At 35.0% G+C, this 133,362-nt stretch overlaps 1 protein-coding gene across 1 annotated transcript; it reads right to left on the bottom strand.

The window, feature by feature from the left end:
• Positions 1–14,390: 14,390 nt before the first annotated feature.
• On the bottom strand, positions 14,391–129,466 carry nalf2 (NALCN channel auxiliary factor 2). Its single transcript, XM_088596801.1, has 3 exons — positions 128,200–129,466; positions 21,709–21,880; positions 14,391–17,323 (listed from the first exon to the last, which is right to left on the bottom strand). Exons 1-3 carry the CDS (start codon positions 128,920–128,922, stop codon positions 17,016–17,018), a joined length of 1,203 nt encoding a protein of 400 aa, XP_088452927.1. The 5' UTR covers positions 128,923–129,466; the 3' UTR covers positions 14,391–17,015.
• Positions 129,467–133,362: the final 3,896 nt, after the last annotated feature.

Raw genomic sequence — 133,362 nt, 5'->3', positions numbered from 1 at the left:
TGCTGAAGTGCTGACCTCGGGAAAAGCAAAGAAAGGTTCAGGCAAAGCAGGAAGCACTTGCTATTGTGAATCAAGCACGTTTGCTGCAAAGAGTTATTGGGCGGTGATGAAATGCACGTGGCGATTTGATATACAAACGTAATTTATATATATATAAAAAAGATACATTTTATAAACCTGACAAAACAGTAAGCGTGCTCTGGAAAATTTCAAATCGCAGTTGTATTTTGAAAATTCTCCATCAAGTGTAATCCGTTTATAGAATATATCTCATATTACAATTACAATAAATAAAGCAAAGTGAGGGGGGCGTGTAATAATTCTTCTAAATTTACGCTGTAGTTCAAATGTGGCTATTATTTTGAGAAAGCTAGGGAATGAAAGTTTTGATTAATCTCTTACTATCTGTCTTACCTTTAAAGTATGCATTTTATATACCCTACATCATAACGTTGGCAACTTTTATGAAAGCTAAAAAAACTTTAGTTGACTACTGTTTATTACTGAGTACTCTGTAGGAGAAAGCATGAAAATCCTTTACACGGAGATCCATATTATACAGCTGTTTATTAAAGAATATCACCTACTCATGTAACATATTCCTAGTTACTCCTACTGTACATGGCTCCCTGTTACAAAACATAGCTGCTTTTTTAAATGTTCACATTTAGTAACGTATATGTTCTTCAGATCACATTTATTTGATTTGCTGATCAAAATTAAATGATCAAAGTTGACTTACTTTCCATCTCAAAACTTTAATTAACGTTATTGGAATGCTTCTTCACATCTAAATCCAGATCTATACATGACTGAAATGATTTATACTGTTATAATTAAAATTTATTTTTACACAACAGGAAACTTTTTGTGTGTTTTCCCTTCACTGAGCTCAAAGATTAAGTAGGGTCTTTTTCTTAAGCTTTAATACTTGCTGTGTTTGAAACTTGTACAAGTTAGTAATTATGCACCAAAAGTATCACCAAAAGACTTTGCAAGTACTTTATAAAATAAAAGCAAGAACGTATGACACATGCATTTTAATTAAGGAGCGCAGAGGCTGTCTGATGGTATAAAAAATCTCAAAATAGACTAAACATCTGGAGATGACACATCTACTAGTGTGAGACTTCACGCAAATACTTGGAAAACATGCATTTTCCTTGTAATCTTTTAGTGTATTTCACTTGAAAGCAATTTAAAAAAGGGAGAAGATCTATTAAAGATCAATTATTTTGAGAACAGTACGATTTCTTAACTTTCTTTTAAAATTCCTTAAATTTAATTATTCTATCAAAGGAAATGGAACAAACAATAATGATAATTTCCAATCCTTTTTTTTTGCGAATCTAGTACATTACCAAGCAATTGTTCTCCCAAGCACTGAAGTTACAAAAGAATAGTTACAAATGAAAGGAAGCCATGCTGCCATACTTGGTTGCTAATGGCATAATGATCCAAGAATTCCATCAAGCCATTTCTTAAAGGATACCATGGATCAGGTTTAACAACATGCTAAGAGAGGTAGTTCCAGTCAGCTTCCTACAGTTCCATGTAAAAATGTTTTCCATTCTGAATGCTCCTAAACTTAAATTTTCTTGTATCTTTGGATCTCTTTCTTTACTGTTAGTATGGATTTGATATGCAATCCTTAAAAAGCTAAAGTTTAGTAAAACATAATTTATGTTACTAGAATGGATTTCCCTAAATAATATATGCACAGTTTGAATGCACAGAATAAATAGTAGATCTTCATTCAAATAATTAGGTCTGTGCAGCTCTAACCTTATTTTAACATGCTCAATGTACTACTAGTTAGCCTGATGGAAGTATGGGAATCTTTGGCAACCTTTGAGTTACAAGGAATGTCTAAGCCTAATTATTCCCATGTTAAATATTTCAAACACGCATTCAATACTTAGTATATAATTCCAGCACCTGTACCTCAGTTTAAATGTTTTACACCACAAAGGAAAAGCCAGAGGGTTTGTCCATAATAACTTTGTTAACAACTAGGAAAACCTTGATGTGGTGCAATCAGAAGAGATAAATCCTGAGTAAAACTCTAGTCCCCCACAATCATGGCTCTCTTCAAAAAACATTTGCTGGGATTGTATGCTAGACATTAATTTGCCAACCTACATTTTATAAGGTCTGAAATACAGTTTGCATGTGCTGCATTAAACTTCTTTTTGATGTTGGAGAGAGTGTATTTCTGTGTTGTAATATAACAGCTTTCAAGCTTTCAGAAAAGATCTGGACCCACACCAACACAGTGGAAGAAGATGCACTCTTAAGTACATATGGTAATTTACATCTTTAAAACATTAAAATAAAAGGCATAACAACATAATTCTTACATATGTATCCCAATAAACATTCAAGCAGCCAAGACTGACTTAAAAAAAGGAATATGCAATATACATGTACAGTATAGTTAGCATTTATTTATTTGTTTGTTTGTTGTTTTATACATGTACAATATATGACAATTCACCTACATACAGTATAATGGGCAATAGTGGTATGAACTATCTAATCTGTTCATTGCGTGACTATCTGCTTAAAACAACTTTTAAATGCATTTAAGTATTTCTCAATTCAGTTAAAGACTTAAGGTCCTTGCTTTTAAGACAATCCCTACAGTTTCAAAAGCAACAAACGTGTTACAGTATATTAAGTTCTAAATTAAATCTTTGGTTATTCCATTTTAATGTTCCGTTTTTGATGTTTCCTGTTTAAAAACAAACAAAAAGTATCTCTGGATCTTGTCCATAGTTAAAAAACTATCTGCCAAAATGGCCTGGTAATCATAAATATTACAACATACCAGTGTTATATTATTGTTACTGATCTTTTTCTGTTTCCTTTTGTTTGTTAGTGTTGCATGTTAAACTGACTAATCATCAGTTTCATTTTCAGTTCAAAATAAGGAATGACATGAGTTTATGTCATTATACTTAAAGTGACTGTCCATAGCAACAATTATTATACCATTATTAACAAGTATTTTGAGTTGTTATCTCAAAGTTAAGCTGTAGAGTGCGGTGGTTAAGTTGTAATATGTGGTGTTACTGTATAAAGTCTACCGTATTACTGTATACAGTTACTGTATAAAGTATTATTACTCTCTCGTATTCTTAATATATGAATTTATGCTTTAGACCAGTGACAGTAGCATCTCATTCCTAGTTGCATCCTGACTGCCGAAGCTGTAATGTTGAGGCTGTTCTTAAGAATACATGACAATCATAGATCAATAAATCTGAAGTGTTTAATACATACTGATGTATGAAATATTGTTTCATTCTATTATGATTCCCAGACCAGAAGAGAAGCACTATTTAAGACCTCATGTTGAGGTGACAGCAAAAACAAAATATTTTTTATAATGCATTGACTCCATTATATAACTGAAACACCCATATAATATACTGTATGATTAAATAAAACTGTTCATCATAGGGCACGCAGAGACATGCACTCACATGCACACCAGGGCCAGTTTTCCCATAAGCCAATTGACCTACCATTATGCCTTTGGACTATGGGAGGAAACTGGAGCACCTGAAGGAAATTCACAAAAACAAACTCCACACAGTATCCCAGGAATTGAACCCAGGGACCCAGTGCTGTGAGGTGGGAATGTTAAGAAATACCTCTTTATCCCATTCAACAATAAAAAGATTGCAACTGGATAGCTTTGGTCATTGGAAAATCAATTGTTTTCCCACCAGATATGTTTAAATTGAGTCTTGCTGTTCATTATATTGGACACTATTTTAAAATGGTTCTATCTTGCTGGGCATGTTTAGTATAATTGGCGTGCACCCACGCGTGTAAAATCTACTATTTCCCTCTCTTACAAACATGAAAACACAAAAAAGCTCAGAAATCATTAGATTCAACACTTTATATTTTTAGGCCCAAGGTAACAGATATTAACCCTACATAAACAGAGATATAATAGTTTTAAAATAGGAACTCAGTTGCTGGAATCATTAGCAGAATGAATAGAATAAAGTTAGCTTCTTTAAAAGTCAGTCAATACAGGTGTTAGTTCATGCTACTAAAAATACAGGCACAAGAAGACAAAGAAGAACACTATCATCATTGGGTGAGTTGCACATATTCTATGGAACTCCTTTTTAAATAAATGCAAATACCATTACAGTGAATGGGTGCAATCACCTTAGACACAAAAAGTAATATTCACTAGTGTGTAGGGCAGTAAAATGATTCTTCATCCCACTTTTTGATGGATGCATTGTGCTGCTCCATTTGGGAGCTATCCGTAATCCTCAAAGTGTCAGGCTCCCTTTGAAATAATTGGATCTGTCAGATCTTGGCAAAGCAAGGGAATGTCTGCTGCCCTATTCATTCCTGTCTACACAGCTGTCATGGAGCACAAGGCTGAGAGACTTTAATATTGTGGAATGTGTTTGGATAAATTGGAAAAATATGATTAAAACAGAAGAGTGTAATAATTTCCTCATGTTTTTAAAAACAACTTTTATTGTTTACCCACCCAATCTCCTTCTTCTAGCAAGTTCTTAACAAGGACCCTGGTACCTAAATTGGAAATCTGTGGCCAAGTAAGTCACACACTTAAAATGGGTGTGTTGTTTTCTATTGTTGTGGTCCATGACTTTATGAATAACAATTGCTTGAAAAGTTTGACTGTCATTCAATTCAAACATGATTTTAAGTCTTCTCAATAATAATGCTTTTCTAGAGCAAGCACTTAAATCATTTAGCCCAAGGCATCTGAAATCAGTTGACTGGAGGAGCTCTGATTGTCTGATGTGTTATGTTAAAACGAAGAAAGATGGATTTCTCTACTTCAGAACATGAACCTTTCCAAGGGTAACCAAGGGTACTGATCACAACACTGAAGAAAAAAAACAGCCAAATTCACTTCTCCGCCTAAAACCAGCATGAGCACAGGCTTTGTGTGAAATGCATGCTGAATTTGCTTAACATCAGCCATGTCTGGACAACATATTATTCTTGGTGTTGGCTTCAACACTGACTTCCAGTGAAGCAGAAAATTGACTTTCAAGTATTACAACTGACTGAAAAAACTGACAAATTATTATGACTTTGTGTCCCATGATACCCTGCTTCACACTTTTTGTTTGCCAAGCTACAGCTATTGTGGTTCCTACTGTTTGATGTAGAGCGATCGATGGAAGAGCAAACTGTAATTAACCTAGGAGCCCAGATTACATAACCCCTGACTTCACTTTTTTTCATTCACCTACTTAGGCATTTTATTTTAATAGAAAACGGATGAAGATAAAAGCAAGATGGGAGTAATAACACAGTCCAGTTCTGCCTAAAGACATACACCTGATTCAATTTCATTGGCTCTCATTGTTTTTTCCTCCTCTCTGAGTACCTTGGAACCAAAATAAAGTATAGATTTGCATACATTTGCAAATGGTTTGAAAAATACATACAGTAAATGTCATATTAAATATTATACCTAGACCTTGATGATTTTATCCAAAAGAGTTGTGGTTCTGTTTCAATATACTGTACATTTTGCTTTCTTCTCTTTGTTCACTGATAAGTACCTAAATATTTTTACTTTAGAATCAACAAATATTATATACCCACCAGACTGGTATTGTCAACTGTTGCCTCCCATGCTTATAGCTACAAACCCCTGTACCTCATCTTTCTAACGCTAATTTTGTAATTTAACATCCCTAATTATTATATACCCACCCAGACTGTTATTGATTGGCCTTAGTTTGACTATCTTTTCTAACTGCAGGTTTTGCAGTGATGAAGAGGAAGGTTAGCACTGAACAGAGGTGCAAGCATTTGGGAAGTCAAAAGAAACATAAATGGGGTCACTAACCAGGAGCTGAGAATCCTGCTGCATTCTTCCAATTATGGGCCACCACTTGAAAAATCCCATACACAGTTATATAGTGACATGATGCAGATTTTGTCTTGTAACATCTGGATTATATGTTTCAACCTGCATTCTGAGTTAGTGCTTTTTTACTGGTTATCTGCTCTGGAGGTTCTTAAGTTATTTTTGGTGGCAAACTGATGCATACTGTGAATACAAAAATTCCACATGCATGTCCACTCACTGACTAAACTCCCCTTGTACTCATTGCGTACAATACTTGTGCCTCATATGGTATAAGGTTCATCCAAAAGGTCATTGTATTTTTGTCTCTTAAAACAGAGATACTGTACTTCTTTTCTATTATCAGATACGATGGTTCAAAATTGTATCTGAAATTGAGCCTCGTCATTCAACTATTTGCTCATCAGAAATTCCCATTAGAGTAAGACAGATGTATTCTAATTAGTTCTAACTTGTACTTACTTATTCATTAGGCACTTCATTAATGAGTTCATGAATGTGGAGTGGAGAATCATGAGCAGATAAGACCTTTCTTTGTCAAAACACTTCAATTAATTCTATTTCCCAAGACCCCAAACTCATGTTCAGGATATCATTGCACCTTACAATATTTCATAGCCATTAGACTATGAATAAAATACATTCATAGACCACACACATCTTTGAATATTGCTCAGCAATGTGTGACTGTGGCAAGCTGTCCAACAGATGTACAAGAATATCTTTCATACCCTGTTTCTGATCCGAAGAATGCTGGGATATGAAGGGACATTCTGCAGTCTAACAGATATCCAAGGGTAATAAAATAATTATCTAAATACAAATATGTCTTTTATCGTTCTCCAACATTGGAAAGAAGGGGATTTTAAAGTGCTGGATTAACTTTTGATGTTAAAAATGAGTTTAAGGCACAAATTCTTAATTTTAAAATAGGACTATCAGCTGTCATGATGACACCTGTAAGAAGATATGGACAGCGGGCACAGAAAAAAGTAGTATTTTCAACAATACTGTATCAAAATAGTTGATGAAAGTTATTGAATGTATTTTAATAGAATGAGACAGTGCATGTCCTTGAACATGTTGATGACTAATGCCTTTACATCTTTAAGATGTTATGACCCCAAAGCAGGTTGTTACATTTAAAAGAAAAAAAAAGATAAATATAACTTTTATAGGATCCTTCTAAAATGAAAAAGCAAATATCTTGTCCACAGACAAGTGACTACATCTGAGAAGACAATAAATCTGTTTTTATTCTTTTCTATACCATTTATTGCATAATGACATACTCAGGGAGGGATGAGAGAAAGGGACTCCATCTGATATCATCTTATTACCTCCCATTTTCTCTAGTGTGAGGAAATTACATAATTTTCTATTGCATTTTTTATTTTATTTCTGTCTTACATTCTAGTCACCGTACTTCAATAATTGGTGTAATTAGTTTGGCGTATGGTTAAAAGGCTACCTGTAAAAAAAAAATCTACACTCCAGGATTTTAAGAGCTAGTGTTAACATTCTGAAAAATAAGCATATATCATGATTCATGTGTCTCATTTTTTTATTTTTCCATATTTACTATGCGGCACATTGATGAGCTGTATTTTACCATTGAGAGTGTTTTACTTTGTGGATTTCAATCGGCTTTGGACAACAAAAAAAGAGATTTATAAATAATTGCAGCTGTTTTCAGTTAGATTAACAAATGTACTTGAGTGGTCAACACAAAGTGGTGGGCTGCAGCTTTGTTTATTCAAACTTGCTTTTAAGTAAATCAAAGAAGTGTTAATCCAATTCCTGCATGAAAAGGAGTCGTGAAAAGATGGTAATTGGATGTAACAATAGATTATTTGTCAACCTGAGTAAATGAACTCGACAATATATCATCCTCTCTTGTCTCCCCAAAGTGGAAGGAATTCAATATACCTAATTTCCCAGGTGTATATAGTATGTTTTTTTTTACAGTGTTTCTCCTCAATTTCTATTTTAGTCAGAGTTAAAACTGGTTGTCACCTACCTCATATTGGCTAAGCCTCTTCTTATTGATATTCTGTACAAGGGCATGCTGGCTTTTTATTGTCCTAGTAGTGCACAGTGTATCTTTACCAATAGTAATATAATACTACTACAGGGAGAGGGGAGCTGCAAAGGAACAAGTATAGGATAATTCCATTTACAAAAGTAGAAAGTAATAAATTTCCAAAAGTAGAAACACATTCTGACCATAAAGCCTTTTTCAGGTGTCATTCACACATGGTTACATTAAATGGAAGTTCAAAAGGGAGAAAAATGACAAGTCAATCTCGCACAGTTGTACCTAATCACCATCATTACGGAAATTAGCTCTACACATCAAACACAAAATCTCCCTTCACATTTGTCTGAAGCAACCCTCCTCTACCCCACCTTCAGCTTGCACCTATCCCTTGGTTCACTCCTCTCTGAATGGGGTTCTAGCCTCCTTGTCCCGTACCTGGAAGGCTACCCATTAATTAACTTGGTTAAACCAAACCAATCTCACCAAATATTCCAAACATTCACAAAGCATTCAATTCTTGGATGTTGTTGTACCTAGTGAACCATGCTTACTGTACATGTATGATACAATGTACACGACAGAGGGCAAGATGAACATTCACAAATGATAAAAAAAAAGCTTCTGGCTTCCAATAGGCCCATGCAACTAATAGAAAGGATGCTCTATATTTCACATCATTTAATGAATTACCAACATGACATTTGAAATACAGATGCTCTTTCCAAGCATTTGTGCAAGCCAAATTCTACAGATTGGCAGGCTTACACTAAATGTTGAAATAGGAAATCTTTCATAGCCATTTCAAAAAAATCTTCTGGAAGATTTCCGCAGCTGTGGAAATATGTTCCTGGTTAGTTGTGGAAGAAAGATACATAGATGTCCAGGATAGCAAGGAGCACAAGAAGGTTAGGCAACCTAGCATTAATTCTAGGTTTTTTTAGTTGTACACATGCAATGTATGCTATTTAAATAGTATTGTATGCTTATGACGCAATTACATCCGTTGATTCCCTTTTAAGGACTGAACTGTTGTCTTAGCTTTTTTATTAAGTATTTGATACTTCTGCCAAAGGTATTTAAAAAGGCACTCAGTATTAGGTGGACTGGGGTAACACGCCATTTTACAGTACTTTTCATATTAAGATTAAAGGCTTTTGAATGGTTCTCCCAAGAGATAGTGCAACAATTGCAAGCTAATCAAAGCCTTTCAAAAAGCATCACCAAGCTGTAGAGAATAAACCCTGCTGGCTCGGGAAAAGCATTAACATAAAACAGGCTTGAGCCTTAGCTGTGTAGTAGTTATCACTGTTGGAGACCTGAGACTCTCACCAGTCTTGGGAGGTAAGAGCCTCTCTGAACACTGCCTGTGAATATACCTCTATTACCATATCTCATTCATATCCACTTCATTCCTCACATTAAATAGGAGGGAAGAACACCTCTTTTTAAGAAAAAAGAATCACTAGTGTCAAAGATATACTGTATAATACATTTATTGCACATGACATTTTTAATTTCAACTTGTCAGTCAAAGTAAAAAGGGTTTATATTGATGGTGACACAGCAAAGGGTGGTTTGCTGTAATGGGCTCTTTAAAACAAGTTGGTCCAAGAAGAAAGTAGGTTTTTTTTTTCACAATGCAAGGAAAACACACTAAAAACAAAAGCTATACTCTCTGAGCTAATAACTAGGCTTCTTACCAAAGTCTCTCTCTAATCATAGCTAATTGTTTTCTCTCTTGGGACCAAAAATCCTCTCCAGGACTCCCCTGAAAAAACTCACCCACATTTCGTGTTCTCAGGCCTTTTGGTCAGTCACTCTGCTATTGTCTCCATTAGTGCAGCACTTTAGACAAGTGATGCTAGCAGAGGTCAATGGTCCACTTGGGAGCATCGGCATCATGGGTTTAAGAGTCTAGTCAACCATTTATCATCATCCACTTGGTTAGGTTGCTAAGCACATTGTTCTTTCAGACAATGTGAAGAAGCAATTAAAAAAAAGCTACGGTATATTCCAGAATAATTGAAATTTCCATCAAAATAATAAGTTGACGAACTAAAAAAAGGTTATTGCCACACCTGAAAGCACTCATAAAAGAGCAACTAGAATAATTTCAGGTCTTAAATTAATGTCATACATTAAAAGTATTCAGAATCCTGAGAGTTATAGACACAGTCAACTGAAAGGGTTACGTTGTACTAAACAGCAAAACAAGAACCTAAGGAACAAATAGATGTTCCAAGGACATGAATATAGGAAAGGAAACAGAAGGCACTTGTTGATGCAATGAGTAGTGGGCATTTGGAATAAACTGTAGTGTCAAGCCATTTTGTTGAATCAAATTTCCTGAAGCCTGGAGGTTCCTCTTGGAGTCTTAAAAAACAGTTGGATGAGGTCTTTGGATTATTAAAATACAAGCAAAGAAATGAGTACAATGAGAAATTGGCCTCCCCTCATTTCTAACACTGTAGCATATATTTCAACTTGATCTCCTAGGGTGGGAAAAAAATATGTCTTTTTTCATATTTCAACTGTATGACTATAAATTGCTAAAAGTATATTAAGCAGAGCTCCTTAGATGAGGTGAAAACAAAATCAAAAACAGTTGATTTCATTCTCTAGATTAATTTCCAGTCAGTAAGGATTATAACTATTGCCACTGTCAGAATAGTTTAATCTATGCAAAATATATGTTCCTTCTTAAGATTTCACTAAGGAGCCCTCTGCTGGAAATAATTATTTAAAAGCATACTCCTGCATACTCCAGTTCATATTTCCATAAAGTTTATTATTGTATGCAATTAGATACAATTTTAATTACTCCAGATTTCTGTCTTTTTGGAAGCACATAAGTAAAACATGCCACATATTGACATTAAAAGTTTTATCTTACCTCCAGGCATTTAATGGTTTAGATAATGATCCAGATTTTTTACATGTATTTTAATGGCAAGCAGCTGAAAGCATATCATTTTTGACTTAGTGAAAAGTCTTAAATATATATTAAAATTTTACATGCTATTTAAAAAAAGACAAAGAAGAAGAATACAGATTACCTGAGGAGAAAGTAAATATTCCTTATATATATAACATAAATAATAATATTTCATAACAGAAATCTCAAGACATAATATCTATTGCTTTAAACAGAATGAAAGGCCATTTAAGCAACTTAGAATCTGATGTCTTCTGGATTGGTCTAACTGGAAGAATATAACTTTCTTATCCACTAGGGGGTGTATTATCTCTCTAAAAAAAAGTATATTAATGACAGTCCCATGAAGTGGAGGTTAGAACTGGTGACTGATAGACGGGTATAAGTGCCCAGTAAAAGACTTTCTGTTAATGTTCATGTCCCAAAATGCAAAAAATGGAAACCAGTGCAGGGAGTCTAACCTCAAAAGTTGAAACATTTATAATACAATATGTTTTTGTTTGAAACAATCTGGGGTAGCAACACAAATGCCAAAGATGTTATCTAATGAACTCAGTAGAATTTAAATTAAGGGACATTATTGTAAAAATATATGGTGCCTTAGTAAGACCTCATTTAGACAGTTGTGTACAAGTGTGGTTACAAAATGAATATTTCTCTGGAATTAGTTAAAAAAAGGCAACAAAGCTAACGGCCTTAACTATAGGATCTTCAGAAACTCTTCAGAAATATGTTTTAAGTATATATGAAAAAAAAACTTTTTTTTACCCTAAAGAGGTGTGAGAAAGAAAAATAAAAATATGACAGGGAAAAATCACCTTACTTTTTTATATCACCTAAATTTATTCAAGTGGCTTAATTTATCCCCTCTAAATAAGAGAACAAGAACTTAGAGTTAGCAGTTTAGCAAGAATTTGAACCTAGAACTTCAGTGGTACTTTTTTGTTAACATGTTTCTGCCTATGTTGGTATATTCTCCAGATAAGACACAAATCTGCCAGCAGAGGCCTTATTCAAAACCATTATGTCACCAGGGATCAGAACACACTTCTATAAGGTACCCACCTTTGTAGATTTGCTTTCTATAGTACTACAGTATATGGAGAGCTGTTTTCATTTACTGGCAGGTTGGAGCTGAAATGTTTTTGAAGGCAGCCTGATATATTCTTTAAGGTTTGAGAAATAAACTTTTCATTACAAGTGGCTCTCATCATTATCAAGGCTGCAGGGGGACTAGAAAAATGCCATTAAATGCTATCCCACAGCTAGATTAGAACTGTAATTAATGGAGCTGAAGCTAAAGAATGTTAGAATGGCTGAGACAGAGGGAAACAGATTTAGACAAGCCAATGTAAGAGAATAACACCTGAAATCACTGCTACATGACAGATCCCTCAACCTTATTAAAAACTTATTGGACACTTACCTAAGCCCACTATGTGTGTAGTTAAGCCTCTGTAATGACACAACTGTTGTATGGATAGGAATAGTTGTCACTGCTAGGAAGAGTAAAACCTCACCATGCAATAACGTGCCATTCCTGTTTGTACAGCCTCCACCTCAGTTATTTTTTAGTAATTTATCCAGCATGTAAGTATTTCATTTATTTGAAAAAAAATCAAAGTAATGGAAAATTATTAGCAGCTGTTCTAATAATCCTTTTTTAATTTGACTTAAACCTAAGTAGTGCTTCACTTCAAAGTTTCATTAGTAGTCCCCCCTCCTTTTTTTTACAACAAAAGAGCTCACCCTCACATTTGAAAGGTGAAATGAATAAATTAGTTAGGGAGCAGATGTTTCCACATTCTATTTTTTTTTTTACTGTTAAGAGTGTTGACTTGAATAAAAAAGGGAACAGTGAAGACAAAACTTCAAAATACATTGCCTCTGATTAAATACAAAGTTGGGACCCACCCGCCAAACACAAATTCCAAACCCAGTGCGTGATGGCAGCTTTTCACAATGTAGACAGAAGAAGCCTCTGATGAACAAAAGACGGCTATCAAGTGGCAAGTCTGAAAATAGGCAGGGGAGGGCATTGCCATGGTTTCATGTAGGTGAACAGCAAGGTTGAACCAAGTCAAAACCTAAGATGACAAACAAAGAAGACCAGTTTATTAAAAAGCAAAATCGAATGAGGTAAATGTGTCACCTCCTTGGCATGTACAGTATAATGGATGGGGTCGTTTCTTATACTTGTATTATCTGAAAATTTATTTTATTTAATGATACTGGACTGTACAGTTCAACCTTGATAAGAGCTACAGTGTTTTGGATTTAAAGAACATAAAATCCAAACCTTGTGCCCCAGCAAGACAGAAGGATTCTTGCACTCTATAAAGCAGCTACAACAAACTTTTATCATGTGGCTCATGGCAAACTTGTGTACCAGTAAACAATGAATCAGTAGAAGAAGAATCAAATGTGTGAACATGTGCTATTTGCAAACAGAGAACACAAGCAGAGCATATGTTCATTCTCATTCTAATTTTATTTCTAAATAAAAAGACTTTTAAAGCATTTGGATTTAATCATGATATAAACATCAGACTTAGGTAAAATACTTCAAAGTATAAACAGTAAAACATAGATTAGTTATTCCGTACGTTTCTTTTTCCCATCAGAAAACAGGAGTCTGTCAATGTATAATGAACGTTTGTATTTCTTTATTGGGGTTAAACATTGAGCAGGGACTGTTCTGCCCAAAATACAACAGAAACAGAAAACATTACAGATACAGGTAAAGACTAGAAACACAGATATGATATAATATTTGTTATACAACTGAATTATATAGCACAGTTTTCAAACCATCTCCGAAAATAAATGTTATTAGAACTAGTGCAAAAAAGTTCTAAACATTAAAGCACAGTGTATAAAATGGCATAAGAAGTATTCCCCTTAAAGAATACAGGCTTAGCAGAGATATCCAGATTTGTATCTTTTTACCCCTAAAAGTCGATTTGCCCCATGGGTTTTCTTATAAAGATGGCTCCATCACACCAAACGACGGGAAGCACCCGTTCATGATTAATGAGAAGGATGTGAATACAAGCAGCCTTTGTAAGATATATAAAATACCTCTGACCTTTATGCACTTGTGTAGTTACGTACTGTACAGTATATGCCAGTGTGCATGTGCATGAGTTTTGTTTTAAAAATTCTCTCATCTTAAAAAATATCCCTTATCTTCCTATTCTTAAAATCATTGTTCTTTTAAAATATAAAGGATGGGAATTCTTTTCATATTTCATTTTTATATCATCATGATGATTACACATCACAAAACAAGTGTTTCCTATAGTCGTATTTGTAATGTGGACTTTAATTACCTTCTTTAAGTCAGAACAGGTTGGTACCAACATCAATCTGTAGTTTGTTGCTGAAAAATAAAACCACTTTTACTGTTTACTAGTATGAGTGCATTTTCTTGTGTTGCCAGATGCAGGCTAACAGTTATTGCAATACAATTCATGATGAGCTCACATTCTATTATTATGAGCAAATACGAACTTTTATAATTATAGTTTAGTGACAGAAAAGCTCATGGAAAAGTTTTTAAAAAAATACCCCAAAAATCTTTCATAGTGTAATACTTTCTATCATTAAAAGTTCTTTAAATTAAAAGACTTCTGAGGAAAGTAATGATAGTTATGTATGGCTCCATATGTTTACCATATATGGAATAAATATAAATTTTATTTCTTTACAATACTCAAAAGTAAGATTAAACCAGAGAATTATTCAAATAAGGTAGAATAATGGTAATCTAGTTTTGTAGCCAGTCAAAAATGGTAGTAATTTAGAATAACATTTCGATATAGGAATTTTCCTTAAGTGTGCTGCATTCATAAAAGCAATAATCAATTCTTGCAATTTATCAGTTCACAAAACAATAAAAGATGCCTGTTTCAAAATGGTTTTCAAACATACCACAGAATTTGTAAGTGTTCAAGGTGATTGAAATTATAAATGATATTATGTTCTAATACAGAACTACAGAATACAACTACATACAGAAACTAACACATAATTAAATCAATTTTGCTTCAACTGTTGCGGTTTAGATGCTTTGATGCATATGGTATCTGGGCGTAAACTTCAAAATGCTCAAAACAATTTATGATTCTCACGAAGACATTTTGATCCATTCTCTCTGTAATGGTTACTGAATTTAAATAATTTAACATTAAAGTATAACTTTTATATTTTTTTGTAATGGAGATTATTCGTACCATAACACTAGTTATTTCATGTTTTTAATCTTTGTCATAAATAATAAAATATAAGCATTTAAGCTGAAAAATAAGAAGCTTATGTAAAACAACACAGTAGCTTAGCTATGGACACAAACATAACTGTTTTTATCTTTAACGTTTATATAGACAATTCTTCTTTGATACCCTTTGCATCCAATTGGTTCACTGTGTATTAATTGGTACTTTTGGAAGACATAATGTTTTGGGTTTATGTTTTCTATCAATCAATGCATATGTCTGTCTTTTGAATCCAAGGGAACATTATTTCTTATGATTTTTAACTGAACTAAACCAAGAAGAAAGATGTTTTTAAAAAAGAAAATTCATCAATCACACCAAGGAAAGAAAAACAGTGAAGAAAAATGTAATCCTGAACAAGCTGAAACATGTGCAAATGATTTATTTTAACATATTTTAGCTTGCAAAGTCTTCAACAATAGCAGTACCACACCTTAAAAACAGATGGCCTTGATATAGAAAAGAGAAATCAAGATGAATCTTTTTTGTCCATATTTTAACCTTTTCAAGGGTATCCAAACTGTGAAATGATCTCTGCCAGCTGGATACCAAGGCACCAGTCCAATTCAGTTTCTCAAGGTAAATTCAGCATATAGACTTACAGTAAGACTCTGGGGGTAATTTATTACTTGACAAAAAAAACTGCACATACTCTCATGTAAGAAGAAACTTGGAACTTGTATAGTACAGGTCTATTCAAACTTTCTTTTGCAATGTGGATTATTTTACATGAATATCACAGATAATTTCTTGCCATGTTGAAAGATGTTCTAAAGCAATGTAAATCAGGTCCCTTTGCTTAAACGTAGCTGCTGGTTTGAGTCAATAATTATCTGTTAAACACCTTCAGCTTGCACTGGTTATACTGTATGTTTTTATAAAGCATACCATACCATAGCTACCACCTACAGTACCTGTATTTTCCATTTAAATGATTAAATTAAGTCCCTGTTATTAAAGGTGTGTATAAACCATTTAGTACTTGCAAAAGTTGGGCAAACACACATTTGACTGGGGATTTTCCTTAAAAGAAGTGCAGAACACATTAAATAAGATGAAAACAACACCATGGCCTCTATAACTAATTTAAAAACTGAAAGTAAAAATCATATTCTGTATAACAACGCATTACTAAAGGTGTTCTGTTCCCAGCTGTTAGGTTAAATTCATTATCTTGTGCTACTGAACCACATTTGCCATGATACACACATATAATGGTCTACTTAGTGTCTAACTACAAAACGTGTCTGGTTTGATACAGCAAATTGTGTTCTTTAACATTTTGTTTCTTTATTTTTTTGCATTTTGGTATTTTGATACCAAAGACAATATGCTCAAGCACCTGTTTCCCAGATTCAGTCTTTCAATAATTCCTAAAGTTTTGGTTAACAAACACCCACAATTAATCACTCTTTGTTCACGCTAAATGAGCATTTTGCTGGCCTTTTTATCAGGTATGTGGCAGATTAGGTGAAGTACTTTATGAATGTTCTACTCAAAATAATTCAGTAGCAACAGGTGGCCACTGAAAAACATCAGCACGTTTGGGCTTCATCTCTGAATTTTTTATTTTATTTTTTTTATTAAAAAGGGCTCTCTCTACTTCTGCTCTGGTATGTAACCACTGTACAGAGTGGAGTGATGAAAAAGGCTACTTGTATCAAACCCTTCCCAGGGATCTGTTTCCCCATTTACCTTTTTTCAAGAAGAAAAATGGTCAGGGTGCACACCAGAAACTGCGCCTTTCTGACCCTGTTATCTGAACTCCTTTTCTGTATAGGACCACTGTGTACCTCATTTTCAAAAGAACATTTCCTCATTTTTACAGCAATTCCTATTTTGCTGGCGTTGGGGGTCGGGGGTGGGGGGACCTCACTCTTCTCTTGTCGAGCTGTCCTCCATGGCCGTTAGGGCCTCCAGGCTGAGTCCGCCATTGTTCTGTATAGTAGAAAAAGTGACGACGGTGTGCAGCAGGATGAGGACCAGCACACACAGTTTGAGTCTGCTGTTGCACAACCGAGAGGCTGCCGACACAGGTAGAGAAGACCGATGGTGAGACGTGGTGGAGTCCATGAATTTGGTAGACGCATTGCAGACACCATCCACCGATGGATCACAGGAGCTCCATCTGACATCACAACATTCTGGTTCTGCATTGGTTAAATGGTTTTCTAGTAGCCCTATCGTACAGACAAGAGAAATGAGTTAAAATGTACCATGCAGAAAGTGCGCTTGTGAAGGCAAGCTTTTGTAATGCGCAGTTGTCTTACCTGAGGTGAATTACCTGAACAAGTATGGATTACAAGGAGGGGAAGGGGTTCTAAAGAAATGCTTATTAAAAACATTAGCAATGTCTCTCAGTAAACAAAAAAAGTGAAAAAAATCATGATTACAGAAAAATAATTTAGCATACAGATAAAAAAAATAATGTTGCCTAAAAGTCAAACATGAATTAGATTTTACATTTAGTATTTATTTGTGTGAAATGAAAGTGATTAAAATCTCCTACATCTCAACCTCTTTCTGCGTACCCCACCAGATACTTTCCCTATGCTAGTGCATAACATGAAAGGAGCCCTCAGATTTCTCATGACTTGGGGATTTTGAGCTTCATATTTAATATTACACTGATTTTTAGGTTCACTGTGTGAATACTGATATATTTTGAAACTCTGGACTCTGGAAACACTTAGAACAGGTGTAAAGGATACACAGTTTATTTTTATTTCTTTAGTGCACACCACAAAGGGAATGTTTCATATAATTTGATGTATTTTTTTAGTTTGTTAAAAAACATAAAGTAGAAAAATCACAATCTATTACTGTTTCTAGAAAATAAAAAATAACACCTTCCAAATGCTGGTTAATTATCTGTTTAAAAAGTAATTTGTGCCTACAAAAAGGAAGAGTTATATTATTTCTGTTGTACTATAAGAAGTGCTTTTTTCTACACAGAATCAAATATTACGTGCATTCACTCAAAACATATGGAAACAGTAAAAGAAAAAAAAATGTTGTGATTAAGGTTAGGTTGGACATACTGAAGCAATGAAAAAATACAAGATGTTTTATGAGTGAGGTTAAATGTTTGGACTTCTTCTATAAACACATTTTAAAGACATTTTACATTTTAAAAGACACAATTCATAACCCGCTTCACCTTTAACACTATCGGCAATAGTAATAATAAATATATTGTAATATAATTAAATTATGTAGCTGGAAGTAGTTCTTCAAAAAAATCAAATTGCGCACATACAAACTGCTTTAACACTTTTCCAATATAAAAAATAAAGGCTGGTTGCTAGGAATCCATTGTGGAGGTCCCAAAAAATACAGCCAAGATGCCTTTTTTTCATAATGCTCCTGGAGTAATAAAAAAAGTTTTCTGGCTGTGCTTTTCAGTGAGTGCTTAGCCTTGTACTGTAAATAGATAACAGTGAGGAAGGAAGATATAAGGAATGAAAAGATTAACTTTAATTAGTCTCCCTCCCCTCTTTCAAGAAAGGTAAAACTTGCTGTCGGACACATTATTCCAGTAACTTGACCCCATATCTATTGTTTTCATGAAAAAGGTAAGAAGAAATTGTACAAATCATCCTATATGTAGTGCAGCTTAATACTCATCTCAAAAGCAGAAAAGAAAAACTTGAATGTAGCAGTTTATAATGATTGGATTAAACTAAACCTGAAGCCAATAATAATAATAATAAATAATAATAATAATAATAACTCAATTAACCATTAAAAGCTTTAGTTAAAAGATGTAAATGGACAGTGGGTCAGAACTGTAATTTTACTTTAGAATGAAGAAATATTGTTTTTGTGATCACAGCCAATTTCTGTGTTAGAATTCTAAACTGTTTTATTTTCTGCTTCAAATTAGCCAGCTTTTCTTTACTGTAAAGTTCTTTGGTTTACATTTTGAATTTTGACCACAGACTCCAAACACTGAAATTTAACCAAGAGAGGCTGATTATATGTTCAGGGTTTTAGTATGAATATCTAATTACATATTACATTATAGTTTTTAAACATACACCTAACTAACAAGAGAAACAAGTCAACCGGCATCAGTCAATTGTCCAAGTACTTGTGATCCTTCAAAATAATGAGGTTCAGAAGTATTAATTTTTTAATTTATCAAAAAAAAATCATTTGAAGTTTTACTCATGAGTCATGTTTTTTCACACAGAATGACTGCTACAGTTGAAAGTGAAAATCCCAATTTAGACCTCACTGTCTTGGTTCTTTTGGAGGGCACTGTAAGAGCTGTAGTGTGCTTTAAAATGTAGAGAGTTACACAGTCTCTGATTGATTTCAATGATGAGTTCCACAGACATAGTGCTGCAAAAGAGAAAGTTCTGTTGGGGCCTGGTCAAAATAGACCTGAATCAGAATATTTCACACTAAGAGCTGGATTATACTCATGCTCTTTCTGAGCTTTATACACTGTAAGAATCCTTAAATCTTCTAAGTTTCAAAGGAGCTAATGCAATAAACAGAGGACAAGGGCTATGTGTTGATTACTTGTAGTTACCACACAAACTGCAGAATTCTGGAAATACCTTAAATTAAAACCTAGGAAGTAAGGCTTAAAAGTGGTGTAATCATAAGGCATGTATCAATATTTCAGTATCTATCAGGAAGAGCAAGACTCTTAAGTGAGCAATTTTACATAGGTAAAGGAAGTATACCCATGTTACATTACTACAATAATACACTTTGACACTGTAGAATTGTTTAGTACTCTATACTTTTTTTATAGAACTAGTCCCTTAACCAGAATTGGTTATAGTGAAGAGATGCACCAAAGCAAGGCTACCTTGCTCAAAGGACAATAATGAATTGCTGAGCCCAGTCCAAAAACCTTCCAAACTAGGTGGAGAGGCACAATTTGGAATGGCCGATCAAACCCAAACTACATGCTTTTGGGATATGGGCAGGAACCAGAGCACCTGGTTAAAGCACAGGCGAACACAGGGAGAACATGCCAACTCCACACAGACAGGTGCCAAAGGCCAGAGTCAAACCCAGGACCCTGGAGCTGTGAGGCAACAGTGCTAACCACCATGCCACTTCTCTGCTGACAGAATGGTGTATTCTGCAAAATAAAAGCAGCGCTGAAGGTGAGATCATTATGTTAAACAGTAAGGGTTGTACAGGAACAGCATGGGAAAGGGAGGCTGAACAAAGAGTATTTCATTTTATTCTTCTACCAGATATTCCTTCGTACAAAGAAGAAAGGTTTGTGTTTTGGTTTTATAGAAAGCCAAACGAATGTGAGAATGGTGAATATGTTCCCGTTGTGTAACTAATGCAACTTTCTACCCCCATTTTCTAAATATTCATTGCTCTGAAAAGTAGTATGTTTGCCTTTTAAAGTCTCATCAGTCAGCTCCTTCTTTTGCTTTGAAGTATATTTTAGGTCAACAGATTTCAAATGAATCCTTTCGCAAAACTCTCTGACACAATAATTGAAAGCAGAAACATTATTGATACAGCATAATGCTGGAGTCAAATGAAGTAACTAGCCAAAAGGTTTGTGAAATGATAATAAGCTACTGTAATAATATAGGTGCCTGCAGTGGGGAATTAAATCTTCCTCGCTATAAAGAAGCTTTTGAATCTTGACAGTAAACTGAAAATGTTGAGGAAATTGAAAGAGGCACACAATGGAGCTTTCTCAAGGTTATATAGTTTACAGACAATTACACCGTAGGACTCTTCTCCTTTAAACCATTGTGCTTTTTTCTCCTGGACTCTGAATAATGCTGAATGCTGATTCTGTATAACAATGTCATTCGTATTTAATCTCTTTTTATTTCAAAAGTTGTGATCACTTAGAGAATAAATACAGCTTTTAGGAACATAATTTCTCAAGTATTTACAGTAGAATAGTATTTTTTTCTATAATTTATTCACTGCTTATGCTATCATCTACTGTAAATGATTAATATTTTTGACATTTACTTACAGCTTTTCATCTCAAAGGATCCTAAAACACTTTACATATAAGGAGAGTACCCTCTTCATCAACCACTTAAGTGCAGCACCCACCCAAGTGACACAAAGCAGTAATTATCTGCTATCTGCTAGTGGCCCCCACTACAACCGAATAGGTGAAGTAACTAATTGCTTCAACACATTAATCAAGGGTGAGCTTAAGGAATACATAATTTGATTATCAGAGTGGAAATTAGCCTGGACACTGGCATTAGCAATCCTACTCTTTTCAAAAGTGTTACAGAAAGACCAAGTATTAAGGACTTCATCTCATCTGAAGGATGCGCCTCCTACCACACATCATCCCTGGTTACCACATTGGGGCATTGGTTTGGTCGGTTTGAAAATTCTGGTCTGAAGGCATAGGTAATCTAGTTTTCCTTGGAGATCTCCCATCCTAGTATTGATTAGGCTTGCTTAGCATCTGAGATCTGACGAGTTCAGATTACAGGAAGATAATGTGTATGTTATGGGGCCTAGTTTATCACTGCTGCTTCACCATCCAAATATCCTAATGATATAAAGAAGCAAGCAACATCTACTTACACAGATCACTTACCTGTACAGATGAAACTTGATAATCCACCATAGACTAGGTCATCATTGTCTGGTAACACAAATGGGCACCTGGTCTGGACTTCCAGACAGTATTGCTTGCAGGGAATTCTGTGGTGGCACTGACTATGGGTGGCGTTAAAATATTCCGAGCATAACCAGGCTTTGTAGACTGACTGTAAGAAAAAGAAAAAAAAACTGTAAGACTTCAACACATACATAAATAAAAACCTTGTTTTTTTGTGAATTTAAATAAAAATTCAAATGTACCTCTCTCAAGTGAAAGTTTCCGTTTAAAACATGAGTATGTATTTTCCTCATTACAGCATATAAAGCTGTTTCTTGAAAAAAAAAAAAGGTTATTTTGTTTACCTTTAATGGACATACACGTTTTTGTAATGCAAGTTTAAGGTTTGTGTTTTGTAATGCAAGGTTAAGGATGTGTTTAGTTTATGGTTACAATACCATAAGTGAATAGAACAAAAATATGAACTATACTGTATAAGCTAAACACATCCTGTTCCTACATGCATTTCCTACAAGATACTGTATTTATAAATCATCTTATCAGTCCTCTGTCTCTCTAAAAATAGAACTTAGTAAACTTCATTGGCAGTGCTTTTTTTAAGTGTCTCCTTGCACTGCTAAAATACATGTTTATTAGCAAATAATGGATTTACTCACTGTACTTCAGCAAAAGCTAAAGTATTTTCACCACCATTTTTATGATCTTTAAATTATGATGTTTCCTTTGAAGCTTAAAAATGCTGATTTCTTTTTGGCAACTATTGTAGCTGTTACAGTCTTTTCTTAAGGTGCGTAACAAGTTATGGTTTTGATAACACCTACTGTAGCAGTTGTTTGTTTTGTTTCAATAATAGAAAACACAATGTATTGCCAAATTAATCCCTTGTTCACAAATAACAAGATCAAAAGAACAAAAGAGTTTCACAACCTCCTAAGGTAACTGTCCAGGCTATTCTTTTATAGAAAATGTAATATTGCTACGAGCATTCAATTTTGAAAGTCCATGTAACAACAAAATCTGAAATACAAAATACAAATTATTTCTGTACATTATTGGTAACATTATTGGAGCTATTGTGGTATGTTTTCCATTCCAAATTTGACATTTGTGGCTTCATTCAAATTGTTGGAAAACTGGATATCTGATTAATTTTCAGTGGATTGTCAGTTTCAGTTTCAGTCAGTTTGACACAGGTGGAGAAACACACCATTTGATCACTGAACATAAATAATATTTCATCTTTCAGACTTTCAATTATTGAAAATACTGATACACTACTAAGAACATTTTTAATGATAATAGGACTTAACCAGAGTTACAGAGAGGCCCACAGTACAATAACCATTAGATTACAATACCAGGGTCTGAAAAATTAAAATACAAGCTAGTTTTGTTTAGGCTTCTAGAGAACCACTATTTGACTTTAGACAGCTGCAGCCATGGTAAGCTATATTGCCCAGTATACCTTTATCCACTGAATTCATGACTGCTCCCTTGTAGTATGTGGTAAACTTCCTTATACAGTAGCTGCTAACAACTTAATCCCTAAAAAATACTAAATGTCCACTTCAAACTGTAAAACAGGAATAAAATGTCAAGTGCTGAACTTCAAATGTATCAACCTCCAATTAAAACCAAAACTACTTCAGAATATAAATATTCCTTGATAAAATAGCTGAATAGCAGTTAAATCAATAAACATTACAATAATGCAGTGTGAGATGTTTTTTTTTCAATTACCCTGTAGCCAGATTAAAAAGTACTAATTATTTCCTTATGATTAATATCAATCTAAATAGCAAAGATGGGATTCTGACCTTGGACAAACTAAAAGACAGTGTTATTTTCAAATTATGTTATTCAGATGTAGAAAGGACTTTTCAATTTATGTAACCTTCATATTGATTTTATTATGAAATCACAGATGTTTATTTAGATTCATAAAAACAAAATCTTTACATATTTATTTTGCAAGTATTTCATTTGACTTCTCTGTGTGAGCTAAAATAATAGACATTACATGTGAAACTGAGTATATCTCTTTGTGTGCCAGTTTTCTTTCAAGAGGTGATATTTTGATCAAGAGGGTGCCTGAGGTGTCAGCTGTTCATAAAGAGATTGTTTTTCTTTCAAACCGACAGAGACAAACAAGAGCATCTACATCAATAAGGACAATCATCACGTGCTCTCTGCTTTGCTGGATGTCTTTCCTGATATTTCAAGACTCAGATCCATCTTTCTAGTGTCTGGGTATGTCATCAGCTGACACTGGATGTAGTTAGCCAGATAATGCTAATTTGTTCTTTAAGTCAGAGATCATTTTGTAGAGAATCAATGGGAAGACAGAAACATATACCTGAAGGGATGCACCCATTTCAAATGTAGATGACACTTGGTTAAAAATAGGCATCTTTGCTGATGCACCTTCATGTTAACAGACACAGTGTGATTTTAATAATAGTTCTCTAGAACTCAAGAAGTATGTTTTCTATTATCATTTTATTACCATAATCTATTTTTTGTTACTGTTGGGGAATTATAAAAAAAAACATTTTAAAACCATGATGAACTGTAAAACTGAACATATTTTCAGTTTCTGAACAATATTTTTACTTTAAATGTAAATAAAGCATACAAAGAGTTACCTAAATCTCAACATTTTTTGGAAAGGTTTTGTAGAGTATCAAAGTCGGTTCTAAACAGTATTGTTAGAGTTTTTGTTATAATTCAAACAAAAATTAAACTTTAGTTATAACGGAGTTTCTTAAAGCTTTACATTGCAAAAATGAGAGCTTTGTGTCTTAAAGTTAAAAGGTTGAAAAAACCTCAAGAGAACCACAATTTCTCCAGCCTTTGTTCTCTGCATTAATCATACAGGATGTTGCAGGTTTCTCATGGATTTTGTCACTTCTTATTTGACTACTTCTCAGTATTGAGAAAGTTCATTTATAAGATCCCATCACATTTGGTAAATGCAGTGGTCTGTGCAGAAGCTTTTCTTTAAATCATCATTATATTGAGCTGAGACAAGTATTTGGATTGTCTTCATTTTATCAGAAGTTTAGTGTATGTTGTAATGTAAAACCAAATCACAACAATGGAAATACAATATATTTTTTACTGTATAAATTTTTACTTTTTATAAATAAAAAGGCAGAAAAAAAGCTCCCTCTTAATGATTTCTGCCTCGATGGACACAGACTTCTTTAAAAATGCAATATTAATATTTTTATGAAGCTTTTAAGAAATATGTTCTTGTTTGTTTCATTATTTAACAGTGTTTTGGCAGGCGTCCTGTCATCGTTTTTCAGAGCTCATCTTTAAAAAAATGTCCGCTTCATGATGTGTCACAAACATTTTCAAAATTATCCTAAAACTTTTTAGGCGATTTAAAATTACTGCTGTGATAAAAGTCTAATACTGATATATTAACTGATAAATGGGGTTCTGTATCATAGAAATAACAAGTTAGCACATATTCTGTGTACACAGAAATCAATTAATGGCACAGCCCTTTGTGTATATATTTACAGGTTAGAAGTAATGGCTATACAATGAAAAAGTCATTATAACCTTAATCTGCAAGAAATGAGATTTTAAACTGATTTTTAAATTTTACTGTAGTTAAGTGAAAGTAAAGTGTCTGAAAGAGGCTTTTATATTTGCTTTCTTATAAGGGGCATAGCACTCTGAAAGAGCTGTAGCCAAGGAAATTCCCAAGAAGTACTCATTTGTGACAAGAGGAGACTAAAGGTTTGGTACTGTAACTTTTAATAAGACAGCCATAAAGTCACTGCAGTGTTATGGAAATTAAGATATAGTTTTCAAAAGGGAGAACTTTGTAGCTGGCAGGTTACAAGGAACAAAAAAAAACATCACTGACATAATCCAGACCAGTCAAGGTCATAGAAAACATTTTACTGAAGAAAAAAGCAAATTGATTGTACTAATTGTAATCTGTAAAATGTGCGGCACTGAATACATTTAGATTTTTAAATCTCTCTTGACATAATTTAACAAAAGGTACTCACAATTAGATGAACACCTCTTGTATCTTCATTACCTTTCTTTGACAGCAAACTTTACCAGTGCAAAGGTAAGACTTTTTTTTCCAGTAGATTGAAATACAAAGAAAACCCCTCTCAGCTGGCAAGACAGGATACCCCTTTCAACTTTCAGAAATATATTTCCAACATGTGCCACTCTTTTGAAGTTAAAAATGACAGTGCATATTACACGATTCTACATCAATCAGAACAAGACTATCATGGGTCCACTGGAGACCCCTGTACCGTTTTTACTATTTTAAAATGCTGCAGCGACTTTGATCTGGATTAGTGCTGCAGAATAGTATTCTCCTTTGAAGAACTAATGGGGGGGACACAAGTCTCAAAGCTCTTCAGATATTATGTGGCTTTTAGAAAGATAATCAATGTGGAGCTGTATTAAGACATATTCGTTGTGCAGTTTTATTCACAACGAAATTCAGACCACAGATCTTGTCTTTTTTCTGTCTTCCTCTATCAGAAATCAGTGCCATTTCACCTGTCAAGTCTAAATGATTATGAAATCACTCTTTGTCAGCATAGCTCAAGACTACCTTCTTTTGAATTTAATTTTAAACTGCATTACTTAGGCAGTGCTTATTCTCATCAATGTCAAAGGTACAGTTCCTTTTTTGTAGAAGACGATCTTGCATTAATTCTCAGCTTCGAAGGGGATCTTTTATGCTTTGACAAGGGAAGAGCAGGACTATCATCTGTGTTCATAATCTTTTAGCATTACACTTTGAAAAATTGATTTATCTTTGATGATTGTTTTTCGTGGACACACTCCAGGTTTTTTGAAGAAGAAGAAGTTCAGGGGCAGATGTTGCTGGGGTCTTTTTATCTGCTTGGCAAAAACATTATGGAAACCTAAGCCAGAGATGTATGCTAAATTGGGGGCAATTTCAATTTGAAAAACTGATGTAAATATATAACACCTTGGCTTTATTTTGGAACTGCTAAAGCAAGGCAAGCAGCAAATTCTAATTACTACAGGATAGAATTTAATAGGTTTCCCTGGAAGCTGTTTTTTCCATGAATGTATCCAAACAATACAATTCAACATTACGTGTGGTTCCTATTTATGCAAAAAAGCTGAGTCTGAATAGTCCGCCATATTATTAACCTCAGAATAAGACAATTTTGGAAGATATGTGTAAGACTATAACATTAGAAGCTGAACCCTGTGCTTTCTTCAGCCAGCTTGGCCTTAGATATACAGTATGAGCCTTGCCATAATTCTCTGGGAATCTCGCTGGGACTGTACATTATTTCAAAATCTGCAGGACAACTTCTAAAGAAAAGATAAAGGGAATGCATCTCTGATTCAGCAATTGTAGGAAAGTAAGTGTTGGACACCAGAGATGTTAAGTTAATAAATCTGAATAGAATTTCAGCTGTAATACAATGTGATTTTTGAAAAGATCTCAAAGTGAAAAAAGAAAAAAAAAACCTTAGGTCACAACCAGGGCTTCAAACACATCTGATAATTTATTTGGTTATGTACTCTATCAATGACATAACTGCTAAAGTACTTGAAACAATCTCTTGCCATTGTGATTAAGATACAAGGTCATAAATATGTCATTTCTCCATTAATAAAATGTGTTACACATGTATTTTAGCACGCTGTCCACACTTCTTCAAGTCCTTAAGATAATATACTGAATTTAAGAGTGTTTTATCACATAGTGATGTTACTTATGGACATGTGTTTTTGATTTTTTTTATGTTATGCAATAGTCAAAGTTTCCTTTTTACTCAAATTAAAGAGGACAGAAGGAGGTTGTAATTTTTACTTTTTTCACAATGCTGTTTTTGGTCATATTGTCATTATCTCAAGATTAGAAATGCAATCCAGAAAGTGGAATAAGAAGAAAACTGGGAGCATATCCACTATTTTTTTCAAAAAATATATTCAAAAAAATAAACAATATGTTGTATCTTAGCTTGATAATAAAATAATAGGTTTGATTAGAACTGATGATTGGATTTCAACTTGCTATTTTATTCTTTGTACAATGTTTTTATGATAAAAAAATCACTTAAGACTGGAAACATTTAATCTAAATAGAAATATTTTGAAGGTAATGTAAAGACTCCAATCTAATCACCAATTCCAAAAATGCCTCTTTAATCTATCTGTGTTTTTTTAGAAAACAGCCTGCTAAAATCACAGCCTAATATTTTAATATGCTACATTTCTATCTAAAATATGTAATTCTGCAATTTCATCATTTTTTTCTGGAATTTCATATCTCTCTAGATCTTTGGTATCAAATATTTGCATACATATTCATTTTTTTTTGTCAGTTCTCATTTCAGAAACCACAAAAAGCACCTCTCCAAAAAGGCCTAAATCACTATTCTGTGACTGTAACTGTACTAAACAATTATATCTTCTACTTGGCATAATACATATCTATCCATCCTATCCATTTCTTCATTATTATTCCTGGTAAAAGCAGAGACAGACTGGATCCCATCCTGGAATCACAGAATTCAATGCAGAAAAACACATTGAATGGGACACCAGTCTGTTGTAGGGGTATAATGGATATAAAAAGAAAAAATAGTGAGAAGGAGCCTTTGGTGATTTTCTGGCAGCATTTACACTTTAACAGGGAGCTTAACAACACAAGTGCTGCTAGTGCAACTAATTTGTTGTACCAAGGAGTATGACTTGTTTGAAAAGAAATCAGCTAGTTCACCAAGCCAGTCAGCAATCGTCCATGTCTAAGGGCTTGCAATGGTTTGTACTAGTCGATAATCTTTAATTGGTAAAGGGATTGCCTGGAGCATTTGAAAAAACTTAAGCTAGAAATCTGGTAGGCACTGACAAGCTTCCCTGACCCTGCATAGAAATATCATATGTGATTAAAATAATGGCAACATCAATACAGTTCACTTTGGCTCTAGTGAGAGTTTAGCTACTGTGAAAGCAGAATAAAAAAAGAGGATTTGATTTTGTGCTACAGAGCAATTCCACAGATTACCACAATGGAGGCCTATGTTTGTCAATGGCTGATTTTCTAAAGATGTCTTCATGATATCACACCTCTAGGTGCATCTTACCATTGAAATAAAAATCTCACATAGCTAATTCACATTTACTAATAACTCCATAAATAGCTGCATAATTGTCCCCTGCTGTAAATCAACACTCCACAATGCTATGTCACCTGGTCTAGTCCAGAATGAACTGTGACTAATGTGAAATCATTACATGTTGGTATTTAGCTGTTGACAAATACAGTCATGCACAGCAGTGTAATTGCTCGAGCAGCAAGCACTTGGCCTTCATGGGTTTACTGATAACTCTATCATTGGAGAATAAACATTTGCACTCTTTAAATCAACCATCAGTCTGATTCAAGACCCATCTGGATGCAAATTTTTATGTGCAGATTTGTTTTGGAGGACATGGCTCTGTAACAGGGTCTATTGGTGTAACAGAATTCTCTCCTTTCTGGGGACAGGCCATGTGGGGCTATGGAGCAAGAGGAGGCAATGTTCAAATCCCAGAGGATATAAGCTGCACTTGTCACATTGGTGTCAAGACTTGGATCATCGCAGCTGATGCCTGTCAGTCTGTGAGATTGCTGCAGCGGAGATGGAAGAGGTACAAGAGCTGTAATGCCTACTCCAGGAGTCAGTCTGTTTTCAGCCTCCATGTAGCAGTGACACATGCAGTGGCTACTCTTACTGCCTACATAGTGCAGCAACAATACTGCAATCTCACACTTTTTGTATATTTTAGAAATGAAATATAATTCCTGGATGTCAACTCTAAACATATGTCATTCCGTCAAACACAATTTTAATTTCAGATTTGAGATATTTTTCTTGTTGCCTATTTCTCTGGGAATATTTTTAGCTTTACACTTTACATTTTAAGTAGCAAAGTTTTTCCATTTATTCCTTGACAACCAGATAGACAAGCTCTAAAAAGCCCTTTGAAATAAATGTTACTTTTTTGGAAGTATACTTTGACTCTAGGAAAATGTTAGTGGGTTTAATCCTGTGTGTTACTTTTCTTTACCATATACAAGGCAATAAAGTAATTGAACAAACATGTATACTGTTTGGCAATAGCAAACAACATTTTGAAGGATTAATTTATATAGCAAACTAATAAAATGATTGTGGTTGTTTTACACGTTTCTCGATTTTGATAGAACAGGGTGGGATAAACTGAACTATTACGTCTAACGTAACATACTGTATGAATTTTACTGAAGTCCAATTAGCGATAAATGGTTACAAAATATGCCTATTATATTTTTAGCACTCATCACATTACTTTGTTGTTAAGACTATGAGAATTGGTATGGCTTTCTTTTTCATTACTTTCTTTTTTACTGTGATACCATTACAATCCAGCAGAGGTCATGATTCTAAAACTTTAAAACAGGACTTCTCCCTATCTGGAATATGAAGTATTGCAACTCAGACTTGAGTTATTTATAAGAGTACTGGCTGCACAGATACCATTCTTGATTTTCTGGTTAACACACAGCTTTGTCTTTATTGGGGTACCTGATTTCAAGGCACTGTTTTACAATGCAAAGTCTTCTAATATGTCAATCAAGGTCCACTACTGAACGAGGGACATGAGCTTTAGCACAGCTGGAAGTGATTTGCTTTACAGAAAAGTCATAATATATATGTCAATACATAATATATATTATGTATATATTATGTTACACCAGTCTCAATTCAATACTACTGTTTGCTCTGAGAAACAAAAAGAAAAATGTTATTCTGGAAGTATGGGAAACGTGAATTCTTGAAAGACTAATTGCATTTGGATTTTTAAATTAATGGCACCATATAAAATAAAATGTATGCAATACATTTGTCATATTATTGTGTTCATAAAAATATAAAAATGACACAATTTTCTGTGGCCTATTGTACCAGGATAACTGCGATAAATTCTTCTAACGGTTTCAGACATTTTTTCTACAATGATAATGCTCACTATAGAATACAACCTTAGCGTGTTCGTGCCTAATTTTTTAACCGCAATATGGCTTTGACCACATGAGACGAGACACCGGCTGCCGTCACTAATGGAATGCTCTGACCTTATTGACTGTCCTTCCACAGACCACAGCGTTGGCAAGCCCTTTCCATAAAGATGTCTGCTGTCAGGCTTGCAGGGGTTTTTAATAGATTGGCAGAGGATATGAACCTCCATAGCGGGTGTTGTTTCAGGCTGGGCTGAGCTGCCATCCAACAATAACACAGGGAACTTGAAAGCAGCTTTTAATACAGTAGCTCATTTTCCAAATAATACAGATTATGCTCAGTAACAAAATCAATGTGTGTGTTTTGTAGTTGTCGCCCATTAATATATTCAATTGTTAAATATTGTATAAAGTAGACACTGAAGAAAAGAGATGTCTTGATGTTTATCAGCTATTTATGAAATATTTCTACAAAATTATAAATACGTAATATATTTAAGTATATTTATATGCAGTAATGTTAACATTAACATATTATTCAATATGTTGGATTAAATCATGTCTTGCTTGTTTCTTTAAATTATGATTGCCAGCCTCAGGCTGAATTCCTCATGTACATAGTACAAACTTTAAAAATGACCAGTATAAACAGTAATATAAAAAAAACACATCAACATATGGTATAAGGTTAATATTTGTTAAACATATGCTATATGCTTAATAATGTTGATATTTAAGATGAAAGGTTATTTTCCACCTAACATATCAAAATAAGTTCAATTTATTGAAGTTTAAGTTCAATAAGTTCAATTTTCCACTTCTTAGAAGTTGTTAGTTTTATATCAAACCTCAAAGCTGAAAATGAAAGGAAGAAACTATTCCATAAACATGCACATTGACAACAGCAGCCTCTCTGAACCATTTTGGGCAGAGTTGTGATAAAAAACACAAAAGGAATATATTGCAAATGACTCTGAATATGAAGCTAATTATGCCATATTTGATAAATGTGATTTAGCAGTGAATCACTTTAGATTTGGTATCCAGAAAATACTTAATGAGACACACAACACAATCCTACCATTAATACCAGAACTTACAGATACATGTACTGTATATGTACACATACATTATAAGTCCAGTACTCCAGAGCATAATCTGCAACTGACATTGGTATATAAACTCATTACAGGTCACACAGAAATGATGCCACCCAGACAGTAAAGGGTTACCTCACCTTTAACAGGGGTGCATAAGCTGTGAAAACACACCAGTTTGTTGGTGAAAAACAACCAGATGCTTCTTTCCCTGTCAGAATACCTGGTGTATGAGTTTAATAAAAGAAAAGGGATGGATGCTGAGGTTACCATCTGCCTGGTATTAGAAAACACAAATCTTGGCCCTACCGACAAAAATATACACAGGTGCTGAGTAATGAAAAGTGAAGCTTGCATTATTTTACATTCACTTGTGATGACACATTTTTCCAAAACCTACAAAATTGAATTTTTTACCTTTGCATAACTGCAGCATTACCGATTTAGAGATTTTTTTAAGCTGGAGAAAAAGTTAATGACTTTCCACTGAAAAGCTTTGGTTCGCCTCAAACCAATATTCTGACATTACTTTAAGCCATAGTCATGATTAACTTGAAAAATGCATTCTCACCACAGTTCATAAGTTCATTTGAGCTTTACTTTCATTTTAGCAGTTTTCGGGAGCCTTAGCACGGCCTGCCCTCTTCCTGCCATCACCTCCAAAAACAAAAGGAAATGAGCCATCAGTTCTATCATTCATTCCATTCCCCATTTGTGTCCATTCCAATTACAATCTTTCTCCTCCACTAGTGAAAATTGGTGTTCTGATTTGCTCAACAGGCAAACTCAGGTCGATAGTTCAGTCTTGACATTCTTCTGATTTCTGAGTCAACAGGGATCTGGATTGATGGCCTGTGACAGGAGTAATAAAGACTGGTAATGCATGGGTCACATACTGCTTTGTGCCACTTTCCTCTCATTCTAAATGGAATTGGTGCAAGAGCTGCTGTGTAAATGTTCACTCATGCCTTGGAGGACTTCTGCTAAGTGGTACCCCCAAGCTCTTTCACAATAGGGAATTCACACCACTTGTAGTCTGAAAGTACAATGTGTCAAGACTCAAGCACTACTGTAGGTTTTATTGTTTCACAAAGAAGAAAACACCAATAGTCATTGAGATGCTGTCCAGTAAAATCCATCCAGTAGAAAGCTGGACAATCATTTGCTGTACTGTACCAACATTTCCAAAAACAATGTTTTGGCATATACAAGTCTTCTTCAGGCTTTATCTTTTACAATCTTCCATCTTCCACCCATCTACATTCTTTCTAAAATGTTCCAGAAACTTTCCTCTCAGTTTTTATTATGTATAGTGAAACATGGATGCAAAATTGATTTCTAACAGGTTGAAATGGGCTAAGGTTTAAATTATTGTAAGACCCGGCTTACTTTAGGCTTTAACATAAACACTTACAGTATAAACAATGTTTTATAATTTGTTTATTTTTTGTGAAACATCTCTTCGACGACAATTTATTCTTTCCAAAAGTGCAGATTTGTCACTGTCTGGTCAGTCTGTGTCGTCTCTATGATAAAACTCTTAAGCATAAAAGCAAATTATACTTTTTAGTTGAATAGCCAGATGCCATCCTTATTCTTCTGAGTATGTGTGTTGGTACTTTGGTGCCTAGAGCAAAGCAGGTGCAAAACTGGGCCACTTAAGCATGCACTGGTAATATAGGTCAGAATAGGCTGTAAAGAGTGAATCTAAAATAATCAACTTGTCACCAGCCTTCAGTGCTTTTATATGCTCAGATGAATTTAGTCTTTTGCTACCACAGAGAATATTTAGTTGTGGGACAGTAACAAATTTAAACAATAAATACGAGAAACATAACTAACTTTGCAACAAAGAGGGGAGCTTAGTTTTATTTAACACAACTTTTTTTTTTCTCATGTGGATAGTTATATCTTGGGGAAAATGCAAAACATTGTTTTATCTGTACTTAGATCAACTGCCAGATAACTTACCCTGTCCTACTTTCTATTTTATTCCGAGGGTCATTATAATATAAGAACTAAGAGACAACCTGGATTGTTTATGAGACCGGATATATCTCAGGCTTCAGCAGGGAGCAATTTTTTCATCCCGCTGGGTTTAAAACATCACAAGAGTGATGGCTCGTGGGAGAGCTTGTTACACAGAGTGGTGAGCGTTGAGTAATGTGTTTAAAAGGAAAAGGGCAGAACAGAAGCTCTGAAGCCTCCCAAATTCTTAAAACCTATCAACTTGGAGCAGCTTTCTTGGAATAATGTGCAAAGCTGCTTGAACTTTTCTATGTGACTCAATGGTGTCGAGTTTATAATCTCAATACATGATTCATACTCGGTTGATATGGCATGAAATGGAAATATAAGCAGAGAGTACTTCTTCAATTCCAAGTACTGTCAAACAACTTGTCTACTACTGTAATTTATTATTTAAAGAATAAGAAAGAAGGAGCTATTAGGCCCAGGAATTTCAGGTCTATAATTTGAGGTACTTAATAAGGTAAAATGCTAGCCACCTGCCAAGTTATAATGTCAACCTTTTCTCTAATGGTTAAATATTTGTCAGAAAAAAAAGATTTCTATAAACATTGTATATCTCCTTTCATGTGTCATTTACAGAGCTGCAGTGAAGTAATTGTCTTCATTAATGGGGTAAATGAAACACTTGAGAAGAGTAATACCTGGTTATTTTTGGAAAGTGATTCATTTTTTTAGTCCACAGCAGCAGGAAATACTTAAAATGCTAACAGGATTATGGGACATTACGCAAGGTAGAAAAGGTTAAAACAAGGGTAAGCAAGGTAAATACTGCATTGGGGTATGTTTACATGACAGAAATATAAAAAAAACACTATGTTTGGGGTAGCAAACCCTGGCCTTTGATATCCACAATCCATAGGATTTATGGGTCAGCTTTAGATCAACAATTTGTAAACACTGAATGACATAGTTTAAAACCATATAAATTGAAAATATGATCAATCCATAGCTTTTTGGATTACATCTGGACATCTGACCAAACTGAAAATATTAATTTACTAAATTTATCGAGACTTGCATGTGTTAAACATTGTTACAAATGAATGATTTATGACGTGCGAAACTTGGTCTTTCCAGGACTAGGAATGGCTAACCCTGTAAAGGGCCTATGTACAGGCATAGTTGTGTTGCAAATAGAAAATAAATAAAAACCTGCAGGGTCAATGAAGCAAGAAATGTAAATTTTGTCCAACCCATAGCCATTTCTGGAGTCATTAGACAGCACTCAAATGCTTTGCTTAAAGTGTAATTATCTAGTTTCACAAATGATAAAAATATAACTGAATAGAATAAAGCCTCTCCATTGTTTTCCAGGGTCACTATAATATCCTACAATGCAGCATTTGAGATGTTAGCTCCAGCTGAATACAGTTAATGTGACCGAACATTGAGTGACCAACCACATAGCACACATACTGTATGTCTGATAGATGATAGAGACTTGATAGGAACTGCTGTTGTTGTGAAATATTTTTCAAGACTCCTTTTTTCAGGCACTTTTTACTACTATGATTACTATTGGTAGCTGCATGACAATTGTATACAGAAAGTGTAATATTTTTATTTATTTTTTCATTTATAATAATAATAATAATAATAATAATAATAATAATAATAATAATAATAATGTGGTGGAAATAGAGCAGCACATATCATACTTCAGAAAAAAACACCTTTCACAAATCTGAAAAGAAAACACAAGATCTTATTAATAGTTAAAATAAATATGAGTTAAAATATACAAAATATTTTTATATCAATATATTTCTATATATATTTATATTATATAAAATATTAGTTGTTTAAGTATTTCATCATAAATTCTCGTACTGTAATATTTTTCTATTCTGGAAGAAATGATCTTAGAAGTCTCATTCACATAGCAGTTACAAAATAATTCTGAAAAATGATGTCTCTGTGAACATAAGGACCTCTTGAGTGCCTAATGCATTAATCGTGGTTAGTTACGCAAGATGCTGCAAAAGTATGACAATGTTAATTTGAAGAAATTGGACATAAACACAACATCTTGTGTTAAGCCACCTTTTAGCATTGCAGAAACAAGGCATTTTGTCTATTTATTTGACATAGAGAGCAAATTACATAATGGAGGCAAGTCATTCTCATCTGTTGCACAATTACTTGGTTCCATTGGAAATGCTCCAACAACTTGGAGAGATTGAAGATGTTTGTAGATATCAAAGAGGATGTACTGTAGTTCCTGGTCTGGTTTCCCACAACAGAATATCACCATTTGACCTGGAGTCCTTATACCTGCTAAAGGTGATGTTTACAGTCCCTTTTTTAAACAGAGAACAAAAGAAACTGTCACGAGTGGTGTGATAAATATTCAGTGTGGACAATGGAGCAGTGAAACTCTGTGGGTTTTCTCTGGGTGATACAGGTATTTCTACAGTAAATATATGAAAAGCAGTTTGCCACCTTCAAGTTTTGAAAGATTTCCAGGCTTAATGATTTAGGTAGAAAACATCATGAATGATTGAATTGATATCTTTGATTGGAGTGGAGAACTTTGACTTATATGGATGATTATACATGTATGCCCAGTATTCAGGCATTTTTCGAACAATGTTAGCACATTTTTAAATGAACAGTAATACTCTGCAGGTTACTTGCAGGCTTAATTGAACACAGGGAATCATCATGCCCAATAGGCCTACATAGGTCACCTGATCCAAATACCAACAAATGTGTTTGGCATCTCAGAGCATAAACGTCATGTCTCGCCATCACCTTCATGGACCCATTACTCAGACATTGGAAGTCCTAGAAAGAGACACTCATGAAAATTGATCAGCTTCTGGTTTTGGGGAAAAGTACTCCTTGTCAGGCATGTGACAAGCTCAGAGAGACTTATACTGTGTGGATAATGTTCTCATATCTTGGATGGGCCAGAAAGTGATATTCCAAATATTAGGTAATGACAGTAGGTGGAAAGTCTTTCTTAAACTTTGTATGTTTGATTGTATAATACAGCTGACCATTTTAACTGTAAAAATGTAGAAACTTAAACAACAATTCAATGTGAATATGCCTATTCACTTTAAGCCTCTTAATTTTTAACATGCTCATATGTAATTGAAAATGTAACAAAAAATATGCAAGGTATTCTTGTTAAATATCACAAACATAAAGGTTCCTGGGGTTTATGCAGTATGCTTGAACTGTATAGAAAAGTGCTTTAGTATGAGAATATTCAACAATTCTTTAAAGCAATGTATCACTGTACACCACAGATATGATAATCAAATTGTTTTACCTCAATAAACAGTATGTGAAACAAGCATCCACTAGATGTACTGTATATGTATATTTTTGTTGTCAAACGTCACTCACGACAGGTTTTGTAATCCTGTGCCTGCTGTTCTTATATATCACTGTAAATGCTTTCATAGCTAATGTACCTTGATTGTTTGTTCCAGTTGCAATGTCTTGCTCCTAAATCAATGGGCTGCTTGTTGCTAAGGGGAGATTAGTTATCTGAACTGTGCTCCAAATCAATTGCTCCACCTTGGAGATGAAACTTTGGAGTCAGCTACAACCAATGTACTCACTTCTGTGAGGCTTTAGCATCAAACAGTCTTAAAAAGAGTGCAGGATGAGCCTGCAAGCATGATAAAACTAAAACACTTTATAGTACTGCATTCATATTCTGCTTAGTAATACATGGTACTTTGTACGACGTGACATGAAATGTTATCATTGCAGTCTATAATCCACAGTGAACCAACACTTGCCACAAAGGAATTCCACAGTCACTACAACTACACCAGACCTGACTGAATCTCAGAATACACAGTCTTTGCCTAATACACTAACTTATAAAGATGAAACATACTTTGATCTTTAGTGGCTTGCTCTCAAAATAAAATCTTCTCATGTAACACATCCAACAGGGAGGATTAACCATCAACAAGAATATTTGCTAATATAACATTTCAAAAGAAAGATTCAATTCTCAAGATAATTTACTGCCTTCGAAATGGAAGCTACAAAAATAAACAGGAAAAAGTTTACAGGTCCATTCAAAGCAACAGTCCCAGCGTATTATGGAATGGATTTTTAAAAGGACCATGAACAGACCACTAAACCCAGTTTATAGATTCTGGTGTTGCTAATTGCTTTCCAGTAAATGCCACACACATAATGAATTATTTCACAGGCACTAGAGCCGTGTTACTGTGTTAGATAATGGATAAATTGAAGAAGTAGAAATCAAGATACCTCTGTATATTTTTAGTTTATAAAAATATAAAATAAACAAGACAGTATTAATGTACAGTATGAACAATAAATTTGTGCTTTTCAAAATATATTTAACATGCTTGAGCTCAATACTATTAATTTAGGTCACTTCTGAGCTGCCACCCTGTTTCCATCTAAAATATACAGTAAGCAACCAACATCTCCAGTACTTTCATAATCAGTTAAGAAAGCAAAAGATCTGCAGGCCTGTTTTATTAATCCAGTCTGTTAAAGATCAAGTTTTCAGAACAAAAAATAACTGGGATAATTGGCAAATTAAGTTATTCTGCTGACATTTGCCAAAAGAAAAAATAGGAAAAAATGCATAACATTACTAAGAGCAGATTATTTAAAATGTAAAGCCCTTTAAGCATCCTTTCACATTTCAGAAAATACTTTTTTTTTTTTACTTGAATCAACTGAGGCCTTTAAAATAGAAAGAACTGCATATGTTTTTTTAGCTAAAACTGTTTAGCTACAAATAAATTTGCCTCCTTCTCTGGCTAGCAAAAGTATCAGAATTTACTGCATTTATTTACTGGTGGGAAACTATTTTCCCTAGGCACTAAGCTTTAGCAGAATGTTAAAGAGATTTTATATAAAAAGAAACAGCAGAGATACCTCTACTGAAAATAGAGAAACTACACTGTGCTCTGAACATTTTTCTAAAGACAAAAAAAACTAAAAAGTATTAAAAGTATTATCGTTCTATAACTATAGACAGAAAAATATACTATGTTAAAGTTTATCTTTTCCAGTTAGACATGAGACTGGAATAATTTATGCACACAGCCCTTATTGTTTGCCACTATACAGTACTATGTTTAAAATGCACATCAAAAACATGACAATTTTTAAGCCTCCTCAAATATATGTTTACATGCAGTCACATATAATGCATATCCCTTTCTCTTAATTAAAATATTCCTCTTAGGTTTTTATAGGCTGCAAAACAATTAAACTTTAGCTTAGATTTCTGAACATACCTTTAACCACGTTATATAATCACATTACTTCATAGGTCTATTTTGTATTTTTACACTGTTTTGCAAATTCTTTGTACTTTGTAATTTTAGCAACATTGTTTTATAAATACTTGTACATTGTCAATTACTGCTATAATACATACAGTAAGCACAGAGAAAAGTAACTTTTATAATTGCTTTGTGCATTTTGGTTCATGTTATGTGATAAGATTAAAGTTAATTTAGAGTGAACAAGGAAGAGCACTTCAGTAAGGTACAGCAGAGTGTACAACATGAAACCTTGTGTCATGTATTGCATTGGGAATTCTATCATGATCAGAGCAATGGTAATGAAGTTTGTTTTCTGCGCATGAAAGAGGTTAGGTATAAATTCTTTAAAAAGTGTAAAGAAACAACAAGAAAAATAGTGAATCTTCCCATAATCTCCAAGAAACCAAGTTGTCCTCTTAGCTTTTATGAAGCAGTCTTCCTGAAACACTCTATTAGAAACCCACCTCCTTTACAGTCTGTTTCTGTGCCTCCTTCTTCTCATGCTTCAGTGATAGGGCTGTGATTGTCTTATTTTCTTCTTCATCAAAAATAAAGTATACATTTTAAGGGGAAAAATTAAATAATGTATCAGTAACACTATCAGCCTTACTACAATTGTAGAGATTCTCTCCAAAATCTCTTGCCATCCATATTTTCTGTGACTTGCAGAAGTATTCACCTCGTTCCAAAGATTTCACATTTTGTTAAATTACAAATGATGAATACACATTTTACAAGTGAATGTTTTTTATCCTTACTTGAATGTTCACATTTATGAGTGCAAGAAACATATTTCACAAAACAAAATATTAATTCTGTAATGTGATTAGTTTCTTTTAGTATGATGCGAATGAAGCAAGACTGCAACATTTGTATTCATACAGACTTTGTCTTCAAATGTTTTACCAAACCAAAAACCAACTCTTTTCCTTAGAACCACATAAAAATTTGCTCAGAAGAAAGAAGATGAGAAATAAAATAAATGATGAATATATTCCTGCTGCTGAGAACATAATGATTTCTTGTTTTTCAGCACTGGGCATGTTTGACCCTGCTTTGTTGCCTATATGCCTATGACACATTTTTGTGCCTCATCATTGCATTACAGGAACTGAAGGTTCCATTGCATTATAAGAACTGATGCCTCCACTGCGTTAACAGCACCTATGGCTTCATTGCTTTAAAGGAACTGAAGGTTCCATTCCATTATAGGAACTGATGCCTCCATTGCAATAAGTTTAGGCAATTGATGGCACTATAGCATTTTAGGAACTGTTGGTTCCATGGGATTATAGAATCTCTTGCTGCCATTGCCGATCTTATTTTTATTTAGAAGGGTGCTACAGTATGCTTCAATTATTTCAGTCATAGAAATTAAAATATATGATAACTGATGAACTGAATATGATATGTGATAACTGATAAAGCTACACACCCTAGATGACTACTTACAGTATTTCTTAATTATTAATAATACAAAATCATTTGTGATCTGAATGAGCCTAGGGCTTAAAAGTAATCCCAAACCTTGCATCAAAATCTCTGGATTTCTGTATATCTATCTTTTTACGTTACAAGCTTGCTAGTCCTCCCTTAGTCCCCAAAAGACACAGATTGGTAGATAAGAAATAATAATATGGAATATACTACGCTATAAACAGATACAGTATATATTTTAAATAAGCTAATATGTTGTGTACATGTGATAACTACTACAACCTGAGTATCAGAAAGGAGTGATATACTACAGTATGTACTGTAAAAGTCACAGAGCAAGGAAGACTTACATACTGTATGTAATTAACATCTGGCATCTGCCAGTAGTCAAATCCATAATGTGTCAGTTTGAGCAGATCAAACCGTGCAGCAAAATGGATAGGTAGCTGAAGCAGATTAAAGCAAATTAATTTCACTAAAAGGCATTCAGTGATAGACATTGTGATTTTTGTCTAAAAACTGAAACCTTCACAATAGCTTTGCCAGCTGTTTCTTGTCATATGATAAAATATAATCAAGGTTCAGCTCACATTGTTTGCTGCAGAAAAGCTCTTTGTTAATTATCAAGCAGATTTATTTTAAATTTGTTAAACCAGAATAGGTAGACAGAGTACTGCACTGATTAAAATTCTGCCAAAGTGAATGGATCAGATGGTCTTGATATCGCTCATCTCAAGTATGCAGCTGTTTCATAAGCCCTTCACCAGAGAATTGTTTATTTTTTCCTTGATTACAGGGCATCACGCAAGACTATTCAAGAATTGCATAGCGCAAACCACTTGTATGTTTTAAAACAACAACTAGAAATTTGTAAGTAAAATATTAATTTTATCACGGCAAGCAATGCAAAGCTGGCAGATGGTTCATAATCCATTGATTTGGTGCAAACAGTTGCAACGTGATGTACAGGTTTTCTTTGTCAGTGACAGTTTCGCCTTTTGGGGTTGAGAATTTTGGGAAAGCTGTCTTACCAGGTTTTTCAGGTTTTTGATCTTTCCCATCATTTCTTTCGTTGCAAGGAAATACAGTATGACATTTGTAAATTAGTAATAAAACTCCTTAACTGCTTAATTTGAATTTAAATTATTTCAGGTTATAAGAAATATTAAGTGTGACTCTTCGACATTGAAATCTGGATCTCTTAAATGTTCAGTCCAAACTTTCTTTATTTGATAATACTTTGGGAGTGATCCTGTTTACCTGATTTCATACAATCATGCTAAGTAAATATATGCTTAATAAGGCAAAGGTTACACAGCTGACTTAGTACATTTATATTATGAAAATTCAAAACAAAATGTAAACAAAATAACGTTATAATAATTTATTGCATTTATACTGTGCTTTCATCCCAAATGGTGCCAAAGCTCTTTACATACAGTAGAAGAGGGGGCAATAACTCAAAAACAGGACCACATCATTTCCATTCTTGTGTTGCTGCAGTTGATCCCAGCAACACAAGAATGGATAGACTAAAGTTTAAAGAAGCTTGCTCTTTTATAAATAAATTAAAGTCTTACAATCTACACACCAGTTCAAGAACATCAGCCCCAGTATGCTCATTATGTCATAGTTCAGAAAATTTCTACATAATCTGCAGTATAGGTGGCATACTGTTCAGCTGCCAGGTTCCTAAATTATGGAATTCTTTATTGCAAATATGTAAGAATTGTCCCTGTGCTCTCAGAATTTAAATAAAGGATTAATTTTAGTTTGGAATTTATTGGTGTGGACTATGTTCAGAACATGATATGCAATATTGTTGTTTTTAACCCTAGCTTTTTTCCAATCTACTAACTCTAGCATGAACCTGAGCCTCTGATCTGTAGTACCCCAGATGAATTATTTGCAACCCTCCTGTGATCATCCTGTCACCTGAGTACTGAAAAATTTCATAACAGCCCTTTGTCTGCCTGGTTGCCTCTGGAAGTCCTGTCAGTGAGAGAATTCTGGTTAAAAAATAAAATTCTGGGAGCAGGTTTTCAGTTTAGCAACTTGACCTGTTATAAAATACATTTTTGAACCAAACCTTTAATTATGCCCTGGATTTTGTGCATTTCTCACTGTATCTCTTCAAATTACTCACAAAAAAGAAACATTTTGGAAGAGTCCAAATGTGACTCAGATATCTGGTTTCTTTCTTGATAGCTTTATCATACAAAAGCCCTTTCCTGCCTCTGAGACATACAGTACTACATATCATATCTATATTAAATGTGAACTTTCAGTCAGGGAAGTAGGCATCACACCTAGAGGAATGAAGACGTATTTGGAGTCTGACAGGGATCCAATAAATCCATACATCTATACAGCACATTCCACTGAACAAGAAGATGAGATAAAGACATGGTAAACATCCATTTTTATCAAATATAGATTTTTTTTTCTGTTATTAGAGAGCGACATTGAAAAATTACCTTCGGACTGTTAACAGCTCTCTGGGCAGAGCTATTTAGATTACATAATATTAATTTCTGAAACTGGGCTCTACTTGAATGTTTCGACATATAGTTGTGAGTGCTAAAGTTCACTGAAAAACATCAGCCTTGTTAGATAGACAGTAAAAAGAGGCAGACATAACCACTTGGGAATCACAGTCTGAAGGGAACTGCCTCCTATCTTCATAGCCCAGTATATTTCCCTGTTGTTTTGCTAATACAAACAGCTGAACTGATGTGCTCTGGACACGGCCTGAATGAAAGGCATGATGCATACATATTAATATATACTGTATGTTGAGCAGGGAGCTGCATCAGCACGCGTAGGCTACAAAGGAACAAGTAAAGAAAACAAATAGTATGTTTCGGCTATGGAGCCTTCTTCAGAGGTTCCAATTTCCATAAACTGTTCCTTTCATTACATCATGTGAATAATTAGAAAACTTAAAATAATGAAAAATATTACAGCTGTTTAACAATTGGTTTTATGTAGAACACAGAAAAAAGAGGTCTGGAATTATAACAAATAGTATTCTGTATCTGAGTTGCACAGATTAGGATAACAGAAGGCTATCATAAAAATACATCCTTTTTTCATTTCAGCAAACTGATTTACCTATCACAAATTTCAAAATACCGTGCCATTTTTCTTCAGGCCTTGAATATTTACTGAACCAATTTATACTGCTTCTGTTTTATTTACAGGGAAAAAATGGCACATGCCTTAAGATACAATTTTAGAGTTGTAAAACTGCTTTCACACAGTATTGAACAAATCGTTGTTGATTTTTTTTTTATTTAATAGGTTTCACAGCTTGAAATCAATATTCTTCCTATGTTTCACTTCAAATTCAGAAAATAATCCACATGTATTCTGGATGCAGGTAAATTCCTTTGTTCTGAATAGTTATCTTTTTTAGGTTTAAATCAACTAGGGACTCATGAATAAAACTCCATAAGTATTCACAAACTGCCCTTAATAAAACTAACATAATGCAGGCCTACAATGCCCTCAATGTCAAAAAGAAGAACAATATTATGCATATTTTCCTATAAAGCTTAAATAACTCTTGACCTAAGAATACATTTATTGGGGATTTTGTTATGAAATACTACATCTTATTTTGACTTCCCATTCCCTGAACATTTCCCTACTGTTCACATATTTAATGAGAGATTTAAATTCGAGTGGACCACTGACAAATTAGATATGAATTCCTGAGTTGCCCTGGATTGAGGGAGACGATGAGAGAACCTTCAGAAAGTAGGGCAACAGCTTTCCTTGAACACGTCTGGATAGAAGAAAGGGTGCTAAAACAGACAAATAGTTTGTTACCTGGTAACACTGTCTCCAGGATTTCATGCACATCTGTCAGACGCGAGATAAATTTTACATGATTTCAGAGGGGTGGGTGTACATGGATCGGAAGCAGCTTTTTATAGAAGATACTGCTTTTGGGAGTCAAGAGTGTGTACTTCATCACTATATCACTATGGTTCAGGATAACAGACACATGGAAAATGTGACTTGTTTTGAACACTGAATGCCTAGCTAGAAGTAAATGATTCAAATGCTCTTATCCATCAGGAAACAAAAGCACACCTAAACTAGAGGTGACCAAAAAACGATCCCTAAGGGCCAAAATGTGTCTGTTTTCTTCCAACATGTGTTTTTAGAAATTAACCAGTTATTTACTTATATATTACTTAGCACTTATCCCTATTTTTAGCTGATAATGGTAAAAAGAAACCTCCAGGGGCATCTAATCACTGGCATGTGATATTATATTGTGTAGATTACCTAACGTTATTAAATCATTTACTGTACTAGCCTGGAAGTGTACAGTAGTACTGCTTTAAGAGTAAAGCTTCAAGGAGGCTTAAATGTACTGTACATGATGATAAAAAACTGTCTTGCAATTTTGACACAACAACAAGGAATAAAAAATATCCATGAGAAAATTAATCAAGGGTTGATCTAATAGGAGAACACTGATGAAAAATTGAGATACAAAGGTGTTAATTTGTTGAATCATCCTGAAGGCTTAGCAAAGCCCCCAACATTCAGTTTCTGGGTGTGAACAATGCCTTCACTGCATCATGGTGATTTTTACTTTAAGGTTTATCCTTTTTTGTTTCAGTTTTAAGCAACATTTCTAGTGTAAGTTTTTTTTGTCTTTTTTAATGTTGAGCCCTTGGGTCAATTTGAAGTCTTTTGCAATGCAGTGTGTCTCTCCCAGGATCTAATTAGGACTTCACTATCGCATTAGGTTAGACACTGTACCATCTACCTTATGGAAGCTTTCAGTTTTTATTCACAGGTGATCTTATTTTTAAATTCTTCACCCCTTTCTCCTTAGCTAGAGGTGACCACAAAATCTCTTTATAAAAACCACACTAAACAGGATTCAGCACCAGTATTGCACAGGCCATACAGCTACTGTAGGTAGCAAAGATGCTCTGGTTTGTAAAACAACTACAAAAATTAAGCTTTGTCTAAACAAATATGTTATTTTCTTAAAACACATCTTTAAACCTTGCGAGCGCACAATGACCAATAAAATAGAATTGTGAAATCAGAGAATATATGAATACCAGACTATAAAATCTGGTATTCAGCAACATCAATGTCTTTAAAAAACACCCAAACCAGAGACAATACTATAGTGCATGCCTGGCTCACATGCTACACAATAATTCTATCTGTCATCAGATATTTACAGTATGCATTCAGAAGAAAAGGAATCATTTAAATTTAAAGTATTTTAAATTCCTACTGCTGTATAAATACTGATGCTTGTTGTTGGAGATTAATAACAATTTAATAATAGTTTCCTGCTTAAATTTTTAACTTAGAATCCGAAAGTATGTAGTATTGAACAAATAATTAAACAGAGAGGTACAGTAACTCCAACCACTGCTGTTGTTGGGTCATGTCAAAATCCAATTGACTAACCAGCAAGTTCTGAATGCGAAACACCTTGTGAGAGAATTATTCACAGATTTCATAATGTACAGCCATGCATCTATCAATGTACAATCAGTACAACTGTCTGTGCTTAAGGGATGCACACTACACAAAGCACTATAATCTGTTCTCTGCAATCTTTTTATATTTCTCCTATCCTAATAATAAACCACTTAAGGAAAAACAAGAGCAAATCTCAGATTTTTACAAGATGAGATAAATATCTCAAAATGATTGCTCAGTTTGAGTCATAGGAAGAAAGGGTAAGAGCACGTGGGAAAGAAGAACAAGTCAAAGTGCATTTTCTGTCAGAAGAGAAATTTGGCCTTCAGTGTTTTTATTTAAAGCTTGTTTATAGAGGAAAACTGGCAGACTACACTGTCCACAAATAACCTCTTAAAGGCCAAAGACATGAGGGAATAGGAATGGCCATAATCAGAACTAGAGCAACTGGAGATTTTACCCACCTGTTACCTGGAGACAGTTTTAACATGCATTAAAACGAATTTAGAATGTTATTTTCATGATTCACTTTAAAGTAACCTTACATTACCCTTTTTCCATATGTGAATTTATTGCCGAGGCTATGCAGATTTTGTTTCAAATGGTTTTAGTATTCCAACTAATCCAGATGGCAATAGCAGCATCTGTCTTATTTTTCTCATTAAGCAGTTATGTGAGTTGCAATCTATCATCTTTTTTGAAAGACACTGCATTTGTGGTATGTAAGCTGTAAGCTGTAAGGAAGCAAGTCAAAAATAACAAAAATACTTCCCATGGAACACTGTGTTTAACCATCTATTCTTACATTTAAATAATGGATTATGCAATTAAGAAACTCTGGATTATAAAAAAGACTGCTTTTTAAGGACATTATAAACTTTAAAAATACTTTAAAATTATGTGTTTTTTTGTTTCTAGAAACTAAAGGAACATCAAAATTCCATTTCTTTCATTTGAAAAAAAGATGGTGAAACACAAATAAAAAACGGTGGCGTTTTATTCTATAGGAAAAGAAAAAAATAAGGTCAGATCATTTGATTTGCGGGATATACAGGAGTGCATCACATTAGTTCCAAGAAGTTAAATAAACCATATTAACAACATTATACAAATACACTGACCGCCATTTGAAGAGCATTCGTTCATTCATTAATGTGTTAAGTGATGGAAGAATTTGTTAATGAGGACATGGCCAAAACAACTGGAGAAATGAAGATGCAGAAAAAATCCCAGTATAGAACCCATTTCATTGTAATTAAATTCAACAGCCCTGACTGCTTAGACTAATCATCTGATAGGAGAGGTTGGCCCACATGTAATGAAACACTTCATTCTAATTAAAAGCTGGATTCTGGTAATTATTGCCATAGAAACTAGGCCTAGGTCTAGTTATTAAGGAAATGGTATCAACAGAAGAAAAGTGGTCATGAAGGGAAACAGGAAATATAATTCTCACGTGAAAGACAGGGGAAGTAGCGATAGGGTTTGGCGAATATGTCCTTTTTCTTATGAAATGTAGGCCTACGAAAAATATATAATAACAATAAAATATAATATCACTTTGTATTTTGGTTATTTTTTGCAGCACAAAAACTTACTACAGAGCAGTCGGAAGGTACTGTAAGAAATTCAGAATTGCTAAATTAATTCATCTACCAAATGAAATTTAGGCCAGCGTATGTTACATTGAAGGTGTCTCCCCAACTCTTTCATTCAAGACCTTGGTTTGGACAAGGATGGCCATGATCTCTCTGATATCTACATCAGCATCCTCACACAGTCTCAGAATTCCAATTGCAGAAAGACACCCGAAACCAAAATTACTGTTAAGCTTGGATCACACCTTCCTCCTTCTCTCAACGACAGACTAATCTCCTTCTAATTCATCTCAATTCATTTGCAGATTTCGGTTCTCTTAGTTTGGAAACTCATTCTCATCTGCTTTATGCCCCTTTCCTCCCTGCTCCCAGCCCCTTCTTACCTACTCTTTTATTCTCCTAAGCCTTACTCTTTGCAAAATTACCTCTCTCCCTCACATCTGAAGAAGGCTCTACAGTTGAAACATAGTGTTTCTTTTCTTTACCTTTCAGCGTGAGATAGACCTCTACCTGTTCCACGTAGTTGGCGATGTTATTATACAGAGTTTTGGTTTTGAATTTCGTATTCTAGAGATAGGTGGGGCTGACACTGTACTTGACCAGAAATGTCAGCTCCTCCAGATAATAATAATAATAATAATAATAATAATAATAATAATAATAATTGCTTACACTTATATAGCGCTTTTCTGGACACTCCACTCAAAGCACTTTACAGGTAATGGGGACTCCTCTCCACCACCAACAATGAGCAGCCCCACCTGGATGATGCGACGGCAGCCATAGTGTGCCAGAACACTCATCACACATCAGCTATCAGTGGGGAGGAGAGCAGAGTAATGAAGCCAATTCATAGATGGAGATTATTAGAAGGCCATGATTGGTAAGGGCCAATGGGAAATTTGACCAGGACGCCGGGGTTACACCAGTACTCTTTTCGAAAAACACCCTGGGATTTTTAATGATCACAGAGAGTCAGGACCTTGGTTTTATGTCTCATCCGAAGGACGGCGCCTGTTTACAGTATAGTGTCCCCATCACTATACTGGGGCATTAGGACCCACATGGCCCCACTAACACCTCTTCCAGCAGCAACCTTAGTTTTTCCCAGGAGGTCTCCTATCCAGGTACTGACCAGGCTCACACCTGCTTAGCTTCAGTGGGTTGCCAGTTGTGAGTTGCAGAGTGATAAGGCTACTTATCAGATACTGTAGCTGATTTTTTTTTACTGTCCCTCATCCAGCCATAATTATGGGAATAGACCACTGTGCCTTCTTTTGCTCATATTAATTGTTCATTTCTATATTGTGGTATTTATTAATTTACAATGTATATGACATTTATATTGTTAATATCGATAATAAGAGCGAAATCAATATTGATATTAACATTATCAATATTTACAATTATTAATATTACAATGTTTAAAGTTATAAAAATAGTAGACATAACCATAGATGTTAAAAAACTGACAAATGCTGTTCCTTTTGCTAAATTTATGAAAGTTGTTTTTTTATTTTCTGCTGATAGCACTATTTTTTCTTTTGCACAGGGCAAAATACAAACAAACAACATCATCTGCACATACAGTCCTAAGCATATTCTAAGTGACCTTACTTTTCCTGACATTATTACATACAGTATAGCCAATATGTTTCCAACACAAAACAAGATCAGATCCAGGATCAGATTCTGATACTACAATTGGAGTCTGGTACATTGTTAAAGGAAACAGCAGATCTGATACAGCCTCAATGGTTTACAGGCAGTGATTGGTGATAAAAATACACTAACTCTGTGGTCCCATATCTGTATATCTTTAAACATCTTGAGGAAGAGATGCTACAAAGTGTTGGCATTTTAACCAGTTCTGGAAGAGTACTAGTTCACTGCTGGTGTTCTTTAATTGAAGTGAAGGGAAACTTTTAAAATCAAAGCAATGTAAGGAGTATGGCTTCATTCGTCATTGTGAGCAAATTAAAATCACCAAGGTGAAGATATTTAATTGAACAATATTTTGATGATAAACACTGCCAGATCCTTCAGAGAAAATGTCACTGTCACTTTCCACATTTTTCTCTTTTAATTATGCACCAAACAAGGTGAATAAATGTCTGTAACAAAATACCCTAGAAATATTAGATTCCATAATCCCTCCTAACCACTGCTGCAAATCCCATCCATAGAGGTTATTTGATGAAAAAGAGTTTCTGAGATGTACATTATAGTAATGAATAACTTGATCATATAATTTTTTTCTCAGAAGGGCACCAAACCTCATTTTACAAAACCTCATAGCACAAAACCTGGTTAGGATTTCTTGAAATCTTAGTGCCTGCTACGAACATGTGTCAATAAATACTGATTTATAATATATTTCGACATTTTTGCTTCCACAACCTGGATCATAAACTAGATGTATGCTGTTATTGTAGTTATACAATAACTATACATATCTGAAAACTACTGCAAATACCAACTTTTTTTTTTTACAAGTAAAAAAGGAACAAAGTAAAATAACAGTTTTTACTGGAGAAACAATACAAAAATGCAATCAATGAATGCAATGCAAGCTCTGTTGTCTCCGGCTAGACGTGGAAATTCATAATCTATTTACAGACGTGGAAAAAGTGGTGCCAGGTTTCCTCTAGTGCCCGCAGGCTATGAAGCATCTCCACTTGAAACTCCAGTGTAAATAAAGGCTTTTCCAGAGTTTTATGGAAAATCTAAAATGGCGCATTGTAGTTCAAGAAACCATGTTTGATCTACAGTAAATGCTTTTGATGATGGATTTCCTGAAAATCAACACAGGGCAACAAAAAACAGAAGCATAAAGAAACAAAGAAACTAATCTCAAACCACAGATAACCTCTAAGTGATAAACCACCAGCCAATACCTCCGTAACAAAGCTCCTAACACCTCAGTATCTGATAGAATCTTGAATTCAGGGCAGACCTACCGTACATCTGGAAGAAGCTCAAGATCATATCTTTACCACAATCTTGTTGTCCTGCCAGTGTCAGTGCTATTGCTACTACATACAGTACCTACTTTAGTATAAGTGAATAAACTTTTTAGCTGATTTAATATGGACAGCATGCTGTAATTGAATGAGTACAGTTTTGTATTGAACTGTTACAATTATTATTATTATATAAGTACATGTAATATTTATTTACTAATTCACACTGTTAAAAGACATTATCAGTAGTTACATTCACTCTGTCGTAATTTACAGTGATATGCCTTATTTTTTAAACCAATACAAAATATTGAAATGAAATAATAGCACTGACCATAATTTTATCCTGAAGTGTCCTTTAGTCCATTCATTTTGAACATGATTTTCATAAAAATAGTGCTTTTGGGCTATGCTATAAAAATGACAATTTCCTCTCTAACCACTGATCTTAGCTACAGTCTCAGTGAAAGGGCCACATCCATTTTATTTATAGAGCTATTCACAAGACCACCCACCCCAGATGCCTACTGTGTCCCAAATTCAAACCCATTGATGAAATTATCTTGAATTCCCTATGCAATCACCTCACAATTAAGAGTAATTAGAGAGCTTTTCAATATGCATACATGCTCTGCAAGAAATGAAGAAATATTCTGAAATACTGTGTGACACTTTAATATGCCTATACTCTTTGTAGCATGAGTTTGTTAATAGATGAGTGCATTTTTTACTATAGATAATAAATTCATCATTCATAATTATTGTACATGATAAAATAATTAACAGCACAAAAACTCTTACCTAGATTAGATTTAACAGCTAATATTTCATAAAAGAGACAGCATCGAATACCGAAGAGAAGAGATCAAAACTAAAACAACCAAAAAAGTGTTTTTTTGCGATTACAAATCCTCACTGATGTCACTTAATTTAGTGCATACCACTGCATATCACCCCATATTACTCCACAAAGCACATTTTATTATTTAATCCACAAAATAAAAGGTCTTAACAAAAGCAAAAAAGCTAATTATTAACACTGTTTTTCTTTGCAGTCATACATGCCTCAAAGTCATAATTTATCTTCTGGTACTTAATAAAAACTCACTAATTTGCAATTTGTCTTCCTACAGTATCACATCAGAAACAGTGATCAGCTATTCATTCTGTCTGATCGGTCGCAGAAAAACTAAAACAACTAATTGGAGTACCTCGTTTGTCATACACTACAATTAGACATCAGTGTTCATCTTGGCAAGTGTATAACATCTTGCATGTTAATTTCTTTCTTTTCAAGGGAAAACTTAAAACCCCATTCTGTCTTAAAGTGACCTGGGGATTGTGGCAACAAATTGAAGCAAAAAGATTAACTCTCATAAATTACTTAATGCTAGAAGATCATACAGATCTAAATGGTGTTAGAATCAACATATTATATTTGCAATGCAGCAGTACATGGTGACAGATACATTTACACAAAGCAATAAACTAAATGTTATCAGGCAATAAACTATTTTCATAACAGTCATTATAAACATTCCAGTTTGATTCAGAAGAACAAGAGAGGCCATATCCAGTCATGTTGTTGAAGCTGAAACCCTGCCTTCTTTCAAGAAACAGATGGATGAGATCTTGGAATCAATGAACTACTAACTACCAAACAGACAAGATGGGCCAAATGGCTTCCTTTCATTTGTAAACCATCTTATTTTCCCATATACTTTAGTCCTTCACATTATTTGCTTGAAAGCTGGACCTCAACGTCGACTGGGTTACCCTAATGATCAGGGTAAATTGAGAACCAAGATGGTAACTTTGTAAAAATTAAAAATGAATGACTTTCAGAAATGTAATTGAAGGCCATGTGGAAAAATATTTCTGAAAGAGATTGTTTTTTTTAAGCAGGAAGGATTTGTATTTTTTTAATTAAAACTTCTGTTCAGTAAACTATTGGAAAAACAATAAAATCAAAGTTCTCCCTAAGCACAGTTCTGTGAACACTATTTATATAAAAATACATAGATGGAAAAGGACCAAATTTTAGACTTAACACTATGAAACAGCATTAGGGGGTAGTTTTAAGTATCTGACCTTAAGACTAAGGAGCCCACAACACAAATTTCTGAAATCAAACAGCATGCTAGCAACATCAGTTTTGCTAGATTCTGATACTCTTTCTTACTCTTTGCTTGCAAGTTTCAAGTAAGGCTGTAACTCATGCTGCTTAAAAGAATAATCAGTACTGAAATAAAAAAATAAAACAAAATTCAACACCATGTTTCTCTTTAGGACATTATTTTTGGGTGGTATTGAGAAACTTCATATTTAGTACTGTCATAAAGGAGTGCCTATGGTATTTTTAGTAAAAAGGGGGTGTTTAAAACTGAAAATGTACGAGAGGTACAGGTAAACTAATGAAAAAATAGCCCAATGGAGTCCAAGTCCAAATGGAACATCCCATTTCTAGTCACATCATCACAAATGTATCTTAGGTTAGTAGTGAAATAGTTTACTAAAAATAAAGCTACAGTATTGTGAGAAATCCCATCATGTATAGACTGAGCAAGAGTGGGTTATATTGTACTGGCATGTGCTGAAAGCTTCCAATGCACTTTAAAGATGAAAAATACTCTTTTTTTTCATTAACCTTTCTATAACCTACGGTCTGTTTCAGATGACAGTTAAAGACTGAAGCTTTTTGCTACCTGTGTGGTACAATCATACTGAGGGCTGGTGTGAGACTACAAATCCCAAAGGTACAACAAAGCCATTCATCAAACACAGCCAAGCACACCTCACAAGAAAAGTGCCCTGTGTTTGTCCTGCAGGGATCGTTTGCATGCCTTCCTCAGAGATAAGTAATAAAGACTCACAGACACATCACAAATTCCTAACAAAGTCTTAACTTCCCACCTATGTCATATTCAGTTTGACCTAACTACAGAATATGTTTAAATACCATATTTGATGGCTTTGAGGCTCTTAAATGAGAAAATGCTAGCTGAACTGATAAGGCAAGAGGGCTTGCAGTTTGATTTCCCTTTTGTGCAGCTGTGTCTGATGAAAGGTTTACAAGTATAGCAGATCACCGTAAATACATTCATTATTAGAAAGCTGCTTATTCATTTGAAGGATTGCAATTAACCCCTGGGCTATCCCAGAAATGCAGGTCACACAGTAGGATTCCACCTTGGACAAGAAATCGGTGCATCTCAGAGCACACAAACCTCCCTTTAGAACTACACAAAACAGCAATTTGGAAACACTAATGAATCTAGACAGAATGGCTTTGTAAGTAGGAAGGCAACTAGAGCACCTAGAGAAAGCCTATGCAAACGCCATACAGCAGGCATCCCAGGATGCCAGGATCAAACCCACGACCAACGGGAATGAGGCAGTAGCATTAACTGCCTCTGGGAAGACTTGCACTATGATAAATAGATAACAACTTGTGCAGCATGGTGGCAGTACAGTAAAAACTAATCCTTGTCCACATGGCTTCCATGCCAAGGCCCACTTTTGTAAAATAATTCTTCAAATGAGGCCAAGGCAGAAGGGATTTTATAAGTAGGGTAGGCAAGATTCAGTGCATTTTGCAGATCCTTAGTCATGCCTTACATACTCATTTATTTCCTCAGTCTTTTTGCTGTGTGTCATAAAAAATAAAGTGCAGTGCCACAAGAGCGATGAAGAAATGTACTTTAATGTTCGATAATTTATAAGAGGTTGTCGCAAACTTCAGTATTACAAATACCCTGTAAGTAGATAGCTTATTCAACTCCCAGTTGATTGTTGGCTGTATGGAGAGGGAGCAGGTGGTTTCTGCAATATTAATTTTAGGTATTTATGAAGCTTAATTTCTACACTTCAGTGAAAATGCTTCTAGCAGAACATCTCCACTGAACACCTGTTTAAACATATCCAAGCCCTTTTATGATTTCAGAAGGCCTTTCCTGTGTTTCATATATGTATTCAGGAATTATTTATGTAAATATTCTACATAATCTGGCAGTACCAGATTTCTAAATTCGCCAGCTACTTTTAGATAGTCTCAGACGAAAACAAAACTGCAATAAAAATCTCTATGCATGTAAACTGCACCTGATAAGTTTGGCTAGTCTCCCAGACTGCTTCTTCTCTCCCATTGGATTTGTAGCACAAATTACAAGTTACAACGATGCAAAGGGCCACCATCATTAATTTCAGATTAATTTGGTTATTGTATATAGCCTTAAAATTAGAATGGTGGTGTGTTCGGTCAGGACTGCCAAAAAAAACAATCAAGAATGAAATCGAGTTAAGATCATCGGGCTGCTTCTGCCAAGTCTTCGACGCTACCCAGGATGAAGGAAAAAAGGAGATAATGTGTTATTAACGGGGACAGAGGCACAGTAGGGCATGGTGAAAATGCCTCTTTTCTCTTTAACGACACAAGAGGATATCCTGGCAGATCCTGCAATGCTATTAAGCTCCTGGCAATGGTCAAGATCTTGGGCCAAACAAGCAACCAGCAGCAATACTTTGTTGTTAAGGTACTCTAGTACTGCAATTCACAAAAGCATTATAAGTTTAAATAGTACTTTGCAGTATTAATCATTCTGTGGCTCTTACTATTTACAAATTTCATGTTGAGCGTCTAAAAACACCAGTTGAATAATCACTGCCTATTTATTTACAGATACTAAGGTAAAGGAAAGAGACATGCAATGTTATATAGCTTGCAACTCTGCATACAGAAATGGAGAAAAATTAAAATGAAAGTACGAGATTCCTCTTCACATTTTCTAGTTTTTCCAAAGTAAAATCTTTTCAAATACATTTTTACACATGCTTGTTCTAAATATGTTTTTGTGTTTTTCATATTCCTTGTTTTACTGTTTATTAATCAACAATAGAATAGACAGTTAAATTGGTCCAGATCTTGATGTAAAAAATGAAATACAGAACTGTAACTTTGTAAAATAATAAACATAATTTAAAATTCATAAGGCACAATAGATATTTATAAGAAGTTAAAGCATTTGCTCCATGCAATCTAGGGTATATTTCATGGTAAAACCCGTGTACTGTAATTGCATTATCTCCTTAGCTAACCCTCAGTGTATGCACCTATGCTTGCTTTAAATATGACAGTACAATGGGGTCAAGACATCAAGAAAGAGGCTTTTCTCTATTCCAGCTCCAATGGGTTGAACCTGAAGAGTAAATACTCCACTGTTTTTTTTAACTCAGCTGTGCTGTATTTAATTTCAAGGTTTGAGGCTCTGAAAACTAAATTTCAATATGCTTCATGTCTATGAGATTTACACAGTACTGCATATGACTGCAAGTCCTTGGCCTTTATATAGTACTACGCAATCAAGTTTTACCAGCCGTAGTGGGGAAGGTTCTGAGGAAATTGCTTTACAGTTGATATCAAGCCTCATTTTAAGCACTGAATGCAAAACTGATTTTAAATAAATCAAATGTTTCCATTTCACCATTATGACCTAAAGAAAAAAATTTTTATAGTCAAACACCGCATGAACACATCTTTTTGAAACGTCGTTTCAGGAAATAAAGTTGTTTTTAATTAAGAAAACGATTCCATTTGAATGACAGATGACATAAAGAAAAAAATGTAAAATGTGATTATAGTGTGAAATATGACAGCAAGGTTACCACCTTATAACCTTGTCAGTTCTCAGATCTCAGTACAGGGTTAGCACTGACAGAGCATTTAGGAAAACCTGTTGTAAGTGGTTTCAGTGTTCCAGTAGATGGCACTCTTTTCTGTAGACCAGAATTTCCAGACCAATGCACAGGTATGGTGATGGGGGACAGAGCGCAGTAGGAGGTGCCATCCTTCAGATGAGATAAACAGAGGTCCTGACTACTTGATCCTATGGCAATTCTCTCTGCAGTGCCATATGCTGTGGCTTGCCAATCTGCTGTGGAACCACATGCTGAAGCAGGTGGCACTGCACTGCAATAGAAGATGAAGTCAGTCCCTGTTTGTACATGAAGCACTTTGGAATGAAAAGAGCAAGTGTTAGCATCTACCTTTATTTATGATTATGGATCTGCATTAATAATGTTAAAGTTATATTGCATGTGTTATCTCTTAAAACTTCATCACCCTAGACCTCCAAATAGGAAGAGTACATAGGAGTGCAGAGACATTTAACAACAGTATAAAGTTTGCTTTTTACTTTTCAGGGAATAAAGTGTAAATATAACTGGATAAATGCCTTTGACGTTTACAGGTTTTCCAAATCGCTGATCAACGCATTAAGATGGCTCGAAAGAGAAATAGCCCAAACTCCCGACAGGCTACACACAGCAAAAATATACTGTAAGATTATTTGACAAGTAAAAGGCTTTACTGTACATTTCCGCACTCTCATGTTTAATTATTGATCCCCGGATCTCAGGGAAAAAAATGGTTCATCCTGTTTGCATGTTCGAAGAGATAAAAGGGAAACCAAATTTGATCAAATTTACAATTCAAATGTGCTTTGATATGGAAATGAAACGTGTTTCATGCTACCGAATACTAAACAAATTATCTGAATGCAGTATTTCTCTTTCACTTCTAATTACGCAACATGCATGCCTGCAAACAATCTCTTAGGGCAGTAAGTCCTGAGTATATGTGCAGCCAAGGATGAAGGCAGACAGATTTTGAGATGGAATACGAACAACAAATAACAACAACAAGCTAATTTATGAGAGGTGGTCTGAGGTGGCAATGCAGGAAACAGCTTTAATTACCAACTGGTGGTGTTTCACATGGTGCACATGCTTGTAAGGTTGTTTTGATTGACACCAACAATGGAAGGAAAGTACTCACTGCATTGGAAGAAAGTACTATTAGCATTATGAGTTTTTATACTGTATATGTCTTAAGAACATGAGTCTTTGGCCAGAAACACAAAATGTCTGTAAAATAAACTGATTTTAAAATGTAAAAGTAAAGTGTGTTGTCTTAGTAGGGCAAATGAAAAAGCAATTGAAAAAGATCCATCCCAATTTTAGAAAAAAACTACGATAGAAAATCAAAACCTTAAACATAAAAATAAGTTGAATATGTTAATATTTTAACAATAGAGGGTACTTTTGTGCTGTAAAGGCTATGTATTTATTAATTCTTAACAGTTGCAACAGCTACAAAATAAATAAAAATACATTTAATAAAAAGAGTCAAATGGCAGAATTGAACAATTTGTACTAGGCTAAAAAAAGAAATATTAAATTTATATGTAACTCATGTAATTAAAATCCCAGTGTCACCTTGTGTTAACCCTCCTCCTACTAGTTTTTAAAGGACAAACAATTTTATTGTGCTTTACAACTTACAGTTATAAATATTAAACTTTTGGTAATTTACCTTAGAAGTACAGAAATTTTAATTCAGTTTCACCCCATTTTTATGCTTTAGAAACTATAAATATAACATATTTATAACTTTACCATATATTTTGAAATCACATCTGAAATATAAAACTAACCAAGTAAACTTTATTTAAAATGTATGCCATATTGTAAAGCACACATGTAACATATTTATTAAATTTCTTCTGACAGTTTATGTTAAAAAAATCACTGTATTCTTAGTGCATTTTTCAGGAATGGGAAACATATTATACATTCAAATGTGACATACTGTATAAGTGACGTACTGTAATGTAGAGTATATACTACTGTATTCAAATGTGACATACTGTACAGTAAAGGTATTTGTCACGATTGTAAGCTCCTCGTCTTAAGGGCACTCTAGTTCTTTCTTGTCTCGATTTTTTGTACCTGCCTCCTGTTCCAGACCCTCCCTACAAAAGCCAGACGCTCCCACCATTCCAGGCTCAACTTTGGAAGATGGACACCTGGAAGCCCGCCTACCAGCGGGTCCAGGAGAGGCTCGATGGCATAGGCTTCACAACGGTGTCCTGACCATCTGGGTCTGGAGCTTGGAGCGCCTGGCCCCATTACCCCTTTTTATTCCCCTGACCCTTCGCCGGATCCAGCTCCGGCTTTTAACTCCTGTCTTGTCTGTCATGGATATATTACCCAGCTCTGGACTTTTGATCACCTATGGAATTTCTTACAGACTCCCTTTGGACTTGTTTGCCTTGGCCACGCCCCCCCTGAGCACCAGCACACCGCTGACACACCCACCCTGTTCTTCTTCCAGTCCCGATCCTAGTCTTATTTCCCCGTGTTAGTTTCACTCTCTTCCAGATGATGCCGCCTGCATAGGGTCCTAAAAAAACGCTCCATGACAGTATTAGCATGAACATAAGAAAAATATTTTAATTATATGCCACATTTAAAAATTAATGCAAACAATTTACAATCAATTAGATGTGGATAGTATAGCTGGCTGTATGACATGCATCTGCAACATATATGGATACAGTATAAGTATTTATGTATGCCTCAAAATATAAACTATATTCAAGAATTACAATATTCACGTACTGTAAATAAGTATACTGTATGTACATATATGTACTGTATATTTACATATATACAATAACTATATATGTAATCATACAGTCTGTCTGATTTTGTGTAAGGTTGAAAATTATTGGAAGATGATCCAAAGAAATAGGATGCATCTGAGATCAATTTGGAGTATCATAACCAAGGGTCTGAATACTTTTGTAAATGGGAGATTTCATTTATTTTTTTGCAAAAATTCCTAAAAACATGTTTTCATATTGTCATTATTGGGTATTGTGTGTTGATTGATGGTAAAAAAGAATCAATTCAATCCATTTTGAAATACAGTAAATCTACAACACAACAAAGTTTGGAAATAGTGGAGGGGTCTGAATACTTTCTGAAGGTACTGTAGTAACTAGAATGATCAAGTTTGCAAATGACACCGAATTTGGAGGATTAGTAAACACTTTAAAAAGCTTTAAAAGCTACTTTTGAAAAGGATTTACAGTGTGGAAAATATTTGCAGGATAGTACGTTGATGCATTATTTGCATCGTCTAGATTATGTGGGGAAACACTGAAAAAGACAAGCAAAATATTAGGGTATTGAGTTAAAAGTGTATCATTTTAATCAAGGGGTGTTAGGTTAAGATTGTACAATGCACAAATAAGACCTCATTTAGAATACTGTTCACAATGTTGTCAATTATCTTACATAAAGTTTTTGCTGCTCTAGAACTGCTGTTCAGAGAACAGCAATCCGATACATTCCTGGGATTAAGAGAATCTCTTATTCTGACAGGCATAAAAGTACAGAACATTTTACATCTTGAGAAGACTAAGAGGAGACCTGATTCAAATATTCAAAATCCTTAAAGGCACTGACAATATTAACCCAATAGGCTTTTTAAGATTTAGTGAAATGAAAATGAGAGAACTTAGTGAAATGACAAGATAATTTAGTGAAATGAAAACTGGGAAAGAGAATTGAAATTTGAGAACAGGAGGCACTTCTATGTTTCATATTCCAAAGGGATGTGGGAATATGCAAAAGATTAGCATTTGTAACTTTACTTATATATTTTCATTTATTATTTTTCCAGGAAGTTTTATATTTGACCACCATTGCTTTGTAGATACTGTAACTTTTATGTTATTGTACAGTGCAGTTGTGTCTTCTACTTCAGCAAATGAGAGTAAGCTTCACAGTCAGCAATGACTAAGCTACTGTACTGTATGTGCCAGTATTTTCCAGTATCTATTCATTAAATGTAGAAAACACAGAGTTTATCTTAGAATCTACCATTTATACTGTCCTTCATTTCAATGAGCGCATCTTCTGGAATTTTGCTATACTTATTAATGAATACAATTCTGGTGTCTTAGAATTTTTCATAGGTAGATATTGCACTGTCGGTGTACTATATTTGTGATTAATCGATTATTGGCTTTCAGTTAGCTTGGTTTTCATATCGATGTTAAAATAGAAATTGATCATTGAGAAATACAATTCAATCTAGTAACCTCTCATCAGATTAAATAAAGAATATCAGGTATAAATATCACCTCCTATGCTATTGTGTTTCATATCTCAGACCTAAACATATAAGAGTTTCAAATTTTATTTACAGTTTTTCAAGGTAAAGAGATAACCAAAAACAATTGAAGACAGGTGTAACTTGAGCCAAATCCTTTCTAATTATGATTGTGGTCTATGTTATCTTAGGCAGGTTGCTAGGCACAGAATCTGGTATCTATGGCAACATCAAACTTACCCTGAACAGAGGTCCCGTGTGGATCTGGGTGCGTATACACAACCCACACCACTCCTGGACTTGATTAGTCAGTTACATTACAGTTAAATTAAAGCAAACGGAAACTGACACTAATGCCTAGGGATTCACTTACAAAACATGGTAAATAAACATTGCTTCTAACTCAGCAACACCAGCTGGACATCTACTGTACATTAGGGGCAGTGTGGTGGATCTGTGACTAAGGATCTACGCCTGTGGCTGGAAGGCTGCCGGTTTGTATTCCACTGCCGGCAGAGGAATCCTACTCCGTTGGGCCCCTGAGCAAGGCCCTTAACTCCAACTGCTCCAGGGGCGCCGTATAAATGATTGACCCTGCGCTCTGACCCCAAGCTTCTCTCCCTGTCTGTGTGTCTTATGGAGAGCAAGTTGGGACATGTGAAGAGAAAAATTCCTAATACAAGAAATTGTATATGGCCAATAAAATGACCTAATGTACATTGTTTGAAACTGTCAGTGAAATAGTTATTGCAGAGTGATGTGGGTGTTGTCACAGTCTGAGAAGGTTCCCCTTTGAAGAGAAGTATATACTTATATATATATATTATACTTCTAAACAGTTAATGAAGGATTGTCAATGGATACAAATATCAGCCTGGGATTCTTGTATCAGTCATGAGCTTTAATTTAATAAACATTCATAATGAATGTTGAAGACCTACTGAAGTAAATTCAAGACTAAACAAGTCTGAATTACATTAATCCTTTCAGCTGAATTATGATTAGCCTATTAACAAAGTCAAGGATATTTACACAACTTAAAACAAAGTTATTTATTCTATTTTCAGGTATAAAGTGTATAAAAGTATGGAAATCTGTGCTGGTAATTTGAATTGTTTATATTTCCTCTAAAAAATAATGCAGGGAAAATATACCCCTAAATTTCTGCACAGAACAATTATGACTTTTTTGCTTTAATTTTAAGAAATAGAATTAGTTAATATAATATTAGTTAATAATAATAATAATATTTATTATTAGAAGTAATATAATTAGTTAATATAATGTTGGTTAATAATATTATATATGTATTGTCGTGGTTAATAATAATAATTATTGTTTGAATTATTAACAATTTGATTTCTACAAAACGGAGGGAAAATGAACATTAGCACTTGTTTTAATCAATAATATAATTATGATTATCAGTATTAATCATAATGAAAAAGTGATGGGATTTCAATACAAATGTTAAATTAACAAAAATAAATAGAAATAATGTTTAAAATAATTATTTTACAGTTTAATTAAAATGTATATTTTAAGACAAATAACAAAGCATCATAAATATACACTGTATATTTTGCAGTGATTCATAAATCTATACTTTCCAAAAATCGATTTATTTCCATGCTGAAAGAAAATGACTATGTGTATTTGACAGTGTTATAAATTACATACACTTGTGAATGTAAGGTTCTTGTATATCTAAATATATATATATATCTTTGTTTTAAGCATAACATTTTGATGAGTAAGACAAAGTTGCCTTGAGTATAGAACAAAGGACAGAAATGTTTCTTTCTTTGAATTTCAGGCTAATAAAATATGCTCTTTGTTCCATACTTGTTTTAAGTTTAACAAACCTGTACTTCGTTACAACTCTTTAACTACACAATTCAACAGAAAACACAATAAAGTCAGAGGTTCTGTTCTCAACCAGCAACCACATGAGAAGCAATCATAAATCCATGTCTGATTTCCACCATTAATTCAATGTTTAACATTGACATTTACAATGAAAAAAACATTTTGGCATAGTTCTCTGTAGGATTGGTAATACAGTATCATCACACATTATCATATGACTATTTTGAATCAGAAAGCTGAAAAACGTCGTCAGCATACCAACTTTCATATATACAGGTAGTTTAACAAGCCACAGTATGCAATAACACAACCTGATACCATCCTCATTTAATAAATAGAACAGATTAATTTAATAAGGACAGCATTAACTTTTATCATCTGCTAGGTACTTAATTTCCTATCAGTTTGGTGTAAGGAGAAGTCTCTATGAACAATGGAGGTGAACTTCTCTATGCAAACGGTGCCCTGATTTCTGTCAGCTCAAATATGCAGCTGCTTTGTCTGTTGAAGTGCTCTCCTGTTCAGCACTGAGCTGTAATCCGGGTGCTTGCTGATTGGGACATGATTACATTGCCTGGAGTATCCATTATTGCTATCACCTCTGTGCATGATATGCTGTGTTACCACTTTGCTTGGAAAGCATGGAAGAAAAAAAGAATGGGAAAGATCACAAGGGTTCTGATTACCCATGCTTTCTGCAAAAAAAAAATATATTTATACCCATGTGTGAATATCATCAGGCAAGTTCAACCAATATGCCCTAAACTGATTTAATAGCCACCGACACTAAATCAATGGTATCCTTAACTGTAACATTCAGCTTAAAAGTAAATATTTCATTAGCATCTTCACTTTTTAATCATGAGATTGTAAGTTGATTCATGAATAACAAACATATGTCTGCATCATAAGCTATTATTTCAAAACCAAAGAACAATATGGTTTAGGTACCATGACTGTTCATCCATTATAAAGCTTATAACCCTTCAGTCTGAAAGTAATTTACTTGCTGAAACCTTACACTGTCCTTTGAAATTGTAACCCAGGCTGACTGAAAATAAAATGTCTTTTAAAATGTTTTCATTTCTATGGTTTTGTGTGTTTGCTTCAACAGCAGAACTAGATAATAAAAAATAATTTCAGGCAGAAACCAGCAAAGTTCCAAACTTTACTACCTATAATACATTTTCTCAAAATAGTTCAATCTAATTTCTCCTATAAATGGTCTCTCTTTATCAAAACGTATAAACTGATACATTCGATTTTTTATCACAAAATTCTTATGATTTGATATTTCACTTTCTCCTTGTCCTCTTTTCATCTGAGAATGCATGCGATCTAACTTGCTTTCTAGCAATGTAAGGTTCCAAAAACACAAACAAGTTATTTTAAGGGATCCCACGGTTATAAATACATTGCTAAGGAACCAGTACCAGGCTTCCACAGTCCTACGTGAAAGATGTTCTCTGTCCTAAATACTCCTAAACTTAATTCCTGCCTGTGTGTCCCTAGATCCTTGTTACTGATCTGGAAGAAATCCCCTGAGCTGACATGACCAGTACCTATCAGGAGTTAGAATACCTAAATTAAGTCTACATGTAATCTTCTCTAAACTTTGGGTAAATCCTAAGCCTTCCAATAACATATTAGGAATCCTGTAAGCTAACATTGTACCTACTGTACAACTCAGCACTTCAAAAACATTCATGAAGGTTGATTCTATAGGAAACAGAGATAACTATTTATTTTATGTTTTATGTTTTTCCTAACATACTTAAATGAAAGATGTACATGCATTACACAACCTGATTTTTGTAGTTGATTTCACCCAGGCCCAAGTGAAGTCTGAGAATACTGCAATACACAGTTTATATGCAATACTATACTATACTATACTATACTATACTATACTATACTATACTATACTATATCTTCAGCAATCAAAATGAGCAAATGTTTTGTTGGTTATAGCCTGCTTAAAGACCTATGAGGAGTTTAACACAGTGTAAAAACAGGGATAACGTCATTAATTCAATTAAGACAAAATACACAATATAAAAATAAAAATATAAAAATATGCAACTTATTCAAAACACTTGATATAAGCTGTTTTGAATGTTTTTTAAACTGAAAATGTAAAGATTCCTGCAGCATTTGAAAGCCCATGGTATTGCCCTCTGTCCTATACTGTATGCTGGTCCAATGTTTCAAACGTATGAAATGCTTAATTAACAAATAAGAAATATAACAAGTACTATCCGTGTATGCTTTAAATTGTTTTATTATAAATAGAAAAAAAGCCAAACTTACATATCTAAAAGACATGGTTTAAAACATAATATTTTGTAAACCTCACTCTTAAAAAAAAAAGACAACAGATGTAATCTTTTCTTGGTAGTTAACAACAAATAATTAAAACTGAACTAAATCTTGCATCCGACTCAAACTCTGGGAATAAATGGTGTTTTAGCACAGATAGACACGAATGGGTCCTCTACTTGAACATACACTGGTTGTTCATGTCATCATATAATAGCTTGGAGGTGTTGGTGATCTGTTAAGAAAGAAAATAAATTGATCTTCAGGAACTCACAATGTTTTGAAAAAGATGCAGTCAAAACCATTGTATATGACAGGGCACTGCTGCAGGAATAAAGTCAATAATGTGATGACATCTCACACCCTTTATGAAAAAAGGGACTGTGCACTAAGAAAAGAGAAAGTTAAAGGCTTTTTAAAAGCTGCGAGGATACAAGAAGAAGCGAAGAAGAGGAATACCAGGGTGTAAAACACCTGAGGAAGAAGCAGTATTTAGAGGTCTCTATGGGCTTTGGTGAGCTACATGTAGAAAATGTCACCAGCACACTAATGAGCTTTTCCTTGTGGAAACACTGGTACAAATAATGAGAAATCAATAGATTTTGTTAACACCTCATCTGAAGAACAATCAAAGCTCTATACCTCAGAATTTTATAAGCTCTCAAAATGATATTGTTTATCTGCGACTGCTACATCAGACTCCTATTCATAAATTAGGCAGTCAGTGCTTACCCAACTGCTTCATTCCAGCATTTTTCTTGAACCTGCTTGACAACTCTACTTCATTTTTGCAGCTTTATTGCAAAATGGCTGCTGCTCGTTTCTCATAGTTACCATCTACTACTTGAGTTCCTACATATATTACATTGTATATATAAACAGCTTCCATCTGTAGGTGTATTTTTGGTGTTAAGTTTTCCATTTGGTGTGCATGAAAGAAAACAAAATCAATTTCCTGGGTAGGATTTGTATTCTGAAAGCATATAATGTATACAGCCAGTGGGTCACTTCCAAGTTAAGAAACCCTTTTTTTTACAAAGCAATTCACGTCCAGGAGCCAGAAGAGTCACAGCCTTTACTTAAGGAACAGAGAGATGCCCTAGGGGATAAAAACGAGAAAAAATCAGAATCAAGAGGGTTACTTTTTTGTTGAATGTGGTCTTCAAATTTCTCAAGCTAGCCTTGAACACAACTTCCTTTAAAACCTCCACAGGGATAAGCCATTATGTTTTTGCTATTACAACAATTAGCACTTGCATAGTTCATTCAAAGGCAAATTATGTAGTTCTGCTCATCCAAAGCGGACTAGTTGTGCTACAGTACATTTTCCACTTGTCACTAATTTTCAGCAAAATTATAAAGTGAAAAGCAATCATCCCTCCTCGCTTCCAGTATAACCTTGACATAAGTGCCTTCATAATTGGTTGAGAATGCATGTCACTTTTGTCATCACCTAGATGTGTAGAAAGCACAAAAGGGTTTGGGGTTTTGCAAAAAAAATTCAACCAACAGTGCTCAAAAACTAATGATACTTTTCACTCTATAGCATTTTCAATGAAAAACATTAAATAAAGACTGTAGCCTTCTTATAACTTCAGAACCTCAAGGACTTACTGCAAATATTTCTCTTCTTTTGGTCATCACTTTCTGCTTGTGAGCAAACAACAGATTTTTGAAAAGTAAACAAAATACAGTTTTAAAACTAAACCCTGTGATTACCACCCTGGTACAGCTGTTTGTGATTGATTCTATGATGTACTGTAAGTGATATTTTTCAACTCCAGAAGGACAGTTTATTAAGACAGTCAGACTTATGTTTGTTCTGGCTCTTGAGTCTGATTTGCCCAAGGTTTTATTAGCAGGAAATAAAAATGTATTCAGCAGCCCTGGGTCTTTTCTGATTTTACTATAAAGTCATTTTTTAAAAAAAGATTTCAAATATTAACGATTCAACGATTCAATTTTCCTTTTTACAAAACAGTTTTTTTAGCGCGGGCGTAAAGACCTTGATAAATCCTCCGCTTGGATTCTTTGATTATGACAGAACAATGATTTTCAACCACTGTTCTGCTGCTGAAGTTATTATTTTCTAGCATTTTGTTTGTACCAACAATACACAGCATGGAGCTATCCACACAGAGGTAGTCTCAAAGAGTCAGTGTCTCCTATTTTCACAAGAACTCCCATTTTAAGTCAGTCTTTTTACAGTGAAGTAGCACCCTTCCTAGTGCTTGTTATAAAGAAACATCATTAGGAGATCATATAAAGTTGAATGAACTAAAATAGTAAATTCCAGGAAAATCAAGTTACACACATACATTGCTTTACAATTTCCATGTTATAAATTTGTTTCCTTTGCTACGATCTCTCAAAATACTTCTATTCAACAAGTGATTTTACTATATTGACATTTTCAGTCATGCAGCCAGGATGACATTTCAAGCCATATGACATCAAATCTGAATCTCAAATATGGTCTCATATTCTATTTCATTTAATCTATTATTTGATCTATGCCAGTGAGGTTGTGGTTTATTTGTCTGGTGTCACATACTGATCTTTTTTAAATGTAGTGTAAGTAGCATATACTGTTTCTTTTTATCTTTACAATCCTCACAAAAGGCTCTTCGTATTCAGTGTTATCTGAGACATCATCATTTAAACTTCATTTCGATCAAAGCTCAGTTCTTTAAGAACGATAATAGTATGCCTTCTTATAGCTTTTTGAAGGGATAAAGCTAACAGAAATCATGTAAATATACCTATTGCAATAAAAAACAAATAAGGGGAAAATGATCTGGGGGGAAATAGTAAAACACATAGTGTTAAAATCCTATTTATATCTTAAAAAGGAACATTTTAAGAATTCACTTATTTTATGAGTAGAATAATCCTTCTTGGAAGGCAGTACTGTTTCTGTAAAAGTTGCTATTCAGTCATCAGTGTTATCCCTGTGAACCACCATGTTGTGGGAATCTGGTTGTTTCCTTCCCCATCTTCCTTGACACGCATTTGCGCTACAATCCAATTCTTTTCAAAGTGACAAATGTAAGGGGATAGCATAATTCATATTTTAATGTTTGACACTAATTCTCCGGGTTCAGGAAATTACACCCCTGGGCATAAGGTCTCAAAACCTCCCTCATGTGTGAGGAATGAAACAGGGAGGCTGCTTCAAGGGTGGAAATAGAGTGGAGGCAGGGATTCTAGTAAAGATGTTTTAAAGGGGGTTCAAAAGGTTCAATATTTATACACAAGAGAGTGGAAGTGTGAAATTATATTTTGACCTCCTCCCATACTTCTGTTTAACAACTCCAGCAGCAAACTTTTAGCAGGAAAGAGAAAACACCTACACAGAGCAAAAGCTTAAAAGGAAGGTCATTCCTTCCCACAGACAACAGTTTTCCTTGTTTTATACCACTGAAGAGGTACTCTCATTACTTGCCTCTGAGTGCTGCACAGAAGAGCTCCTATTAATGATCTGTACTTGGTTTTTCAGAAGCTCTCTTTAATGTTTGCATGTTCTCACTGAGAAAATCAATCTGAGAAAAGTGTGTTATCCCCACTAAACTATTTATTTTCCAATATAAAATTAAACTGGAACCACCCCAAAACTCAGAGGTTTATAGACATCATAATTTCATCGTAATAGTTAAGCTTCTCACTGGACTCAAGTTTGGTAAGCTGGATGACTTTCCTGTTTACATACTGTATAAAGTAAAACCAATTGCATAGATAAAACACTAAAAGCCTGGTAGGAAAACAAAATATATCATGAAATACCTAATATATACCTGAACTGTAATCCCAATCTTTATATTGTTCTTAAAAATACAACATTTATATAGATCTGGAAAGAAAACAACATAAATAAATTGACACTTTCTTTATTTCTGAAGAAAAATATGGTCATCAGAACAGCAAAGCATGAATTAAAATCCACACATCTTCTTTATTTCCCACTCACATAACATGATCAGTTTACCCAAGAAGAATGAAGACCCTGGATACAACCTTGAACTTACTGCATGGAAAACCTCTGCAAAACCACCATTAGAATTCGATTAATTAATATCAAGTACTTCACAGAATACATTACATGAGAAAAATTCTATTCACAATGAACTCAGAAATCTGCCAACATTGCACAAATAAAGTATCAGACAGCTATAATCATGGATTTGTCATTGTCTTCCACTTATTCTCAATTCTGAAAAGGTAATAAATCAATTACCATTTATCTTGGACTGTGCCATCACATTATCTATTAATTTGAGAGCTTTCAGCTATGGACTCCACTTCCTTTATCTTGTACTTGTATTTCTTGTAGTATATTTATACCGGACAAGTAATAGGAAATATATGAAAAATGCATTCATGTTTAACATATTAGTTGAATTCACTATAGATTGTGCTTCCTTTAAAAAGCTATTAGCAACACAACAGGATAAAGAATATGAATCTGTTTACAGCCCTGTTCTATTTTTTTAAAACTCCCAGAAAATAAATTACTGAAAACAATGACAATGTATGATATCAATGTCAAGGCTCATAACACCACTCAAATAACACCAACTTCACTTACTGTATGCATTCATACAATATTAATGATTCTTGCCCAAATCAACAATTAATTCACTTATCTATCTCTTTCTCTTTTATTGTTTCTCCTGATTTGTCCTTATTTCCACGATGTTTCTCTTTTTTTCACTATTGTATTTCTATTACTGTCGTAACTGTCACGACTGTAGTCCCTCCCCCTTAAGGGCGCTCCGGCCCTTTCACTTCGGACTTGGTTTTATGCACCTGTCTCCTGTTCCCAGTCCACCTTAAAAGCCAGGCGCTGACGTTAAACCTGGGCTCTGCATCTGATCTCCATATTTTGCGTGTCCGGGACCTGGAAGCGCCTGGTCCCGTTAAGGTTTTATTCTCTGTTCCCGTTCCCCTTCCGCCGGTTCCCCTTTGGATTTCTACTGGATTGTTTGCCCCGGACTCACCCCCCTGGACACCTTCGCAGTTTGGACACGCCCCCCTGTTTTTATCCCTGTATTTCTGCATGACTTTTTCCTAGTGTTTCCTCACTCCATCCCGGATTGTGTTGTCCGCATAGGGTCTGGAAAGAAAGCTTTCGTTACAGTAATCACATATTTCTTAACATTTAAAAAATAAGCCTGTTTAGGGTCGTGGAGGAGTCTGAGCCTATCCCAGCAAGCAACGGGTGTAAAGCACGATACACCCCAGAAGGGATGCCAGCCTATCTCACTGCATACAGTTTATACACAAAACAAGCCCTTGATCCACTGCCTCAGATGAAAAACAGCCAATCTGGAATCTAGGATTTGAGTACATAAGGTTTATTGACAAACATTTATTTCTTAATGCTGGTTTCTAATTCTCTATAGTGGGATTTTATGTTTTGAAATGCAGGAATAAAACAGTGTCTCTGTATCAGCAGGAGAAATGCTTTCTGTATAATTCAGACTGTGAAATTGTAAGTAAATGTAAATCTCTCCATTTAAAATCCCAGAAAGAAAGGTTCAGCAGTAAAGACAAAGGGGGATTGCTGATGAAAACAAAAGCCTTAGATTTCATCTCGGCACTGCCTGTGTATCAGCGCTAAGGTAAAGAGAAAAACAATCATCATGAAACACCATTATGCCTGTCAACTGAAACAACTGAAAGGGCTGCCCTGATTTATTTATTTTCCGCTCTGTCATTTTAGCGTTCTCCAATTAGCACACTCTATACAAACTAAAAAAGCAGATGTCATTGCGATGCTTCCCTCTTTCTTCTTTAAGTCAGTTGAGGGTTTCTGAATACACATTACAAAGCAATTAAATGGAAGGAACTGGGATCTCAGAATATACAAAAACCCCCACCATGAAAGCAAATGAAGCATGAAAGCTAGATTTTAACCCATTCCTTAACATCAAAGCTGTAATTAGGAAATTTGTGATTTGTTAAAATAGCATATAATATGGATTTTTTATTCTGAAACTGAAACCAGGAATAGCTAAGTGGCATAGCAATATCTAGATATACACATGCAACCCTAGATTGAAGTACACCGTTTTAAATGTGACACTAGAGTATGAACTGTTGAACCTGTGTACCCTAGCCCTGGAACAAGTTAAGAAGCAAGGATATTTTATTTTATTTCACCTGCTGGTGGAATCCTTCATACATAACCTTAGAACATGTCGTGTTTTTTTAATTAAACTCTTGCACACTCCATCTACCCTTTAAACACAACAATTACAGCTCATCTAAGAGCGATTCTCATTAATTTTGACAGTATGATTGAAGCCAAACTGTTGACCTCCTGCCTGAAAACCAAAAGCATAATACATAGGAGAAACGTCCTTGTGTAACAAGTGCATTACTCCCTGCTGCTGACAGTATTTGATCCTGGTCACTCGCAGTCTCCAAATGCGCACTGTGCCATTCCCTAGACAGAGGACAACTCCACCACACCAAAAGATCAGTTGTACAAGAGTTCAGCTCTGTCTAGATTTCAGAGAGGGGTAAAGGTGACACCACTTCTCTAACTGGCTCAGTGCATGAGCTCTGTTAGACATGCATGGGCAGTCTCCTGGCTCTCATTAACCTTCTTTACCTTACAAGGTGAAGCTATTCTACCAACCAGTCACAAAACACTTTGCAGCTCAATTGTGTTAGCACAAAAGAGTGTGCTAATAATAAGCATGGTGTGGACCAGCTCATGAATTTCTGGAGAAAGACATATCATCACATTTGTTACATTGCGATGAATGTAATTATTTATTTTTATCAGCTTACAGTTCAATTGTACTTTAAAGTATCTGCAGTGTGCTGGCAGACAGTAAATTCACAGTACCTTTTAATTAATTATGTTAAGGTTACTGCTATAGTTAAATATTGGCTACAGTGTAATGCATTATAGTGGTATAAAATCAATAGGTTCCACATGTGCTAATACAACCTTTTACTCATTGAAGAAACCATTTCACAAGACTCTCCAGTACTCCCTTTTGAGTATTTTGGAATAGTGACTCCACAGAAGCTGATGGATATTCACACAACATATGGTCTGAAAATAAACAGAATAGGAGATATAATGCCCAAAAGAATGAAAGACTAGTTGTGCCAGCTTATGTAGTTATCATGGTGTGGGCAAATGTCAGTTGAAATTTGTAACCTATGGGCCTAAGCCAGGTTTGAAACAGATCTCCTGATGTGAAATAAGTATTTAAATCACCGCAACACACAGGGAACCCTTTTCACTTCATTTAATTTTAATATATTTAATCTACGAACCAGAGTTTCTTATGCCCAGTAAAATATGTTTCACCTTATTTATTATACCTTAAAACCATTGACATTAATCTACTGAACTTGGCATCCAACTTTAGCTTAACATATGTTGAATTCAAGTTCACTTGCCATTAATAACATTGCATCCAACAGCAATTTTTTCACAACTACAAAAAAACGTGAAGCAAAATTGATCTACGAGATAATTTTCTAGTGTTACACATGGGAAAAACAAGTGTAACATGACCAGATCATGAACTCAACTTTCATAATAAAGAATGCGTTAAAGTTCAATGTAACCTTTAAAGCTTATTGAATAAATCTTGGAAAATGTATAAAGCATTCATTCAAAATACAAAATTTACACAACTAAAAAAACTCAGTATAAAAGCCCCATAGTACTAGGACAAATACTATTCTTTAGCCATTTCCATAGTTCTCTTACTCATTTTAAAACCATGAATTCACAAATGAAATTATATCGAGAATTTAACATATATAAAAATGTATTCTTACTTAGCATATCAGTCACCTAAGTTTTTCCCAATCACTCAAGAAAGCTATGTATGTGATTTTATTAAATGTTCTTCATTTTATTTGCAGTTCTCAAGAAAACAAACAAGGTGTCTGAGGTATTTCTACAATAATTTCAAACAGATACTGTACGTCAAATGCATTCATTTGGAAAAAAAGGAAAAATCTAAAGAATATGAACCCTACGTGGGACTGTTGAAGAACACTGTGTGGGACTGTGGAAGAACCGTGTGTGGGACTGTGGAAGAACCCTGCCTGAGACTGAGGAAGAACCGTGTGTGGGACTGTTGAAAAACCATACTGTATGTGGAACTGAGGAAGAACCCTGTGTGGGAGTGAGGCAGAACCCTGTATGAAACCCTACTGTATGTCGGACTGAAGGAAACTCTCTGTGAGAGTGTGAAAAAACTCTGTATAGGACTGTGTTGTGACCCAGAGTGGGAAGTTGGAGGATCCTGGGTGGATTCATAAAGACTGTGTGACATGAGTTTAAGAGTTTACATTTTGACAATATATTTTGAAGCCAGTAGGTAGCTTATCTACTCAGAATGGGACCTAAAGTCAGTTAGCCAGAAGTTCAAAGAGGAGCTACTGTACGCAGGTTTTGATTTTGGTTTTGTTTTTCACACTGCACTATGAATAAGGAGCTCTTTTTGTACCTTACGACTGCATTCATATCTGTTTTCATGGGCACCTTATAGACACAGATCAATCATCATGATTCTCGACCCCCAGGTATGTCATAATCATTAAAAGAAAAGATTACAAAAGAACGTCACATTTATCAAACAGATCGATCATATTTATCAAAATCGAATAACTGTCTTGTGTTGCTCATCATCAAATATCTCTCTACATATCAACAAAGCTAAAATTATATTTGTTGAGCAAACAATGGCTAACAGTTCAGTAGAAGATCACCACAGAATCGTATTTCTGAATAAAGTGGGGAAAGCAGTGACTGAAAAGAGTAGAATAATGCAAAATGGCTAAGACTTTAGCACAGCAGTGTATCTGAGAGCTGACGTTGCATATCTTTTTTAACAATTCTTTCATTTTTATTTATTTAAATCACATCTCCTCAGGGGAAGAAACACAGACGCAATTACAGAACAAACCAGACTATGAACATATCTTCCAGAAATACACAAAGTACGTTACGGTGTTTCAGTCAAAAAAAAATAAAGGAGAAAGAAAGAAAAAAGGGGGGAAAAAACATGCTTAGACAAGGAACACGAAACAACATCATCTGAGAAATTTTATCAAGAGCAGTCTTTCAAGCTGTGAAAGTACTGATAGAGGCTTAGGCTGAACTTTCTAAAAGCAAAATATCATGTAACAAACAAACATTCTAAACAAACACAAGAAAATGAAATGGAGGGCTCTATCGAGCTAATCAGAATTTGCTTGTTGAGCATTGGTAGTGTTAACTAACATACATCAGAGGGTAAAACTGCATTTCTTAGCTTCAGTCAATAACTCTTTGTGTGCATTATGCTTTCATACCTTATGTTCTTGATAATGCTAATTGCTTGAGCTTATGCTCATTTAAGCAATAAGTTTTTGTTTGACAAAAAAACCCTTCAATTTTATATTGAGTGTTCTATTTTTGAAAAATAATCGATGAACAGTGGTCGAGTGTTTCTAAAACTAATCAGGAAAATTTACGGGCATTTTCATTTTTATGTTCATGCTCCTTTCATGATTTATTCATGAATGGTATTACTAAATTGCTCCTCACAGTTCATGAGATTAAATAAATATTTTTTCATAGGTGTAATGCCCTATATTGCATATGGAAAAAAGCTGATTAAAAATAAGGGGTTTAGGTATTTTCCTGAACATTTAAAAATGAATTAGTTTGACTTTACTGCCCTGTACTGCAGCTTTAAGAGAATACACCACTGTTTTGATATTTATATTTCTGCATTTAATTTTAATCAACCAAATACCCAATGAACTGAAAAAAAAGACAACTACCATATTTCCAAGGCAATGACCTCATGAGCATTTAAAACAGCTTATGAATCAACTGTGCTCTAATTTAATTTCTTAACTGTTATGTTTCCGACAATGTGTTCTGTTTCATTCTATTACGTGTATTCTACGTTGTTGTAGTTAAACCTGTAATGTGGTGTTCTTACTCAATGTCCTGGCAAAAGCATTTTCTGAAAATTCTTCAAAAGGTCAAGGAGAAGAAATAAGAACAGGAAATACTGTACTGTATTCTAGTGTTGCACTGCCATTAATATATAAAACACTTATTTAATAGGAAAGTACCAATTCATAAATCACCACATACAGAAGATAGAGTATAACTTAGGCATAAAATTTGTAAAATCATATGAACACATACAGTATAACATGAAATGAGTTTACTATTGATTAACTCAGCTTATCTGATTAAATTTTAGGGAACTAAACAAGAAAACTAACAAACCTCTTTTTTAAAAAAGAAAGGCCTTTGTAAGCACTCTTTTAAAACTGTAGTATGTTCTCGATAAACCTGACCCTCAGGGTTACCCCTTCAATGACCGTAAGTTATATCACTTGGTGACAAATCATTTGGTAGATTTGTTGATCTGGCTCAAAACAGAAAACTCAATCTGGATATAGACCCAGACCTCCAGAGGTGAAAGAAGAGCATGTGAATTCATTTTGTGAAGGTATGACTTGGACAGGATGTTAGACTAAAGAGGGACTACCTTAGTTACAATTTCATTTACTCTGGTGAAATCTGGTTAAAAAAAAAAGTCAGGTCATTTTTTTTGTCTCTGCCATGTCTACTTTACAGTTTCATTAATAAAGTCTTCTGTGTAGGAGAGGTATTAGACATTTTTCAACTAGCTTGTGAGACATCCCATCAATGACATTTTCACTACTTTTGCTTCACAAACTTGATTCTGTTAATAATATAAGTTGTTATATTAAATTATCTACAAATCAGGTAGAAGGGAAAAAAACTTGAACATACTATTGTAAAATTAGGTTTTTGGAAATTCTCAATCATGATTTTTTTATTTTCTGCTAAAAATATACATGCAAATAAATAAATAAATAATTAATAATAATAATAATAATAATAATAATAATAATAATAATAATAAAATAGATAATTTTATTTTTTGTTACTTTGCTTTGTTCCACATCGTTGATAAGAATAAGATCATAAGAATGGTTACAAATAAGAGGAGACCTTTCAGTCCATCTAGAAAATCTGGTCTTTCCTGTAGTTTCCATTTGTGTTCTCTGCTTCATATTTCTCTAAATTTTAAGAAGTCAATTGATTTGATTCTGTCTGTGTCTTTTTGCTTTTTAAGAATTTTGAATATTTGAGTCATGTCTCATCATAGCCTTCTCCATCTCTATTCTAAAAGAAAAAGATTCAGTTTCTTTAGCCTGTCGTTGTAGCCTCTGAGTCTGGATTTGTATCTGGTTGATCTTCTCTGGAGTCTAGAAATATAAGTTAGGTTAAGAAACCCGTGCATAATATTCTAAAGGAGATCTTAGTAGTGCGTTCTATGATTTAGGCATATCTTCCCTTGAGATGCTAAATTTTGTGTTATTAAGTCAATATCTTAAGTGTTGTGTCAAACGTTCAAGCTCTATATTTTCTATTTCATATTTATAGTTCATGTTTGTTCATGCAGTGTTCTGCACTTGTCTATAGTGAAACTGATCAGCCATGTGTTTGTAGTCTTTTTGAATTCCTTTTCCAGTTTCTACTGTACATTGTTTCATAACTCTCTTATTTTTGTATCATCTGCAAATATAACTAGTTTAGTAACTGTATTAGAATCCATGTAATTTGGGAATAACAGTGGTCCTGATCCTGCAAATTTGAGTATCCATAGAAAGACTGTATACCTGTTGTGCTTTGTCCATTAACCAATTATGAATCCAAGAACTTTGTCAACTGACTGCAACTGACAATCTTTTCTGTGGATCTTTACCAAAAACGTTCTAAAAATTAAATATACTATATTCATATGTTGCTGCTTGTTAAAAGAACTTTTAACAACTTAGATTACCTAAGACCTGTCTTTACTTTTCTAAATCTATGTTGTATATTGTTACATAGAATTTTATTTCTATACAGGTGATCATCTAGTTTAGCTCAAATGATTGTTTCAATAAACATTGTCATTATGTGAAACATGTTGAAAGTAACAGATAAGGCCTCTAAACCACTGAGTGTGGGCTCTCCCTGCATTGTAACACAAAATAAACCAAATAATAAAATAAGGTCAAACAAAAAAATGAACCTCCAGAAAGGAAAACCAGTATGGATTTGTCTCTAGGCAGGTGTAAGAAAACCTTATTATGTTTCAAAACATTAAGCATTGCACGTTCTATTCCTGGCTTTAAAATAGACTGTCTTATAAATTAAAATATGAAAACAGCAGATGATAGAATTTAGAGGAAATTAAATTAAGAATATTGTGTTCCACTGGATAATTACATATATCTTAAGAGCAAGCAGAAAAATAATAATAATATAATATATATATATTTTAGTACTGGTACAGTAGTATGTGAAATGTACATATGGAAGATCAAACATTTTTTGAGGAAAAAGGCAATCACTTCTACATTTGCTTGCTTTAATGCATACATAAAAATGTAATTATTGAGTGGTGTTTGAAGGTTTTTCTTTTGCTAATTAACTTCAAAGTATTTTTTAATATTAGATAATATAGTTAATCTGAGACAGTCATAGCTCTTCAAAGGTCACTAGCTTTCACAAATTGATTTAAACTTACTGGAATACCATCAATGCAGATCTATGATTTTTTTGTGTGTGAAAAATACACAGGCACTCAAAATAATTTAAATACTGTCTTTCTTTCAAAGAGACGTCTGGGCTGCACTAAAGTCTGTCCTATGTTTTTTCCAAAAATTATTTATTACTCATATTAAAGAATAATGTTTTGGTATACAATAAATTATTGAGCTCACTCAGTTAACCAAAATTATATCTGTGCATTGTTTTATTGTAATATCGAAATGGCTTTATTATTTTCCAAAAAAGCCTTTTCCTATCATCTTGATGCTTAATACTGATACTGTTATTCAAGATTTTAAAAGAGAATTCTGCTACCTACATTCTGGCATTGTTCATCTTAAAAAAAGGACACTGCATCATTTTAAAAAGACACTTCAGAACCCCACAGAGAACCGATGAACTGGTTACTATTATAAATTACTTGTTTGCAGATAGGACAATTATGTGGTGAAGTCTGTGCCTCGCTCTTTATTTTTAAGAAGGGCTTTCCTCCCATGTTCTGACTAAACTGTGAGATGGAAATGGAAATGACACTTGAGTGGGGAGCCGGGGAAACACAACCTGGCAGCCTGCCAATCTTTGCTCTCTCAAACTGCCTCCAATCAGTCTAAGCACAAAGCTACCCTGTGGAGAGGTGGAGGATGAACAACTCTGGATTCCTAAATTTCCTAAGCTGCTACAATGAGACCTCTGTCAATATCTCGCAGCTATGCCATGCTTTTCTTGTTATCTCCCATACATTATGGTAATATAGATTTGATGAAAAATGCAGCAGAAAAAAAAAACCTGTTATTAGCAGAAGCAATGGCAGCTTTGTCAGCTGCAGCCCTTGCATCTAGTGTGGAAATATCTGCAATCCCATGTGGCGCAGTGCATCACATGAACATTTAACACCATTCAGTGCTAGAGTTCTGAGCCTTCCCCAGTATTTTAATGATACTGTATATGCAGATATTCTCACAATGATACACCAGTAGAAATTTTGATAGAATTTCATGAGAAAGGGCGTCCTTTGCTGTATTTCTCTGAGTCTATATTTCCCTAGAGGGTTTGATTTGAAGTATTTGTGTATATTTTGTTGTTCCAAAATCAGCTGGCTGCAAAGGGAAAAAAACACATCATTCAACTATATAACACACAGCATTTAAATCAATGTTATTTTATTTAAGTACAGTATGTAAGGTGTATATACTGTATGGGTTAGAAGGCAACAAGGCATTTCTTTCTACAAACATAATGCATAAATCACATTCCCTAATTATTTTGGAGTTGACCTGTTAGAGTTAACTCCATGTTGATTAATAAAACCCGTTCAAAGAATATGCTTGGGTGTCCATATATGGATTAATTTCTTCATTTTGGAGCCAGCAGAAAAAGACTGGAGATATGGCTAGATTTCTATGAAAATGTACAGTGCAGTACAAGCTTCATTAGGCTCTGCAGATCTTATAGAGATATGACAGTTTGTCATTCAAAACTCCAGTGAGGCACATAGAAAAACTCAATATAATTCTACATGCTTGTTATCTTATTTAATAGGACATGTTTAACTGGGGAGCACAGAACAGCAAAAAACAAATACTTTAATAATTAAATTTTCTTAAAATACTGTATCTGTGCTTTCAAGAGGTATTAGGGTTCAATTCTTAAAAGGACATTAATAATGTATTCGTAATTTTTCTAGGGTTACCAAGCTGCAGAGAAGTGTTATACATTTCTTGAATTGCTTGGAATTAATGGTTTTGAAAGCTTTCAGTGACTTGTCTGTACTATGGATAATTACTGGCTTGTTTTCAGATATCTGTGTGTGATATCTCTTAGAGGCAGATGAGTCTCCAATCAGTTTTCAAACTTTTGAAAGTTCTTATGTGTTCACCTGCTCAAAGACCTGCAGAATCTGATCTGATTTCTCCAAAATCTCAATCTGAACGCCCTCGAGTTTGGCCTGATTACTAGAATTTGTTGACAAGGGCATTAAGTTGATAACTTTCAGTTGATCCAGTCCCATTCTCTCTGGTGTTAATCTTAGCATACTGTCAGCACAATTCAGGTCAAAAAGTTAAAATTACTCCTAATTCTGAAAACATATTTCTTACTCTCAGAGACATGCAAAATAAAAAAAAAACAAGAATTTCTGTTCTTGTACAGAATACACCAGCATATGTAAACTAGATGCTTGGAAATCACAATCATCTCAATCTCTACTCAATGGCTGAGAACACCACTGCAATAGCGACAGTTTCATATTTACCAAAACAAAATACCAAGAAAAGATCTTTTAGTGCTGAGTACTCCAATTATATAAAACACTGGCTTTTTCCTGCTTCTGAGCCACAAACTAATTCTTCTGGAATGGTTTTCTGCTATTTAATAATCTGATTATTCTTGAGGACATAAACCTGTGATCTCTCTGAAAAGGGAATATTTGGATTTCAGTTCCTAAGAAAGTGGGTTGAACAACTCAACCTCTGTATAATTGTGGTGATGAAACACTCAGTCTATAAATGGAGAACTAAATGCTCTGTCTTGTCTCTGTTGCTGTGAGTTTTCCCCCACCCTGTCTCCCTCCTCTCTGCCATACCAGCCATGGAACCTCACTGCTGGAAAGGAAACTCCCTGCTGGGTCCCCTGGGCAAAAACCCTCAACACAGACTCTGAAGAATTCACACACAGCTATTGCTTGTACGTAGGGAATTAATGACCTGAGGAAGTGTTAGATGAGAGAAGTCTGTTGTTTGCTTTTTACTGCAGAAAGGAAACTGAGTTGCATGCTTATCACTCAGACTATCTAAAGAACAAGCAAACCTACAGGTAGAGTACAGTACTTTAACATCCACTTTATAATGAAGTTTAACAATTTGCAAATATAGAAGGATTTAAAAGTTTGTATATGTATTTGTATATTATGACATAAGTACTTTAAAGAACCAATTACCTACTAAAATTGTTGTAAACTGGAAACAGACACAGCTTTATATTCATTGCATGGTCAATTAAAGAAACAGGAAAGCTCTGAAGGCTGGCAATGAGATAAACCATTAAATCTTTGCCTGCACGTAATCCAACTCTAACAGTATTAAGATCTGGTAACAAGTGTGTGGTATACCTAATATGTTGCCTGTAGAAGAAAAAAAAGGCAGAAATAACATATTGACAGATCATCCTTGTCAATTATTTGACATTGGAAGATGTCTTCCAAGAAAAGGTTTGTACTAGCCTTGGTATCTACAGTGCTGCATTAAAAATAATTTAAACAGGGATTCTACTGTGTAACTATTGGTCATTTAAGATCACATTATTAGCCATATACAATTTCTTGCATTAGGAATTTATTTTCACACACGCCAGCTTACTCTCCATGAGACACATAGGCACACGATGGGGAGAAGCTTGGGTTCACAGCACAGGGTCAGCCATTTATACAGCACCCCTGGAGCAGCTGGAGTTAAGGGCCTTGTTCAGGTGCACAACAGAGTAGGATTTCTCTGCCAGGTGCAGGATTTGAACCAGCAACCTTCCAGCCATAGGCACAGATCCCTAGCCACATTGCCACCGCTCCACCCATCATCAGTTTCACCCTAATTAAGACAATAGTCCTGGTTCTCGACTTGCCACTTTGCACTTCATCTCTTTGAAATGCTGTTGTCCAGGTTCCATGAAACACTACTTCTGGCACACCAATTGCAACATATATTTCTTAGTGGAAACTGTAACAAATACTTAGTTGATGGCATTATGCTCTAAGTTAAAATATTTCAGTCCAAACTTTATTTCATTTAGTAATCCCTTCCACTCAGCTTTAAGTGTTACCACAAGTTTCACTCGGAATATATTTCTGCATTTTATACACATCATCAAATACACTGTACAGTATATTAATTTCAATTGAGAATATTTATTGAAAAAGGAATCTTTTCTAAACCAGGGTGATTTCTATCAATTCCTATTGAAAAGGGTTAACTGTTAGCGTGAAAAAAGTCATAGCATGCAGGTATGTGACTTACATAATGCTCTTGTTCATCTCATTTTAGTGTCAGTAAACCTGTTGGACTATTATTCTGTTTTAAGTACATCTGTTGTCTTTCCTTGTGTTGTGAAAATGTCTGCCACACTTTCTTATTCCATACAGTTCTCTTTGTGTGGTCCTGATTGTTGTTGTAATGTGTTATTGACACAAAACTGGTAGGAACACATTGTTCCAATTAATTTATTTGATTAATGTTAAATTAAATGGCCAGAGCCTTCAATCTAAAGAATCAAAAATAAAAAGAAACAATTGTGCAAAAAATGCTACTGGAGAAGGGTCATTAAGGGAAAATATTATTGCAAGGCTCACAAAAAATCATGATTAAGAAAGAAGATGTTTAAATACAGCAGGTAGCTGTGTCAGCATGCACAGGCTGCAAAGGAACAAGTAAAGGTTTATTCCATTCTGAAAAGAAAGACAACATTCTGGCTGTGGATCCTTCACACCTGAAGAAGGGTCCACAGCCGAAAAGTTGGGTTTCTTTACTTCTCTTTTCAGCATGGAATATACTTTACTTGTTCCTAAGAAAGAAGATGCTGCTTTTCCTTTAAAGTCCCACAGAGTATTTAAACACTGAAGACTGTGATTAGTAAAAAGATTATATAAGCATGTGACAAGACTTATTTGTTAAGGCTTAAGATTATGTTCTGTGGAAAGTTTCATGAGGATGTACCAGGAGTTAGGTAATCAGGCACTCTTCTTTGAAAAATAAAGCTATGTTATGTAAAAATAAATAAAAAAACAATCTGTCCTTGAAATATAAATACACTTGGCAAGACAAAGAAATATACCACAGAACAGCAAGCTATTGTGAACAATATTTTGTTATTGCGTACTTTTTAGACAGGTACTATAACCCTGTGATTTTACAGTGCAAATAAGGTGTACTTATTGGCAATGAAGTGGTTCTAAGGATCTGGGATTGTGGCTGGAAGATTGCCGGTTCATATCCTGTGGCCAGCAGAGGAATCCTACTCCTCTGGGCCCCTGAGCAAGGCCCTTAACCCCAACTTCTCCAGGGACGCCGTACTGTATAAATGGCTGACCCTGTGCTCTGATCCCAAGCTTCTCTCCCTGTCTGTGTGTCTTATGGAGAGCAAGTTGGGGTATGCAAAAAGACAAATTCCTAATACAAGAAATTGTATATGTCCAATAAATTGGTCTTGATCTTATTCTTATTAATGCAGAGATAAAATGAGTTTACTGAGTATTTTATGTCAAACACTAAGACAAAAAAATCCTAAATTAATGTATGAGTCTCCTTTACTTTCTACTATAAAAAAGCAAAGGTGAATTCTACTCTGAAAAGTAAAAAGAAGAAAAAATACAGTTTGTCAGCTGTGGAGCTTTCTTCAGGTGTGATGGAGAAAGAGAAGCAAGGCAGGTACAGTATATGATGCAAAGTAGTGAATGTTGAAAACAACAAAAGAACAAGTGAGAATGGGCACAGCAGCTGAGAGTGTCCACAACTACATACTGTACATGCAGGTATGCACTTATTCTGTATAAGCTACATTTTATAACTTATTGTAGTAAACTATTTTAAACTATTAACTGTAGAAGAAAAATTATCTGTAGGAGTTATATAACAAATAAACTCTTTATAAACCTTATAGCTGAGACGTTGAAAACACAAGTATATGTTTTGATTTTTATAATATCAATCAGTAATTTGTGTTTCCTGTGGAAATGTGAATAGACTCATGTCAGGTACGGCTAACCTTGTTCGTACACAACACTATTTCACCAGATTTTATGGGTCACCCTTAAATCACCAATTTATACTTTTTCCTGTGAAATGAAATACACTCTGACATAACTGAACTAATTATCTTACTAAATTGGATAGAATTCACATGCATTTCAAGTCTTAACAAACTGATGATTTGATAGTGGCATAGAGCTCCCACTAATCTATAGTAAATTGATACATGTAAACTTTTCATAACTCTTTTAACATTTGAGACCTGTTTACAATTAATGTTTTCACAAACAGGCCAATAACAATATCAAACTACTTTATGTCCTGCATTGCAAAACTATTTACTCCCTTCTAATGATGCCCCTTTTGTGTGAATTACACATGAAGTGTACACTTTTTTAATTGAACATTTTTAATCAAAACACAGGCTGTATATCTTAATAGTTGAATGGCATTAAATGTCAGCAAATACTAAAAAAGAAGACACAAGACACTGAATATCAAACTGATCAAGGAAAACGACTTCCTTCCAAGGTGTCCAAGATTTAAATAGGAGGCAAGTGTCCATTTCAATCCATCTATTTAAGAACTGGTATCACGTAATCTCCTGGTGTACTGTACATAATTGACAGTTACAAGTAAAGCTACGTGTAGGATCTCAGAAACATCACTCATATAGAGTGTCTTTGTCAATTTAATATAAATCTAATGTGTCAGAAAAAAATATACTTAGTATGATGCTTATTTTTTGTTAATTGGCATTTGACTTGAATGGAATACATTTTGAATAGGTAGAAATGATAAAAGGACAAAAAAGGAAATGACTGAGCAGTTATCAATTTTATTTCATGTTTCCACATAAATTTATATTATTTGTACATCAGCATGATTAGCATAACTAATGAATACTATGTGTACTTCACTTTTGTAGGTGTATATCAAAACCTTCAGTATAAATAATAATCACACAAAATGATATAGTTATATAGCTGATATTTTTTTAGATAGACAAATTTGAACAAGACTCCTTTCTTTCACCTAATAAGATTTTAGGATAGGAAAAGACAGATCTTTTAAGTGATAGAGTGGACACTTGACAACACTCAAAACAAATGGCAGCATATGTTAACTGTGCATTATATAAAGGTCAGCAATGCTGCCATATTGTTGTTTTAAACCACATTTCCTTATATTATAAGGCACACAAGTAGTTCGTTCATGTTTCAGTTTGTTATTAATAACAAATGTTTAAATTATAGCACTTTTACTGGACAACAGAAACTTTTTTTAAATGTATTTTAGAACTCTTTTGGATTGAAAGATTCATTGTGAAGTTGAATGTGGATTTCTTAAAAACATCTTAAATGAATCTAGTACAAAGAAATGATAGAGTATCATCCTTGAAAAGCTGCAGGTAGAAGTAACGTTCTTGCTAATGTAGTCATAATCCACTTGCCAGGTTTTAAGCCCTCTGATTCTAATTTACCTCTCTTTTTTGTCTTTCTCTTATTACAGAATTACCATGGATCCACTTTCTTCCAGATGGAGAAAAGAACCAGGTGCCATGTTAAATCAGAACATTTTTGTACGGGGTGGATGTCTTCACTTAATCAAGGTCAAATTAGCAGGTTCATGGTTGCGGACTTTGCTAAATGAGGGGATGGAATTACCTTTATTCCTCACTGTAATATGGCCATTTCTATTTCCGACACATGTCTGATTACAAATGAAATGTGGAACTTGAATCTTTCTGAGAAAAGCAGCACAATTTCCTGCAAAGAGGAATCATTGATTGAACAGCCTAATAGTATCAGGATGGGTTTTAAGATAAAAACGCTGCAATCAATCCACCCATCTGCACAAATCCGTATTTGAGTGTCAATCTTTTTGTGCTGCTTCCCTACTTCCTGCCTTGTTTTCAATATGCACTTTTATTCCGAGACAGGTTTTGTTCAATTATTTTGTCCATGAATAAAGTATATGGTTGGTGAGTTGCTTGGGAAGAAAAATCTGAAGATGTGAAAGCATTCAGCACTGATGTTTCTCCACTTTGTTGATACTGGATAAATCTGGGAATAACAGATGTCATATGTCTATGCTGGCACTTTATACTATACAATGTGAACAAGAGTATTTTCATGACCTAGACACAATACCTCAAAAAGGTGTTGACAACTAGATCTCCAAACCAGCATTTTGATTTTTTTAAATTGTTCAAAATTGCAACACATAACAGTATTTTTCAAAGGCATTTCAAAGGCAGTCTTTATAGTCCATTGGTTGAAAAAGTACACTGTAAAGCACAAGTGAATAGCTAGATCAAAATACAAACATTTTTCATATTTGCACATCTAAAACTTTACTTTGTTAAAGTATTCCTCTAAAATGTTTGTTAAGGTGAACACAAATCTTGTTTCCTTATGAAATGAATGTAAAAAATAATCTTCCGGTTGTGAAGATTTCAAAAAATGAAACCTACCCAAGAGCAATCTCAGCTATTGTTTTCAGGGAGATAAACAATTGGATAACAATACTGGAAAACAAGTGCTGAGCTCAAGACTGAGCAGTCAGGGAGTCCCCCTTAATTGAGCATGTGAAGCCTGATGGCCTGATATCAGACAAACTTTGCCAGAAAGGAATAATCGAATCATATGTCAAAAGAAAATGTTCCTTCACACTTCAAAAACTGATATATACCAAACATTATATACTTCTAATCTCTTTTTTTAATTTACATTATATTCTTTTTAAGAATTTGGAACCTCATTGTTTTATCTGTGAGCTAAAGAATGACAACATTTATTATGGATGCATAAGAAAGAGAGAGTGTAACCCAGAGGTTATCACTTTGGCCTTGTCTGCTGTTATCAAGTCCAGCAGCATCATTTGCTCTTGATAGGATTTTAAACAGATAATCAACCTGCAGCTCTGCAACTCCTCTTCCATTGTATTACCACAAGGCTGGCAGCAATCAGAAGTCTGACACAGTTTCCAAGGCAACACACAGGAAGTGAGAGGCCTGGGCCTATCTCCTTGTAACTTTAGCTTCAAATGAGTAAGCTTTAAAAGGGCTACTGTTTTGTACATTATACACAGTAATAAAAATAAAAATCTGATTTTTTAAATTATGCTGTTTACTTTAAACAATACCTGAACATGCCATATTTAATGGTTAATGAGCTGTATGTAAATATCTGACTGCTGCCATCATCAAGAGTTAAAACAGCTGTGAAAGCTGGGACACCCTTCAATGTTTTTTTTTGTTGAATGTTGATTCCATAAAATTACACTTCTTCAAGTCTTTCTTTTATAGTATTATACCATGGAATTCATATCTACCTATAGAGTTAATGTTATGCTAACAGTGACAGATCAATGTCAAACATGTCTTACAGTACACCAAACATGTCTAACAGTACACCAAATATGTCTGTATGGCCATCATTTCATTTGCTAAACTGGTGAATGTCTTATGAGAAGTGGCATCAACTGTTTCACTACAATCAAAGAACCTGTACATCCTTTTATCAATGTCCCTCCTCAAAGAAATAGAAACAATGAGCAATTAGTTCATCAAAGACAGTCTTCCATCCCAGGTGTGTATAAATTGATTTTGCTTCTAGCAGAAATCACCACTTCAGTGGCAGGCAGGTCAAGATAGATCAGCCCCTGCAGCTGTGCATAAAGCATAGTGACATGCTACAGTATAGTGGACCACAACACTGAAACACTCACTGCTTGCTGGGTCACACCTGTCCCCTTGCTGCAACATGCCAGTAGCTGTGAATAATAACAGCTTCACTAAAGGGTGGTCTCCAGTTTTTACAAGTCACAGATTCATAATTTTATCTGCAGAGATCATATTACACTCATCATCCATTATTTAAAATACTGAACATATAAGAACTAAAAATATATAAGTAAACTTTCTAGAAAGATAACTGCAGTAATTCATCTGAGGTTAAAGGTACAACTAAATGTATCTGGTTGCAACAGTGTCCATGTTTATCTCACTAGATGCAATCATGAATGAAATATTAATAGTGATTGAGTAGGTATTACCTTAACCTCAGTCTAGATATAGAAATAGTCCATTGACTAGCCAGCACTCAAACAAAGAGAAGTTTGGAGGATGCTGACTGTGAGTGTTTATAATTACAGGTTATTACCATGAGCTTTGGAATCTAAATGCTTGTATTTCAGGTTCATGAATCATTAAATCCCTAAAGAATCTGCTGTGCAGAAGATCCTTAACAACTATTGTTTATAAACTAAATTCAAGCATATACCTGGTGAAGACCGACATTTATTTTGTAGTTTTAATGTTCCTTCGTGAATTATTTGTCAACACATTAAAGAATTAAAAATGAATTGCAGGGTGAAGTGAACATCTATAAACGACTGAAACAGTTTAAAAGAAACAGCTGAACTTTCTGAGGTAAAAAAGTAATACTCTTTAATATTCCTTATAGAATTTCCCTTGTTCGTGAATACAGGTATGAACAATGTTGCATGGCCATGAAATGTAACGGACTATATAAAATAAATATTTCACTTCAAACTATCATAATCACACTTCAGTAATTACCTTTTTAAGACTTGTGGGACTGTGTCAGATCATTCTCTGAGATCAATGCTCTTAATGAATTTGGAAGCTCCTAGACTCTGAACCTAAAGCTTCTGCTGTGACAGGGCAATTAAAAGTAACACACACAGTCTCTAGTGTTGTATGTTAATGCATCTGATTGCAATCATACATGTTGCATTACCAAGCTTCAATGTGTGATGTGACTATATTCTCCTATGTTTCCCACATGCTTTCTTTATTCAATACACATCAACATTTTAGCAGCTTATCTACCTTGTACAGTATATTATATAAAGGAATTTGTTTCCCCACATTACAATTAAATGAATGGATTCAAATATCCTGCAGGATAATGACTATGAAACATTTGGCAAAATATCAGCCTTTATCCCTCAGCCCATGTATGGCTCCAGTTCAAACAGGAAAGGTTTGAAATTAATAACATTTCTAGTTCTAATACCTCCTACAACGTATGTGAGATGCTGACCTACATAGCATTTGGTCCATCTCTACCACCTTGTTCTTAAGAAGATATGGGGAACTACAGTGCTTTTACCTTGGAATCCACTGCCCACAACATTATGACATCACAGATACACAGATGTTTTGAATAGTATGTATTCTGTAATATCCAATCAATAAAGACAACACATTCAATATTAATGCTTTTCAATATGAAATTCTTACTTTTTTACTTGGTCAAAAATGTTTACAGATTACAGCTATGCTTTTTATATCAGTTGTTATTATTTTAGTGGTTCTCCAGCACAATAAACACAACTGTATTAGGATCAGCAGAATACATTAAGATCACTTTATTAGCCATATACAATTTCTTGCATTAGGAATTTGTCTTTTCACATACCCCAGCTTGCTCTCCATGTGACACACAGGCAGGGAGAGAGAAGCTCGGGGTCCAAGGACAAGGTCAGCCATTTATATGGCACCCCTGGAGCAGTTTGGGTTAAGGGCCTTGATCAGGAGGCTGATGGAGTAGGACTCCTCTGCCAGCCACGGGATAAGAACCAGCAACCTTCTAATCACAGGCACAGATCCTTAGCCACAGCACCACCACTCTGCCCTAATATAGCCTGGTACACTATTTACAGTCCATTACCTGTATCCAAAACCTCAAAGGCAATCAGATAATTGAGTGTGAAAGCTTTTTATCACAAAATTGTTGAACCACTCAAAAAATACTTAATTTAGTTTTTCTTTAATTACTGCCTGCCATTTGTGTATTTTATTTAACACCATATTCTAATTGTTCATTCTTATCAGAACAAGTTCATTTTCAGTCAGGAAATAACTAATCTGAGTATTGCTGGTTTAAGCCTAACCTCAAGTGTATATTGATCTACAAATTACCAAATGTGGTAATGATAGTATCTCAAATGCAACCCCAATAGTCTTAAAACAACAGTCACATTTATTTACACTCTAAGGCCAGGAAAAAGATAGTTACTATGCATTTAGCATATAATAGAACAAATTACTGTATGTACAATCAGTACATTCCAATTAAAAACACTCAATTTATTTTTTACAATTTATAAAACTACATAATATGCTTTGTAGCTGTAAACTTTTTACATACAGTAATTTGTATATGCATACACCATATGGAACTGTACACGCGCCTAAACGTTTTTAGATTTTTAGCCCTTAGTACAAATCCATGAGAGTCTTCAGATTAGGTTTTTGGAGGGTTGTATTTGCAATAACTGTTTACATGTTAAATGAATTCCACTCTAATTGCGCGTTGGTGGTGAGTTAATCATAACTGAAATGAGTCCAAAGCAAGAATCTTATGAAAATAAGAGGGCATCTCTGAGTAAGGAAAACCCCAGAACTAAAATGATACACAATAGAAATGGAGGTTCCTGTTTAATCTCCATCAGTGAGAAAATGAAGCATCGTTTCATAAAGCCATTTATAAATCTGTTTGTCCTTAGGATGCATTAGCTGTTTAAAGGACATTTATGTAATTAACAAATCACTCAGTGATTAATGGAAAGCCTTTTCAACTAAGAAGATGGTAATTTCCGATAAGCAGAGCCCTTTTTCTGTAATGGCCATTCTGCTTCATGGGATAAAAAAAGTGTTCATAATTTCATTTTCTTGAGAAATGATATCAGTGCATACAGCCTGAATGTTTACCAAAAATAGTTTAAAGGCATATGCACAGATTCACAGCAGTGAAAAGAGACTTGTTCAATTTTTATATCTTTGTCTTAGTATTTCATCATTTCTACTTTATTACTGGAGCAATGGTACAGGAAGTAGTGGAAGTACTGTAACTGCATGGTTTCTGTTAGAAAAAAAGTCCTATTAAACCATAAAAATGGTACTCAAGCCTGTGATTTGCAGCCAGTGAAACATGTGCGACTCCTTGGAAGACATCCAGATTATATCTGTGAAAAACGCCACAAAAACCTCACTCAAAATATATGCACAGGAGAAGACATTGCAGCATCTGAAAAAATCATAAAATTGTGAAAATGAAAAACCCATTTTGTGAGGCATGTTCCCCCAATCGTCACTGCGCCAACAGAGATGAGCACAAATTGTAAAAAAGGGTGCCAGCAAACAGGTTTGCCGTACTCAAAAACCTTAAAGCATAAGACAGAAGCTCCTTAGAGAGCACCATGATAAATACTGTACTTACACCACTTCAAGTATCACTGCTACTAAAAACTAGAAAAGGAGAAGTGGTGGTTGTTGGAGATTGTGCTTAGAAACACACTGCAGGTGCATCAATGAATTTGACAGCACATGCCAATGACAGTCTTGTGGTGTGCCTGTCACCAAGGACTACTTATTATTAATAATAAGTCATCAGCAACTGTACAGTATATTGTCTCCCTGTAGCCAAGTAGGTGAACACTGCACAAAACGTAGATACAGTTGTCCCCTAGAAAAGACAGGTGAAGACCTAATTATGGCAGTTCATTTTGGAAGAAATGGCATAAACAGCAAATGTTCAATGAACATGAATACTTTAAAAAATCCTTGGAAACAATCTGAGGAGCAAGACCAAATTGATGGTCCTCTCAAGAAACCTGTGTGCACAATGCAAAGATTAATAACTGCAAATCATAATCTGTCAGCACAACACATGGCTGAGAACATGATGTGCTAAAGGAAGCTTCAGCTTTTCTGTCATGCTATGGCAATAGCTGTTTCTACAGATTTGATCAATGATGCAATATTGCAAAGTATATTTTGAAATTGTATAAGTAGAGTCAAAAACAAATGTTTATAATTGCAGAAAGGCAGATTTTCAAAGGAGACAAAATTTAAAAGAAGTAAAATGGCATTAGAGAGATAAATGGATCATTAGATCAATGGATGGCAAAACTGAAAAACTATCCAGCTTTAAGCAAAGAACCAAAGAACAGATTCATTACCAGACTAAGTAAATCAAAGGTTAAATGGCAGAGGCTTGTTTTTCAATGAGACAAGATCAATATAAGGGGGAAGCACATTATAACGTGTTTGTAAAGGAACAGCATTTGTGCATAGAAATGGAGTACAATAAAAGTGAATGCACTTGACAAGTAAAGAGGACATAAGAAAAGGCAAAAGAAAGAAAAGAATATTGCAATGAAGGTTATAATGACTGATAAAAGATTTGTCGGCATTAAAAAAACAGTACGTTGCAGTGAAAGATTGTCTCATTGATAAAAATTTGAAATGTCCAAGCGATGAAAGGAAAATAATGCCTAATATATTAATTCATTATAATGCTTTGGTGTTTACTAAAGAAAAAACTGACAACATGTCCTCGGCGAAGAAAAAACCAAGTTCCATATTAAACAATAGCACCAAAGAAGAAGCAGAAGTGTTATTGATATTAAAATAACATAAGATTAACAGAGCTCCATGGCCTAATGGTATTCTACAAAATGTACTGTGTGTATGGAAACAAGATATGTTAATTGGCCATTAACAAAACTCTTCCAACAATAATTCAAGACTAACATCTATTAACTGTATAATTGCACCTATCCATTAAAAGTACAAAAAACTGAACCAAGGAAACAAATACTAATAAATCGGACATGTATTACATATCAGCAATAGATTTTTGGTGGATACACGGATTTAAAAAGGCAGGTCTGAATTAACTATAATTATTTGAACAGGCAACTGTCATGACTGGATTACCACAGAGATCTGTATCAGGATGACAGATTGTGGTGAATATGATTATTCACTATCAGGTAACAAAAACAAAAACTGAAAATGTAAGATAAGAAACAATGAGATTATAGAATTATTTTGCAAAAACATATTGATGTTCTGGATGATACATTCCTGGGTTTACAGAGCCAAAAGGGGCTGAATGTTTTTAGTCTGAAATCCTCACATTTATGTAAGGACTTTTCATCTCACAGAATCCCAAAGCGTTTTACATAGATAAGGGGAACCACTTCTTTTACCACTGAAGTGCAGCATCCATTTGGGTGAGTCTAAAATGGGGAAGACTACAGTGAGATATGTTCAAAATCCTCAAGGGGCACTGACAAAGTCAACCCTCTGAACATCTTCGGAAACAAAATGGAAACACAAACCATAGGACGCAAGTTGAAACTATGAGGAAGTGAATTTAAAACAAGACCAGGATACAGTCGTGCACAGAAAGGGTTTTAGGAATCTGGAACAACTTAGCCATCCATTTTGTTCCTGACGCTGACTTCTTACCAGAAGTGGTTAGAAGAGAGATTACTTAACCTCCTCTTATGTGCTTTCTAATGTTCTTATTTGTGCTCATAAGAAATTCTGCAAGGGTGGAGAATGTTCTTCACTTCATCCATCCTGGAAGGACAGGAAGCAATACTTTTTTATTAAGACTACATTACAGACGACTTCCGAGTTGTTTAAAGATTTCCCCGTGTTACATAAGGATGAACTTGGTTGTATCTCCATTGACTGCTCTGCAACACCCATTAGACAAATTAAATTCTCTCAATATCTGGATCACTCTAGTAACCAACAGTCTAGCACAGAAGGAGAAATAAGGAAAAATAAAAATAACTTTTGCAGATCACATTTGCTACTGATATTTTTCTGACTTGGAGCCTCTAGGTTAAACATCCTGATGTGGAAACTATTACAGTACATACTAAGGCCATATGTAAGCACTCAAAAACACTTTAAATTTCATACTGTGTAAATGCCCACACTGTTTGCACTTTGCAGAAGAGATAACAAAGATACTCATGCATCTACTGTTTCCCAGTGTGAAACCCCTCCTCTGAATGCCCCCCTGCTTAGACCCTTCTGACAGGAGAGCTGTTATTAAATGCTGTTAGTCTGATCAATCCAAGGTGCGAGTATCTGGCTTAATGTCAGCTGTCAGCTATCTCTCCAGCAGTGTAATCAAATCCCACATCAAAACCTGGGATCTTGGTTTGACCGCTTTGCAGTCAAGGAAACTACTATATCTGCAGGGAAAGAAAAAGTGAGAGAAAGTGAGTAAGAAAGGGTGTCATTATGACCTAGCACTTTTTAAAAACAAACTGAACATGAGGAGGTGACAGAACCTTTTTAACGTTTTTGGCAGTTATTGGTATTCTTTATTTTGGTTTCATAGGATTCAAAAAGAAACCCCAACTGATATACAATTCTTGTTATATATTGTTGTATATATTGATAACACTCTATTTAAATGTATGCAAAACAGTAAGTATTTTTTAAATAATCTTTTCTGTTAAATGGATGATTCTTAGAGTACTATCACCTGATGATCTTTGAAGCTCTGAAGAGAATCATATTACTTGATGCAAATGCTATAAAATTAACCTTTTCAAATATTGAAGGTGTCACATACTGTTGTTAGACACATTTGTGCAAATATATTCAATCTGAATCAGAGCTAACTGTGTATGAAATTATAGATACATGTATATGTATTAAACATTTTCTGCTAAGTACATCACCTGGCTCAATTAACAGCAGTGTTTTCAAACTGAGCAGGAACATTCTTTCTGTGATTATGATGTTAAACGTTATCCTTGGCTTAGCCAGTTTTACTAAGGCATGAACATGGCAGGAGAAACAACAATTATTAAATTTTCATTTCACTATCAGCAAGCCCGTCATGATGAGATACAGTATTGTATTCTGATGTAATTCATTTAAGTCATTTAACTATATTCCCAAAGTACTCACATAATACATTTAGAAAAGTGGCTGAAAATTGAGGCATGAACTCTCAACTTTTTAATGCAATGGATTCACCCCTCTACAAAAGCCACTGTGAAAAAAATGGGAGTGAAACTTTGTGCACATTGTTATGATGGGCATCTCTTAGTACAGTATATGAAAACTTTTGCAGTCATGTATTCTACTTGAAAAAGATATATTTATCCAAACAAAGAAGACCAACATCTACAAAGTGAAACAGAAATTAGCATTTAAAAATAATATGGTAAACTAAGTCAAACCAATTTCCACAAAGTTGCACTACCAGAAATAAGCTTGAAATTAAACTGCAGTGAGAGGGATTCTTTACTTTTTAATCTCATGTACAACAAACTGTAAAGAAAAGGAAGAGAAAATACAGGGAACAGCTCAATATGAAGCAATGGTTAGAAAGTTTACATCAAATATAACCCCCTCCAAATAAAATACCCCATTCAATCAAACTATGGTGAAATATGATTTGTGCAAAGTGATGTTTACCTGTAGATAGAATTCATGGGCTGTAAACAGAAATGAAGTTTAGTGATGAGATACTGTCTAGTGATTCAGCATGCATCTCCAAACCAGATAGCTAATGTGACGCCTACAACATTGACTTTGATCGATAGTGCCTTTTAGGTAATTGTGTTACACTTACAGTAAAAGAGTTTTACACTCAAAATCCATTTCTGCCTAATTTTAGAAATTGGATTGAGGAAGGAAGGTTCAGTGTGTCTAAGAATCCCACTTATCCAATTGTATCTTCTGCTCTTAACTCAATTAATTTATTTGTTTGGTTACCCTTCATTACATCTACCCAATAGCTGTCAAAACTGCCAAGCAAATTCCAAAAATATTCAAAGCAGATGTAGGATGATTATTTAAAAAAAAGAAAGGCGCTGCCATAAATCAAGTAAATGATATATATTTGCTGAAAAATACTAAGCAGCCCAGGTGTGCTGAAGGGTTTCAGAAATGATTAATGTGCCAGGTATACCGTATGGGCTTAGGCTCAAAGGGAATGGAAGCATAAATTAAAATCGAACATGTCCTGAAAAAGATATCAAAGTGTCAGAACTGCTTTGTACCTTTCCTTTCATTGACCACAGACAGTGGTTTAGGACCTTAAAAGCAAAATCCACACAGGGAAGAAAGATTTCATTAAACCCATGAAAACAGCATTAGATATAGTATTCTATATACATTATGAAAAATGGTTAAGTGTTTTTAATTAAATTAGTCAAAGTCTATACATATAGATAGATGGGATGGACAATTACAGTCATCTACAGTATCTCCATTTATCTACTGTATGGGGCCTAAAGTCTGAGGCTACATTTTAAAGGAAAACTCAGAAAATGTCCTTTATCAATAAAGCAGGTCGACAATGATGATATCTGATATTTAATCAGTCTTAATTATTGACTATAGAAAGCGACCACCCATTGCAAAACTAACTGTCATTGAGGAACAAGAAATTGAATGTTACAAATATTTTGGTACCATTCTTGTTTTTCAAGCGAACCTTTGAGAAAATAAAGATACCACACTTTATGTAAGAAGAGACAACAGCAATTGTTCTTCCTGAGAAAATTCTGCTCTTTTAGTGTATGTAGTAAAATTATGACTTTTTTCTTTAGAACTTTTATTGAATCTCTTCTAATGTTCACTGTGATATCCTGGTTTGGTGACCTGAATACATGCAATAAAAACAGACTGAGCAGGAAAGTGAAGGTAGCGTGTAAAGGTGCACAACAGCTGGCAGACATCTATACATGTAAAGGAACAAGTAATAGGTTTATTCCATGCTGAAAAAAAAAGAAAGAAAACACAATGTTTCAGCCGTGGAGCCTTCTTCAGGTGAAGAAGCCTTCTTCACACCTGAAGAAGGCTCCATGGCCGAAACGTTGTGTTTTCTTTCTTCTTTTTTTCAGCATGGAATAAACCTATTACTTGTTCCTTTGCAGCCTACGCATGCTGACGCAGCTACCCACCAAATCTATACATGTAGAGCACAAGGCCATAACAGGGCTGGCACTAGCTTTTTGGAAAAACCTAAAAAATGGGACCCTCCAGATCATATAGTAATTTGCAAGCACACAGCTCTCACCCAACATTTTACAAAGATGTATTTTTAACATCGAAATAATAAATAGGAATTCAAATTACTGCACTGAAACCTTTATAAAAAGGAAATGTAGAAATTAATATGGAATTGAGTAAGAAACTGAAAAAATGCACTCAATAACTGGGGAGGTGAGATCAGTAAGGGCTGAGCAGAAATTTTATAAAAAATGTTCTTTATATCTATACGCCTAGATTTTCGGGAAGCAAAATCATCAATTACATTTTCTCACGACAGTAGTCAATTCACTGCATGACTGTTCCTCATGATGGCCAGTCCACTGAGACAGTCTTGTGCCATGGTTGACCTCAAATATGTTTTAATCAATTTGAGCTTTGAAAAGCTCATCTCTGCTCCTGCCACTGTTGCTGGGAGAGTGCAATCCAAACTACAGTTTGGGTTCACAATACACCCATTTAAAGAAATACGGGAGAAACCACATGGAAAACAATGCATTTCAAATCGATTACGTACAATCGCTGAGCGGCCTTTTATGATGTTTAGCCAAGCTACCCATATGGAATACAGTATATACAATTGCAGGAAATGTGAATCTTTTAACCTCAAGTAGTCTACACATCCAGCTTGAAAATGTGTTTTGTCTACAGTTTGCTAGTTACAGACTTAAACCAAATTAAATACAAATGATTATATTTTATGTATATTGACTTGATTTGACGTGCCTGTGTTTTGAGATCACTAATCCAGGTCTTATTTTCTGCCTAGTTCGCTTATGCCTAGTGCCGGCCCTGGGCCAATGTAATAATACACTGTAGTTCAAGTAGGTGGCTGCGTCACCATGTATAGGTTACAAAGGAACAAGTAAAGATTTATACCATGCTGAAAAGAGACAAAAAGAAACACAACGTTTCGGCTGCAGAGCCTTCTTCAGTGTCAATCTACTGTCATGACCACCCCTTGGCCTTGTGAATTTGAGCTTGTATATTTTAATTATTTTTTATTTTTTCATCATGCATGTACTGTATCCATCTCAGACACCGATGACCCAATTTCTTTTTCTAAATTGTGAAGATTTAAGCTGCTAACTTGTTTTTTTCTTATCTTAAGCATTCATGTTTATTTTTTAACAGGTTTGCGTTGTGTTAAACATATTATGTATTTTAAATTATTTATGTATTGTGTTATGTCTTTTACAGTACGTGTCTGCAAACCAAATTTCTTATCTGGGACAATAAAGGAAGTGAGTTAATGAAGACCTTTATAAATGTAAAAAAATAAAACAAGATCATGATGACATGCATTAAGAGATAGACTAGGTTTAAAAACAAAAGCAGCTACCTCTACCAACATTTATTGTATTTAGTGATGCTACAGACCACCTAGCATGGCAATATTATATTTCTTATTGTTTCTTGGCTCTGTGGCTAAGGATCTGTGCCTGTGGCTGGAAGGTTGCCGGTTCGTACTGTGGCTGGCAGAGGAATCCTATTCTGTTGGGCCCCTGAACAAGGCCCTTAACCCCAACTGCTCCAGGGGCGCCGTATAAATGGCTGACCCTGCGCTCTGACCCCAAGCTTCTCTCCCTGTCTGTGTGTCTCATGGAGAGCAAGTTGGGGTATGCGAAAAGACAAATTCCTAATACAAGAAATTGTATATGGCCAATAAAGTGATCTGACATAAAGTGATCTGATCTTATCTTATATTTACCCATTATCCCTCGTCTGCCATACACTGGGGCACTTAGAAAAATAATAGAATACAACAACCCCCAAAATAATTGTATAGTACTAGTCATAAGAAGCTTTGCCTTGGTTTAGTCAGTTAAAGTGCCCATTTTGCAAACAGGAGAACGTGGTTTTGAATTCCAGCTTTGCATCTCTACTTTCTTGGGTCGTACGAGTATGGAACAAGCTACCCAGCTGTGTTGTTGAAACTGATACCCAGACGTCTTTCTAGAAACTACTGGATGAGATCCTTGAATCAATTAACTACTAACTGCTAGGGCTAGATGGGCCTAATGGCCTCCTTTAATTTGTAACCATTCTTATGCCATTTATTTTGTATATTCAGTTGTAGGCTATTGTAAAGGCATTAGTGGAGGGATGTTCCAAGCAATAGTACAATAAGAAATGAGGTTTTGAGTTAGATGGTAAAAATATTCATATTAATATAGAAAGGTTCTGAAAGGTATAATACATACTTTGCAACAAAATAAATCAACTTGATATTTGTGGTTACTTTACAAGCTGTCTTTCAGACCAGGGGCTGTTGCTCTCTGAACACTTGAGGAACTAAAATTGCTCCCCACATGGGAGTTCTCTTTCTGGCAGCCCTTGGAAACAAATTGTCAGCAGGGAGTTTAATGGAAAATGCAGATTCCCTGTTACTGCCGCCATCCTGGCTGTGCTGTTAGAGGTTTTTCCCACAGCTCTCAAGCAGTGTTCCTTCTGTTGTTGTTGAACACAGAGTGACATTTTTACAGCAAGTCATTATGCACTCCCGAGAAATCAAAGTAACAGGCAGCTTTCACAGCTTCGGTGAAAGACTCAAGCATTTTACCCTTTCAGCACCCCTCTTGAGAGACTTACTGTGTGTTAAAAATAATGGGAAAATGAAAACAAAAATTAAAAAAAGGAGTGCATCACTGGTTATTCATAATGGAAAATGTTTTTTGATGTTTGTCTAAATCCTTTTTTTAATTTAGATATCATGTGTTCTCTGTAGAAACACTATTAAAAACGGGATTGTAAAAGCAGAAAGCAACATACATTGTTCAAGGCACTAGTTGTTTCATATTTCAACCTGTTTTGAGAGATAGTCAGTACCTCTCAATTCTCCTTATTGTACTGTCATCTTGAAATAAATCATAAGCGCAGAGGGGATCCACTGCAGTATAAAGGAACATGTTGCACACAACATGTTCATGACTCAGCATTTCCAGCAATACTGATTAATTCCTTTTGATCAGTGAGTTTAAATATGCAGTGTTGTTTCATTAAACTGATGTAGGTTCTGATGTACGGTAAGTATTCTATGTGCTCTAGGATGATAAAAGTAGAAGTTAATTAGGCCCTAAGAATGAATGGAAGAAAAAATATTTCAGTAAATGTATAGTTTAAGTAATGTACAATATTAGGATTTATATCTCTTATGTCCTTGCAAGTGAGCTAACAGCCACAAAAGTGTGATCTGGCTGAATGTTAACCTGACTGAGTCACTGATCCCTTTTCTGTACAATCACTAGAAACTGTTGTGACGTGGTACAGGGGAGGAATGGAGAATGATGTGAAGAGGTAGGTGGGAGTTGGGGGAGGTGTGCTGCAGTCCAGTACTGTCATACTGCAAGCTATGAATAAATTTCTGTTGCCTCTAAATTTTATTGAAAGGTGAACACACCCACACTGCTGCCTTTCCTGTGTGCAAAGCCAAATGGACAATAAACTGTTATTCTTAGTCTTTCCTTTGATCTTTATCAGACAGCCAATACTGTACTACAGTGTTATCTAAAGCTTTGTTTTTATACAATTTTACAATAGCATATACTGCCAAAACCTGGGGCCAAAATGTATTTTCTGATAAAATGACATTCCAACACTCAATGTAGATGTGACAAAAGCACCAATACAAACTTTGATTCGGATCTTTTATCTGATACACACATGTAAAACATGTCCATAGAGACTTTTCTCCACCTGGAAGTTTGGAAAATATTTCCAAACTAAGATTATTCCATTCTTAAAGGGATACTGGAAAAGTCACGGCTTGATCTCAACTAGTCTTGACAATGCTGTACTGTTGGGTAGCCTAAATTGTTCTCTGTTCACACTTCACCCAACCTAAATTGCAGCTGCTACAATCTAAACTAAAACAAAAAATAAGATCACATATTGGCAGTTCTTCACTGGCTTCCAGTGTATAATGGGATAGATTTCAGAGGTCTTCTAAACAATGACAAATCTCCAGTCTAAACTGGTTTAATTTCACAGACACTAGGACAATCTCTGTGGTGCCAGGACACATGTTATCTTAAAATATCAAAAATTCTTCAAAACAGAGCACAGCATTTAGAGATAGGACCTCCCCACAGTGGTATGGTTAAATTACGAATGTAAAGACCAGTTTCTCTCAGTCTTTAAATGAAGGATAACAACTTACTTATTTGATCTTCTTGAGGAACCACATCCATAATGCTGTCAATAACAAGTTCTTATGTGAGGATCTAAGCACACTGCCTTCTGTTTAATATTCACAACATATCTTTGGCTACCTGTATTGCACTCCTCTGCTTTATCTCTTCTATAACTCAATACTCACATCAGTGCCTTTGGTTGGTACCAAGCAACTCTCTCCCATTTATACAAGATACTTGACCCACGATGCATCAAAACCCTTGAGATCAGTCTGCTAAATATAGCTGTCATTCTAAATGAACTTTATCCTATCCAGTTATTGCTGTCACGATCGCTACTCTCCCTCTTAAGGGTGCTCCAGCACTTCCTCGTTTTCCCCCATCGCTTACACCTGTTCCTTTGCCCAGCCCCTCTTTAGTTCCACCTTTAAAGCCAGACGCAGGCGTTTGCCCGAGGCTTCTCATTGAATCCCGTTTCGTATAAGCCCGGGGTCCTGCCGCGTCTGGCTCCTTCATGGTTTTAACTTCCTGTTCCTGATTCCCTGTCCCGCCGGTTCTGACCCGGTTCGTGTTTTTAGTTACTTTGGATGGACTCCCGTATTGGATCCCCCATCTGGATATACTCTTGGATTGTTCGCCTTGGATTCACTCCCCCTGGACACCTGCACTCCTTGGACACGCCCCCCGTCTCCAGACCCTTCTCCTGCATGACTATTTTCCCTATTGTATCCTCACAATTCCGGATCGTGTCGTCCGCATAGGGCCCGGAAAAAACTGATCGTTACAATTGCTGTCTTTCTTTACTTTTTGCATTGTGGGGAAGCAAATTATAAGGTCTTTGATCCCCAGAGATTTTTCTTCTCTCCTTCTTGCCTGAAAACTGAATTGAATATACTATAGGAATAGTTTTTAGAGTTACTAATAGAAAAGCACCTGAATCTGATCTGATTGTCCTCCTATGCAAAATATTTTATTATTTAAGAAAAATATATTCTCAGAAGGTAAAAATGTGATGACACACAAAGCCATTTAAAAAGGTTTATATCAACAAATTGCTCCAGAGCTCTAAATATAGCAAAGCTTGGCAAATGAAGTCAAGATTTGATGTTAAGACCAAAGGCACAGCATTCTAATAGTGTGAAGAAAATAGGTAATATGAAGCATGAAATGCCATTTTATAGAATATTTATGCCGTGAAAAGACTTGCCAATCATGGTACCAGTAAGCTTATTTCTAATTAGAAATATTTGTGCCAGAATTTTTTCATCGGTTGAGAGAGCTGTGATATGTCTGAAACCTTCGGTTCTCAAGTGAAAATCAGCTCCTAGACTTCTCTGATCATTAGCAGCTGGAAAGGTCTATAGGCCATGCGAAAGGCTAATTTGAACAGTTTAAATATTGTGAAAGACTATGCTAAGTGAAGCTTTCTGAAGAGTGGAATTGTGGTGACAGATATGTGCCAAAATATGGAAAAATGGCGCATTTAAAATTACCACAGAAACAGCCAAGTAGTAGAAAGTTTCATTATGCTTTAAGATCCTGAGACAACAATGGAATGGAATTTCAATGTATTTGTTTAAAGAGCAAACACAACAGAACAGATTCTAAAAGCTGATCTGCTACCTTCATTTAACACTTTAGTAGCTTTTGAATAAGAAACAGAAAAACAGTACAGTGTGATAATGTTATAGAAGGTATACAAAAAAAGTTTTTGTTTAGTCAGATCTTGACCTTATACAATATATCAACTATTACACAACAACACTCCTTTTAAATAATGACATAGCTTAACACTCAGAATTTATTCACCTCAAAAATGTAGGACTAAATACAGACACAGTAGGAGGGAACATTGTGTCTTGTGGAAATGCCAACCTGACAAAAATAGTACATCAAAATACTCATTTAATACTATTTTTTTTATCAGATCACTATGCACAGCACTTTCATAGAAGTTATACTGTATGGTATGTTAATAGCAGATTGAGTTTTTTGAATAAATGGATTGGAAATATTAAAGTATCAACACTCATATACAGTATATGCAGAGTATAGACAATATATACTGTACTAACACGGCAATTAATTATGACTGTTAAATTACAGAAAATATATGCAGATAGTCAGGCTTGCTCATTTATGGCTGCAGGGTCATTGTGTAATGGGGCTGTTGTTAACATATGATTTCCCTGGGTTTTCAAGAGCATACAATTCCCTTGTATCTGGGGACTAGGTTTTTTAACTATGCAGCTTGGGTATTCGGATGTTTTTTCTGAAATGACAGTTTATATCGGGAATCTGCCTGAGAAAACTAAGCTGGCAATGGCCGATCAAATCAAAAGCAGACTACAGTAAAATAAGACACATTCCATCCATTCTAAAAATGTATCTGCATTTAGACTGCCCTATTTTTGTGTCTAAAAACTGAATGTGTGATGTTTATCACTTTGAAACTTAATTTAAACTTATTTTTTACACCTTTACATTTATTTTATAATCATACAATTAAATGATGCGATAAAAGTCTTTCAGGTTTACTTTTAAATATTTATTTTAAGTACTCTTAAAATTCTGATGTTATCTACTGAGCAAAAATAATATGCATAATACTCCACAGTAGTCTGATTGATTATAAATTTTGTATGCTACAGAATCGTGAGTAAACATGAGCGTCTGTACTTTACAGATGTTGAATTTTTGTAATGTGTGGCACAATGCAGAAGGTGTTATTCATTATGTACTGTAGCTGTTTGCTTTTTAAAACAAAAAAAGATTGCAATGCCAATTGCAGAAAAAAAGGCTATTACATAAAGCACGAAGGTTTCTTAAGCTTTAAAAGAGGCCACAACCATTTTAAATTTTATCCACACTAATTATGATACTGAAACTAGTTCACACAGGATTTTGCTTCCGGAAATAAAACAGACTGTCCTATTTTTTTTCTAGTTAAAAAAACATGTTTCCTAGGAACTGATTTTAAGTCTAGACAAAGTACACAGCATTTGGAATACTAGATGTGGAATGCATGGACATCAAATATTATTTACAAATACAGCAAAGTTATTTTTACCCGTTTTACTATTTTATTTGACAAATAGTCTCTACAAAGTCAAGCTTGCATATTTTTTTCTTTAGGGGTACTATTCTGCTTTAATTGTTTTTAATTTACTCTCTTTTGTTAATGGAAAAGAAGGAGTGCACCCCACCCTGCAAAAGAAACATCAAAAATAAAACCTAGGAACTTCTCAAAAGGTGACAAATATGATAACAATAATTCATGCTTTTAATTAAATAGCAGTCTGCTGTGAAATAATGGCATGAAATAAAGTTGTGATCCATTCTCTAAACATGTTTGCTGGATGTGCAGTGTCTTATATATATTGTATTTATTGAAAACTATACTGAATTTGATTGCAATGTACAGTATACCATAGAACTCAATTGTGCTGTTACCCCAAGAAGGGACAATATCATTACTTCTTTCTAATTCTATATGAAACTAATGTTATCTTTCAGAATAACATTTTTTTTTAATTGTGAAAGTGATATACTGTAAAAATGGAAAACTTTCTTAAAGTCCTTTATCATCCTCATTGCTTCTTTTAGTTATCCTACTTTTAACAAAAAAGCACACAAATGTAAAACAAATTAGAAGTAACAGAAACCAAAACAAGTTACAAGCCCATGCGTGTTTCATTTTCTGCTTCCTTCATCTATAAACATATTTGATTAAACTGATATCTTAGTGAATGGAGCACAAATTATACAGTTGATAGAGCACTTTCTCCATTTGATAAGCAGGCTTTTCAGCTAACAGTCATGGCAACATAATAATCACTCGTCAGTTTTATCAGGTTCCCTAGAGGATGGGTCTATTGCAAGAGCATGGTACACACAAAAATATAACAGCTACCATGGCTCATGAATAAACAGCTCACAGGGAAGAGGACCAAAGTTCATGTAGCTATTTATTTCCCTTAGCATCACAAAAAAGCAACAAAAAGGGCACTAAAGTGTTACTTGGGTTAAAAAAACACATAGAATAAATTTAAATAAGCAACATGATGATTCAGACACAAAACATTTTTTGGGGTATTTGTTGGTATGGAAAATCAAATATTAACTGACTCAGCATAGCCAGGTTCTAGGCTGGTAAATGTTATGAGTTTTGATATCTTGTATAAAAAAAACAAAACAAATGCTTAGTTATTACCATAATCTTGGTCCCCTGAAAGGAAATGTAGCCATTACTTCTTGGGGAAGTGCTTTCCTACCTGCTTCTCCACTGAACATGCAGAAAGCAGGAACATTATACTTGTGCGCACTAAATTAAGAGTATGTAAAATTGTAAACCTGAAATAATTTTTTGTTCATATATTCATTCTCATACAGTAAAAGCAGTGAGATCCAAAAGACTGAGACAGCGATTCAACGAGTCCAGTCATAGAGACTGAGTGTCGAGCGAACATGAGCAGGGAGGTACGAGACTACGAGAGCATAGATATCAATTATCTACTAGCAATAACAATGCACACAGCCAAGTTGGGCCTCTCGCAGCCAGCCTCATGTGGTCAATGTAGCATTTCTCAATTGACAATCATGTTTGTTTTATTATTATTTTTTTGGAATGTAATTTTTTGTGCGCAGTTCAATTTCCTATGTGCACTGATTTCATAACTTGTGTGCACAAGCACACGCGCACAGCTTAGAGGGAACATTGCCTACTTCTGTATCTCAGCCTGCCCTGATCATCTTTTTTTACATTGCCAGGTTGTTCTTAACAACAGAGAAGGATAAAGGTTGCATGTCTTTTCAACAAACCAGGGCTAATATAATAACCTAGCATCCCCTTTCAATAGGAGGAGGCAAGCCACCACAAAATGGAGGATGAGCATCCATTCAAATTTCAAGGTGATGAAGAAAGTAGATTACATAATCCAGAGAGGGTCATGCCGCTTCTATAACATCCATCCTTAGAAGTATATGAGCATGTTCAATAATGCCCATGCTGCTGAAAGGGAGAGTTCCTGTACTGCTGCCGCATTGTAAAGGGCCAGAAAATAGACAGTGTGTCTAAACAATATGGGTGGTGTGTAAAATCCATCCAGCCAGTTGTCACTCAGAGAACACTGCACATGGGTCCATCAAAGGACAGAAAGAGCTAGTAAGATGTCCTGAAGGGCATTGCCTAGAGCACATATGTTAAATGCAAGTGGTGAAGCTTCTGACATCCAAAGTTCAGTAGATGTGTATGAGGTGTAATAACACCAGCAATTCTAGGTGACATATGTGGAAGGCTGTCATGTTCTTAGCCTCAAAAGTTGGGTTAGCCCAGAGGGTGGGTGAAGATCAGATGGGAATAAGAAAAACTGAAGTCCTAACTGTGAGTGCTTAGGGAGCTCTCCAAGGTAAGAAAGGATAAAACCAGGCAGCAATCTGTTATATCACCATTAGGACACACACAGAATGCCATAGCAAGTGCAGATCAACTCCATGACTTTGGTTCCTTCTGGCACACCCCTGGATAAGAAATCTATTAATATAAATGTAAAGTTTGAGCTCTTTACAGCCCAGGTGTTATAGATTTAAATCATTGTAGTACCCAACTATGACTGGGATTCTTACGTTTTGGTGTACAATTAACTGAGTGCTGCCAACATAGGAATAATCAGTCAAGGCTCTCCTGTGATGTTGCTTTAATGCAAAGCATCAGACCAGTGCTAACTGACATGATTGGGACACCCAAAGTCTGTATGCCCTGTCCCTGACAGAGTTTGTGGCCTGTCAAAGTACCAAGACTGGATCAGACATACCATGAGACCAAGCAGTATTTTGAATTCAAACATCACCACAGACATGCTGGGATTGAAGCAGTCTAGCACAGCCAGAAAAGTATAGCACCTGTCATTTGACAGGTTGGAGAGCAAGAACACCTTGTTGGCTTTTCCTGAGGGATTCAGATCTGAATCTGAAACAGAGCTCATTCATGGAGCAGTCAAAGATCAGACAGTCATCCAGATAATTCAGAATCCATAAGCCACATAAGCAACACATGAAAAACGTCCGGGACAGAAGGAAATCCCACATAGCAAAGTACAAACCTGAGACGCATGACTCTCAACTATAAAACAAACATAGCTCCTTTGGCTCTCATCAAAGAAAAGAGGGAGCTTGCATCTTTTACATTTATGGATCTATTGATCATCACCCTATGCATCTTTTATATCTATGGATCTAGTGATCATCACTATGACAAGCCCCCAGGGAACAGATGTCCATTCAAGGCTAAAAACTAGGAAATCCTAGTTCTGCTGTGATACCTACTGAATGAAAATGTGGAAATGAGTAGAGGGAAAAGGGAAGAGAGAAAGAGAAGTGGAATGAAGCAACATTCTCTGAAGGAGAGGTGAAGCTGCCTTTCAGCAGAAACATTGTGGTAGATCTAGGGATGTACCACTTGTCTAAAACAAATTAGCAGAGCAAAAAGAATCGGCAGCAGTGAGGTAAACAATAGTGATAAACTGCTGTCAGCCCAGCAGTTTATCCTTATAAGAGAAGAAAGGTGTGGGCTGTATGACATGGCTGGGTCTGATCAGACCACTATGATACACATACTCCAAATAAAGACCATGATGAGAACAGCTTCCCCAGAGACAATGTACTGTATATAAAGTACATGTTGTTAAAATAAAGTCATACAGGAACAACACCACAGAATTATCAGCTGAGAACTAGGATCTCATTCCTGGGTCTATATATTGCAATTAAGGAAAATTACAATTTTGTAGTTAAATTAAAATGTGCTCTTGTATGACTTAAATATATATTTTTTCCTCAAAGAACACTCAGAATATAAATGTTTATACTATAAATGTAATGCTGTGCAGAAATATGCATGTATACTGTAAGTGTATAAACATAGATATTTTAACATTAAAAAAGACACTGAATTAACTTGTATCCGCCTAATGGTGCAAATGTAGGGGAAAACATTAGAACTCACTCTGCAATTTAGCCAGAAATTAACCAGAAGAAAGCTGAGACTAAATAATCTTTCTAGGCTGTCCATTATAGATTTTCATTCACGATCTGGACCAAAGAACATGAAAAATTAACATCAATAAAACAAGCACTTACTTTGGGAAACAGGACTCGGAGCAACATTATTAAGATTGAAGCAAGAAACACTTTAAGCCACTCTGATTGGACCTACAGTATCTGAAATCACACAAAAACACCCCGTACAAACCGCATACAGTAGGGCATGCTTTTCAGATAAACATTAACAACACGCAGGACACCACAAGCCCTCCAGGGCTTTACAGGCACTTTTCAAAAACTAATGGTGTAAACTGAAAGACCATGTGGTCTTTAAGAATTGAATTTCTCACTTCTGATTTATAATACCTGTATGAAGGGTAAAAATTAGGGCTGTAAAAACAATTGTAATGAACTAAAGGTATTTAGGTCTCCTGAGTTTGTATAATACTGCTTCTTGTGCATTAAAGAAAAAAATATTTCCAAGTTTGACTTTGCATCTTGGTGTGGTTTCACCTAACATTAACACTTTCATGGCAGCATACAGAACCTCTCAAGCAAAGGTAGCAGAACAGCCCAGAAGTCTGCTGACAACTCATATGCTGTTAAAGTTAATGTCCTAGGCAGACAAGACTTTTCATTGTCTTTTGCATTCATTGAACAGAGCTTTAGTTCTTTATGTACAAGCCTAAGGGTGATCAAAGTAAAGTCTCTGTTCAGCTCCTCAAAGATTAGTGTAGTAATTTGATCACATGTTTCTGTCAGTATGTCACTCTTCTTTACTGCCCTAACTGCCTTTTTTAATATACCTGAACTTGTCTCACACACATCAACAAAGCACGGCATTCAACCCACTTCATACCGTACTCTTCCCTACATGCCAAATCCTAGAAATTGTGATATCTCAACAGGAAACAATATACAAACAGTGTAAAAGACCAGTTTCCACATCCACGGTTAATTGTCAAACTGCATTTTGCCAATGGGACATTGCTGGATAACAGAATAATTCCTAGTCTGAAATAAGCAATTGTACGAGATTACAGCAGTGGCTTTTTGCTTTCCATGGTCTCAACAGAAAACAATTCAGATTTGAATTTCACTGAATTTGCATGTTTTTTGCAGGTCATGAGCTTTTCTTTTCCAAAGCAAGACACAGGGGCTTGCTAAATAATTCAGGTTTTCATAGTTTATTTCTTTGAAGCTAGACACTTGTAAGTAGAAATTGCTTTTTTGTTATATGTACAGCCTACTCCATGCTGTACATATAAAAAAATCAAGAGGCAAACAGATCATTAATATTAAAGAAAAGTGGAAAAGACACAATTACATAAGTATTCAAGCCTTTTTCTGTGGCAAACCTTAATTAATTTCGGTGTACAAAATTCTGCATGCAATAACAGTGGTTCTCATGATTTCACGGTAAAAAGACCTGTCCTGTGAGCTTCCTTGGGGAGGTGATGAATTTATAGCAAGGATTCCATCATTAATACTAAGAAGCTTTAAAAGAAAATCAGGGATAAAGTCACTAAAAGTCACAAATCAGGAAAAAAGTACCAAAAATTGCAGTCTCTGAATCTCCCTATGAGTATCTTTACGCAATCTGCTCAATCATCACACAAATGAAAGGTGCACTGCGTCACCCAGATCAGATTGCTTCAAAATGAGCAGAGGGCAAGGAGGAAAAGAATGAGGGATGCCACTCAACTGTGAGCCCAACAACACCTTTGAAACAGCTATAGAGTTCAGTGGCTGAGATGGGAGAAAATGTCCAAGAGCTAACAATATCCTGTTTACTCCACAAAGCTTGCCTGTATGGCACAGTGGTGAAACCATCTTAAATCCCACATGTAGTCTGTAACAAAGCATTTAAGTGCTATGGCAAATATGTAACAACACAGGTTTTATGGTCAAACAAGACAACAGTGTAACATTTTAGTGTAAATCCAAAGCAGTATAAATCTGTGCATCATCCTGTCAACACCATCCCTACAGTGAGGCACGATGGTAGCGGAAGCATGCTATGGGGATGCTTCTAATCAGCAGAGACCGGAAAGCTTGTTAGAAAGGAGGACAAAATGGAACAAAACACTGGCAAATACTAGAGAAAAACCTTTCTCAGCCTGATAAAAACTTAAGACGAAGTGAAAATTCACCTTTCAGAGCGACAATGATCCAAAACACAAAGGCAGAGTTACACTGCAGTGACTTAAGTATAAAAAAATGAATGTTCTTGAGTGGTGCAGTCACAATCCTGAATCAATTCAATAGAGATCCTGTGGGCTTGAAAACCGCTGTCCTTGAAAGATCCACAAAAGTGAGAAAACCTGCCTCCTGGCAGGGGAGGAGTATTCCACTGGCAGTCCTGGAGGGAATTGTGGCCGAGCATAAGGCTGTCGTTTTTCCTTCTTTTCTTTTTGCATGTCCCGCTGTGCATCTCCACCAGAGCAGGCTGACCATTTTTGCACAGGTTGAGGTTTTTTTTGTTTTGGCCTTGCGTTCCCTGCTCTCCAAGATTGGACCCTGTTAAACAGGGAAAGTCCACTCTGGTTACCGCAGTGCTAAGCAGGTTCTTCCCAGGCAGGACCCCGTTATATACAGTAGAATACGTCCAGCCTGGATATCACGGTACACAGTGGCACTTTTTTCTTTTTGCCTTATGTTTTTATGACAGAATTAAAAGTGATTCATATACAGATTAACTCTAAGAAATCTTTTTTCCCATATAACTCTGTTGACTGTAAAAGGTTCCACATACTAAACGTCCAAGATTTTCTGCTAAAAGCAGCAGGCTAGATTTTTCATACAGATCACATGCAAGAATGTTTTGGAATGTCTTAGCAGGCTTACAGGACTTCCAAACATTTACAATTGTTTTTGCAACAAACTCACAGGGTTTTGTTCATTCACATACTTTTAAACTGAGCAATTCTGTAATCTGTCTCCGGGAGCCCCCCGTTTACAGTATCTGAGTTGAAAATATCCCTCAAATCATAAAATATGGGCCTTAAAACATTTAAATCCATGCACAAACCATTTTAAAAATGTATCCTTTTCAATTTTGTACCTTCTGTAGGCTATTTTTCATATAGTTGAAAAATGCTCTTAAAATGGTATTTATTTGAGCATGCTTTTCAGGCCAGGCTAGGGTTAGGGTTACAAGAATCATCAAGTTGTGACTCTGTTTATAATTCTGGTTCCATTAAAAATTGACAAAATTGAAAGAGTTTACACAATGGAATGGGTTTTCTTGATATTTTCAATTTCACTCAGTTTTGGAATACCATTTTTTAAATGTGGAGTGTAATACAAGAAGCCAAACATCAGAAAAATAAAAGTTGAAGAGAAGGGAAATGTATGACTGTTCCTAGCATTCACTTGGGACCCACAATACAGCAACAAAATTAAAAAGTGTCTAAGTACTGTGGAAATCCTTACCTTAACCCTAATGGGAGTTTAAAATCAAAATCCCCAAGAAGCACCATGGTAACTAAAAGACAGAAGTCATTACTTACTTTTTGAAAAGGCACTGTATTTTTTCAGTGTAAATAAGGTTCTGCATATATTGGGGATGTCTAAAATCATAATCTGCTGTCTTTAAAAGCTCAACACAGTGCTTTAGAATGAGTAATGTGTGTCATGATTATCAATTAACAATCGGTGCAGTCCTGAAAAAAAGGATGTCATAATCTTCAGTGTAGAACATCCTTAACATCACTAAAATTTAAATATGAAATAATCACAAAACATACTGCGAAATTGGATTTGTTGCAGTTGAAGGACAAATATATCCATCACACAATAACTGGTATACATAATCAATTACTCACCTCCATTATAAAATGTAAAGGATTGATTGATCAATTAGAGTCTCAGTGGACCTGATAACAGGTATATTTTCATCAGTCTACTGTGACTGTCAAATGCACAGGGGTCTTTAGAGCTATATCATTGTTCTTCATGCATCAAAGCCATTGGGAAAAACATTGCAATATTTTCACCCCTGGGATCATACAGTACATCAAAGCCTCTTGTTTTTGTTAAGATTTTCATTTAAATAGTACCTTATATTAGCAGATTTATCATGTGTATCACTTTTAGAATACATTTTCAAAGTATGATGTTCTTCAAGTAGTTACAGTATATATGAACATGTACACATCCTAACTAAGCCCAACTGTAACATGTACAATGCAGATAGCTGTAGATAATGAAAATGGTTGCAAGAAAAGGCCAAGTATGATAGAAATACCATAAACAGATAAACAGATAAACAGCACAAAGGGCACCAAATGCAAGTTACGTATACTGTTTAAATGTGCTATAATTTTTACTCAAACAATAAAAGGCAAATTATATGGAGACAGTACTATTTTTTAACGCCGGAGGTGTAAATACAAACACAAGCAATTGTCTGCAAAACATTATCTTCTGACCAGTACAGTCACTCTTACTTAAGGCTTCCACAGTCACAATATAACCACAGAATATTTTCTTGAGCTGCATCAACACTAAATGCTCCCTTAGAATACTCGTATTACTCACTCTTCCAGGTAAAGTTTTTTTTTATACCAGATAGCAAATAAACAGAGATTTTACCCATTTAAATCATTTACTATGAACAGGAAAAGGAAAACTCCACATTAGCCTTACAGTTTGTAGAATGAGAAAAAAATGATATTATATTCTCTTTGCACACACACACATATATATATATAACAGGGAAAATAATATTATATATATTCTTTTCCCTGAGTCACTGTCCTTCAAATGACAGCTAAGCTATGCTCACTCTACCTAGTGCCAGACTTGAACAGCATTCTAATGCCTTCTAGATGACAGCACAGCCAGAAAATAGGGGCTGGGCCAAGCTTGGCTCTCTCTGATTGGGCAGGTGACGCAAGCTCCAAGCCAATGGGCTACGCCTGGAGGTAAGGCAATGTGACCGGGTTATTGAGCAGCTCCTGTAGTGGATGTTGCAGGAATATCAATCAGACCTCATTGATATTCTAGCACAGGGCTAGCCAGCTGCGGAATGCTTTGATTGACACTTTGTGCTGGTATCCTCACCTCTCGCCTAGTTCCTCAAAGGCACAATCCCTCCATCAAAAACCCACATGTCATTTCCACTTGCCTGTTATTTTCACTGTTGTTTTCACTTCCTATTTATCTTGTGCTATTACCCCATGACTTGTCCTCCAAATGACATTAATGTGCCCTCGCCTTTAAACTTTAATGATTCCCTCTCTGCTTTAACGCTAAAGCGATTCTTAAGATGTGCAACCCTACAGTTGTATTACATCATGTACAGTATGTTAGCTGGTACTTGTTCAAAGAGAAATATAACCCATAAAAATTAAAGTTCTATCTCTGAGATTCAAACTCGTAAAATAATCTAATTTATCTACAAAACATGTCTTTATGAGAAAGGTTTAAGGGGGTCTGGTATGTTATGGACTCCCTTTATTACTCTTTTTTGTTTATAAAAAATAAGTGAAGATAGAATAATTACCTCACAATTTAGGGATCTTGCATCAGCATTATTTTTTATGTTGCTTCAAAATTCTTTGTAATGAGCAATGTAAGTGAGACTTGTCTACCATTAAGTCTGTGATCAATTCTATCCACAAGATTCTTGGTTGTTTATGACAAACTTGAGACCTCTATTTAAAAGGATATTTCAAAGTTGCTATTAACTAATATTTTAAAAACATTATTGCTTTGCATACCATTGTCTTTTATATAATAGAGTCTGCTTCCTATTTTTAAGAACTTGATCATGTTGTCACTCTCAATATTTTTAAACTGATGCAAAATTAATTAAAGGTATACATGATCACTAATTAAAACTACTTTCCTATTCTCAGATTTAACACTGATAGTAAAATATATTATCATTTAACACCTCTTAATCATGGCAAAAATCTTGTGCTGTTTCACTCTCATTGATTGACTAGACCCAAAACATGTATTTCTCTTAATTCAATCTAAATGTGCACAGTCTCACAAGAAAAGGTGATATTTTCAATAATTTATTCAAAATGTAAATCTGAAGATTTCTGAAGATAAGTTACAGTAAATGTCAGCAAAATCTAAATGAAAATAACATAATATGTTGATTGAAGTATTCAGACCCATGAACTCAATATATGATGGAAGCAATAACAGACAGATCTTTTTGGTTCTCTGCCACACTGGCTTGGTGTCATTTTCACCCATTTTCCTTGGCAGATTTTCTCAAGTTCTCAGGTTGATTTTGATTTATGGACAGCAGTTTTCAAGCCATTCCATAGATTCTCAACGGGATACAAGTTAGAACTTTGACGGGTCCACTTATAAACATTCACTTTGTTATTCTTAAGCCACTCCAGTGCATCTTTGGCTATGTATGTGGGATCACTGACTGGCAAAAAAGTTTGTCTGAAGAAGATTTTCTTTTAAGATTTGCCAGTGCCTAGATCTATCTATGATACCATCGGTCTTGGCAAACTTCTCTATCCCTGCTGATGAGAAGCAGGACTCTGATTAAATGCTGCCACTGCCATATTTGAGAACAAGGTGGATTTGAGAGAGTCCTACCTGTATGTTGAATGATTTTGAGTTTGTGTCAGATAAAAAGCTTTACATTTAATAATAATAATAATAATTGCTTACACTTATATAGCGCTTTTCTGGACACTCCACTCAAAGCGCTTTACAGGTAATGGGGACTCCCCTTCCACCACCACCAATGTGCAGCATCCACCTGGATGATGCGACGGCAGCCATAGTGCGCCAGAATGCTCACCACACATCAGCTATCAGTGGGGAGGAGAGCAGAGTGATGAAGCCAATTCATAGAGGGGGATAATTAGAAGGCCATGATTGGTAAGGACCAATGGGAAATTTGGCCAGGACACCGGGGTTACACCCCTACTCTTTTCGAGAAACACCCTGGGATTTTTAATGACCACAGAGAGTCAGGACCTCGGTTTTATGTCTCATCTGAAGGACGGCGCCTGTTTTTTTTAGACCAAAACATTCCAGGTTCCAGTTTCTTGAATGACCAAGAAACCTGTGCAAAACTTCCATACACTGTGCACTGTTTGTGGACAGACCAGGAAATTGTTAACCCATTGAAAGTTTCTCACATCGCAGCCACTGAATGTCCTATTAATGTCATTTGTGCACCAAAATTACTTTAGGTTTTTCACAGCAAAAGATTTGAATATTTATGCAATTATAACTTTTTGGTTTTCTTACATATAAATTATCTATTTACTTGTTACGTGTAACAAATGTTAATTGCTACAGTACTTCAAAGTATGATTAAATTGTATCATGTAAAGCAACAAAATATGACAACTGTGCAAGGGGCTGAATACTGTACATTTACAGGGCACTGCATCATCATCTTAATAGGGTTCCATTTTCCATAGGGACAGAGGGTAATTCATAAATCATAAAGCATCATTGGAGCAATGTGAAAAATGGAGGACATTTCAGGATGATTTGTAAAAGTAAAAAGCTATGACAGTGATGCTTTGTGAATCACTGTCAGCCACTAGAGATTTGTTTCTGTTTAAAGATATTGAAGGCCTACATTTGTTCGGTCCTCATAGTAGAAAGATATGCTTTTTAAGAATGTCAAAGCTCACACACAAAGAATATACGGATTTGATTTTTTAAGGAAAAAACACTTATTGCTACCCCAACTGCTTTAGACCCAAGATGGTGAAAGACTGTTTAAATGTTATGTCCCACATTTTCCACCACTCATGGGATCGCAACTACAATTTTGTTGAGGGTTCACTTCTAGACACTTCTAGAGTGGAAAGAACAAAGCAAAAAACAACTGCATACTGTAGATGTCCGGTAACAGTCAAATGCATGGAAAATTCTGGAATATAATAAAAAATAATCCATTCAAGTTGTCTTAAGTTAAATTTAGCAATAGCAGATATTGGTGGATGAAAATGTGGCTTTAGTGGCTGCAAGAAAAATCACCTAATCAGTTGAGGCCATTTTTCACCCATATGGGTTCATAAACTGCCAGAGAGTCCTAATCTCCCACACATGTTGTTCCGGCCTCATGAAACTGCAGTGTATCCACAAATGATTTATTTTAGGAATAAAACAAATTCTGAAGCCAAAGGGTGGCCACGGTTGCATATTGTGGTGTCTCAAACCTTGCATAGTTCATGTGGGTAGCTGTGTCAGCATGTGTAGGCTGCAAAGGAACAAGTAATAGGTTTATTCCATGCTGAAAAAAAAGAAGAAAGAAAACACAAGGTTTTGGCCGTGGAGCCTTCTCACCTGAATCCGTGGAGCCCACCGTGGAACCCACACCTGAAGAAGGCTCCACGGCCGAAACGTTGCGTTTTCTTTCTTCTTTTTTTCAGCATGGAATAAACCTATTCCTTGTTCCTTTGCAGCCTACCCACCTAGCTCACACCTGAAGAAGGCTCCATGGCCGAAACATTGTGTTTTCTTTCTTCTTTTTTTTCAGCATGAAATAAACCTATTACTTGTTCCTTCAAACCTAGCATGTTTATACTTGTGTCTGTGTGTGTGCCCTGTGATGGGCTGGCATCTCATCTAGTGTGTACCCTGCCTTGTGCCCACTGCTTGCCAAAACAGGCTCCAGCTCACCTGCAACCCTGAATTGGAAGAAGTGGTTAGAAAATGGATAGATGACAATATGGTCTCTCTATACTGTATGTCAGGTGTGGACAGTGTTCCACTCAATACCATCCACAGAGAAAGTTTTTAATACTATTTTGCCTCTTGGGAAGCTATTAATAAGCACTGGTGTTAATAGCTCCTACAAAAAGAAGCTGCTGATAAGAATATAATCCTGCAAATATCAAACTGTTTCATGATGCTACAATAATGAGTCTTTCATCAAAACTCACTGTGTAATAAACATGCTGGCTTAACACAAGACACTTAACCAAACATCATGTCAAACCTTTAATTTAAGTGTAGCTGTGAGTTTCTCTGGCTTGCTGTGAGAGTGTAAAATGCTGACCAGCCATATATTGCCAACCAGATTGTATCACTGACACCTCCACTTATTTCAATCAGAAAGGTTCAGTCTCTTAAGATTAAGAATGATTAAGTGCCCTTTCACCAAAAAAGTGCCCTATCCCTGGCTCCTGTGATTCTCTGGGTGCCCTGCCAAGCAAGATCTAATAAATTATCGACCACGGGTCAATGAAATGGTTTAAATCACAGGAGTACGCCAGAGCACTGCTTAGGACACAAACTATATTCTGTCCTATAAATTTTCATCTATTGGCCTCAAATGCATTTTTCAAAGGTCAACTGAACCTACTGCAATTCTTTAACTACTCTTCCAGAAAAGTGTCCCTTTCTAAATTGAGTACTACATGCTACACATTGCTATATAAATGCACCACATCTGCTTTTCAAAATGTCAAAGCTTATAATGAGCTTTTGTCACTTCATTCTGAAATCTGCAAATTTATATACAAATGTATTGCTAAATTATATAATGTTGAATAATTTCTCAGTGAAAATACAGTTGAAAAATATTTTTACATTATTTTGAATGTGTTCATGTGGTTAAGGTCTTTTTAAAGATATGACTTCTTTACTGTTAAATCAAGGATTATGCATAGTCATTTTTGACATGTAGTCTTTAAAAATAAAAATAAAACATATGCAAAAGTAAAGTAAATCTGGAAATGTACTTCATAAGGATCACAGGGTCAAACCTGCATGACAGGATTCTTAGAAAATGTACCCTATCATTAAATATCTTCACCTCCTTATGTAAAACCATTATCAGGTTTCTGTACACAAGGCATTCAGTTGTTACTTTATTTGACAGGTCACAGCTTTGAAATAAACTTAACAAAAGGGTAATTAACTGAACATTAAAAGCAAAAGACAGTCACAGTACATCATTTTTACTTTTTTTGCAGTTAACAGTACATCATCTTGATGCTTATTCAGAAATATTAATTATATAGGAGAAACTGTATGTTCTAAAGCATGTGTTTTATGGTAGGTCAAGAATAAGCAGTGAGATTTTGGAATGCTGTTGAAAGAGAAAAGGTTCTTCAGAAGAATTCTGATTTAGTAATATAAAAAAATACATACTGTATGTACTTAAGAACATAAATGTTGATTAATTATTACTATTAATTTCTGCTGTGGGTCACAGGTGACTATGGAACATTGTAGAACACTAAAAAACATTGCAAAAAATCTGATGACTCTCATCTTTCCTAAGAAAGAGCAATAATTCTTTGCCACTTTAGAAACATGCCTTAAGAATTTAATTTGACATCATCGAGCTCTGTCCAGCCTTACTAAAAATGTCTGTTTTAAAGTTCCTGCCTACATGGATTGTCATTTCAAATCTGTCTCTTTCTTTTAACACCTACAAGTAAGACAACCCATCATTTGTCCATAAATAGTGTACATCCAAAGTACATAGGAAAAAAAAAGTGTTGATTCTAATTGTAACTGACAGCAGTATTTTCTGAAATTTTGCAGCTGTGCTGTATGAAGTGTTTCAGTTATCACATGTTCAAATATTCCTGTCTCTCTCACCTAGTAGCGTGTTTAGAATGATTGAAAATGCCATCCTAGTACCTACTTAAAGACTAGTTATAATAACCCAAGCCATACTCATACTATAATTTTCATACCATTTGTGAAAATGGTAAATTTGTGTGTTTGTTGTATCTTCTGGAAAAATATAATAAAGGATTATACATAATCATAAACAATTTTAATAGCCTAATTTAAACGTACATTTATTAATAGAGAGAATTACATAAATTAAGGTGAGACAGAAACATTCTTTTACTGAATTCTAAAGAAAAAATTAAAGTCTGAAACATCCATACAAGCCCATGTTCTACGGGTAATTAGAATTTTGATATGCTCAGGTAAAATACCAAAGGTCATGTTTAGTTGATATGAAAGATAAATTATTATTATTAATTTGTATTTTGCATGCAGAGTGAATTGGATAAGAATATCAGGGAGATCAGTCATTAAAGCCATTAACAAGAAGGAATGTAATTTAATTTTTTTGTAGCACAGAGATAGGCTATAATATCCACACATACCCAGCACTGTTAATGAGTTTCATGAAGTCTTTTGTAAGGGGTCATGCAAATGCAACCCATGATGGCCTGGAAGTTGCTTCATATTGCTGAGTGGTATGTGTGATCTGGAGATAAACAACTCATGGAGTTTCTGTAATGCATTCCTATATTTTCAGATCTTTAATTTGTGTGTATTGATGCTGACTGCGACTACTTTTAATTAAATGCTCTCTAGCGTAAAAAACTTTCCTAATGTGTCTAACTGAGTTAACTTGCTTATTGATTGCAGGTACCAATCTATACTGTATTTGACTTTTTTTAATTTAGGAAGCATTATTTTTTATCAGTTAGAGAGCAGGGAATACAGGTGACAGGAAGTATTTCATGATCTGCTATAATCAATTTTTGTGCTAAGAACTTGCTAGTACATCAGTAAAAATATTAGAGTTCGATTGTTTTTTAATTTAGCATGCAATAAAACCTGAATCATGTATGTTGATTTATTTGCTGAACGAGCAACTTGGAATATGCTGTAGGAATATTCTTAGTATTCTCTAAACTCTGACCTCTGGAAATGTTTTGAGTCTTATTTTAAACAAACTTTTTATTTGGGTATATATTCTGTTGCTGATGTAAAATCAAAATATTCTCTGAATATTGTAATGCTAAAAATGTGAGTGCATCTTAAATTGTGCATTGTATTAATACACCATGTCCATAGTTATCAGCAGTCTAAATATGAAACAGTAGTTATTATTTTTAAAATAAATATATTGCAAAATATTCTTCATAAAATAACAGCAATCCACACATTTAATGGAGTTTGTTTATTTTCTGTGATCACATTTACATACTGTACATCAGTCTGAGACTAAGAGATGTGGGAGTTAAATGATTCGCTCAAAGTCACAGAGCAGGTCTCAATCTGGGACTGAAGCCCAGCATCTCCTGGCTCCCAAAAAGCTTCCACTCATCATACTTCTGAATCTCATTTGTGAAATACAATTTGCTGTATGTAGAAGCCTTGAGGAAGTTTGGAAACTACAATATGACCAGTTTGGAGAAGAGTGGCTTTTGCTTTTCTACATTGAGAAGCCCATGGATAATAGGTAGCATCACAGCACTGTAACACAGTTTCACTGTTTTCTGCACAAAGCTAAACTGTATATTTGTGAAGTTGAATGGAGTTCCTCACAAATTTTACTGATTTCACCGATGACCACCCCTGACCCATCCTCTTCCAGGCTAGTCTGCTGTTGTCCTTATGCAATTCGGTTGTATACAGTACAGTACTCTATGTCTTAAAACATGATGATTAGAAGAAAGCACTTACAAGAGCAAGGTAGTAGAAGAGAACAACATTCTGTTCAGATAATTTTGTTTTTAGTAAATAACTAGTAGCTATGATTTTCTTTTATCAAAACCTAGCATAGTTGATCAGTTCTGGATTTCATGTCATTGTGCTGTAATCTACAACAGGAGCTGGCATGTTCTCCTTCCTGCAATGTGCAATGCCATTCTGTGTTCAGTCATATTTTTTACACTAGACATAAGTGAGTGTGTCTGAAATACAGAGTTTATGATTTCTGACAAGACCACAGATTATTCTGGGGTTTGTTGTAAGAATATGGCCCGCAGCATTTAAAGACATATTGTATGAAGCCGTTCGGCACTGACAAGGGCCATTACAGGCTGAACTGTGGGAAGAAGCCACACCCTGATGCTTGCATTTTTTTGTTCTTTTTTTCTCCCTGTAAAAACATAACAAGCTTTTATAATGCAGTGTTTTATTGAGCTCCTTGCCTTTCATATGAGTGTATGCATACTCATATGAGTATGCAAGAAGATCTACATAACTGCATAAAATTGCAGATAGCTACAGAGTTAAATTGATTAAAAAGTTAATACAATTGAATAATCATTGTAATTTGTTTGTATACTCATGTCGTGTAGGGTACAATATATAAAAGGTTAATGTGCACAATATAAATACATCTGAGAATGTAAAAACGAGTCTTCTTTTAAAGTCTTTCTAAAACTTTAGGCTGTGTATCTACTGTAAAACTAGCTCCTGTATGATTACACTAATCAATTTATCATGTCTAATGACACTCTGCATATCACGAATAATTGCTTGTACACAGGCTAAGTCCATATCGCATGCAAGCTCATCTTTTTTCAGACAGCGTAACTATAGGTACTCCATGTATTAACATATTACAGAAACATCTGGGTTGAAAATCACACTTTTTCAAACACAAAAGCGAAAAAGAAAGGTAGAGTCTGCATTTCTGGGACTCTCTTGTACTTCCTGATTTATCAGCAACATTGGATCTCATTATTAATAGATTCATTTCCAGTAGCTTAAAAGCATTTCATTTAACAACGTTATTTTATTCAATTATATTGTATTGTTTCTATATCTTATCTTGCTCATAGAAGTCTAGGGACATTATTTCAGATGTATTCCCTGTTGTTGATTATTGTTAGTGTTCTCTCTCTAGGGCACGTTATCCATAGAAACTAAAATATTCATTGTGATATATGTTTGGTTATTTATTGCATATTTCAATTATGTACACAAACCAACATAAACCAAGCTGGTCTTTAATTTGGTGTTCCTGAAATACTCTAATTAATAATCCTCATTTGATTTAAAAACAACAACAATTCTGGGCTTAACTTGATTAAAAATTTAATATACACACTTAGGCTTTGTGTATTCTCCAAGATCTTCTTTTCAAGATTATTCTGAAACCTAAAGCAACAGTCAGGTACCCAAAAAAAAACAGAATCCAAAATGTTTCGATAAAATCCCTCACAGTAAAACAACAATAATAGGGTATTCTTACATTAAGCAGGGAACCACTTCATAATAATTTCATAATAGCCGTATTTCATAATATTGCATTAGAGAATCAATTGTTCTGAATGTTGACCATAGAGGATCCCTCTTTATAATGTATTTGCATGTACAGTAGCACGAGAACATACAGTATACATTAGTAACTGTTTGTGTATTTATGTATGGATTGTATATAAATTTGTAATTAATGTCTTAAAATGATTGAAATAATTGCTGTACTTTTGTGGTTGCATTCAGCAAAATATTTCCTCATTAATTATTCATTACTTAAATTAATTACTTATTAAAAATGCAGCCCTTTTAGTAATAATGTATTTGTATTTCTCCACTGCTAATTAAGTCTGTTAATCATAAATGTTGGAAAGTGACATGGTACCAGCCTGTACATCTAGCATTAAAAAATTCCATAAAAATGCTTGTCAATTTTTAATATCTTGCAAGTGGAAATTGTGCTCTCTAATGAATTTTATTGACTACCTCTATTTTTTGTCTAAAGTTATACCAACTCTTCACAACTGTGCAATGAGCATTTTACCTTGTTCAGAGTCACCTTTAACTCTTTAAAACAACTTTAAATGCAGTATACAAAGAAGGAAGAATAGTCAGATAAGACTTGTAAGGTTGAGTCTTGCTTTTATTATACTGTATAGCATTGTCTTTGTCAAGGAAAGTGTAAGCTTGTTATGTGTAGCAATTATGTATAATTATATCTTAAATTGTGTAACAACAATAGCTGTATCAAAGGATAGCTATGTAGAGAGTTTAAAGGCTGTTAAATGGAATGTTTTATAATATTTGCTAAACATTGGTAAATTACTGTTAAAATCTTATTTTTGAAATTGTTATTTTTCATAAAGGGCACAACATTCAGAAATTATCATATATCTGCTTAAATTATATGGAGACAATGAGTGTACAAAACAAAAGTTCTAAATACTTTCGTAAAATCAATATGCATTATTTCTTTTGTCGTCTTTTTCGGACTGACCAATTATCTAATTTCACAAGGGACAACAGGATCCAAGAATTGAATGCCTTGTAAGTGCTTGGAATACTTGATGAGAAACGTTTGCTTAATGTGCTGGTTAATGGGTGGCCTCCTGGCCCTAGGCTTGAACCCTATTCAGACTGGGTGGACTAAAGGGAAGCTGCAAGATGAAGGTGGGTGGGATGCTGTTGAAGGGACAGATTGCAAAGGGAGGCGTTTAAGTTCAGTATACTGTATATAGCTACTGTAGTATCATAATGATGGTGACCAGGTAAAGCTGTGTGAGATTCACTTGATATTCCTCATGAACTTCAGTTAATAACTTCCATTTATTACTTAATTGTGTGCTCTTTTGTAGCATTAGCAAAGCTTTGTTGTGGAGTTGTCACGCTAATAAACCCCTCCTCTTAAGGAAGCTCCAGCCCTTCCTTGCTTTATACTCATCTCCCGCACCTGCCTCCGGTTCCAGCCCCCCGTGCTATAAAAGCCAGACATTCCTGCCAATTTGGGCTCAGCTTTGGAAGATGGACGCCCGGCAGCCTGCCTATCCGCGAGTCCAGGAGCAACTTGATGGCACAGGCTTCATCACGGCGTCCTGACCTTCTGAGTCTGGGATTAGGGAGCGTCTGGTCCCGTGACCCCCCTTTTATTCCCCCGTCCCTCCCCTGGATCCCACTCCGGCTTTTAACTCTGTCTGTCAGGATGGATTACCCAGTCTTGGACTTTTGCTACACCCATGGATTTGCCCCGGACTCCCTTGGACTGTTTGCCTTGGCCACACCTCCCCCGAATACCAGTGCACCATGTTTTCACGGCCCCTGTTTTCCCTTCAGCCCTTTTGCATGCCTTTTCCCCCGTGTTTTCCTCACTCCTCCCCAGATTGTGTTGTCTACATAGGGTCCTGAAAGAATGCTTCGTGACAGGAGTATACTGCATGTTTTAGTCTAAATAAAAAAAATACTGTAATGGAAGAAAATTATGAAAACTGAGTCATACTTAGACAAAGCAAGTTTCTGGTTCTTTGGAAGGTGCATGGGTCTAAGATGCAAACTGCAATTTGATAGCAGAGAATTATTTTGATATTAGTTTTGTAAAGTATTTACATTTAATTCTATGTGGTATTCCTCTTTATTTTATGTTGGGAAGACTCAGAGTTTCAAATGTCATTGAACTGGTGAAGCTACTTCATAATGAAAAGGAACCTTGTAGAGATTTAATCCTTTAAGTGTGTTGCTGATGGAATTTCTCTCATTATTTAGTTGGTACCACTGAGTTATAAAGCTCTGTCTGGATGAAATCAAACTTACATTTTAACACACAATTAAAACATTGAGAATTGACTAAATTTTATACTAAAGACCACACATAAAATCTCCTCAAAGAATATTTTCTGAAGGATGGCCTTATCTTTATCTGTTTTTCCCATTTCACGTTAGCAAAAGAAAGTAGGGAAGTGACTTAATAATAAGTCTTGTTAAAAAATAATTCCAGTGTGAATGCACATCAGATTGTCAATTTTCACGCTATGTGAGGGTTTCAGAATTAAGATAACGACTGAGTTACACATTCATTTTTTAGAAAAAGGTTAAATTAATTGGAAATGCAATGCCTCAAAACATTGCATTGCAAAAATATGGCTCTTGTGGAAGAATATAACCTTTCCATTTTTGAATGCACCAATAAAACAGCATAAACTTTATGAGTATTCAGTTTAAAAATGCTGTACTAATTTCTCTGTTCTTTACGTTTCACTGAGATACATTTCAAATATGGCTGTCTTCAGGCAAAAAGCAAAGTCTTTCTGAGAATCAGCTCACAACTGAATGAATGACGCATAAAATATGTGCTGCCTAATGAAATACTGCTTTCTCACAGCATGCAGAGCCTTCATGAAGAAACAAAAGCAAAACCAAAAAAGAGTATCTTTATAAAGCTATACAGTACACGTAAACCAGACAGCAAGATTTGAATCCATTTTCAGAGAGAAAGCTTCCTGGTAAGGCCTTCCAGAATCATGAGACTATAAAGTGTAAGAGGACATCAGTTCATTGCAAGGCATACACATAAGCAAAAGTAAGAGTCTGTGTCTCTTGTTGCATAAATCCGATAAAAATAAATCACCTGATTTTTGCTCTCCAATCCCCAAATACAATTTTTACTTTATAGAATTTCTGATATAGTAACATAAAATTCAGTATGAACTAATTTTCATGCTGGTAGACTAATGAAAGCTTTTCAGAAGAAGTTAATTCCTTTTTCAATTTTCTTGTAAGGAGAGATTCTGATTGCATATACAGTAACAAGGTAACAAGGCACAAATATAACATTTGATTCGTACTCTTGACATTCTCTTTCACCTTATACTAGCAATAGTCTTGTTTAAATAATGAGCATGTGATGCTTTTGACAGTACTAACTTTTTTCTAAATTAAAAGAAAGAAACACATGGAAGACATTAATCTCACGGTCAGAATGTACTTACATGACAACCTGACTGCAGCTGTCTCAGTTTAAAAACAAGGAACTCAGAAATCATACTGTCAATTAGTGTTTTTACGTGGTAACAGGTTTGATAATCTAGTGTACAAACAGAAAAAGTATTCAGGCTACAGTTTCATGTTTTTAACTTAATTTTTTACCACATTCACATTTCGAAAATGTTTACATTAAAAATGTTTTACCTTCTCTCCTCCTGTACTCCTATGAACTGAAACTCTGTAAAGATTCCCTTGAGGTGAAGTGATCTAGGAAGACAGAATACCCTGAATACCCTCAAACCTTTCACTAAAATGCATTGTGGCTGAATAAAAGCTGAATTTCTCTCAGTAAATAGTGCAATCAATTCATCCTTTACCAGACTCAGAAAATTTAGACATGTAACTACTATTGTTATACATAGTTTCATTTCAATACATATATTATATCTTCCTTTGTACCTGTTAAACTGTTGTACATATTTTACTGAGAACTCTAACTCAGCACCTCTAAGGGGATCTTCATTTAATGTCCTCCACAAAGCCTTCTGTGTTATATACTGTTCCAGCCTCTGCACAGAAACAAGACCAGAAATGATCACATTAACAAAAAGTTCTCTAAAACATACCACACTTTAAGGAGATTTTTATTTTTATTGCCTCCTTTAGTCCAGTGAACTGAAAATTAAATGCATTCTAAGACCCAGACATAAAATACTACCTTTTTAGAGTATTTGTACTGCTTTTATCCCCGACATTGGAAATCTATGCAGTCATGTCAAAATCAATATGAAGAAGCAAAGACTAATCACTGCACTGTTCGCTTGCTAGCCATTTTATATTTTCTATGTATTTCAAATAAACTGAATGAACTGAGTGACCTATTGCCCTTTTATCATCTGACTGAACCAGCAAAGCTCTAAACCCCAGGCATGTAATGAAAATCACTTGGCTTTTTTAAACTTAGATTTTTTGGTTTAAAAGTTCATGAATACCCTCTAAGTACTGACATTGCAAATACGTGGATTTGTTTTATGTTTCAATATTTATGACTTGTTTTCTTATATTCTTCTTACATTAAAAAATAAAAAGCAACTTTTCAGAGTGAAAACTTCAATGTTAGCAAGGTAATTAAATAATTAAGAGAATATTATTTTAAACATTTTTGTAGTTTTATGTCACATTGTATTCATGAAATCTTCAAAGTTTATACATTCAGTAATTTATTTTCTATTTTTCTAATGACAACTGAATTAGACAGCTTAATACTCCTCCTTTCTCAATAGAGATCATATGGGATGAACCAAAATGTCAGTAATCTTTTTGTCATACCATGTCTTCCTCTGTTTTACAGACTGTTCTAAAACATTATTGAAATCAATGAATAATCAACAAACTCGGAAATATATAGCACACCATAGTAAGAAATGTATAATAATAGTTAAATGTCAGCATTATTAATATATTACTATTAATAATTAATAATTACTATTATTAATAATATTTTCATATTACATTATAGCGCTGGTTTGCTATCCTTATTTACACTCTGAACGGTACAGATAAGACATTTTGGATAATTAATTCATGGCCAGTGATGAACAGTCACTGCAGTGCATTTCACTGAGGTTAGGGCATCAAAATGATTTGTTAGCATTGTGCTTGATCTCCTGGGTATCTGGAGATGACCTAGTTCTCTCATCAGTGTTAAAAAACATTTACTTTTTTAATGGAAATATTTTACCACTGGGTATCTGCCTGATTCTTTAGACTTTTTGATGACAAAACTGAAAGCAGATGACTTTGAAACATGTAGACATGTGCTGTTTGTATCAGTGTGTGTGCTATGCTCCCACATTTTGAGCCTTACTCACAAAACTATTATAGAGCATAGGGGGTTCTGGAGGAAATCGAAATACTGTGGGTGTTTGTTATTCACAAGCACATAAAGCTGTAATTTGTGTGATGCAACAACAGTCAATTATGTGGTCTTTGCATCCTAAGATTAGAGGGGGAAAGATATTTAGCTATCCTATTCTTTTAGTAGTTTTTAAATGTGGCTGGTTCACTGCAGCTCACATCTTTTCTCTTGTTTTATGTAGTGCTGTGGGATTTTAATGCTCACAGGAAAGACAGAATCTTGGTTGCTTAAGTTCTCATTAAAAATAGATAATAGAACCTACAGCATGATAGCGCTATTAACACCAAATTAGGGCAAGGGTTCAGTACAGGCCTAGAGGAGAGAGTTCCTTTAATGAGACACGAACACCCAACTGCCTGAACCAGTATTTCTTATAAGCCTCACATCAAAGAATATGCCAAGCATAACCATGCTTAGCTTCTGAACCAAGAAACAAGATTGTATGGGTACAGCCTAGAAACAAAAGTAGGAATGAAAGAACAGTACAACAAAAACCCCACTTCCAGTCAAAACCAAACAACAGACCTACAGTATTTTACATACCAACATAAAAGAACATTTTCCATTTTTTTAAAGTCCACCTTTTACACAGAGAAAGAGAGGTCAGAAACTCTGAATCATGACTGAAACCACATAAAAAAACAGAAGTCAAAATTTAAATTAAAAAATTGCCTAGTTGTTGTTGTTGTTGTTTTGCACACTGCCTGTAACCGTAGGAAAATTGGGATAATTCGAATTGTTTAAATGTCTATTAATACTTATCAGCGTTATTAAATAAAGGAACTCACAGATTAATTTTTTGCATCTAATATTAAATAATATTTACATACTTCAATATTTCCTTTTTGTGGGTTTTGGGGGTAAGACAAAGCTGTACTGCAGTGGTTTATTCCATTTACACTCACATATGCCTGGAGCTAAAGACAGCACCCACGAAGGCCATGAAAAGACATCAGTTATCCTGGGAACTTGAATGTATTAACACAGAGATATACTGTAAGTAATACTATTAGGCCGCAGCAAAGCCCATGTAAAATATTTGATCTATTACTACTATATAACATACGTGGAAAAGAAAACACAGGAGATTAAACACTCACATTTAAAGGTAGCATGAAATACTACTCGTTAATTATTGATTTATTTTATGACCATGTTTTTTTTAATTAATCTGCAGTGTATTTTGTATTTGTGGATCTTTTGCTGAATGTTTTCCAAACATAAACAGACTTCAGTTCGACTGTTGTTCAGGCCGTGTGATCTTCACACACGAACTTGGTCAAAACCGAGAAATATGGATACTTTCAGAGCTTTGCAGTTTAGTTTATAACCTGTTTTCACTCTAGGGGTACTTATGAGTGCCTAGACTTCCTAGTTTTCATGCAATTCGATGATTTTACTCAGGTGTGGTGCTAGAAAGATACTACCTGATTCGTAAAAGCTTAGCAGACCTATAAATAAGAAATGGATAGATTTTACGCGTTAAAGTTGAATCATGTTTGCTGTGTTTACCGCGTGCGAAGTTGCAAAGTTTACAACAGGCTGTTTAAAAAATATGTTCAACTATTTTCATTGACCGGGTATTATGTTTGCAAAAGTACATCACGTTTTGTATGTGAATAACGGAGAAAAAATCTTCTGGCATGCGTTTTCTTTCAAGACAGAGACCCGTGTAAGTGCATAGAATGACGTGCAGGAGAGATCCGATTTGCGTATCCAACAAGTAGTAACTCCTTACCTTACAGTCGCCTATACATGATCTGACTGAATATTCCTCTGATAAGTACTTGAGAAAGAGGAAGTCAAACTCCTCATATTTTTCCTGAGCGTGTTGGTCCAGCCTCATGTATGCCTGGATGCAGTTGCTGCAGACATCCCAATCGTCCCCACCGCCTCTACCCAAATCCCAAATCAGGTTCTGAAGACTGCAATTCAAACTGTCTGGGTTAGCCATCCCCAACAGCAGGTCAGAGATTGTATAAGAATCACAAAAGGAAAGGCTAAAATTCCTAAAATAAGCCAGTAATAACCGTGAAGATAACGATGAAGGTGATGTAAATGAAGATCCAAAGCCTGGTTTTTGCAAACGCAATTTGGTGCAGGCTGACTCCAGATCTTGGTGGTTTTGAGCATCAGTGCAATGAGGACTTGGAGCAGCAGATTTGGTCGAATTGCTTAGAAAAATATCACACTTCCCCTCATTTAGTACTAGATGATCCCCATCAGTTGCTTTGCTCCATGCTTTACGAAAGCCCCTATCCTTGCACCTCAGTTTTACTCCAGCACACAACCACAGGTGATCAGAAAGAAGGACAGTGAAAAATAAGAGGGATGCCAAAGACATTCGCCATTTCTGTGCCCTCTCGGAATCGGCGCAGGGTTTGTCGTTTTGTTTGGGTGCACAACAGATTTTTAACACGGCATCATCTTCCCTTCGATACATCCAAGCACCCCTGATCATATTTTAGGGGGAGACAAAAGCGATCTCCAGTTGGTTTTTCTCCTCTCCAATTTTTCCCCCAAAACAATGTCACCTACCTCCTTTGCAACATGGTGATGGGCAGCATTTTTTCTTGTGATGAAATAAGAAATCAATCCACTTTGCCCTCCTCTGCGTTTAAATTTCAGGACGATCCATTGCAAAGGAAAAAAAAAAGCCCGACAGAATCTTCCCTATACACCCATAATTTCAGAATGTTGCAAAATCCTGTTCAGCATCCTCAACATCCCCCTTAGCAGCTTTCGGGAAACGCATAGCACTTATAACGAATAAATCTCACAACTGTCATCCTTAACCAAGAGGATAGGTCTTATTTTTTCTTCCGTTTCTGATGCAAAAGGCTGTATTTGCTTCTCGTCATCCTGATTTTCCCCCCTTCTGCTCCCCTTTTCAGTCTGTCGCCATCTTCAGCTTTGCAGAGAACACCTTGAGAAATTGATTAAATTGAGGGGGGTGGGGAGTGGTGGGGGGGCGCCTGCGCGCTCGCTCAATTCTGTAGCTCCAGTCTCCACTTTCACTTCCCCATTCACACCATCTTCATTCATTCACCACCTCTCGCTTTCATTCATTCACCGATTACCTCTAGGTTTAATGTGAGGCGTCTTTAAAAAAACCGGACACCGTTTCACACGACCCGATAAAGGACCATCACATCAGCAACTTGTGCTGTTTGCAACTGTATCGTATATTCCTACCCAGCAATACGCTAGAAAGTGTCAGCGTGTCTAACTGTATGCCACCGGATTTTAACCGTGATTTATCCCGCCGCTTCTGCCCATATGCTATCTGATTTAATTAACTTTATGGTACCCAGCTTGTAAAACAATTCCATGCTTATTTTATGTTGTGGTGATCAAACAATTCAACACAACTTCGATCTGGGTGTGTAATGATAGCTCGTTTTTATGACTTAAAATACATGGTAACACTGCCAACGCTTAATGGTGATATCTCAAAAACAAACACACTTCAGCACAAGGTTAATTTCGTCGTGGCATATTTAGAAGAGCAATGCGTTGTTTCATTTAACGACTGGCCTTGCATTAAAACGCTAAATAATCTCTGTTGAAAAGTACTTTATCGATGATTCATTTCAAAATGAGAAGTGTTGCTCCCATCAATCGCATTTGTGGGAATTAAAATGCTCTTGTAAGCAAATTGACTGTTTTTCCGTTACTGTGAGTAGGTCACTCAAATGTCACATAAATATCATATTCCGTTAAAAGTAACTCAAAACTAAAATAAACCGATAAGTGATTTGATGTTTTTCTCGCTGATATTTGTTTACTCGCTGTACAAAGACGTTTGTTCAAAATGTTGATTTAAGCCTGTTATTGAAGGTAGTGGGAGCAGCACATTTCCTTCGGTTACTTCATTTTTCGATACCGTTTCTTATAAGGCTTTCCTTAAGTACGTTACTGATGAAAATTGAGTTTCTGTTGGAAATGGCCATTCCTGTCTCATATTCTCACATGTTCATAGATTTTAGTTGATAAAATGTATCCGGTCGATTGAATTATTTTTAACTACGACAGGGCAAATGTAACTCAAGTGCGTCCCAAACAACTGGTGCTGAAGGACAGCTCCTACATTTAACCTCTAGAGAGACATTTTCGCCACAGATTCTACCACCCCATTACACTTATTGGGTCCTGAAGGATATTTACTGGGACGCAGCTTGCTAATACCGATAAATGTGAATTCTGTGAATTCTGTGGAGATCTAAGCATCAGATACACAAATGCCCAGGAAAACGATGGTATTTTAGCTTGTTGGTAAATAAATTCATCTCAAAATGTAATACTTTAAGTGCAACGATTACATTAAAAAATGTGGGTTTTTTTTTTCCCCAGAAGCTGTTTATTTGCAGGCGAGTTTAACAAATGGTCGTTGGAATTAAGGTAACGTCAGATCACTCATTTTTTAGTTCAAATGAAATATGTGCCAGGATAAAGATTATACCCTTGTCCTAAAATGCATTTACTGAAAATTAAATAAACTGAAAGCTGCTATTAACAACGTTGAAGCACTGATGTATGATAGAGAAAATCGTTAAAACGGAGAGATCTGTGAGAGGAGTTTTTTTGCTTGGCTAATACTGCATGAACATGCATAAAGCTGTTGAATTGTGTTGCATTTGACTTTGTTATGGATCAGTCTATGCTAAGAATTGTTTTAGTTCAGGTGGGTAGCTGCGCTAGCATGCGTAGGCTGCAAAGGAACAAGTAATAGGTTTATTCCATGCTGAAAAAAAGAAGAGAGAAAACACAACGTTTCGGCCGTGGAGCCTTCTTCAGGTGTGAGAATTGTTTTGCTCATGTCAGTAAGGAGCAGGTTCACTTCTTAAATAGGAAGGAACTGTTTCATGTATAAGTGCTGTTGACGGCAGTGTACTCTCCATTCTTTGTTTCAACTTATATATATATACAAGGCAGACTCTGTATACTTTACACTGATGACAATATTCACATATTTTGTATCATTTTTCATGCACCAATATGTTTCATACAAATATATGGGGGTTGGGCACAGTAGTCCAGTGGTTAGCATTGCTGCCTCACAGTGCTGAAGCCCTGAGATTCTATTCAGGACTTGCGTACTATCTTTATAGAGTTTCTACGTTCTCCCCGTTTTCACTTGGGTTTCTTCCAGGTTCTCCAGTTTCCTCCCACAGTCTAAAGACATACTGTACTAGTAGGTTAAGTGGCTTCTTGGAGTATTGCCCCTGGTGTGAGTGTGTGCATATCTGTGTCTGTGTGTGCCCTATAATAGACTGGCATTCAATCCAGGGAGTACCCCATCTTATGTCCATTGCTTGCCGGGATAGGCTCTAGTTCTCCTGCAACCCTGAATTGGATGAAGCAGTTAGACCATGGATGGATGGATACATGTACATACTTATGCTAGAAGATTGAGATATATTATTCTCCTTAGTTTAAGAGTGGAAGCCAAGAAACATGTAATATTGTGAGAATTGGGTCATTAGTTGTACATTTTGCTTTATGTTTCACATGCTGAGTATACTTATGCAAAGACATACTGATAGGTTAATTGGCTTTTGAACAAAATTGGCCCTAGGTGTGTGTGTCTGTCTGCCCTGCGATGCACTATCGTCCCATCCAGGGTATGTCCTGCCTTGCATCCTCTGTGACCTGAATTGGATGAAGTGGTTAGATAAATGGATGGATGTAGTGTATATAACAAAAGCATAGCACAGAAAATTGTTTTCTGTATAACATATTTACATGTTCATAGGGTAGTACATCTCAAGATTGAAATACAGCTTTGAAATTTTGAAAGAGATAAGCATGCTGTGTAATAATTCCCACTTTTTCAATGTTTCAGGCATCATGCAGAGCATTCAATCTGGAGAGTTTGCTGTTTGCTGGCAGCCATGGCTAACATCTGATTCACCCATGACATTTCAGAGGGATCCAGGTGAAGTGATTGTCATGTGCAATCCAATATTTTGATCTGTTTTGAAATACTGTTTTGGCTTGTATGCGTCTGTCATCATGAAATGAGTTACACCCAATGAACCTAGAAATAAATCAAACCAACAACTACAAATTCCAAATCCCCCAGTGTAGTGGTGGGTTTCTGTGAGATGAAAGGAAAAGGATCTGTCAAACAAAAAAAAAAATCACCATCAAGCTCTGGCTTTATTTTTTTGAACTTCTGACTAAACACAGCCCTCAGAAGTACTGTACATGTAAGTCTTGACACTTCACAGAATTTAAGTTTTACTTTAATCATGTAAAGGTTACTAGACCCTCAACAACTAAAACAACTTTGATGGAACCACCACCTGGAAGTAGGATTAACTTTTATTTGTGGGCCATTCTTTTCCATGTCCATGTGAGGTTCTGTGCTTCCTTTTATAAACAATTCAGTTTGATTCATTTGTCTCTGGGCTCTTGCCAGCATCTTAACAGTCTTGAATATGTAGGTCATGCTACATCTCAAGCAATGCTAAAAGGTTTCTGATAAATTTATATATGTTTCTCCATCTTTTTATAATGGTAACTTTATACTGAACTTGGTCTCACAATCTTGGTTATTAAAAAAAGCAATTAGCTTTCTCCTCATAGTGTCATCTTGGCTTGAAAATTGACTCTGTGATAATCTGTCAACACTTACATGACAATGAACTGAAGAATTAGTTATTTGCAGAAACCATACCTTTCTCCCATGAATAGCAATTATTTACAAAGGTAAAGCATGTAATTGTCTGAATCCATTTGTCTATACATGTGATCACCTATTGCAATTTATTTTTTTAAGTATTATATCTATGAAGGCTTTATGATGGTTATTGACATTTTCCTGTTTTATGTAATATGAGAATGTACTGAATGCGACTTTTTTAACTTTAAAGTAATGATTATTATTTATATGCAT

The sequence above is a fragment of the Lepisosteus platostomus genome, chromosome 10 (genome assembly GCF_059453375.1).
Source record: "Lepisosteus platostomus isolate fLepPlt1 chromosome 10, fLepPlt1.hap1, whole genome shotgun sequence".
NCBI lineage: Eukaryota > Metazoa > Chordata > Actinopteri > Semionotiformes > Lepisosteidae > Lepisosteus > Lepisosteus platostomus.
The sequence above is the reverse complement of the archived record's forward strand: the minus strand, read 5'-3'. Positions and strand labels throughout refer to the sequence as shown.

What these genes read in the sequence shown, in the direction of transcription:
- nalf2 (XM_088596801.1), bottom strand. Translation starts at nt 128,922, where the DNA reads ATGATCAGGGGTGCTTGGATGTATCGAAGGGAAGATGATGCCGTGTTA. An exon ending in CATGTATAGGCGACTGTAAG is followed by an intron (nt 21,881 to 128,199) that starts GTAAGGAGTTAC and finishes TTTTTCTTACAG; the next exon opens with TCAGTCTACAAAGCCTGGTT. An exon ending in ATCAAGTTTCATCTGTACAG is followed by an intron (nt 17,324 to 21,708) that starts GTAAGTGATCTG and finishes TCTGTACGATAG; the next exon opens with GGCTACTAGAAAACCATTTA.